The sequence below is a fragment of the Mesoplodon mirus genome (genome assembly GCF_964341445.2).
Source record: "Mesoplodon mirus genome assembly, chromosome: 4".
NCBI classification, from domain to species: domain Eukaryota; kingdom Metazoa; phylum Chordata; class Mammalia; order Artiodactyla; family Ziphiidae; genus Mesoplodon; species Mesoplodon mirus.
This window is the reverse complement of record NC_138979.1, coordinates 37291792-37435970: the sequence shown is the minus strand read 5'-3', so window position 1 is coordinate 37435970 and position 144179 is coordinate 37291792. Positions and strand designations below refer to the sequence as shown.

General features: G+C 44.3%; 1 protein-coding gene across 2 annotated transcripts; it reads right to left on the bottom strand.

Moving 5' to 3' along the window:
- Nucleotides 1-33559: 33559 nt before the first annotated feature.
- CRTC3 (CREB regulated transcription coactivator 3) lies at nucleotides 33560-143329 on the bottom strand. Of its 2 annotated transcripts, none has more exons than XM_082616842.1 (15): nucleotides 143049-143329; nucleotides 135454-135552; nucleotides 75374-75493; nucleotides 67827-67888; nucleotides 66423-66485; nucleotides 64220-64320; nucleotides 56780-56815; nucleotides 53782-53867; nucleotides 52047-52096; nucleotides 46151-46368; nucleotides 43277-43575; nucleotides 39191-39391; nucleotides 39023-39103; nucleotides 37477-37579; nucleotides 33560-37020 (listed from the first exon to the last, which is right to left on the bottom strand). In XM_082616842.1, the coding sequence occupies exons 1-15, from the start codon at nucleotides 143178-143180 to the stop codon at nucleotides 36815-36817; spliced, it is 1857 nt and encodes a 618-aa protein (XP_082472968.1). In that variant the 5' UTR covers nucleotides 143181-143329; the 3' UTR covers nucleotides 33560-36814. The 2 variants fall into 2 exon arrangements, with proteins under 2 accessions (XP_082472968.1, XP_082472967.1); XM_082616841.1 differs by having other exon boundaries at nucleotides 33560-37023; nucleotides 143049-143328.
- Nucleotides 143330-144179: the final 850 nt, after the last annotated feature.

The following is a 144179-nucleotide window of genomic DNA, read 5'->3' as shown; positions in this document are numbered from 1 at the left end:
CACAAGTGTCCACCTCCGGGCCTGGCTCAAGTTGTACTCAATCAAGACTGAATGAATGAATGAGGGCAAGGAGGTGGGGGCACATTCCCAGGACTCAAGGCCAGATGTTCTTTCTGATACAGCTCAGAAGTTCCATTCTACCATCTGCGGTTCCCACTCACAACTCCGGGTAACGCCAGCTGACACCATCCCCTGCCGCTGCTCCCGTGGCCAGTGTCCTGAGTGGGGTCAGGCTAGCCTCCTGCCCTCCAGCCTCAGCTCAGCTCTGCAGAGATCGCTGACCATGTCAGTGAGAGCTGTTTCGGGGGACTGATAAGGGTGGAAGCCAGACTGGAAAGAGTGGGAGGTGAGGAAAGGGAGACGGTGGGTGTAGAGAGCTTTCTCACTAGTTTGGCTTTGAAGGGGAGGAGAGAATTAGAGTGGTAGCTGCGAGGAGCTCTGTGGTCAAAGCAGTTTTATTTTATTTATTTATTTATTTAAATGGGAGCAATTTAAACATGTTTAAATGTCAGTGGGAAAGCTTCAGTCAGGAAGGAGAGGTTGAATAAATCGAAGTGAGAAAGGATCCTGAGAGGAAGAGAGAAGGCAGTTCTAAGGGGCACACGGATGTGAATACAAGCTCTTTCTGCCTCACAGTTGGCTGAGGCCCCCGCCAAGAGAGGCAGCCGTTCCCCGATTCCAACGTGGGATGCTAGACCACCTAAGCAGGACTGGGAAGGGAAATGTCTGAGAACTAGTTCTGAGTCATTGTATTGACCGCCCACCTCCAGCTTATAAAGAGGATGGATGGAAAGCCCAAGAGAGGACCAGAAACTATAAAGGAGATTTCTGGAGGAGAGGCTTGTACCATGGAAAGAAGGGGCGTGGGGTGTGCTTCCTATTTTCTCAAATCAACTAGGGGGGCCAAATAGGGAACTCAAAGGGTGGTCCCTAGAGCCAGGGGAGGAAATCTACAGGGGAGGCGTGGCTGTCTGTCAGTGGCTGGGCTTTTACAAAGTGCTCTGTTTGAGAGGTAGGTGAAGGTTGGTCCCATGTGTGCACTTCCCATGGATCAGATGTGGGCTACAAGTTTGAGACAGAGCGGCCAGAGGTTGGTCTGGGTCAAGAGTTCTCACCGGTAGGGACTTCCCTCATGGTCCAGTGGTTAAGACTCTGTGCTCCCAATGCAGGGGGCCTGGGTTCGATCCCTGGTCAGGGAACTAGATTCCACATGCTGCAACTAAAGATCCCGCGTGCCACAACTACGACCTGCACAGCCAAATAAATAAATTAATTAAATTAAATTAAATTAAAAGGAGTTCTCACCGGTGACTTTATACCCCGAGGGACATTTGGCAATGTCTGGAGACATGTTTGATTATCACGTCTAGGGGGCATTACTAGTGGGGTTCGTCTAGTGGACAGAGGCCAGGAATGCTGCTACACATCCTACAGTGCATAGGTTGGGGCAGGTTAGAGGGCAGGATGGTATAGGTTTGGTGTTGGGAAGTTGAAGGGGTCCCCATATGATGGTCTGAACTTTTTCTGTGGCATATGAAATTCACCTTCTGGGACTTCCCTGGTGGCACAGTGGTTAAGACTCCATGCTCCCAATGCAAGGGGCCTGGGTTCGATCCCTGGTCAGGGAACTAGATCCCACATGCATGACGCAACTAAGGAGCCAGGCAAGCCGCAACTAAGACCCGGCGCAACCAAATAAATTAAATAAATAAATATTTTAAAAAAAGAAATTCACCTTCTGCTGGAAGTGAGGGGGATGGGGGGCCACGGAGATTTGAAAGAATGAAGAATTGAAATAGTCATTGTAGGAGTCGGGGAGATAGGCCACACAGAGTAGGGTTGCCAAATAACATGTAAGAGTATGGAGGGGTCCAGAGGCACAGCCCAGACAGATTCCTGGGGCCACCCAGGGGTCCCGCAGCAGAGCCTGCATGCCCAGGCCCCTCCACAGAGCACTGCTGAAACCTGGAGTAGCACCGAGGGGCTCTCTGTTAACAGCTCCATCTTCTTTTGGTGACGTAGGGCTTAGCTGTCCATTAGTCCAACTTCAGCATCCCTCACTGGATCCACACTGATGATTCAGTTCCTTTTATTTTTTTTTAAGATGTTGTTGGTAGGAGTTTATTAATTAATTTAATTATTTTTGCTGTGTTGGGTCTTCGTTTCTGTGCGAGGGCTTTCTCTAGTTGTGGCAAGTGGGGGCCACTCTTCATCGCGGTGCGCGGCCCTATCACTATCACGGCCTCTCTTGTTACAGAGCACAGGCTCCAGACGTGCAGTCTTAGTAATTGTGGCTCACGGGCCTAGTTGCTCCGCGGCATGTGGGATCCTCCCAGACCAGGGCTCGAACCCGTGTCCCCTGTATTAGTAGGCAGATTCTCAACCTCTGTGCCACCAGGGAAGCCCCCCCCCCTTCTTAAGGTAGAAAAATCTTGACATTTTTTAAAATTAATTAATTTATTTATTTTATTGAAGTAAGTTGATTTACAATGTTGTACCATTCTCTGCTGTACAGCAGAGTGACTCGGTTATACACATACAGACATTCTTTTTAAATATTCTTTTCCATTACGGTTTATCACAGGATATTGAATATAGTTCCCTGTGTGATACATTAGGACCCTGCTGTTTATCCATTCTAAATGTAATAGTTTGCATCTACCAACTCCAAACTCCCAGTTCATCCCTCTAACTCCCCTCCCCACCTTGGCAACCACAAGTCTTTTCTCTATGTCTATGAGTCTGTTTCTGTTTTGTAGATAGGTTCATTTGTGCCATATTTTATCTTTATTTTTTAAAGCATTTTAAAATTAATTAATTTATTTATTTATTTATCTTTGGCTGCGTTGGGTCTTTGTTGCTGTGCGCGGGATTTCTCTAGTTGCCGCGAGTGGGGGCTACTCTTCGTTGCGGTGCGTGGGCTTCTCATTGCGGTGGCTTCTCTTGGTGCAGAGCACAGCTTCTAGGCACGTGGGCTTCAGCAGTTGTGGCACATGGGCTTAGTTGCTCCGCGGCATGTGGGATCTTCCCGGACAAGGGCTTGAACCCCTGTCCCCTGCATTGGCAGGCGGATTCTTAACCACTGCACCACCACGGAAGTCCCTGTGCCATATTTTAGATTCCACATATAAGTGATATCATAGGATGATTCAGTTCCTTGATCAGTGTTGACACAGTAACTGCGGGGAGCTCTCGGCCTCCATTGCTCCCACTTTACCTTTACTGAGGGGAGACCTTCTGACTCGTACCTTGTGAATATCATCGAGCAGGGCTCTGCAGCCCGTGTTCCCGGGCTCCTGCAGTAGTCTGTGAGGTATGGAATGGGACACGCAGTTCTCAGTGCCTCTGACAGCAATGACTTGGTGCTGCTGTGGGAAAACAGACACTGACCTTGTCGCAAAGGAAATCCATTGGAAGGACAGGGAGTCCCTCACACAATAAAGGGGAAACTGGAAGAACCTTGTCTGCAAAGGACAGGAACCTGGGAGGCCTTGGGGACCCAGAAGCAGGAACCAACTGAGAGACTCATCCAGCCACTACAGGCATGTGTCAGCCGCCATCTCTTCTCTGCTTTTGCTTCCCTCCATTCAAGGGTCAGAGGCCAGGAGAGAGTGCCTAGGTGGGTCCACCCCCTCCCACCCCAGGGAGGACATACACCATTTCTCACTTCCATAGGTAATCGGAGTGCTGTTCCCAGCAGCCGGGGAGCAGAGGCAGGACTGAGAAACAAGTCTTGGGGATCTCCCCGGCTCTATCGGGAGAAGATTCTGGATGCTCATTTCCTGGAAGAGCCTCCACAGTTCCCAAGAGCCCCTCCTCCACTGTAGAGATTCCTAAACTCTGAGTCTCAGATACCCTTGCCACTCGCATGGAGGAGGATTGCATAACAGTTTCAGGTCATCGCTGGACTCCCAGTCTAGGGCCCCTAATGTCCAAGTCTCACCTCCTCTCGCCAGCCGCCGTCTGGCTCAGCTGTAGGCCTCATACACTGTCTTGCTGAGGACACGCAGTTTAACCACTTCACAACCACAGACACGTGTGTTACACAAGCAGGGCCTGAAGCCTCGTCTTAACCTTGTAACTTTTTTTTTCTAAAAGGGCAAAACACTATTTTAGTCACTGTTTTGCTGGGAGAAAAAGTCCTGTTTGTCCTTATGATTCATTTTGGTGGTTTTTGGATGATGTTGTATTGATTCATGATGACTCAGCATCTGGTATGAATTGAGTGGGACTTTCTCTTGGTGACAGTAAAATGAAAGCTCTTAAACAAGGCTGACACTAAAAAGAGGCCTGGTGGGAACACAAGAGTTTGAGTAATCTACAGGGCTTGAGTCAGTTCAATCAGAAGCTGCACCATCTCAGCAGAGTTAGCAAAAACCGACATGTGGCTTCGGTGTGGTGCTGTCTATGATGTAATGTCTGCTCCTCACTTTCACGCCGATGAGTCTTTGCAGGTCAAACTGCTTCCCACAATGTGTTGTTTTATCCTGTAGCCATTGTCCCAATAGACACACAGGGAAATAGAGGCAGGAAGCTGTCAAGGATGTTGCATCAGGGCCAGAGTCTCTCTGGTTTGTTCCAGGATGTTTTCCACAGAAGCCACAGGCCATCCAGTGGTTCTTAATGGGGGATGATTTTGCCACCCCAAGGGGCATTTGGCAATGTCTGGAGACATTTTTGGTTGTCACAGCTGGGAGGGTACTACTGGCATCTAGTGTGTAGAGGCCAGGGATGCTGCTAAACACCCTACAAGGTGCAGGGCAGTCTCCACAACAAAGCATTTCCCAGCCCCAAATGTCAATAGTGCTGAGGTTGAGAAACTGCTTTAATCCAAAACCACCCTAAATCCCAAGTGACCTGATGATTTCAGGTCATTAACTGACTTAATGAAAAGGCCACTAGTTATGGTAAAAACAGATCTTTTGAAAACTCATGTAATTTCTGTGTTTAAAAAGTGTATCTATCTTGCCTAGATCTTACTCTCTAAATATCATTCTCTGCTGAAAGGAACCAGGGCTCCTGAGAAACGGCCGTTCCAGGGCTGGGACAGATGAACAAGGAAGGTATCAAAGTCCATGGGGTCAGATTAAAAGGACACAGGAGCAGACCTGAAGAGGCTCCCTGTGGTCAAATATGGGATGATTCGAATATCAAAAAGAACAATGCAAATATGCAAAAATTCATATCGGCAGTTGTGTAGCTTTTAGAGGTTTTCTTTATTTAAAAAATAGTATTTCCATTGCTTATTAAACCTAGGTGTCCTCATTTTTCTTGAGCGTTATCAACAATGGAGGAAAGGAAGTTTGTATCATCTTGGTTAAGGTCCTGTAGTAAAGGGAGCCACAGTGAGAGTACAGAGTGATCACACAGTCACCATCAAACAAACCATGGCCCTTGTCTGGGATGGTTGTAGCTTTTGTGTGGGAAAGAGAGTGAGAAAGAGAGGAAAATGTGTCAACAAGTGATTGCAGAATGGATGGATACATCTATGGTAGGGTACTTCAGTTGGAATCATCCTCTTATAACTGGAAACCCAACTCAAGTAGGTTTAAACAATAAAAAGAAGTTATTGACGCATACGCAAGAGGTCTAGACAGTGCAACATCACTAAAATACAACATCATCCAAAAACTTGAATGGTCCACAGTGAGACAGAACTACACTGCTGAAGCAACTACATGCATGATCATCTGTTTGGCTGCATCCCACAGGCCTGAAAGTCTTGTAATTGGCCAGCTGCAAGACTGAAGAAAGACCCCAGAGACAGTGACAGAGACATCGGTGATAGGTTGGACAGGGGATCTTACATGTCCGAAGCAACGTCCTGGAGTGACACTCCACCGTGTACAGCAGACGGCAAGCAGGACACAGCAGCAGTCTTCGCAACTCTATGGGGAGAAGGACGTTACCAGTTATAGGGGGAATTGACATCAGGTTGGCTCATCAGTTACCAGGGAAACCAGCGGCTGGGGCAGGTGGGGGCGAGCACGTAGGCAGTTACTATTAAAGCCCTATGATTAAGAGGATTGGACAGTCATGTGAGTAGGGTGTAGGTGAAGCAGGGACTGGTCAAGCAGGGGATGTACAGAGAGCAAGAGAACAGCCATCTTGAAAGGCCTGACCCTACATCATCTTTCTACAAACTTCCTTTACTCCATAGTTGATAATGATAAAGAATAATGAGAACACCTGAGTTTATGAGGCAATGGAAACACCACTTTTTATAAGGGAAACTTCTAGAAACCATATGGTTCATTTTCACTGTATTTTACAAAATGTTACGGTCAATGGGATAATAGAACTATAAAACTGGAAATGAAAACCAAAACTGTCTTTATCAGTTTGAGAAACACTGCCCTAGTGTGGTGATTGAAAATCCTGGCTACTCCTTAGACTCACCTGGTGAGTTTTGACAACTAGTCATACTGGAGCTCATTCCCAGAGATTTTGATTTAATTGGCCTAGGGTGGGGTCCAGGCACAGGTATTTTTAGAAGCCCTCCAGGTGGTTCTAATGTTGAGAGAGTTGAGAACCAGTGGTCTGCATTTAGGCTGGCCTCAAATGAGACTTGAACAGGAATGTCATCAAGGACCTGTGTTCTCATAGCACTAAATGCTTATATTAGAAAAGAAGGAAGATCTCACATCACTGATCTCAAGCTTCTACTCTAACAAACTAGAAAAAGATGAATAAATTAAGTCCAAAGTAAGGAAATAAAAGGAAATAACAAAGATCAAAGAGGAAATCAATGAATAGAAAACAGCAGAACAACAGAGGAAATCAATGCAACCAAAAGCTGGTTCTTTGAGAAAATGAATAAAACTGATAAACCTCTAGCCAGAGTGACTCGGAAAAAAATAGAGAAAACACAAATTACCAATGTCAAGAATAAGAGAGTGGGGGCTTCCCTGGTGGTGCAGTGGTTGAGAGTCCACCTGCCGATGCAGGGGACGCGGGTTCGTGCCCCAGTCTGGGAAGATCCCACATGCCGCGGAGCAGCTGGGCCCGTGAGCCATGGCCACTGAGCCTGCACGTCCGGAGCCTGTGCTCCGCAACGGGAGAGGCCACAGCAGTGAGAGGCCCGCGTACCGCAAAAAAAAAAAAAAAAAAAGAATAAGAGAGTGGACAACACTACAGATTGTATAGCTATTAAAAGGATAATAAGGGAATATTATGAACAACTTTATATCAAGAAATTCTATAACTTAGATGATATGGATAATTTCCTTGAAAGACTCAAACTATTAAAGCTCACTCAATAAGAAATAGATAACTTGAATAGCCCTGTATTTATCAAAGAAATTGAATTTGCAGCTAAAAAAACCTTCTCACAAAGAATACTCCAGGCCCAGATGGCTTTACTGGTGAACTCTACCAAACACTTAAGGAAGAATCAATGCCACTTCTATACAAACTCTTCCAGAAAATTGAAGAGGAGGGAATACTTCCCAGCTCATTGTTTGAGACCAGCATTACCACAATACCAAAACCAAAGACACTACAAGAAAACATATAAAAATCCTGAAAATCCCAACATCTACTAAATAGACACCCATTCCTGAGATATTCATCACTTGTTGCCTGCCCCTCCACAGCTCTTTTGAAAAGAAGTTATCCTAACTCAGGACTTAGCTCTTAAATGACCTTGAACTGTACTATGGCCTCCTTCTTCCTGGTTCCAGATGTTTGGACCCAACGTTAGCCATTTAACTTGCACCTGAAGACTGGCTTAAAGAGGTGTGCTGGAACCCAACCAAATGCCCTTCTCAGGAGGCTGACCTAAGAGACACAAAGGGAAGGAATAGTTCATGGTGGAAGCTGAGGATGGAGACTCATATTGACTAAGCAGCTGTGGCAGCCATATTAGAACCATGAGGAAAAAGGAGAGGAAATGGATCCAAAGAGTGGAATGGGGCAGATGCATAGGCACAGGCAGAAACTGCAAGAGAGAGAGAGAGAGAGAGTGAGTAAGAGAGAGAGAGAGAGAGAGAGAGAGAGAGCTAGTAATGAGGGAATACCCCAAGTTTCTGTCCCTTGTGAGGCCTAGCTCTTCAGATTCTTTGGGATTCATATAAGACACTTTATACTTGACATATGAGTGAACTTCTGTTTCTTATATCCAGAACCACCCTGACTAACCAAAATGCTCAATAAAAGTTAAGTTTCTTCCCTTCCTACAGGTTAAGTCCTCGGTGTCACTTAGCCTAAAGACATCAGAGGCTACCTTCTTCATTCCCAAAGGCCTCAGAGCCTTAATTGGATTCTCTTTTTTGTGTGTGTGCTCATTAAACAAAAAATGTTTTTATTGAGGCATAACACAGTAAAGCACACAAATCTTACGTATATACATCAAAGAATTTTTACACACACACACACACACACACACACACACACACACCCCTTTATATAACTACCACCGAAACACAGAACATTTCCAATGCTTATAGAAGGTTTACTTTTTCTACTCTCTGTGGAGTCGCAGATCAGATTATGAGTAGTTGGTTGGGTGTCCATGTGCTACGAACTGAATCGGGCTCTCCCATAATTCATACGTTGAAGTCCTAACCTCCAATGTATATATTTGGAGATGGGGTCTTTAAAATGTAATTAAGGTTAAATGAAGTCATAGGGTGGGGCCCTAATCTGATAGAATTGGTGTCTTTATAAGAAGAAGAGACAGCAGAGCTCTCTCTTCCCCCTCCCCCTCCCCTGCACACATAAAGAAGAGATCATGTGAGTACCCAGGGACATGGTGGCCATCTATAAGCCAAGAAAAGAGGCCTTAGAATGAAACCTACCTTGTTGGAATCTGGATCTTGGACTTCTAGCCTCCAGAACTGTGAGAAAGAAGTTTCTGTTGTTTAAGGCACCCAGTCTATAGCATTTTGTTATGGCAGCTCAAGCTGTCATACCATGTGACCTATACCAAGAATGAAGAGAGGAGAAAGAAGTTTTGAAAAGAAAACTACCCTTGGTAGGAGCTTGGGCAGTTGAACCTAAAATGCAAGCAGGCGGCCTGTGCCCAGCATGGGACAGGGTTGAGGGGGAGAGTGATGGCAGCACAGCCTGGAAAACAGGCAGCCCCTCGGGCCTCCAAGTCCAGTCTAGTTCCAGGCTGATGTGGACATATTGCAAGGAGACGTTGACAAATTTGGAACTACAGTTAAATGTCAACCAACAGCCTCTCGTTCATCTGTCCCTTAGGAAGTGCTCCAAGACAGCCCAACAATCCATTTTATTTTCCTGATCCAAATGTGAGCCTGGTGGGTAGAACCATCTGAGCACTGACTTAACAGGAAAAACTAACCCCTCAGCGCAGAATAGACTTAGCGCAATTTAGCAGCCAGATCATCCTGGACCACCTCTGAAAAGCCAAGCTGTGCTGCCACTTCCTTCTGCTATTAAACGGTCACTACTCCTCACCTGGATATTGGGGAACCCTTGGCCAGGAGTAGCTGGGAGGGGTCAGTCCTGGTCCAAGCTCCCTAACTTTGTCATTGCCCTGTGGGTTGTCCCCTCATAGGCTTCTGTGTCCTAAGATGGCCACTCACTAAACTTGTCACTCCTTGTGTCAGAGCTTTTGTATCAGTGACTGAGAGCTTTTGGTCTCTGCCTCTGAAACTGCTCTATTTCTATCTCTAAAGGAGAGTTTTCTTGCTTCCATAATTTCTCTTCCTATTTGTTATGGCAACGCCACAATGCAGCCCCTTCACCCACCCGCAACGTGACCCACCACAGACGGCTGTCCTCTCTGGGCTCCCATGGTGGGGAGCAAGGGAAGGATACACCCCAAACTCGAGGTAGCGGGTGCCTCGAGGCAGGGGGAGGGGATGCAGTCAGAGAGGGACACTGGGGGATTCACCTCTATTAGTACTTGTTTTTTTTATGAAATTATCTCATTTATTTGATTTGTTTATTTATTTCTGTCTTCCCTGCTCTATGAGAACAGTGACCCCAGTGAAGAGTGTTTACTGGTGTATCCTTGCCATCTAAAACCGTGTCTGGTAAGTGGTAGTAGGTATGTGATATTTGTTGAATGATCTTGTTAATCCAGGAGCAAGGCTGGTTCTCAGCTCTGAAGGGGAACACGATCTTTGATAATAATCATGAAAACAAATTCAAACGCAAGGAAAGACATGGATTCCAATGGAGATATCTCTGAAATCAAACCTGACACGCAATCTCCTTTTCCCATGATTATCTTTATAGCTCAAATACCATAAAGTCTCTGCAGCAACTGCCACCCCGTGAAGTGCATTTAAAGAGGGATAACACAGAGGGATACATCTATTTCTGCAGACGACGGAAAGTCTGTTTAGTCTCTGCCAGACTGAAAGGTGGAAAAGGCACCAAGGATATACCTCCACTTTCTCACCTCTTCTCTGTCTAGCTCCGACTTGGCTTTCAGGAGTCAAGGGAGCCTCCCCCAACCTCACATTCAGCTGCATCTCCCCTGAGCTCTCACATCTCCCGGGCTTGGCTACCCCAGGGTAAATCCAGCTTATATTTGTGGGGTTACCTGGCTGTCTCCCTTGACACGCTCCGGGCTCTAGGAAGGCAAGGGCCTGGTGTTGGTCACGGCCATGTCCTTGGCCCAATTCATGGCACAAAAGAAGCTGCCGGAGTGTTTGCTGACTGCATGAGGGCGGCAGCCGCACACCGCCTGCCCCGGAGCGCCTAGAAGCCCACCGCCTGTGACCCTGACGCGCAACACGGCACAGAGGCCAGAGAGCCAGTTGGAACCCACAGGCCCAGGTTTCCCAGAACAGTTTCTCTCCGGAACGTGGGTCTTCCACCTCGCTCAGAGTAACGGGGCAGGGCCTAAGCTTCTGAGATAGACGCCGGCCTTAAGAGAGAGGCAGCGTGAATCCTCTCTTGGCCTCTTTTCGGGAGGCCTGAGTCTGTGAAGGCGCCAGTGGAGCCGCCGCGCAGCCTCGAGGGAGACTCCCCGGGTGGGAGCTCTCTCCAACTGGTGCGAAGGGGCGGGCGAGGGCCCGTCCTCCTCTCGGAGGGCATTCCCTTTCTCTGGATCATGGGTACGGGGATACTCCCCTCTAAATTCTGGGGGTCAATAATGTTTAGGGGTGTTCCTCAGTGGGGGACGCTCCGGGGGTTCCCCCCACCCGGGGCCCCGAGACCCCGGGGCCAGCCGTTCCCCTCGGACGCTCCCCGCGGCCGCCCTTACATGCAGCCCGAGGAGGAGGGGCCGCTGCCCACGCCCCGGCCCGGCCCGGCCCGGCCCGCCAGCTCAGCGCGCCCGCCGCCCGGCCGCCCGCGTCCCCCGCACTCCGGACCCAGCCCGCCCACTCGCTCCGCGGCCGCCGCGCGCGTTCCCGCAGCCCCCCGCCCGTCCTGTTAGTATGTTTGTGTTGTTCTCCTTACGCCGGGTGATAGGGCCGTGGGTGTTTTGTATTTTTATGCCTTGTTGTATGTCCTGTTTCAGAAAAGCTGTGTAAAAAAGATTAACACAAAGAAAAGTCGACATACATGAATATTACGAACAGAGTGTAGAGCAAAACTCGCCCAACAGAGCTGAGCGGCCTCCTTCCCTCCCAGCCGAGCCCCGAGTGGCGCCTCGCAGGCTGGGCTGTTGATGGTGCTGGAACCCCTGTGCAAGTGGGTGCAGGGTCCCCGGAAAGCCTGGATCGGTATTTGATGCGCACTGCTCGGGCTGCAGACACCAGTCTCTCTCGGAATGTGTTTTGGGGCTACTCCAGGCTCTGGAAAGGAGGTGCGTGGTGGACATGGTCGGGCTAGGGAAAAAACAAACAAGCAAACACACAGAAACAAAATCCCAACCCTTGTTTCTGGCCCTTGGGTGACCATTAAATCTTCTACCACCGTGAAAGAAGGGGGAACGGTTGCTGGGGGGCCTCCAACTTCCTATCCCGACACCCCAACCTATCTCCCTGGTCAGCACTTTTCTCCCTTTGCCCACATCGGCTTTTCCAAACTCCACCTCCACCCCCATCTCCCCGCGGTGGCTCTGAACACACACCCTCCCTGCCTGCTGCACAGAGCAGAGAGCACTCCTGCCTCCGACCGGACTTCTTTCAACCTCCTGCCCTCCTTCCCCCCGCCCTCACCAAACTTCGCTACGCCCCCGCCCACCTTTTTCTCTCTGTCTAAGGCCAGACCTCCCGAGCTCTCAAGCCATCCCCTCCCATTGGTTCTGCAACCTCAAAACCTTTCATTGCCTTCAGCCTCTTTCCTCTCAACCGTGTGCTTCTCATCAGCCTTTAAACAAGCTCAAGTCCTTCCCATCGCAGTCTCCCCCTTGCCTCCCCTTCCCCCTCCGGCTACTTCCAATCGCTCTGCTCCGCTTCCACATAAGCAGGAAGGACCCCCCTTGTCTATGCTCAGCCTAATTTTTAGTTCTGTTAAAATGAGAAATGAGGTGAAAATATCTAGACACCAAGAAACCTAGAGACCCGTCCAGAAGGTTTATTCTACATTCCCTTTTCTCTCTAAACAACATCATGCAGGTTTGGTTGTGACCACACTGGTTTCCGTCTTCTCCTTGGTGTATTTAAAAAATAATCCGGGGAGAAGTGGATCCCCTAACTTTTAGGGGAGCTGCCCCAGAGTGTCCACAACCAATCAACATGTTTCAAAGGGAAGGGGGAGGTCACCTTCAGATCAAAGCTCCATTTTCTCCTCGAGGCAGGCCCCTCTGTTCAGTCATTGGCACAATTTTGGGACAAGAATTTCCCTCGGAACTTTTGAAAACGCTGCATATTCATTTTGTACCAATGATGTAAAATACGTCTTCGTGCGAAAGGGGAACACAGATTCTGGTGAGACTTTGAATCATAAACCGTCACAATTTGCTTTGTTTATCTTTTTTTTCCAGAAAGAGAAGAAAGCAATATAGCTCAATGGTGGTATTACAGGGTTTTCAGGGTTTTGGAAGAGAATTTAACCACGGGGCTCCTGGAGCCTCTTTGAAGCCAAGATTCTGGAAAGCATCGTCTACCTATGTGCTTTACTTTCTCGTCTCCTGGTCGGTCCGCCTCTGTTCTGCGGGGCCTCGGCCCCCACTGAGGCAGTGCTCCCTGGGGCCTCCCCACCTCCCTTGTCACTCCATCGCTGGAACCCCTTCAGTCCTCAGCATTCTGGCAGCTTATTTGGTTCCGTGACATTTAATTACACCACACTGTGGGGTCCTTGGGCTTTGCCAAAGGGTTCGATGGGGGTGTTGTACTAAGTCAGGATCACGTTAGCCTTGCCTGGCCTCCCGCCATCTTGCTTTCTTGCCATCAGCTCCTTATCCCCTTTACCTTTCATTTTGCCATGGCACCTGCGAAACCTACCTCCCCGTCATCTGAAGCATCTCCCCCTCCTTTGAATCTTGAGATCTACTGACACCCAGGCCCTCCCGGGAGGGAGTGGCTGTTTCACCTTCTGAAACAAGCCCTCAGGGCTTCCCTGGTGGTGCAGTGGTTGAGAGGCCGCCTGCCGATGCAGGGGACACGGGTTCGTGCCCCGGTCCGGGAAGATCCCACATGCCGTGGAGCGGCTGGGCCCGTGAGCCATGGCCGCTGAGCCTGCGCGTCCGGAGCCTGCGCGTCCGGAGCCTGCGCGTCCGGAGCCTGTGCTCCGCAATGGGAGAGGCCACAACAGTGAGAGGCCCGCATACCACAAAAAAACAAACAAACAAAAGAAGCCCTCAGCACGACTTGTAACAGAAATGCTGGAGCCAGCTGTTAATTAAAAAGTATTTATCCACCTGTTCCAGCGCTGCTTTTTTCTCCTAGCTCCAGACTCACGCAGCCTGTAGGCACCTTGAACTCAGAATGCCCAAACGAGAGAGAACGCATCACCCTCCCTTCTAAGCAAGCTTCTCCTTTTCTCTGCTCTCATGATCGGCGTCCACATCCAAACAGGTGTCTGTGTTTTTCCAGACTGCTTCCTCCAGGCCAGTGCCAGCTCTTGCCCAGATAAACTGCTTCTGGGCACACCCCTTCCATCTGTCCTCACAGGGCAGCCACAGGCATCTTCCTAAAACGCAAATCTGATCCCGACACTACTCTGCATCAAATTCCCCAGTGGCTCCCACTGTCTGCTGACATCGCAGCTCATCTTCCACTGCTCCCTACCCCTCACCCCACGCTGCAGTCCACTGAGCTCTGTCGGCTTCCCCAGTGGACTACACTCTCCCTCCGTCTCTGGGCCTGTGCATTTCCTATCCAGGCTCCCCTGTCCCCTCGCCATCTTAGGCTTCATCTTCAAGTCTCGCTTTTATCTGTTACTTCTCCCAGAAATCTTTCCCTGATCCCTAACTTGGAGTTAGGTGCCCTTCCTATGGTGGGCAGGGCATTAATAGCCTCTTCTATACAGCCACTATGGAGAACAGTATGGAGGTTCCTTAAAAAACTAAAAATAGAACCACCATATGACCCAGCAATCCCACTACTGGGCATATACCCTGAGAAAACCATAATTCAAAAAGACTCATGTACCAAAATGTTCATTGCAGCTCTATTTACAATAGCCAGGACATGGAAGCAAGTTAAGTGTCCATCAACAGATGAATGGATAAAGAAGATGTGGCACATATATACAATGGAATATTACTCAGGCATAAAAAGGAACAAAACTGAGTTATTTGTAGTGAGGTGGATGGACCTAGAGACTGTCATACAGAGTGAAGTAAGTCAGAAAGAGAAAAACAAATACCATATGCTAACACATATATATGGAATCTTTAAAAAAAAAAAAAAGGTCAGAAGAACCTAGGGGCAAGACGTAATAAAGATGCAGACCTACTAGAGAATGGACTTGAGGATACGGGGAGGGGGAAGGGTAAGCTGAGACAAAGTGAGAGAGTGGCACGGACATATATACACTACCAAATGTAAATTGGATAGCTAGTGGGAAGCAGCCTCATAGCACAGAGAGATCAGCTTGGTGCTTTGTGACCACCTAGAGGGGTGGGATAGGGAGTGTGGGAGGGAGGGAGATGCAAGAGGGAAGAGATATGGGGACATATGTATATGTATAACTGATTCACTTTGTTATGAAGCAGAAACTAACACACCATTGTAAAGCAATTATACTCTAATAAAGATGTAAAAAAATAGCCTCTTCTGCAGTCATAATAATATAAACACTATTGGATTAGTTAAAATTGTGATGAACTGTCTTGGGAAGATAAGGAAGGAAAAGGAAAGTGTAGGATGTGTGGGTGCAGGAGCGTGCAGGCGGAGAGGTGTGTAATAGGACAGCTTCATCTTCTAGAATAGGAGGTTGGAAATCAGCAGATGATAGTGCAAAGTGAAAAAAAATCAGTCACTTATCATATAAGCATATGATTGAGAATTAGGGAGGTAAATACCAAAAGAACTGGCTTAAGAGTTTGAACGTTGCAGGGCTGGATTACGAGACTATTGCTATTTAACCAATATTTATTGTACAACTGACCAAATAAAAATTAAATTAGGAAGATAAGTAAAACAGGTCAAACCAGAGCCTCTCTGCTTGGGCTAGGACAGCAGAACTCGGCTCCAGCCCATCCCTGGCACTCTCACAGCATAATTCGACACTAGACAAACCATGGTTTCAAAAAATTCCCAGGAAACAAGAGAGAATCGCCAAATGACTTGGATGAGAAACAGCCACTTAAACAACAATTAATCTCTCTGTGATTCAGGATGAGAGAATTTTGCTGTATTTAGTTTCTACAGAGAAGCTAATGCAGGCATCTCCTTTCTGTAGTTTATTCAGCACCCAGAATCTAGAAGAAGCTAGAGTTACTCCCGCCCCAAAGCTAGAGCACCCCCCCCACCCCGCTTCTCCTGGCTGAAGATGTGCCTTTCTTGTCCTTCACAGACATGTGAGGAGGTCTTGATAAAGCAGGTAGGGAAAAGCCCTGTTCCCCAAGCTGTCTCTGACAATGTGTAGAATTTTTCAGACACAATCTCGGCCAGTTTAAATCAAGGAAACTATATATTTTGGTTAAGTCCTTCCTGGGCCAAGTTTTTAGATAGATTTCCAGCAATGTCAATGCATGGTATATAATTATAGTATCTTCAAATTAGGAAGAGGCTGCATGAAGATGCTAATGCAACCTACTGCATTTAGAAAACCTTTCAGCCTGAATCACGTAGAACAGGGATGTATTTTTCACTATCTTATTTCACAGTCACATGTGAAACATGTCCTTTTTAAGCATTAGGAATTTATATATTTATAACATCTGCAAAAGAGAACATTACACGTGGGGTCTGCCCCGAGGATTTCCAGGAACACCTCTTTCTGTGTGGTTTGTAACACAGAATTTTTTGAGGTGTGTCCCCAGGGTTTGCCTCTTTATCTGAGAACTTTCACACCCGTGGCTATTCCCAAGAATGGGCCCTCCCTACACACACACACACACACACACACACACACACACTCACAGAGCCACAGAACAGAGAGGTGGCCAACCCAGAGGAAGCACTCCAGAGGCAGCTGAGCCAATTGCCCTCCCTGGCCTGGGGATTAGGAATTGGGTCACCTAGAGAGGGGTCAGTTAGTACATTCACCAAAGTTTAGGTTCATGAAAAGACCAGCTGTGTTTCAGCAGAGATGAGAAAGCCAGTCTGCAGGGAGAGAGAGAGAGAGAGAGAGTGAGAGAGAAAGAGAGAAGGGAAAAAGCAGATGTACTGGGAAGCAGAGATGAGAGATCTCGTGTTCTGAGAGAGACAGGTCATTGGGCAGAGACCAACAGAGGCCAGGAGACAGTGACCAAGCAGCAGAGTGAAGGACAAAGACACAGAACACAGTAGGAAATAAAGAGAGACAGGGTCATAGACTGAAAGACAAAGGGACAGGGCGATGGCACCGTGGCTCCCCACATGTCCCTCCACCCCTAGCCTGGCTGCTCCTCGGCCCAGGAGGTAAAGCACCACTTTCCTGTCCTTTTCAGAATAATCCGAAATCTGGGTGATTCAGACAGTGCTTGGGACTGAAGGGAGCTCGGCTTCAGTTTTGTGTCTGTTCTGATAATTTATTTTTACCCTTTTCGGGGAGGGGGCATTCAGTGTTTTTTTTTTTTTTTTCTCCAAAGGGAAGGGAATTAAGCATGACAGTCAGTATAACAAAACTTGCTATATATGCCTCTGTTCAGACAACGGTATTTTTTCTCTAACTGCAGTCATTAAGTCAATGCTGCTGTAGGTGTGACACTTAAGTGACTGGGTTTTTATTTTCGTCCCCAAGGTAGAAAACTCTTGCCTACTTTCTTACTGTGCACTGGTTGGGTGAGGTGTCCAAGATTGTTCTGCAGCTTCAGAGAGCCAGGAACGGTTGATCCATGTAGGGCTCTCTCTGCCTTTGTCATCCCTATGGAGTAAAAACCCCACAACAGCGGGTTTTGAGACTGTTCTGTCCACCAGCTTGTAGTGTGTAGTAGGTACTCAATAAATCCTAGAATGGACAATAAATCCTGGAATGGACAAGGGACACACAAACAAGTGCCCGTGGGTATAACCAGGGCCCAGGCATGGGAGGAGGAGAGCACAGGGGGCCGAGGTCCTGGGCTTCAGGGGTCTCCCCCACTTCCAGTTGGGCCCCAGTGGCCCCTTTCCTGCCGTGGGGCTGGCTGTGACGCTGCCTGGATGGAGTCAGGGCGGGTCCTGGGTTATGCCTGCCCTGGGACAGTGGAGGCTCAGGAGGAAGTGGGAGCGAGCAGGCTCACTTCCGGTCTGGCTCACGGCAGAGGAATAAAGCCGGCTCCAGGGTGGAGCTCACGAGGGTGGGAGCCACAGGGATCTGAGAGAGGGACCTGGGCTGCCCTTTTCTCATCACAGCGAACATGCTAGGCTGGGCTCCGATGGGGCCGCTGCCATCTCCCCCGCTCCATTTCTTCCTGTGTCCCCGCCTCAATTCTGCAGGGGCAGGGGGAAGGGAGGGTGCCCAGCCCAAGCCCATCCCAGCTGTGCAGAGGGGTCGCAGGGTCTGGGAAGACTGCCCCTCTGGTCACCACCCAGGTGACCTGAAGTGTCACAGAGCTGCAGTTGCCAGTGGTGGGCTGGGCTGCAACCTCCCCAGCTGTCCCAGGGGGAGGGTTGAGGCCGCCCCCTCCTGCCCCGCCAGCCCCACCAGCCCTGACAAGTTAAGGCAGCAAGGCCAGCGCTGCTCTCCCAGTTTTGATTCAGTCGTTCCTTCACTTGTTCATTGACTGACTGCCTCCTCCCAAGAGAACCCAAGGCCCAGTGGCCCACAGAAGGTGCTCCATAAGCATCAGAAGCAGGACGAAGGGCTCTCCCTTTTCAGGTGTACTTTAGTCTCTGCATTTCACCAAAGGCTGGTGAGTCCATTTTCCTGAGTTTCTGGGTCCGAGATTTCCTTTAATTTTCTTCCTGGCTTCGGGAGTCCTGGGGGGCCCTCGTCCCCTAAGGATCCTGTAGTTTTCACTCTATTGTCTCAGGCAATGACTGTTGCCACATGAAGTTCAAAGCTGTACTGGTTATCAACATTTTTGAAAGTCATCTGACTTTGTTTCCTCTGCTTGAAAGTTGGGAGAAGCCTTTATTTTTCCATCAAGTTTAGGAATTTCACCAGAATATATCTTAGAGTCGGGTTGGCTTCTCACTTGAATTGGTACAAGATGACCCATCTCACTTCATTGTAACAATTTAGCAAATATTAAGGGCTTCTATGTGCTAGGCACTGTTTTAAGTTCTGGGAAGATAGCAGTGAAGAAAACAGAAAAAACTCTCTGCCCTTGTGTGCAAGGGAGGGTGGAAGGGAGGGAGAGGGAAATAGGAAGAGAGAAGACAAACAAGTTTTGATTACTGATTCCGTTCCATTGATTTATTTAGACACTTCAGGAACTTTTCCCCCCATATTAAATCTTCACACTTTATCCTAAATGTCCGGCATTTTCCCCGAGCTTTGCTTCCATCTCTCCATTAATTTCCCCCATTTGCCACAGAGGTTTCTCTTGCCTATCTCGTTTAATAATCCAATCTCCTCTAATCCTATTAGTCACAGCTTCCAGTGACAAGCTAATGTGACGGGCACCCACTTGCCCTGCACTGTCCTTGTCTGATCACCCTGAGAATTGGTAATAGTTGTTTTCTAAAATCTTCTTTCATTTCATGTGAGACATCCTTTTCAGAGAATAGGATTATCAATACAATTTCACTGCTTTCTTCTTTTACTTCTGTGCTTGGGGCTTTCTCACTGAGATCAGATTAGTTTTCTTCCTCTTATATTCAGACTTCCTTGCAGTTCATGTGTAGATCCAATGAGAGCAAGTGGTTTTTTTTTTTAAATCATTAAACCTTGTAATATATATTCGTTCAAAAGGGAGGAGAGAGAGGAAATCGGGAAGGAGAGGAGGGGAGGGGAGAAGACAGGACGATTTAAATAGGCCCCCCCTTCTACTCAGAGAGCGCGTGCCCCGCAATGAGCAGAGATCGGAGATGTGATGGGAACCTGTCGTTCTCTCCGTGGTCTAGCGTCCCACGTGCCCCTTATATGTGAGCATCTCATTATGACTCTAATATCTAAAGATGTGTTTTTCAAACAACAAGACCCATAAGATAAACCAACTACTTCATCTGCCCAACCAAAGAAACAGCTATCTCTTTCCAACTGAAGGGGAAACTGGTTGAAGTGGATTTTCAATAGATGGTACTATACAGTAGAGAAATTTATGGGTAATTTAAAGGGTTTTCATGAGTGACTCTGACTATATGGGATAAAGTCTTACATGGAGATTTTCGAATCCAATCCTCAGGTAAGATGTGACCCCCTTGTACTAGACGTCTCAACCGCAGTGTCTGGGATGCCATAGCCCCTTCTGATGGCCAAAGTGGGCAGACCCCTCTCCTCAGAGACCCCAATTTATAGGCTCCCCCTGATAATCTATGGCTTGGTACAAATAGGCCACATGAGCCAATCAGATTCTCCCTCTCTGAAACCTGAAACTGGAACCACCAAAGAAGGAGGCTGCTAGCCATGGCAGCTGAGGCTTGAAAGTCACACACTGCCACTTCTGCAGTTCCCTACTGGTCACACAGGTCAGCCCTCTTCACTGGGAGGGAACTTCATGGACACAATTCACTAACTTAACATTTATGGGTACCTGTGATGTGCCAGGCACTCTTCTAGGTTGTGAGGATATAGAGATGAACAAGGTCCCGGTTCTTATAACACTTATCCAGAGGGCCGCTCTAGGCAAGCAAGAAATAGGTACATGAGCAAGGTGGTCAGAGAACAGCAGAAAGCCCTGAGTTTTGGAGTGAAGCCATGAATTTTCTCTGCAAGTAACTATTTTCTTTTTGAGAAACAGCTCTCAGCTTTCTATTGGGTTCTGTTGTTGTTTGTAAGATTAAGTATGGAAGAAGGGTCGATGATGAGGTTAAGTAGCTAAGGGGGTAGATTGTGGAGGATAAACGTCATCAACTCACTTTGGCTTCAAAACCAAGGAACACGCTTCCTATATTTTGAGAATTCCCCACCCAATGAACTCACACCTCCCCATGGCGGAAGCCAGATCGTTTCCCAGCCTCACTTGCAGACGGGGCAGAGCATGTGACTTAAGACACCACCAATGTGATGCATTTGCATGAGGCTAAGTGTCACTGAGAAGCAGGTGCCAAGGCATCTTCTCTAGAGAGGATGACAGCAGATCCACCCGGCTCTCAGAGGCAGCAGGAGCAGGCACCCCAATGGTGGTGTCCATCATCAAGTGCACTCCCAGGGCAAACGACGGTGTGAGTGCAATGGGGGTTATCCACACAGATGGCCTCCTTGCCTGGTTCTCTGTTTTCCTGGAGATTTTATGAGGTACCTAATATCCTTTAACAAATTCCTTTCCAGCTTAGACCAGCTAGAGAGGAGTCTGTTGCTTGTAAACAAGAACTCTTGCTGGTACATGAAGGGAGAACAGCAATAAACAAGATAATTTCAGATAGAGGTCAGTGCTAGGAAGAAGTTAACACACAGTGATATGGATGGGCATCTCCTAAGGAAACCTAGCATGACATTGGAACTGACTGCGTGGCAAACCATAAAATGCAAATTATGTATCATCACTCACGTAGTATCTACAAACATGTAACAGTGAACAACAACCAAAAACACAAGATGTGAAATGATATGAAATGAGAGTGACAGGCTAGGGCAGGGGCTATTTTTGATAAGGTGGCCAGGGAAGCCTGTCTGAGGAGGTGACATTTGAGCTGAGACCTGAAAGATGAGAAGGAACCAGCCACGCAAAGATCTGGGTAAGGAGAATTCTAGGCAGAGGGAGCAGAAAATATAAAGGATGAACTGGGGAAGTTGAGGGATAGATGGAAGGTTGGTGTGTTTAGTGGGTAAAGAACCTGATGAGGGACTTCCCTGACGGTCCAGTCATTAAGACTCCGAGCTTCCACTGCAGGGGGCACAGGTTCGATCCCTGGTTGGGGAACTAAGATGCACAGGCCGAGTGGCACAGCCAAAAGAAAAGAAGGACATGATGAGATTGGACAGTAGGTAGGGGCCAGTTCATGCCAGGCTTTGCAGGCCATGGCCAGGCATTTGTGTTTGATTCTAAGGGTGGTGGGAAGCCATCAGAGGCTTTAAACAGGGGGTGATATGGTACTGTGGTAGCCAGTCTCTAAAATGCTCCCATTGATCCTCACCTCCTGGTATTTACACGCTCGTGTGGTCCCTCCCACACAGAATATAGCTGATGAGTGTAACCCTAGAATACTGCAGAAATGAGCATGTGACTTTCAAGCCTAGGTCATAAAAGACATTGTGACTTTGGGACTTCCCTGGTGGTCCAGAGGTTAAGACTCTGCACTCCCAATGCAGAGGGCCTGGGTTTGATCCCTGGTCAGGGAACTAGATCCTGCATGCCGCAACTAAGAGCCTGCATGCCGCAACTAAATATCCCACAGGCTGCAACTAAAGGAGCCTGCACGCTGCAGTGAAGATCCCTCCTGCCGCAACTAAGACTGGTGCAGCCAAATAAATAAATAAATACTAAAAAAAAAAAAAAAAAAAAAAGACATTGTGACTTTGTCTTGCTCCCCGAGTCATTCCCTCTGGGGAAGCCAGCTGCCATGTTGTGAGGATGCTCAAGCAGCCCAATGGAGAGGCCCACTGGTGATGCACTGAGACCTCCTGCCTACAGCCTTGTGAGTGAGACACCTAGGAAGCAGATCCTCCAGGCCCGGTCAAGCCTTCAAAAGACTACAACTCCAACCAACATCTTGACCACAACTTCACGAGAGACCCTGAGCCAGAACCACCCAGGTAAGCAGCTTCAAATTCTTGACCCATACGTGTGTGTGATCATAAATATTTGTTGTTCTAGGCCACTGAGTTTTGGGATAATTTGCTACCTGTACCCATTGTTACGGCTGGTGTCTGTTCTGCTTGGCAGATGCCCATGCTTTAGTAGTTGTTAGGTATCTTGGCTATTAGCCCTGAGTAGGAGTAATGACACAGAGAAGAGGTAGAGTCATGAGTGAGGGGAGACCAAACGGTGGAGGCAGAGAGAAGGGCAGCACCCTGGGGAGGGCTGGGCCACTCGTGCTACTTGGGGGAGGACAGAGCAAAGATCTGCATCCAGGTTGTTCTCCTGGGTTCCCAAGTCTGTGTCCTCACTGTAAATGCCCCACGACTTCAGGTGAGATGGGTGAGCTCTCTTCCTTATTCCACTCCGAGCGCTTTCAGACCTGAGGCTGGAGGATGGGGCTGTTGTCCTGGTTCCCTCTCTTGGGCCGAGTAGAGCGCTCCGTCCAGATATGTGCACCGGCCACCAGCCAGCTTCCTCCACGCAGTTACGACCGCATACTCACTGCACGTCAGCCTCCCCAGCCAGGTGGGAGAGGGGCTGTGTGAAGGGAATCCATTTCTTCATCTCCTTCCATTAGGAGGGGCTGGATTATATGGACTCAGATTCTGAGCTATGCTCCTCTTTAAAAAAAAATTTTTTTTTGTTTATTTGGTTGCGCGGGGTCTTAGTTGCAGCAGGCGGGCTTCTTGGCTGTGGCTTACCGGCTCCTTAGTTGAGGCACTCGGGCTACTGTTGGGGTTGATTTCAAGGACATTTTAATGGGATTTAGGGATGGGAGGTGCTGGAATTTCAGCTCACTCTAAATAATTTCTTGAAAATCAGACACATGGCATTAATTTAAAAAACACTAAATAGAAAAAGTTCAAACAATACAAAAATATAAAAAGTGAACTCCCCTTACTCTTCCCACTCTCTGATTATTTAGATTATCTTTGGTTTTTCTCTAATACAAATAGTTCTGTGATGCACATACTTGTTCACATTTCCACGAACCCTTGAGCAAATATTTCTAAGGAATAGATTCCTAGAAGTCTATCTGCACATTTTACATATGCTGATGGGTTCTCCCCATTGTCCTTCAAAAGACTGCACCAGCACAAAAGCCCACGCTATACAGGAGCACGCCTTTCTTCTTTCCAACGTTAGATATTATCACTTTAAAAATTTGCATTTCTCTGATCCCTAGTGAGCATAAATGTCATTTCTCAACTAGTGGTCATTTGAATTTCTTCTCTTACGAATTGCCTGTTCTTGTTATTTGACCATTTATATCTTGGAAAATAAAGCTTCATCCTTTGATATGAAGGGACTCTGCATATTTCAAGTTATTATGCATGTTGTACCTAATGTCTATCATTTGCCTTTTGTCTTTGATATGGTCTCTAGCCCTACAGAAGTTTTCCATTTCTATGAGGTCAAATCTATCCACTTTTCCCTTTAGGGCTTCTAGATTTTGTCTTGCTTAGGAAAGTTTTCCCCACTCCAAGAATATAAAAAATATCATATTTTCTTCCAGTGCCTTAATAATTCTGTTTGATGGCTGATGTCAAATTGTCCTCCAGAAAGGTTTACCAGTTTACATCCCATCAGCCGTGTGTATGAGCCCTTCCCCACACCCTCACCAGCCCTGAGCATCCGCAATCTTTTCAAATCCTTGCCAGGAGTGAACAATTTGTATCTTGTTGTTTTAATTAGCATTTCTTTAATTATCAGTGAGATCCAGAATCTTTTCATATGGGTATTAGTTATTTGTATTTCTTTTCCTGTGAACTGCCTGATGGTATCTTCACCTTGGTTTTTCTGTTGGCTGTCAGTCTTTATCTTTTGATAAAGCGCTCACTGTTTCTTAAGGAAACAGTCTGGCCCCGTGTGGTAAATTAGTGCCCCCGGTTTGTCCTTATATCTCTGCTGTCTGCTAGCAGCATCCGTTGCCAGCTGCTTGGTGCAGTGGGGTGGGTGAGGAGCCACACGCCCCCGGTCACCTTGTCAGCCTCCTGGGCCTCTCCTGCTTCCTGTGCCTGCCTGCCCTGCCCTTGGTGCACCCCAAAGGCCAGCCCCTCCCTTTACAGAATCCTCTTCTGAACATTTATGGGTAGATTTTCACCTTCAACTCAATTCCAGCTGTTTGCCTTTCACTCTTCAGCATCCTTTACTCCTCATAATTTCTGATAATGAGGATATACCTTTGTAGTTTCTAGCCCATGATAGATTTTTAAAATATATATATATTTAAAATTAGTTAATTAATTAATTTTTGGCTGCGTTGGGTCTTTGTTGCTGTGCGCGGGCTTTCTCTAGTTGCGGTGAGTGCGGGCTACTCTTCGTTGCAGTGCTTAGCCTTCTCATTGCGTTGGCTTCTCTTGTTGTGGAGCATGGGCTCTAGGAGCGTGGGCTTCAGTAGTTGTGGCTTGCGGGCTCTAGGCCGCAGGCTCAGTACTTGTGGTGTATGGGCTTAGTTGCTCCATGGCATGTGGGATCTTCCTGGACCAGGGATCAAACCTGTGTCCCCTGCATTGGCAGGCGGATTCTTAACCACTGCACCACCAGGGAAGTCTGTTTCTTCTGGTTTTAAACTGTATTTTCTCCAAGATTTCAGGTCTAAAATCATTTGGTAAAATGTTTATTTTACCCAAGACATTTTAACAAGCTTGCATTGTCAAGCCACACTCTCATTCACGCAAACCAGATGACCACGGAGACGTTTTTGTATTGGTAAATAAATAAATAAATAAATAAATAAATAAATAAATAAATAAATAAAATCAGCTTCTAGACCAGAGGCTGCCAATCAACCCATCCTGGGCTGGGTGCCTGGTAACCCTGACCACAAGGAGGTGGAAGAATGCCAGGGGGCGCTCTTTACAGGCCACAGCCCCTTCTCCAGTTAATACTAAAGTCTCAGGTGTGGCTTCTTGGGCGGTCATTTATTTGTATTAATATTGGCCATCAATAGATGTAATAATAATATCCCTGAATTGGTCAGAGGCATCTCTCAGGCTTCCCGGAGCCTGGGCCCCCTGGATCTTCCATGTTGGAAACTCTGGGTGCCCTCTCATCCTTTTCTTGTGCTCTTTTCTGTGCTCCATCCTCTCCCTTCTCCTTCTTTGGTCCTCTCAAAGTCTGATTCTCCTGCTCTCATCCATCTCTACCTGTCTCCATGCCTTTCCCAGTGTGTTCCACAGAACATCAGACTCACCAGATGGTCCTGACAAAAAGGACTCAGGGGTCGAACACATTTTTTTTTTTTTTTTTTTTTTTTTCTTTTTTGCGGTATGCGGGCCTCTCACTGTTGTGGCCTCCCCCGTCGCGGAGCACAGGCTCCGGATGCGCAGGCCCACCGGCCATGGCTCACGGGCCCAGCCACTCCGCGGCACATGGGATCCTCCCAGACCGGGGCACGAACCCGCATCCCCTGCATCGGCAGGCGGACTCTCAACCACTTGCGCCACCAGGGAGGCCCATGGGGTCGAACACATTTGAGCAATGCTGACTTAGTCAACCTCTTGGAGGTGGGTTGGCACGTGAGGGCCCCTTGCGAAGTCCTTCAGTGAAGACAGCTTTTCACTGTGCTTAAGCAGCCAGTACCCCAGGCCTGCAGGAGCACTGCTCTGTGCACCCCTTATCAGCATTCTGCAGAACTAGCATTTGCCAGGCCTTGCCATGGGGAGCGCTGGTTCTCAGGCCCCCGGGTGGGAAGTGATTAAACAGCGCTGTTTGCAGTGGCTAGAGGTGTGTGCTGGTGTAACCGTGGATGCCCAGGGAGTTCTTTCTTCCGAAAGAACCTGGAGCCAGAAGTGACACGTTTCACCAACTCCCACTGCTACCGGCTGATCTGAAAGAGAAGGCAGAGTCAGAAGCAGGAGCCAGATGGCAGACCAGCCTCCTGGGCCGGGGAAGACACAGAGCTGCAGGGATTCCCAGGCTGCTTCTTGGGAAGTTCAGCCTCACAAGCTGGTGAACTGAAGCAACTCTTCGCTCCAGGGAACTTATGAGAAGGTTAGTGGGGCAGCACACAGCCTGGGAGAACTGCTGAACAACCAGGCCTCCCGATGGTAGAATAATGGCCGCGCAGGGGCCTAGGGAACCTTCTCTCCAAGGCACTGCCATTAATGTGGCTCAATTTCACTGACACCCCACCCCCACCCGGCTCTCCCATTCAAGCTTCAAAGTCCTGGGAGGGAACATCTGATTGGCCAAGTGGATCAAGCAAACATGCCAGGGGACCCTGTGTGCGCTGGTCTGGCTTCTGGGAGGGGAGGGCCCAGCAGCCTCCAGTTTGCCTGGCTCCTCCTGCAAGCAGTAAATGGGCCCCTGGCAGTGTGCCAGGCTTGTTGGGGGGAAACCAAGGCCCTGCAGAAAGCAGTTAAGGAAGATTCAGTACTTACAAGGCCAGGTTTTGAGCAGGTGAAGAATAAGCATCATCTGAGGTTAGTCCTGAGGCTCCTGAATCAGGAAAGCTGGTGCGTCCAGAAGATCCAAGTTTGGCTGCAGGTGCCCTGGCCAGACTGGTCAGTGTCAGTCACACCAGCTCCTTAGAGAGGAGGGTGGAGGCTCCACAGGAGCCCTCTGTGCGTGGCAAAAACTATTCAGGGCTCCTTTCAGAATGTGGGCTTGTTCTTCTCAAGAAATCCTTTTGTTGTGTTTCTGAGATCTAGCAATAAAGGTCCCATTTAGTGAAAAGAGTAACAGTGGAAACGACAGCTAACATTTAGGAAGTGGTTACCAGGAGCAGGCACAACCCCATCATCTCTATTTTATAAATCGGGAAACTGAATCACACAGAGGCCACTTGCTTGCCCTGGCTTAAGACTCACAAAGAGGCAGATTTGAACCCAGGTCTCTTAACTCTGGAGCCTACACCCTTGGCCCCTGAGCAGTACTGCGTCTAGGTCTTGGTCTGATACACAGGCTGACCATATGTCCCTGTTTATGCTGGTTGTCCTGGCACAATTATTAACAGCATCTCCTTTCACTCACCAAAGTGTTCTGGTTTGGATGACAAATTTTAAGGAAAGTAGGGTAGGTGGAACCAGGATTAGCATCGCAAGATGCTGATGGGCAGAGTTTGGAAAACCCAGTCCACAGCTGCTCTCATTGTGCCAGAACTCTGGCTCTCAGTACTTTCTCCCAGGGTGGGTCTGTATTATATTAGTGACATGGCCTTCACTGCCCCTGGATACTCGGGCACTTTGTAAGGAAGGCTTCCAGGATTTCCATACCCCAAGGCTCTTTGTTTCTATTTGGACAAAGAGCTTAGTTTTCTCCCACCCCCCTACATCTACTTACCAGGGTCTTCTCCCTGTTTTCATACACTACCGGGCTAGGAAAGCAGCCACTGTGGTCCCTGGTGCTCCCAGGTAAGGGCAGCTATGCCCTGAGTGTTTTCTCCAGCGCTGGGTACCGAAGATTAGGGCTTTGGAACCTTCTTGTCCATACTTGCAGGTGAGTCCTGGAAGCAGAGGCCTGGGCTCTCCACTTGGACTTGGCTATCCTGGACAGAGTGCTGATGGAAAGAATGATATTGAGTGCCATCTAGCTGGGCACTGAGGAGTCAGAATTGAATGAGATGCAGTCCTTTCTTCAAACTGTTCACAGGCTGGAGGGAGGGCAGACTCTGCTACAAAATCTGCCCTACAGTTAATAAGTAAAGCTGTGGGCACAAAGTGCATCTCAAGCACAAAAGAGGAAATGAACAGAGAATGTGTATCGGTCAACTACTGTCACAACAATGCTGCATAACAAATGACCCCATAATTCAATAACTTACTGTTACAAGCATTTATTTCTGGCTCATGTGTCTGCACACTGACTGGAGCAGCCCTGACAATTTCAGCTGGGCCTGGTTAGACTGGCTCCTGGGCATGGATTACATGGAGGTCTACCCTGCCTCTCATTCTCCTGGAACCACTGGGCCATGCAGGGAAAGGTGTGCTTGTGGCAATGGCAGAAACATGAGTGGGCGGGCTCTGCCACCAGCTCATGCCAAGGCTGTACTCCAGGTTTTGTCTCCAAATATCTCATTGGCCGACGCAAGTCACATAGCAGAGCCCAAGAGCAAAGGGGCCTGGAGGTATACCACTGCCAAAGTGGGAAGGCAGAGAAGTAAATATTTGCCAAGCAATAATCCAGAACATACAAAAGGCTTCACAGAGGAGGTGTCATTTGACCTTGCTCTTGAAGGAGAAGTTGGGTTTTTCCAGGTGAATATGGGATAAGGCACTGCTGTCAAAGGGATGAAGTGTGTGTGTGTGTGTGTGTGTGTGTGTGTGTGTGTGTTGGAGGCAGGTGCTGTTAGGGTAGTGGTGGTGGCCTGGTCATAGAGGCCCCCTGAGCCAGAAATCTGGCATGTCCTTTCTTTGAAAACAAGGGACTTCCCCGGTGGTCCAGTGGTTAAGACTCTGTGCTCCTAATGCAGGGGGCATGGGTTGGATCCCTGGTTGGGGAACTAAGATCCCACATGCTGCGTGGTGCGGCCAAAAAAAAGAAAAAAAAACCCAATGCCCTCTGGGTTCCCCACCCTAGTCATTTTCTTTATTTCCAAATTCTAAGACTTCAACTATGTGCCACCAAATACAAGTTGAAGACTCTTTTCAGCAAGGAGTCATACTGGAAAGTATTAGTGCTTGTCCCTACATTGGGGATTTATGCCAGTTTCACTGGGCATAAATCAGCCAATTTTATAGCCCGCCCACCCCCTTTTCAGAATTGAGGTCTCCAACCTTGCTCCTAGCAGCCACCCTTCTTGGCTGTGACCACCAAAGTCCTCCCTGAACAGACTTTGTGGGGACAAGTCAAGTCAAAGATGAGGTGAATCAAAGTAAAGAACTCAAGAATGGAGGGCTGGGAAACCCATTCTAAAAGGACTGGCAGTGAGCAGGGGACCCACGCACGCACAGAACAGGGGCCAAACAATGGTGGGAAGGATGGTTACAGGACAGGATGCAGGTAGTTACAAACCTTGACAATGTAAAAATAAGAACTCACAACATTTGGGAGGGGGGAAGAGATAGGAAGTGGGTGAGCTCATTTCCTCATTCTAAATCCACAGGCTGTCAAGAGATGCCATCTACAGTTGAAGCATATTTAAAGAACGAATTCAGTCTCTGGATATTTTTCTTTCCTTTTAATTATTTGCAGCTTGGCAATTTCTTTAGTTACATTTATGCTTCTTATTTATTTTTTTTCCTTTCTGTTAAACACTTTTTCCAAAAAGAGCATGTACTGTGTGAACACTTTTTGGTAAAAATTTCCATCAATCTACCTGTCCTTTTCTCTGAATAGGTGCATAGACAGATGTCTCCATCGATGCTTCTGGGGGTGCTGGCTTTCCAGAGCACTTGAAAATTTTCTTTTTTGTGCTCTTCAATGTTACTGGAAGTTCTTTCTTTTTATTTATTTATTTATTTGGCTGCTGCTGGGTCTTAGTTGCAGCACGTGGGATCTTTTAATTGCTGCGTGTGGTCTCTTTTAGTTGCAGGGCTCTTTTAGTTGCAGCATGTGGGATCTAGTTCCCCCACCAGGGATCGAACCCGGGACCCCTGCATTGGGAGTCTTAACCACTGGACCACCAGGGAAGTCCCTTGAATTTCTTATAATGTGCGTGCACTATTATTGTAGAAGCAAAGCCTTTTATTTAAAAACTGAAAATATATTTCTGGAAAAGAGAAAATCGGGCGCTCCCTTCTGGCTCGTTCTTTCTGCGTGCGTTGCCGGACTGTCTGGTTCCCGGGTGGGTGAGGGGGGCGGCCCAGCCCCTAGGAGGCGTGGGTGCGTGGCCCGGGCACCAGAGGCCCGGCGGCGCCGCTTCCCCAGCTCCACCAGCACGTTTGAACCTTGGGGACCCGGCCGCGTGCAGGGTCTGTGCTCCATATGTCGCCAGGTGACTCAGTGCTGCTCTGGGCCTACTTCCTCATCCGGAAACCCGAGAAGCCATCCTTGGCCTACCTCATGTCCAGGTTGCTGTGAGGGATGTGTGATGTGCAGGGTGTGAGTGTCCACAGTGGAGTGGTCACTAGAGAGACATTAATACACTCTGCCATCATAGGATTCGATTCTAAGCCACGGTGCCGCCACCCCAGGCTAAAGGTTAAATTGGAGAGGAGAGGGTCAGGTGGCACTGCCGGCTGTTTCCAGGTCCCAACAGCCACTCTATGCTGCAGCTCCATCTAGTGTCCACATGGGGACACAGGCCCATATAACTGGCTTAGGGTAAAATTTCCATACTTGCAAATGGTAAAAGGCTCATTAGGCAAACAGGACCTAAATACGACCAGTTTAAAACATTCCTCCCATACAAAGGTTTGGTATTTCAAAGCAAGCATTATACAAATTCAGCACTTATAAAGATGTGTGCATCCTTTGTTTGATAGGACAGCAAATTCGTGCAACAAATGATATTTATAATAATTGACATTTATTGAGAGTTTACGATGTGCTTGGCACAATTCTAAGTGCTTTCATTATGAGTTCATTGCTCTACAAAGCTATGAAACCAGGGTGGGGTTGGAGGTACTTACTGTTTCGCTTTAAGATAAGAAGCCTGGGGCACACAAAGGTAAAAGTAAAACCTGTCACTCTGCTAATTTCTGAGGGGAGGCAGAGGCTGCCTAGTGGGCCAGAGAGGAGGAGGGAGCCAGATGGGAAGCTACTGCCAAGCTCAGGAGAGGGAGAATGGGGGCTGAGACAGCCCTCAGGGACTCAGGCTGGATCTGAGGGGAGAAGGAGAGCTATGCGGAAGGGCTCACTCTCCAGTTTGAGCATCAGGGTAGTTAGAGGCTGTGATCCGAGAAAGCGGACAGTAGTTAGCAGTTTGAACATATTTACAGTAATTCCCCTACATACAAACCTGCAAGTTGTGAACTTTCAAAGATGCGAACGTGCATCTGGTTGCAGCAAGGAACCTGTGCCATCAGCGTCAGGTGTGAGTGAAATTGCAGCTTGCCCTCCGTCTCCTATTGCTGACGATCCTTCAGCTCTACCATCTCCCACCTCCTTTCCCTCCTCCAGTCAGTAACTCTTCTTGCCTGTTCACTCGATGCTGGCCCCTGGATGCCAGCTGTTGTACTGTACTACTGTACTTCTCAAGGTTCTGTACTATAAGATTAAAAATGTTTTCTTTGGGCTTCCCTCGTGGCGCGTGGTTAAGAATCCGCCTGCCAAGGGGGCACAGGTTCGAGTCCTGGTCTGGGAAGACCCCACAGGCCGCGGAGCAACTAAGCCCATGCGCCACAACTACTGAGCCTGCGCGCTAAAACTATTGAGCCCGTGCACCTAGAGCCCGTGCTCCACAAGAGAAGCTACCGTAGTGTGAAGCCCGCGCACCCTGTGCACCGCAATGAAGAGTAGCCCCCGCTCGCCGCAACTAGAGAAAGCCCGCACGCAGCAACAAAGACCCAAGGCAGCCAAAAATAAAAAATTTTAAAAATGTTCTTTTTTTGTTTTTTATGTATTATTTGTGTGAAAAGTATGATAAACTTATTACAGTACAGTACGATATAGTTGATTGTGTTAGTTGTGTACCTAGGCTAACTTTGTTGGACTTGCGAACGAGCTCTCAGAACGGAACTCGTTCGTATGTAGGGGACTTACTGTATTGAGCACCTACTACATGCCAGGCACCATGGCTGTAGATTTCAGGTAGAAGACACGGCCCCTGTCCTCATAGAGTTGAGAGCCCCGTGGGGAAGGCCGGTGTCCCAGGTGATGATGAACGCTTGCCGGTGTCCACAGATCTGTGAAGGACGGTGCAGCGGGCCGCACAGGGTGGAGTGCGGGTGCGCCTGCGCTGACAGGCAGGTGGGGTAGGAGGCTGGATGTGGGAGGTCATCAGCTTGGAGGTGACGGCCTGGGGACAGTGGGTCTGAGAGAAGAGATGGCAGGGGAGGAGGGTACACATCGGAGATGGATATGCCCTGAGAGAACAAGAGGAAAAGGATTTACTGGAGCCGGAGAGAGGATCTGGGGGGAGAGGGAGCGGCCACAGGGCTCAAATGTCAGGGGAGGGCCAAGGAGGAGAGGGACTGGACAGGCCAGAGGAGTTGAGAAGGGAGCTGAGCATGAGCAACTCTTCCAGGAAGGGAGGGAGGGAGGGAGTCAGGGCCATGGTTGGAGGAAAGTGTTGTTTCACTGTTTGTTTTTAGCGAGGAGGAGACCATCTACAGGCTGAGGGGAAAGAGCCACTGGAGAGGATGAGAAGGAGGCCTGGCGGAGGGCAGGGAATCCTTGGAGGGAGCACAGATCAATCACACATGAAAAATGAGAACCAGGTAAGGCAGAGGGGAAGGTGGGAAGGATGGGTATAGATTTGAGCAAGTTTACCAGGAAAAAGGATGGAGTGGGGTGCAGGTGGAAGCAGCTGGGACGCGGAGGGAGCTGCCCCCTGAAGGCTTGGAGTTCCTGGTCGTGAGGAGAGCAGGGCCCTGATGAGGGCCTTGAGGAGAGGAGAGGTCTGGAGTGCCCCTGGATGGCAGGAGAGGGATGGGGTTAAGGACAGTGTGTGGTGGTTGGTTCTGGCGGGACTCCTGGCAGAGAAACTTTAAGGATCAGAGCAGAGGAGGGCTGATGAGAGTGTCATGAAGGCCTCTGACCCAGTGGGCCAGGCCGGGGAAGGGACAGGAGAGGACAGGCAGACTGAGAGGAGGGACAAGGAACAGTATATCCTCGGTGGGGTCAAATAACAGGGTGTGTGTGGACCAGAGTAGAGATGGTGGCTCAGGAAGTTGGGGTCAGAGAAGGGATTTCTAGGATTTTAGAAGAGTCACCTTTATGACAAGCCCTGCGTGTGGCTGGGGAAGTGGGTCTCTGAAGGCAGGTGAGGCTGTTTGCTGTTGGATAGGCCGGGGCTGTGGGCCCTGCTGGGACATGGGGAAGGGGTCTGGGGGTAGAAAACAGAGTCCAAGTCTTTGGTGAAACGGGAGAAAGGGCTAAAGACCCGGTACATGAGGCAGAGTAGCGTCAGTGGCCTGAACCTCAGAAGGGGAGGGGTTTTAGGGGAGGGCAGACGGGGGGTCTGGAAGGGGCGCCAGCAGGGGGAGCAGAATCCTGAGCCCCTACAATGATGTCTCTGTCCTGGGTCCACGCGGCTTCAAAGGAACAGCGTGCCTCCACTTCCTTCTGAACTTCTCTCAGGACTGGGCGCAACAGCAAGTATTAAGAACACGTGAGAAGCAGGCCACGGACCAGAAATCTCTAACTGCAGGCTGAGCTGAGCGAGAAGGGCTCTCCGCCAGTTCACCTCACCCGAGGCTGAAGAAAAACACCAAATGCACATACAACCTTATTGTGCTGCTTTTAATTACGAAAGATGTAAAATGATGCATTATAAAACTTGGAAGCTACTTTATACAAATTCCAATCTTTAAATATTGTTTAACAAGGGACCTGGGAACTAGGATACTGGCGGGAAGTCTGATTAGTTGCTGTGATGGTTCCATCACGAAGCAGTGGAAGACACACGCTTGGAACCGTCTGTGCATGAATCAGAAGAGCCGATGAGAGGCGGAGTTGGAAATGTCTTCAAATACGCAAATGGACTGGAATATAGATTTCAGCTCGGGTAATATACAGTAGACTTAGGAGAAATGAAACAGGACAATGGAGAATTCATGTTGACCTTGACATCATCAAAGTTTCTCCTGACACTGTATGTCCTGAAAAACCACAAACGTACAGAAGGGAAAAATAGAAAATACAGATAGGTTTTTAGTGCTATGCTGTTTAACTGCTAGTAAATGAGAGTAGTACAACCATCGATTTCTTGTGAAAAACTAAATACTGAAAAATAGTTTACTCTGAAGTCTGCAGCCACTTCAGATGCCAAGGACCACGCCTGGTTTGTTGCAAAGGCAGCAGTGAGAAGGTCAGGGCGACCCCTGTCCATGGGTGTCCTTGACACCATGTAAGCAACGTGGGTTATATAATGCCCAAAACCTTTTCACAGGAAAAGATGGGATGGATGGACCTCAGGACAAATTGAATTCAGTGCTAAACCTCACTGTCATTATACCAACCCAAACAAGTCACTTTTCCCAAGAGCCTCCATTTCCACGAGTCCCTGGTGAATGCCCAGGGGGAGCACACTTCGTCCTGTAGGTCTCGGGGTCTCTAGCTGTAAGACTGGGCTGCTGTGCAAAGAGTTGGGACCCTGACACTAGTGATCCCTGTGGGTAAGGCACTGTGTAAAGAGCAGACTATCCTGGAACCTCCATTTTTCAAAAAAACCTCTTACAACATCAGCACTCCTCCCTGTCTGAAAGGCCAGATCAGATTTGGGGGTCTCTGACACAGGAAAGGCAGCCAGGATCTGGCTTTTTTTGGCACACTGGGGTGCTGTGTATGATGAAAGGCCCTTTTACTTTAACAAAAAGTCACTGCCCTCTGAGATCGGGAAGTTTAACTGGGAATATGGCTTCGAAGGGGAGGCCAACTGCCTCTCCCTGAGCCAGAGCTCAGGCAGGGAGGACTCTGGTTTGACTTCCTAATTCAGTAGCGGGGGTTCAGGGTGAACGTGAGGCGGGAAGACTTGGGCTCCACAGTGAAGATGGAGCAGTGCACGATCGAGGTTACTGGAAAGACTGGAGGGAAGGGATCCCCCTGAAGACAGAAGGAAATGGGACAAGGTCTGGAGAGGTTAACAGCCCAGGACGCTGTGAGAGACCCCTCCAGCCACCAGGCACACGTGTCAGATTCAGACCCACAAGGTGCAGCCTTGCTTCTTTGGGTGGGAGCAGTCTGGACCCTTCAGCAACACCCCTGGTGTCTCCTGGAAGGACACCGGCTGTCTGGGCAAAGGCTCCGACATCTTCACCCCTCCTTCAGTGTGTCTGTCCTCTCTGTGCTGTCCACCCATGCCCGCATTCGGCCCCGTTGCCCACCCTCCTCCCCAGACGGCTTCCAAACCCACCCATCAGGTTTCTGGTCAAGGGCTGGCCTGGACTAAGTCAGAGGGGGCAGGTGGTGGTGGAAATATAGTAATACTGTTTTGTGCTAAGAAACTGATGACTAATGATGGTTTCATAAATTAGGCCTTCATTTTACTATAGACTATTTCTTCAACCTCAGAGAATGAATCTCTTCCTAACACAATCGAGAGCAAAACCTGGGTCTGAGAGGGAAGATCTTTTGAGGTGGCCAGGACCCCTGAGGTCCCGGCAGGTGGGAGGCCTCAGTTTGCTGAGCCATTCTGGATGCACTCAGAAGACAGTTTCCACCTGCCTGCATACTCTGGAGGAGAACAGGGCGTGCAGTCTAACCGTGGATTTGGTCACCTAGTGTTAAAAGCATATTAAAGTGCGTGCTTAACTTAACCACAGGCACAAGTGTTAGAAAAGCTGAAGCTCTGAGAAGATTTGGTAAGGGATAGGAACAGTGAAAGATTAGACTGCTTCACAGCAAAGCAGATTCATTCATTTGTGCATTCATTCACTCATTCACGTGTGCATTTGATGCACGGTTCTGCAGCACCTGCCCAGCGCCAGGCACTTGTTAGGTGCTAGGGGTTCGATGATGACTAAGGCACAGTCCCTGCCCTCAAGGAGCTTAACAGTCTAGTGGGGTTACATGAACCACCCCCATTCCACAGAGGAACAGCTTCCCTTTGCTGCTGTGCAGCTGCTGGGTGGGCCCGATCCAGACCTCCAGCCACTCCCTCCAGCTGGTCTGTAGAGAGGGAGGACTGTATGGTCCGGAACTTGTCTGGAGGACTTCGTGTGTCTCTGAGATACTGCAGCCCCCTTTCTCTCTTCCCCAGCCTCCAAGAAGAAGCACCGTTCTCTTCAGGCTCATCTATTACCAGGGGATTTTTTTTTTTTTTCAGTGACTGAATAAAATAGTCTTCCTTTTCCTCTTGTCCATAGGAAAAGGGGTTCTGAAGCAGCAGAAAAGAGATTACAAACTGGGTGGGGGGGGAAACAAATTAGAATTCAGTTTGCTTAACTCAAGTCTGTTCTTGGACTTGTGGTAAAAAGCCTTCTTCACGTTAGAATTGAGGCCTCTGAGAGCCCTGGCCCTCCGCTCTGCCCTGGAACATCCTGCCGCCGCTGAGCCACGATGGCTGGATCAGAGAAAGCATCGTGGGGCTGTGGTACCGTTGCTGGAAGCTGAGCCAACTTCCGAAGGCCTGTGGCCCCTAACCGCCCCCCACTCCGGGTCCTTTCTTCAGTGTTGATTGAGATCAGTGGTTCTGAGCACTACACAAGGCTACTGAGGCCTCTTGCTATATTTTTACACACTGACCGATTAGATGGCCAGTAAAAGATGTAACGGTTGTGGTGACGACCAATTCATCGGAAGCCCCAGAGCAGCCTGCCTGCAGCAACAGGACCTGTGCCGCAGGCCTGAGGGGCGGCGCCCAGCTCTGTGGTCTAGAATGAGCCACGGCATCTGAGATGGGACCTCGTCTGAGAGCTGGGAACCAAGGAATTGGTTCCTTCGGTGTCAGAGCCCGCGATAACTAATGCCCAGGGCTGCAGCTGGCTCCGTCCTATTCCGTTCTGTCTCAGAAACAAGCCCTCCCGCCCCGTTCCCTTATGTTCACAGTCGGTCAGCTCGAAGCGCCTCTTCAATAGAGGGGTCGAGCAGGCCCAGGCTGGAATCACTTAGCATGCTGAGTCCGTCCAAGCTCAGGGGTTCGATCTGGAGCTCTTCTTCCAATGGAAACGGAGTGTCCACGTTTAGGCTGACCTCGGGCATGCCTGCCAGAGCACTGCCGAGGTCTTTGAACAGGCTGGTGCTCGAGTCTTCTGGAAAGGGCAGCGGGAGGGGAAAACAATGCGGATTAGGAGGCGTGAGGGCCCAGGTCACTAAAAGGACACAACTGATGACAACCCCCAAAATGCCGTTCCTGTCATCTTCCCGACCAGGACAGTCATAACCTGTGTCCCAACCACTCCTGGGCCTATGGTTTTGCTCTGGAATCTATGCTCTTTTCAGTCAGCCCCACAACTCCCAGTTTTGCAGGTTTTCTCCCTTGGAACAGTTGTCAATCACGGGAAGTTAAGTAGTTCGGAAAAGGCTTGGGTCACAAGGCCCCTTCCCCACCGCCTCACAGGCTCTGGGGCTGGACACCTGCATCTCAGAAAGGTCAAGTTGAGCTGCAGGACTTTCATTTTCTGCTTCATATAATGTTATGTTGTCTAAACTATCTTACAGTGGTATCTGTAGAAACACAGTGAAATAAAAGAAGCAGCACTCACCTGTCAGGATGGTGTTTGGGAAATTCCCGCAGTTGGAATACAGGTTTGGTCTCAAATGAAAGGAGTCCTGTGGTTCTCGGGGACCTTGTTGCACCAGGGGCACCTGGAAGCAACAAAGGTCACCTTGTAAGGGACCATCTCTGTTTCCAAGGACAGAACAGTGCATGCTCCCGAAGCAAAACCAGACATGAACGCTCTCTTACAGTCCCTTCTCTCTAGGATCCCAGAGTACCCGGCCGCTGCGACAGCCTACACAGAACATTCTGCTCAGGCAGGGGGATGCTGCGGTAGAGGAGGGGTCCCTGAGGGCCACACTTGTCCCTGTTTGCACACTGCCTGGACCTCTATGCCATCCCAGGAGACACCACTGGCCATGGTTTCTGTGGGCCCTCTGGTCTCAGCTACCTCCCCTCCTCAGCACACAAAGGCCTCTGGAAACTACCACCTGTGGAGCCCTTCAAAAGCCCTGTCTGTAACCAAGGAAGTGATGGGCTCTTTTCCTCTTTGGTTTCTAGAAAAACGAGAAAGCAGAACCTTCTCCTTCGCTCACTCAGAGGGAGGAACCACAGGCAAGCCCCTCTCTGCGAGAAAGCCTCTATGAGGATGGGTTAGAACTGGGGCCTACTTTACTTATTTATTTTTTTTATTTTTATTTTTTTGTTAATGAAAATTTATTAACTATATAACCTTTGAGTACCAGAGAAACTTCAATATGTACAGATCACCATGAAGTTCCCAGTTTCTGGGGCCTATTTTAGGTGCCGTTCCTGAAATTAATTTTTAAACTATTTAAAAAAATCTTTCAAAAGTAGGAGTTTCCATCATTTTTTCAGAAACCACTGACTCACCTAGACTCAAATGGCTTCTTTAGAAATTGGGGAGGCAAGGACTATTGGTTCTTACCACGAGGCTTCCCCATGGCCTATTCAGGAAACATCTGTCTTTATTTATTTTACTGTTATTATTATTAAGTTCTGGAAAGTGCTCTTCCTTCTCTCCATAATATATCCTGGAGCCCAAACCATAATTATTGAATATTATAAAATCTAGGGATATTAAAAAATGGTCTGTGTTAGGAAGAAACTAAAAAGCAAAAGCAAAAGCCTGAATGAAAGTACCTTTGGGATTGACCCCTGCCCCAGCCAGGACGAGCTCCCAGGAGGCCACACACTGTGCGGGGCACAGCAACTCAGGCCGAGGCAAAGCCCCTCCCTGGGTCTGAGTCTCCTCAACATGACAGACAGATCTGTGAGTTGCTACGGTTCCTTCCAGCATCAATGACTCTACAATTCTATGGCTAGAGTGTCATCACAAGTCTTCTACCACTTGTTCAAACAGGTTCTCTGCTGAGGCCTGACAATTAAATAAGGCAGCCAGCACCAGCCTCTAGGGCTTGGGGCGGTGCCAGGCTCTCCCAGCCGCTGAGCACACCTGAGGTCAGAGGAGTGCAGTACTGAGTCTGTTTGGTGTGGGTTCCACGCACGGAAAAGGCCTGACTGTAGCAGTTCCTGCTCCGAGGAAGAGGCAGGCCCTGGCGACCACTCACCTGCTGAGTAAAGGCTGGGCCTGGCCTCATGGACTGCTGGTCAAAGCTCACATCTGGGAAGAAGCTGGTCAAAGATGAGCCCTTCAGGAAAGAAGGAGGGGACCATTTAGCTTGGAACTTGGGGAGACCTAAGCGTTCCCTCCTCCTGGTGTTCCCCGTGGGACTCACCTGGGACGTGAGGAGCTGGAAGTCTGACTGGGGCAGCGATGGGGCTGCCTGGGGCTGCTGAGCAGCGGGCTCCTGGGCGTGGGGCTGCTGCAGCAGAGGCTGGGGGAGGTCCTGGGGCGTGGGGTAAGGAGGCGGGGGTGACACTTGGGCTTGAGCTTCTGTGGGCAGGAAGGAGAGCGGGCTTCGATCTGAGGATACCATCTGAAAAACAAAGCCACCAACTACTTAGCTTCTGAGTTTCTAGTAGTAAGTCCTTTATGATTAGGAAATGTCAAAGTGAGGAAAAACCCTGAGATTTTCCTCACCCTGATAGTCTATACTATGCTCTGAGAAGCCCAGTTCTGTATGCTTCAAAGTATATCTCAAATCTCACTTCCCCAAAAAACATTTTCCATTCAATGACAACTTCTATTGTCTTAAAAAACAAACAAAACAAAACCCAGCCAATTTAACCAGTTTCATCTCAGTTTTCTCAGTGAAAATCATGTTTGTGTTTTCACAGCCAAAACTTCTGGTTAAAAATGGAAGACTGAAAAAAGTATTTAGCTCTGCTGTCTCCCAAAACTCTCCTAAAACAACATTAAACAACCATAAACATTAATAAACAACACTAAAACGTAAACAACATGAAAGGATAAGTAACAACACGAGGACAAAGATAATGAGAAAGAAGAAAATGGCAACAAAATTTGGAAAATGAAAAGCAGATGGACAAGTAGTAGCTGGTTGAGCAGAGCTGAGAAAGCCAAATGCTAAGCTGGCAGCGGGGAAAATCAAGAGACACTCTGGTTTACATCACAGAATCCCTAAAGGGGTCTGGAACTGGGGCAGCAGGCAGCAACGGGTGAAGATGGAGCTAAACCTGGAGGAGCTCATGGGCAGCAGTTAGGTTCCAGAGCCCTTGCACGGCGGGAGACTGAGGGCTGTGCTCTGGAGAGAGTACAGCTCAGGGTCTCTGGATGGGGTGCAACACACCCTAGAAGGCGAGGCACTCCTGAAAACACAGGGCTTCTGAGAAAGCCCACTATCGCATCTTGAGTCCTCCACCTCTCTTTCCCAACTCAGCTCTCAGAGTGCTGGGATCCAGGCACATGCCAGGAGCAAGATCGGGATAGCATCCTTTGGGGATCTGACCAGGCTGGGAGAAAATCCAACTTATGACACCAGAGGTTCCCCAAGGAAATGGCTGAGCTAGATCACTCTACCATGAAGATCATATTCAACAAGCCCACCCACCTACAGAGAGCTTCCAGTCAGTTTTTGTGTGTGTGTGTCCTGTTCATAAACATGAGCACGGTGCCAAGGATCACCAGACCATGAGGAAAACATGTGAATGAAAGTCAGAGACCCAAGCAGTCAAGCTGAGAAAAGAAACTTGGAGAAGTCTATGTAGGAAGAAGTAGTCATGAAAAACAACATTATCATTATAATATTTAGAGCTATTAAAAAATCCTTATCTGTTAGAAATACATATTAAACTATTTGTAGTATGTACCTCTATATACATTTTTTTAAAGTAGGGATATGGAGGACTTCCCTGGTGGTCCAGTGGTTAAGACTCTGCACTTACAATGCAAGGGGCGTGGGTTCGATCCCTGGTCGGGGTACTTAGACTCCACGTGCCGTACGGCACAGCCAAAAAATATATACATATAAAAAAAAAGTAGGGATATGAATAAAACAAGATTATAAAAATGCTGATGATTGTTGAGGCTAGATGATGGGTATAGAGGATTCATTATATTATGTTCTCTACTTCTATGCAATTTGGAAAATTCGTATTACAAAAAATAAAAATAAAAGAAACCGGAATAAAAATGACCACTAAAAACCTCAAAGAGATCAAAGATGATATGGCGTCCATGGAATAAGTATGATGCTATAAAAAAGGAACATTCAGAGAAGAACAAAAAAATTCTTGGCAATTTAAAAGTATGAGAGCAGACATGAAAACCTCAACATAAGGGTGGAAAATAATGGTGAGAAACTCTTCCAGAAAGAAGAGAAAAAAGACAGAGAGAGAAAAGAGGAGAGAAAAAATAAGATGTTAGAGGAAAAGTACAGGACATCCAACATTCATACATTCAAGAGAAAACAGAGAAAACTGAAGAGAAGAAATCGTTGAAGAAATAATTAAGGAAAATTTCCCAGAAATGAAGGCAATGAGTTTCCAGATTGAAGAAACTCACCAAAGAGCCAGACTCACATAAAGCCACATTATCTTCAAGTTTCAGAACACTAGGGACAAAAAGAAGATTCCACAAGCCTCCCGAGGGGAAAAAAAAGGAAATTTAATTCAAAGTATTAAGAATCAGAATGGCATTGGAATTCTCAATAGCAACTCTAGAAACTAAAAGGCAATGGATTAATACCTTCAAAATTTCAAGAGAAAATTATTTAAAATTTGAATCGTATGCTTAGCCAATTATTAGTTAAATGGTGGGCAGAATGAAGACACGGTGAAGTCACACCAGGTCATATGTACTCTTTCTTATAAAGCTACTAGAGGATTCATTTTTAACTGTATTGAGAGATCTACCCAACCCTGAGAGCTTGGGATTGAATAAGTAATACATACAGAGGAAAAAGTAAGACATTTATTAACTCCCAGGAGAAAAAGATGTTCATTTTGTTATTTCATAGTAAACTATGGTTCAACTCTGATTGCATTATTATAACCATGAAAACACTAAACACTGAGTATTGCTCTAATCAAAACTATAATAAACCACATTGTGAAGATGAGGAGGGTGAGTAGGAAATATGTGGGGGAGTGGGGAGTGAGGGGATTGGGGGAGTTGAAAGAGAACTAACCCCTAATCTTCCATGGTAGGATGTCATTAGATAGTACCTAACACTAAAAATCTAGAACAAAATAAGCATGAAATAATGCTGATATACCAAAAAGAGTAGCTAGTCAAAAGTAGCCATCTCCACGCAGTGAGAAATATGGCTAGTCGGGGAGGGAGGGGAAGACAACTGTAATTTCACAACAAGCCCTTTAGAAGTATTTGACTTTTTAAATTATGTGCACGAATAACATTGATTTAAAAAAATATTTTAAAATATTAAGCAAACAAAAAATGAAAATATCTTTAAAAGGATGCTTTTTATCTCTCCTTAAAATGTAACTAGAAAGCAGGAGTAATATATAAAATCCTATAAAATAATCGTGCAAAATAGAATAAAAGGCAATCCAATAACATGAAAATAACCATTAAAAAAACCGTGAAATACCCTCTTACCCTCTCCCGAAAGGGATTACTCATATAATAAAGATCCCGTAGCTACTAATTGGTAAAGAGTGACTAATAACTGGACCTGCTAACTCCTTCTGCTGTGCTCTGTCAACTCTTTCTTGCTAAATCATTACTCATTTATAGTGAAGTGGTGAGTAAGTGATGTTATAATGTATCTAGGGAGTGACCAACAGGTTAAAAACATATTCATGATGGTAGTAAGAGCCACCCTAAGAACTTAGAATAGAAACAAAGTCAACAAGTCAAAATATGACCTTCCCACCCTAAATTTCTGTAACAGGCTTGTGACTTCAAAATGTGCCTCTTTCTAAACAGATTTATTTGGGTCCTTTTACAGAGATATGATCCTATTGTACTTAGTATTTCATCAACAATAGAAGTATTGTTGATGAAATCTGTTGTTGTAATTAGGGAAGAGGTCTAATCCAATATCAAAGCTTCAGGAAGGTATTTAAATGTCTTCCTTGGCTTTCCTCTGTGGCTCAAAGTGCTCATAGAGTCAATTATTGATTTTCCATACCAAATTTAAAATCCCAACCTGGCTTCCCTCAGCTATTTCACACATGCCTGGATTGAGCCCTCTATACCCAACCCTTTCCTCCAGCTCCAACTTCACCAGAGTGCTGCAAACTGTTCAGCGTTTGCTTAAAGAGCAATCAACACAACAAATCTGCTGTTGGAAAATCATTAGTGCATTCTGAATCATTTGATTTCGCACAGAAGTGAGAACTGACTGCATTTCAGACCTCACCAGACAGTGCTCGGTGTGAGGACCTAATCCAATTCCTAACTGCTTCAGTCTGTTTCGCTGTTCATTTGCTTTTACCTGCGAGGCAGGATACGGCTTCAGTGGGCTGGTTGAAGAGAGCTGTCTGCTGAAACTTTGATGTGCTTCGGGGCCAGGAGAAAGCGTGAGAGGGCTGATGGGAGGCTGCCTACGCCGAGAGGGGCCGCTCAGGTTTGTGGTGGAAAGAGACGGGTTGCTAAGGGAGAAGAGACGGAGCGAAGAGTGAAGCGCAGAGGCCTTGGGAGTAGATGCCTGTGGGTGGCTGTTGAGGGAAGAGGAAAGCGCTGTCTTATTGAGCGTGGCCTGGATGGAGGGGTTGCTTCGAGAACTCTGCAGACCTAGAAGACAACACATTCACAAGTTACTTGTCATAATTTCAGACCAGATCTTCTGTTTTCCAAAGATTAAAGAAAACTCAACTTCCTACTACTTGTATTTGATGATGATTCTGTATGAGAAGGAGCTCTGGGCAACTCTCCTACTGAAAATGGTACCAACAGCAAAGAAAAGGTACACTCAGACTGAGAGGGACGATGCCATCAAGATGAGAATGGCTTTTTTTCAAGAAGGAGACTGTGTAAACCACACTGGGAGAGCAGGACTAGGTAAGCGGGGTGGGGGCAGCAGAGGCGAATATTCAGTGTACTCTGTTCCCACCCAAGGAACAGACCCCAGGGCTGGACAACCAATTCCGCGCAGGGCCCCTGGAAGCCTCTGTCCCAGGCGCACAGCCAGGAAGGACCCTCAGCTGCCTTCACTGAGACTCGTGGCTCTCGGGGAGCTGCCTCACTGGGCCCGGCCCTTTAAACACCCTGAGCACAGCAGCTAAGGGACACTCTCCCATGTCTCCTGCCCCAGGGCTCCTTTCTCTTTGTTTTTCTGGCTCCTGAGAAGTTGTTATCACGGTCTACTCCAATTCAGGGAAAAGGAAGCTTTTGTTGGTGCTTTGTTTTATCTGAAGGAGAGGGGTGTGAATTTTAGCAAGAGAAAGAGAGTTTGGGAAAGGCATTTCCATGACGCATGCTGCAAGGGCACAAGCTCCACGAGGCCAGGGACCCTGTCCTATGCCCTGCTGACTCTTTGGCACCTGGCCTGGAGCCTGACAGAGTGGCTTCACTCCATAAATGAATGCTGCTGCTGCTGCTGTGGTGCATCTCAGCGGGCGACCCCCATTTTTCAGAGCTCGGCCCACTATTCCTGTACCAGCAGCTGGGGTGAGCAGAACTGTGTGTTGTTTCATGTCGATAAAAAGTTAAGTATTAGATTAAAATTATGGAAATGAAGAAATGACAAAATAAAGCATTTTCAGCTGGCAAGTGATTTTTAAAAGGTAGGAACAATGTCTCTTCGACCGCTCAACTCCCCATGGAAAGGTCAGAGATGGAGCTGGCTCAGATAAGAATTAAAATTAGAGCTAAAGATATGAATTTAGACTTTTTAAAAACCCACCCATTCAGAAAGAAAGCACACACATCTTAAAAAATGTATGTGCAACCTTGCGTACCATGAATCTTTAAGGAGTGCATAGAAACTATAAAAACTTAAGCGCAAAGGCTGTACTGGAGAATGCCAGCTTCCCCAAAACCCAAGGGAGCTAAGTGCCAATGCTGCTTTACTCATGTGACCTTGGATGTCCTTGTTCAGAGCCTTCACCAAGGTCACATAAGTAAAGCAGCAATATAATAAAATGACCCCAAAGACCCCAAAATAAAGATGGTCTCTGGGGCTTCCCTGGTGGCGCAGTGGTTAAGAATACACCTGTCATTGCAGGGGACACGGGTTCGAGCCCTGGGCCTGGAAGATCCCACATGTGATGGAGCAGCTAAGCCCGTGCGCCACAACTACTGAGCCTGCGCTCTAGAGCCCGTGAGCCACAACTACTGAAGCCTGTGCACCTACAGCCCGTGCTCCACAAGAGAAGCCACCGCAATGAGAAGCCCACACACCGCAGAGAAGAGTAGCCCCCGCTCGCCACAACTAGAGGAAAACCCACGTGCGGCAATGAAGACCCAAATGCAGCCAAAAAAACAACAAAAAAAGATGGTCTCTGAAATCAATTCTTCAAACCTAAAATTATGTAGCACAATGGCAGCATTGCTGTAATCATCAGAGAATCTTCCAGGTAACCACACTGACAGACCATAACTGAGGATCCTTTCTAAAGGACATGGTCTACACCATCATTCCCAGACCCCTTACGGCCAGGGCTGTAATACCTGTCCTAGACATTGACAAGAGTGTCCGTCAGGGTTCAAACAAAAGTAGTCATGTTTCAACGTGTGGTCTGAGCTGCAGGCACTCAAACTCATACAGTAACAGCCAAGTCACATTATGGGTAGCTTTTTAGTACAGCTAGATGCTACATCTTTAAGCACTTCTGAAAATCTGAACCAAGAGTTTTGAACTGTGGTAGATTTCTATTTAATATACATATCTATTAAGTATAAACATTTTCCTTGTATCCACTGTAAATTTTCTAAAATTCAAGATATTCTCTTTTGAAATCCAATGGGAAGTTGGAGGGATCTAGAGAGATATTTGTAATGATTAAAGATCATCATATGTTGATAAGAGCTACAAACATTGTTCAGCTAACACAGAATAGAATGGACACTTATTCCTTGACTCTCAAATCTTATTCTCCAAGTCCCTGGGACACACGGGCTGGTGAAGACAATAAAGAATGAGGTTTCACAGAGCTCTCCAGAGCTCATCAAATCCAGCAGAAATAGAACCACCAAAGTGAAATGTCAGCAGGGTTGAGAGCTACAAGAGCTAGTGAGTTATTATCTCTAACTCAGATGCAGTCATTCTCATTCTATGATTTACTAACATGCCACCTGGCCAGGTACCACCTACGGTTAAGCCACCAGGGGACACAGACAAGGTCCTTATGGAGTGGGGAATACTTACCAGAAGAGTTTCTTATGCCCAGGTGAGTCATGGCAGCGGGAAGGTTGCCCACACTGTTCCCCACACTCATACTACCAAAGAGGTGGTCACTGGTGTCCAGGGAGGCGGGCAGGGGTGCTGAGTAGTGGAGGTTGGTTAGATCTGGCAGTGACCCCCCAGTGTTCAGGGTTCCCAGAAAGGGTGAGAGGCCCATGTTTTGACCACTGTGTGGAAAAGCGCTGAGAAAAGAAAGATAAGTATTACTTTCTGAAATGCATTCCGCTGCTCGGGGGAATAGGACATGTATGATACTTTTCCTTGTTCAATAAAAGCAGTTGGTACCAAAGATCTAAGTCCTCGTGTAGACTCTGCCTCTTCCTTGTTCTGAAAACGTGCATCCTTGGCTTAACCTCTCTGAAGTGCAATTTGCTTACCTGGCATGTTGGACTAAGGATGCCCACCTTACAGGAATATTTTCCGAGATAAGAGCAGATTATTGATGCAAAAGTACTTTGAAAATTATAAAGCACTATATACAATGTGAGGCACTGCTTTGTATTAATTCAGTTCCTTTTGCTACAATGCTAAATTATCTTTCCTACCAAAAAAGTATCTCTGTATCAACCAGGTGCCTTCCAAGATATATTTTTTCAATTACAGTTTTCATAAACTTTAAAGTGAGAAAGAGATGTGACCATTCCTTTGTCAGAATCTGTTGGGTGGTCACTCTGTGCCCAGGCACTGGGCTAAGTGCTGGAGGTGGGATGATGAATGAGCAGGGTGTGTGCAGGCCTGGAGCAAGAGTACAAACGGAGGCCTAGTACACCGTCTAGTTTAAATTTTTTAAAGTTATAAATCCAATCAATAAATCTTTAAATGAGTTATGTTCTATGTTTCTGTCTTGACAAATTGTACCTTTGTAATAGCCTGGAAGGCCAGATTCGAGTTTAGATTTCTCCGACTCCTTGGAGCTCCACACTAGAACGTGCAGAGAGGCAGCCCCGACCCTCAGTCCACGCCACCGTCTCTCCCCCAGCCCTGTTCTGCACCACAGGGCACGCTTATGGATATCCCAGCCTAGGGGCCAGCTCTGGCCAAGCTCCGCATCCCCTGTGGCTCCTTGGACTCCTTACTCCACGGGAGCAGAGACCTCTGAAATGTGGGCCCAGGGAGGGGCTGTGTGGCCCCGGGCTGAGGGGGCACTGCTCTTAGAGCTCACGGGCAGGCCGGAGACAGACCGGTAAGGCAAGCGATTGCAGTACGGCAGGAAGCTCGCTGGGCCAGGTCTGATACAAATGACGCTGGGAACGCAGAAGCGAGAGTTGGGGCTGTGAGGATGGGCGGGGAAGGGAAGCCCTGACCAAGCACATGACGTTGCGCACATGAAACTGCAAGCAGTGCGGCGTGGCCAAGGCGTCGGGGCAGAGTGGGGAACAGGGGACAGGAGATGAGGTGGGGGAGGCAGGTAAGGGAGAAAACAAGGGCACGGTGACATGATGCTCTGAAGAGTCTGGGTCAGGGATGGCAGGAGACAGGGAGCCCAGGATTAAGCTGGAGCATCAGAATCACAGTTTAGAAATGTCACTGTGGTTGCAGCGTGGAGGATGGCTTAAGGGGGCAGAAAGAGAGGCGCGGGGAGCCAGTCAGAAGCGCCTGTGTGGTTCAGGTCTGATCTAGGAAGAGAACAGAGAGGCTGAAGAGGAGGAGAATGGTTGGAGGAAGTGCCGTTAGCCAGGAATGGGGCACGGGGAGAGATTATGAATTCGATTGAGGACACCAGACTCAATACAGCGCACACCAGCAGAGCGCCTCCCGGGGCCAGCCACTGGCATCAGTGCCTCAAGAGACTCGGACAGAGCAGAGAGAAAGAGCCATAAAGAAAACAACCTGCAACAGAATACCATTTCGTAGTGCAGTAAGTCCCCTATATACGAACGAGTTCCATCCTGAGAGCACGTTCATAAGTCCAATTTGTTTTTAAGTCCAACAAAGTTAGCCTAGGTACCCAACTACCACAACTGGCTATATACCACTGCTTTTACGCTTGCTTCCGGACATGCTGGGCTTGAAATAAAGACACTGTAGTACTGTACTCTATCCAGTGCTGTAAAGAACACAAAAGCACAACCACTTGTAGAGGACGCACGCACGTGACCATGTACACCAGACACGTGAACTAACTTACGTGATTGGACACGTGAACGCACGTTCACATCTTTGAGAGTCTGCAACTTGAAGGTTCATGTGCAGGGGACTTACTGTACAGTGACAGAACCTGATGGTATAAGGTATGGAGGGAATGACCAGCAGGCTGGAGGGGGCCTCCTGGAGGACATCTGAACTGAGTTGGAAGGCTCGAGAATTCAGATGCTCAAAACAGGGAAATCATTTCAGGTAGAGTTCCCAGCACAGGCAAAGCAGAGAGGCACGTGATTATATTGTGTGCCCTAGGAACTTAGCTGCCACAGGAAGGTCAAGTTTAGGAGGGGTGGATATGATGGGAGATGGGCCTGGAGGAGGAGGGAGAAAGCACATGAGGCTTAAACTGACGCGTTGATGACAAGAAGCCAGTGGAAGGTTGAGAGCAGGGAAAAGACATCATCATTCTTAGGACAGACTTGGGGGAGGAGGACAGGGTGTGAGGAGCAGAGCCTGGAGGCAGAGAGGTGAGTTATGCTGCTGCTGAAAAGTCAGACAAGACACAATGAGAGCATGGAGGTGGAGAGACAGGGAGGGGTTCTGGAGATATTTAAGGAAGTACTCAAGGATGACTCCCGATTTTCTGCCATGGGGACCAGTGGAACCACCCCTACCAGGACAGGGAACACGGAGGCACACCAGTAGACTGGGGATAAGGGTAGGTGGTGGGGTCAGACAACGAATTCTGTTTTAGACACTGAGTTTCTGTAATACGGGAGGACCTGTCATGGGATGTCTCCTGAGGACAGCTCCATCGGAACAGTGTGGTCCGTGGAAGCCCGGCCACAGTGGGTTGAGGAATAGACAAGCAGTGAGGGGGGCCTCGAGAGTAAATACTCTTTCAGAAAGTGTGGCTGAGAATTCTGGAAATGAGAAGGAAGTAACTAAAAGGGAATGCAGGGTCACGGAGGGACTTTTTAGTGCAGAATCCTTAAGTATATTTAAACACAGAGAGAAAACCTTGTAGAGAGGGAAAGGCTGAAAACATAGAAGAGGGAAGGATAAGCAGGAGAGAGAGGCCTCAGGAAGGGTCAAGGACATGGGTGAGGCTATCAGTCTTGAACAGAGGGACACCTGTATCCCTAAGACTAGAAACAAAAATGGATGGCGAGGGGGGAAGTAGGGGCAGGAGGGAAGCTGAGCATTCATTCCTGATGGTCTCTCTTTTCTTAGTAAAAGTAGGACTGGGATAACTATGGAGGCTTGAAAAGAAATGGGGAAGCAGGAAAGGTGTCCGATTTGATGGATGAGGAAGAAGGATGATTTTGGTTGTAGAAAAACTGAATGTGATACTTTGTCTCTCGGATGGCTGGTTGCAGTGTTAAGGCCAAGGACTAGGAAATAAACTTGAGAACCCAGAGCTGCTTGCTTATGAGGGCAGATGGGCTCTCTGACTGAGAGAAGAAAGCTCCATGGGTGCTTAGGTCGGAATGAAGGCAGAAGGAGGCGGGGGGAAGGCTGAACAGCGTCTGGCGGCACAGAGCAAGGATGGAGAAGGTAACTGTGACAAACATGACCCAGGTCGTCAGTGACATTCAAAGCAATTTCTCTCCAATTGAGAGGAATACAAGTTGTAACTTCCCAAATATAGTTGTGACCTGCTGGAGTCATCTCTTGGATCTGATATAAGGCAGATTATGTTCTCCCTCATTCAAACCCCTCTGATGATCCTGACCTTACTCTGAGTCAGGTTACACCAGCCTCCATACTCTGCAGGCACGCTCCCGCCTCACTCAGGGTCTTGCTGCTCCCTCTGCCCTCCCCTCCCCTTCATCCAGGTTCTGGTGACATATCATTTGATCCCAGACACCCATCATTGCCTCTCTCCTTACTGTGCTTTTTCTTCACTGCATTTACCAACACAGGGCATATATTTATTTGCTTAATTGTTTTTGCCTATTTCGCTCCACTAGAGCATTAGCTCCTTGAAAGCAGAGACGTGATCTGTTTTGTTCACTGCTCTACCCCAGTGCCTAGAATTAGGGGGTCAATCAATACCTGAATGAATAGGAGTCACTGAATAGAACTCTATCTCTAACGTAAGAACAAGAAAGCAACTTTCCTTATCTAAGAAACAGCTCCTTCAAGATTCTCGGGGGTGGGGGACAAGGGCTTTAAAGTACCGTAGCCCCCTTCTGAAATGTAGGCCTTAGGGGCCTCCATCACTCACTTGTCTGAGGATTGAGCCAAAATGAGCTCTTGAGAAGAATCTCAGCCCTATCTGTGGGGACATCCTACACCTCTAGGGGTGCTGGTCTTCTCTCCAGGCATGTGTCCTGGCTGGCTTTTTGAATTTCCGATCATCTCGGCTCAGCGGGCTGTTAATTACATGCGTTTGTATTTAACTAGCCAAAAAGAATGCCTGCACTCCAGCTACTGAGTATGGAGTGCCCTGAACTCACTGCAGTTAGATACCCAGAGAAGGCTTTACTGGGGGGAATGATAAATAGGACGGCCTGATGTAGATTTAGTTTCTCTGCAGACCCTCTGAAATGCGTGCTTGCACTCAGCTAGATCAGGCAAGGGTCCTGATTTCAAACCACATGATCTTGGCCCCGGAAAGAGCTGCTGCTTCTGAGCGGGTTTTGGTTCCAAGCCCGTGGGGCAGCCCTGAGGGATGCTGTGGTCAACAGCCCCAGGTGGCCCCCCCCGGTGCTCTCGGGACACCGCTGTGCGTCCCAAGGGCTCAGTCCTCTCTGCGAAGACCTGAGCGAGAGTCGCCCAGCGTCTGTGTCACTCAAGTGATGGCACTGATGGGCTCTGTCTTCGCGTCTTCACGGTGTCTGTCAACGTGTGGGCTTCCTTAACTGTCGTCTCCATGTTCTTCCTTGGTCCCAATTTCCTCAAGAACGTCTTAATCTTTTAGTACTACATATATATATATATATATATATATATATATATATATTTTTTTTTTTTTTTTGCGGTACACGGGCCTCTCACTGTTGTGGACTCTCCCGTTGTGGAGCACAGGCTCCGGACGCGCAAGCTCAGCGGCCATGGCTCACGGGCCCAGCCGCTCCGCGGCATGTGGGATCTTCCCGGACCGGGGCACGAACCCGCGTCCCCTGCATCGGCAGGCGGACTCTCAACCACTGCGCCACCAGGGAAGCCCAAGTACTACATATATTTTTGAAAGCTGTCTCAAATCTTTCAGGGAGTAAAGTTGTATACTCCTAAATACGTTAATTAATTGTTCCATAGAAATTCTTTTTATATTGCAAATTTTCCTATTTATGCATCTTGCATTAATTAAAAAAAATTGTGGTAAAACATATATAACATAAAATTTATCCCTTTTAAGTGTACGGTTCTGTGGCATTCAGTATATTCGTACAAACTCTCCAAGTTAACTTCTGTGTCAGCAAGTTGCCAGGGGCCCACAGCTGCCAAAGGTGCGAGGCTGGTGGGCCCCTCTCAATGCGGACACGCTTCTGCTTCTACCCATGGAGTTGTGTGTTTACTGAGAGTCAGCTGTGTTATTCTCTAATATATTTATGGTGGTTTTATTTGTTATTGCAATTATGTAATATAATTACTTTAAATGAAATATGAGTACCAAAAGGGAGCTGTTGTTTTTGTGAAAATTCAGTTGACTTTCAACTTATGTATAACAAGTGAAATTTCTCAAGAGTTCTCTGATGAAACAGTAAGACTATCCTTTTGGGAAAACCTTCAGGATGCCCTCTGAGCCAAGAACTGAAAGAACATTGCTTACCTGCCACCTCTGACATCACAGGATCGAGGGCGCCCTGACAGGGACTGGATCTGGGGAGAGACACAGAAAGCTGGGCTTACTCACTGTCAAGCCAAATTCAAGTTTTTAAAAAGTGTCTTTGCAGGTATCTTGGGACTCTAGTCAGTGCAAATGAGAGTCAGCACATATAAACAGCATCCCCACAAAGCAGCCATTTAAGCTTTGACTAGACTTTTCCAGGCATAACGGAGGCATAATATTAACAAATTTTCTTAATTTGATGCTTTATTAATTTATCTTCTAGATGAATATTATTTTCTTATAAAAGGCCAATATTTTTCATACAGAGCTCTTAAATAAACATTCATTTTCCAGTTGGCCTGAGAGGAAAAGAAAAGAGAAAAATAAAACAGGGTGAAGAAAGAGGAAATTAATGTCAGTAGAAAAAAAATATTTCAACTAGAATCTAAATTCCAGGATGGGGGGGATTTTCATTTTGTTTATTACTGTATCCCTGCACCCAGGATGCCTGGCAACAGGTGCCATATATATATATATAAAATGAATGAACCTATTAACTCAACTCTTCGCCCAGAAATGATTTATGGAGAACTGCAAATCCATAAGAACTAAGAGAGATGAGGGGAATTCCCTGGCGGTCCAGTGGACAGGACTCGGCGCTTTCACTACCATGGTCCTGGGTTCAACCCCTGGTCAGGGAACTAAGATCCTGCAAGCCGTGTGGTATGGCAAAAAAAGAACTAAAAGAGGAGACGAACACCTCTTCCCAGAGAGAGCACGTCTTCCCTGGTACTTGGGGAAGAGTGGATGCCACTGCCCCCTTCGTGGGGAAGATACAGTTGTCCTCTGATAAAAGCGTCCAAAACCACCTGGGCCTCCATAGCCAAAGACAGTGGGCTGCTTCTCCTATGTTTAAGTATGTGAATTTTAAATCTCTTTTTTTCCCCAAAAGACTAAACATCAAAACATCTTGCTTTTACAAAAGACCATTCAAGCCCACCCTAATGCTCATGATGACTTTGGTAGACTTGGCAGAAGAAACTGGAACTGACTAAAGGAAGCCTGAACAGGTGGTGATGGTCAAGCACGAGACAATACAAGCAACTGCAACAGCACATCTCAGGGCCAGGGCAGACACACTGTTTTCTTTCAAAGGCAACAGCTTCTCTATGGGAAGAAAGGCCAACTCAGGTACTGCTGGGACCTCCCTCTCTTTCACAGCAGGTGAGTTTACAGAGGGAGCCATAGTGGAGACAGGGACAAGTACTCGAAGGCTCTTAGGAACCATTTAACAGAGGACTTCCCTTCTGACTTCTGGAGGATTTGGGTCAAATCGCCTTGATTAAAGAAAGTAGTATCTGGTAAACCAGCAATTCTGGACAGAAACTGGTGACTGGCAGGCGGTGTTGGCTACAAAACAGAAAATTCTGCCTGTGACTTGTAACCAGGTTTCAGTGCTTCTTGTAATACAAATGAGATGTGAGGGACCGACAGGTTTTTCTGAATGAGTAAGTTCAGAAAATTAGGAAGGCAAGAGATCGCTGTACTAATTCATCAACACAACGATGATAATTTTTATTTGAACCATCATTCCCTAGTACATTCTTCCTATCTCTGTCCCCAGACATCCGCTCTGCCTTTTTTCCCAATTCCTCTTGTTTTCTCCTCAGCAGAATTTGACGATGACCTCTGAAGTACAAATATTCAGTGACAACAAACATAGCTGTCCACCCACCTCCTTGGTCTCCCACAGCTGTTTTGGCAGTGGCTTGGGAACGTTTAGCAGATTCTCTTCCTTCAGTGGGCTGGGGAAAGACACAACTAAAGGGGAGAAGAAACACATTCACTATGTTAGAAGGAAGCCATCCCACCTTTGGCCAAACCAATTATCTTTGTAAAAATGATGGATTTAACACATATTTATTGACTGTCTACTAGGGAAGGTGTTTTGAGCGTTACTATGGGTGTGGCATAGGTGAGTAAGACATGGATTCAGCCCTTGAGGACTTTATATTCTAGTCAGGGGAAAGGACAAAATGTGAATACCCATGTCTGGAAGGAGAAGCTGGGGGGAGGCCCACAAGAGCGAAGGCTCAGTGTTGCTCAAGGGTAGACCAGGAAGAGCCCACGCCGGCCTCTGGGGCTTGGCACCGAGGCGAGTCCTTTAGGGACACAGGAAATGAACATCCCCAGAGAGGGAGAAATAAGGACAAAGGCCTAGAGAGAGAGGAAGTGGTGGATGACTACTGAGCAGAGCTGCTCTTTTCAACTGGAGTGTAGGGAAAGTAAAGGAGAAGGGTAGGAAGGTCGAGGCGAGATCAGGAAGGGCCCTGCAAACTTGGCGAGGAGAGGATGGAAGGAAAGGGATGAGGAGAGACCCACAAAAGTCCAGGAGAGAGGAAATGAGGAAGATAACAAAGAGAGAAGAATATTACATGGAAGACATGGTGGCAGTAAAGCTACCTGGTCATAGGCTGGGACTGGGGGATAAAGAGGAATTGAGAACCCAGAGGACTGAGGCTGGGCAGCTGAAGGGCCCTCTCCTGGCTCTTAAAGGCTGTAGAACAGCCTGGCTTTGTATCAAGGGACCAATCCAGGGCTTTCTGCTTCAACATTCTGCCAGGTAAAAGAGGAGTGCTGAGCCATTAAAAAGGGAAAACTTGTTCTCAGAGAGAGACAAGAAGACAAAGGGCCAACGCTCAGGAATTAAGGGATCTGATGTTAGGAAGGGGATTCATTAGAGAGACGGGGGACGCTCAGAACTAAGAATGCTGTTAGGTTCTGGCGACCATGTAAGCTCCAGGGTGACTGTCATGACTGTCCTGTCTTAGCCTCACACAGGATGACAGACCCCAGAGAGAAGCCACTTCAAACAGACTGAAGTTTCAGAGTAAATTCTGAGAATGAGGCAATGCTCTTTACAGGTGACCTACTCAGCACCATCACAACAGCAGTCATTTCTGCTCAAATATTCCAGGCTTTATCAATGATCCCAGGTGTGTCTTAATCCTGATAGTCAAACCACTCTCTTTAGAAAAGCTTATTTTGTCAACCTTCTTGTTTTCTTCCTTTTCTTGGCTTCCTTGTTAACTTGTCTAACTGTCAATGTAAACTGCTTCAGAAATGTAAGTTCCATGATGGCAGGGCCTTTATTTTATGCACTGGTGGGCAGTGCTTAAAATAGTACCTGGTAAACACTGGCCCTACAGCCCTCTCTCAACAAACTGGAGGACAGGAATAATAGGTTTGAGAGCCTTTATAAAGCCATACAATGACTCAAGAATTAAAATTTTTTTCTGTAATGTACCGCTAGATGATAGGAAAAGTTTCAAGGGCTGAGTGAGGTAGCTTCATGACTCAAGGCTACTTCTGGTAAGAGTTTGGTCACAGGAGTATGGCTGGAGTGTATTCCAGCACCGTAAAGGGGATTGTTTCCTTAGAGTAGTTCATTGTTTTTAGTCTCTTCATATCCAAGATTGGTTGGGAATTCTTCAGAGAAGTTATTGGGGGAATGCAAACAACCTTGAAGCCATTTCTTTATCTCTGTCCTAGTGGATTAGATATTTATTGCTGTTTCAACTTTTCATGGTTTTACTCATGGCCTAAAATGGCTTGCCCAGAAACGAGTATATAAGATGATGAAAGAGAACTGTGCCTCTGGCGCAAGATGCTCCTCATTTATCATATTCCCCACGAGTCCTGACCGCTGCGATACATAAACCTAATTTAGTTGTTCACTTCTAGTTTATGAAAATTAAATTCCAGATTATAAAATTTTAGGGAAAAGAAAACAGTGCCTGGTACTGAATGAATAAATGAACTGTGTCAGACCTTCATTTGTCAATGGCTTCGAGAGTCATTTAGTAGATCTCCAACATTACTTTTTTTTTAAAATTTATTTAATTTATTTATTTTTGGCTGCATTGGGTCTTCGTTGCTGCACGTGGGCTTTCTCTAGCTGCGGCGAGCAGGGGCTACTCTTTGTTGCGGTGCATGGGCTTCTCGTTGCAGTGGCCTCTCTCATTGCGCAGCACGGGCTCTAGGCACGCGGGCTTCAGTAGTTGTGGCACGTGGGCTCAGTAGTTGTGGCTCATGGGCTCTAGAGCGCAGGGTCAGTAGTTGTGGCGCACAGGCTTAGTTGCTCCGCGGCATGTGGGATCTTCCCGGACCAGGGCTTGAACCCGTGTCCCCTGCATTGGCAGGCGGATTCCCAACTACTGCGCCACCAGGGAAGCCCTCCAACATTACTTTAATCAGCTTTATGAAACTCATTATCTTCTGCAAGATTTGCAATTTCATTCTGCAATCAGTTTGCATTTTCCTCACATTATTTATATCTGTCAATTACTGACTCACAAAACTTTCTAAACAGGCAGAGAAAGACAGCTGAGGAAGGAAGGATATTGGAACAACTAATGGCTTAAGTGACCAATTTATTAATATTTTCATGTGATTACAACTTCTGCTTCCCTGCACAACCTTGTGACTGTGGGACTGTGGGACTGAGATGATGAGGAGCCTTGTAATCTAACCACATATTTCCTTTCTCGTGGCCTTGATCATGGCTAGCCTTAATTTTATAGAGCATCTCAGAAAAGTAAACCAATCAGCAGTTGTCAGCATTTTGGGAAGTCCTAAAAACACGAGTATTAACTAGTTCAGATGTTGAATGAAGGTTATGAATACTAAAGTCAGTATCCCACTCAGCACAGGTAGGTGAAATCAATTCATACCTTCCCCATGTACGTCGTTCTCACCATCACAGAAACCTAGTGGGAAAGAAAAAAAAACACTTTTATGTGGTGCTTTCACCTTTATTTATTCATGAATAAGTAAGTCTTTCTGATTCAAAATAGAATTTCGAAAATTCCAAGGCAATTTCAGTACACTGATGGTCAAATCAGTGTACATTAACATTTATAATAAAATTAAAATAGATATGGCTAATTTAAGTCTAAAGTTGGTGCCTCTCTACTTTTCTTTAAAATTATCTCCATCTTAAAATTTTTTACTGCCTCTGTCCTGAAAGAAGAACAATTTACAAAGTCTGAGAACCTCTAACCAAATCACAAAGAAAAGAAGTATATAGATCGAAACTCTCTTCCAAATGCTTTATTGTGCGGGGAAGGGGAGGTAACTAAAAAAGTCTACATCACTGTTTCACACTCACCATGCGTGTCTAGAGAAACAAACTGGAAGTTCCATGCTGTGTACTGTTATTTATATTTCTTGCAAACAGTCATTTTAAAAAGAAACTTGGGACTTCCCTGGTGGTCCAGTGGTTAAGAATCCACCTTCCAATGCAGGGGATGCGGGTTTGATCCCTGGTCGGGGAACTAAGATCCCACATGCTGTGGGGCAGCTAAGCCCGAGCGCCGCAGCTACCGTGCACGGGAGCCAGAACTAGAGACTGCGTGCTGCAAACTACAGGGCCCATGTGTTCTGAAGCCCGTGCGTCACAACGAAGACCCCGCATGCCGCAACTAAGACACCCCAACGCAGCCAAAAAATAAATAAATAAATAAATAAATAAATAAATAAATTAAAATTTTTAAAAAAGAAACTTATCTGGAGTCTCAGTCAATTTAAATAGTATATATGATAGCTATTCACAAAGTTTTAAAAATTTGACTTGTAAGGAATTCTGATCCATAAAATATATTGCAGATGACAAGTAGAGTATATCCTATTGCTCTAAGCTAAAACCAAAGAATTGTGCCAAGAATGTAATACATTAGCATTCTCTGTGGAGCAATCAAATATACCATATGAGTTTTCAGTTAAGATCAGGACAAATTTTTAAGTTTTAAGCCTTTAAATATAACTTACTTAAGGTTTAAATATGTTTCTGAATAAGCTTAACCTATAAGTTAACCTGATTAGTCTATAAAACTTAAGCCAAATGTCTAATAACCATACACTGAACATAATTAAGTTCCTGCACTGACTGCTAGGTGTGGCCAGATGATACAGTGTAGGTGAGAAGATAGAACACGGAAGCAAATTCTGTAACACAGGCAGAAGATATAAAATTTTAGTGGCGCCCTGGGGCTGGGCAATACTGAGAATCCCCAGAAGCACTAAAATTAAAAATTAAGAACACTCATAAAGACAGCATTTCTCTCAGGCCCACAGAACAGAATCCAAGTTAGTGATTTAAAACTCTGTTTAGTGCACATAAAGACTATTTGGGTAAGCTTGCTAAAATGCAAGTTCATGGGACCAAACTGCAGAGATTTTGGTTCAGAAGCTGTGAGAATGGGCCAGGGAATCTACATTTTTAACAACCAGCTCAGAGGACTTTACTGCAGATGGTCTCTCAGAGAGACCTGGACTAGGCTGTAGCTTAGTCATGATCTAACACGCCTACTGAAGACAGGCAGTGTGAACAGAACACTAGGAGACAGGTGCGGATAGACGAAAGGTGTGGCTCTACAATCAGCACATCAGAAGGAGGGGGAGAAGCTTCTGATTCCTAGTTTGGCTTCCCTGGGACCCTCATATTGGTAACTTGACCATTCAGATCACTTAAAAAGTGACAATTCTATTACAGATAAAAAATGAAGTTTGACACGGCAATCTGGTATAGTATGTTGAAGCATCTCTTTATCATTAAGGCACCAATCACTCTGGGTTTAATAAATAAGGCCAGTTTTCCATTTAAGTAGTAAGTCTGATCTGTCCCTGGAACAGACTCAACTGATGGCTACCTTGTGGAACTGCCTGAGTGGGGAGCAGACACCCCACATAATATCCTCTCAGACTGGGACAGAAAGAAAGCCTCGTGGAGGAGGTGGCACCTGAGTTAGTCAGGGAAGGACAATGACGGGGATGATAGTAACAAGAGCCACTGTGACTGTTCTCTTATTACATGCCAGGCGCTTACATGGATGATCTCAGGTCATCCCCACAGCAACCCCATGAGGCAGGGGCTATTATCACCCCCAAGATCATATGCTAGGAAGTTTGAAGCACAACTCCGGCCTGTGTGCCTTCAGAATATCCAACTTGCTTCACCTGGAGGAATTTAGACACTCAGGAATGAGGATGAAGGGGATGCCCCAGTGTAAAGATAGGAGGACAAGGAAGAGGGGGAGGGTACAGCAGGGGTGGAGAATGGTGTAGTCTGGCTGGAGCTCAGGATGGGAGGAAGGGGAGATGAGGCTGGATTGAAGGTGTCTGTGAGTAATCTGGCTTGATGCAGGGAATAGAAGGTTTTGGTTAGAGAAGTGACATGATTAGAGCTAAGCTTTAGAGAGACTGTTCTTGCAGCAGTGTGAGATGGATTGAAAGGAGAAAGCCTAAAGGCAGGGAGACCAAGTGGAAAAACCACTGTAATAGTCCAGGCAAGAAGGAAAGAAGTAGGGTATTTATTGCCAGTGAGGACAGAAGAGAGGCGGCAGATCTGAGATACCCTGCAGGGAGAACGAACATGACCCGGCTACTGAATGGGTGTGAGGGGTATAGGAATGAGAGTAATTCAAGACAACTAACTCCTGGTTTAGAGTTTAGGTAACTAGAAGGATGGTGGTGGCAATAACTGATATGTTAGCATCAAGCTAATGTATAACCAAAATATCCACGGTTGGATTTTTACTACTGGGTAAAAAATACCATATGATACAACTATAAGTAAAGGGATAAAAATAAAAAGGAACGAGTTGTGACTGGATATCTAGAAACAGAGGAAACTCATATCAGTTCCACAGGGGATGGAACAGCCATGACCAAGGCTGCATCTGTGTTCCAAGAAACCTCGAAGTCTCAGAGTCACTGAGGGCTGACCTAGTGTAACGGAGACCATGTTCCCTCTCCCTACTCCCATGCCTGACGAATCTAAAATAACTCCTAGCACAGCCTTGATTTGCTGAATAGAGGCAGAGGCAGGGGGTAGATCCCTTAACCAGAGTGTGTCCTTTAAGAAGTCTCTGGCTTCAGCCTCCCCATTCTGGGCCCTCCTGTCATCTGGGTGACACTCTTGCCCCACTTTAGATCTGGGATGCTTTTGCCATCCTCCTCTTCCACCTATCCGTGCAGTCAAGCTTCTTTCAGGGTTACTTGCATTTTAAACGTTAAACGAAATTGAGTTATCTGTAGTGAGGTGGATGGACCTAGAGTCTCTCATACGGAGTGAAGTAAGTCAGAAAGAGAAAAACAAATACCATATGCTAACACATACACATGGAATCTAAGAAAAAAAAAAAAAGGTCATGAAGAACCTAGGGGCAAGACAGGAATAAAGACACAGACTTACTAGAGAATGGACTTGAGGATACAGGGAGGGGGAAGGGTAAGCTGGGACAAAGTGAGAGAGTGGCATGGACATAAATACACTACCAAACGTAAGGTAGATAGCTAGTGGGAAGCAGCCGCATAGCACAGGGAAATCAGCTCTGTGTTTTGTGACCACCTAGAGGAGTGGGATAGGGAGGGTGGGAGGGAGGGAGACGCAAGAGGGAAGAGATATGGGAACATATGTATATGTATAACTCACTCACTTTGTTATAAAGCAGAAACTAACACACCATTGTAAAGCAATTATACTCCAATAAAGATGTTAAAAAAAAAATAGTTAACTGCGCTGGTCAAAGGTGTTGCCTCTGGCAAGGTCACTGAGGTGGGAGGCGGGCCTCTTTCCCTGGGGAGGAGCTCAGGGCTATAGTTCTAAAAGCTGGTGACACTCAGCATCTACCGCTCTGGGTGCAAAGACGACAACCCTCATGCCCTCTTCTGCCCGTAGCTCTAGATTGCCCCCTGAAAGGACAGGGACCACTGCACTCGCTGGTGAGGAGTGGAGGGGAGATAGGGACAGTCCCTAGGCTATGGGACAGGGCAACGGGGCAAGTGTCACAGAGTACCCTCATGCTTACCCATTGGGGGGTGTGTGTGTGGGTGTGGGTGTGTGTCTGTGAAATGACAATTAAACTGCACATGCTGCCAGGGAAATTATCAATATTTCTCTTTATAGATTCTGAATAATTAAGAAGAGAGAAATTATAAAAACCTTGTTTGGATGTATAAAAGTTTATTTCTAGCATTTACATCAACTGCTTACCATGGATGCCTAATTGCCGTGCAACTCAATAACCATTATGAAAATTACTAACTACGTATCAGTCTAATGGCTTTATTTTCTTGGGACACAAACCTCTGCTCATGAATGTATCATAGTTTATTGTTTATGTAGTTAAGCTGTGAGCAGATGCTCCCTTATCATCTGCTCATAAAAATAAATAAGTAAGTAAGTAAGTAAATAAATAAATAAATAATGGGAACATTAACTGAGGTTACATCATTATGCTCAGGAAAGATTCCCAGGGAAAGAGCAGTTATTGCTTCTGCTCTGGAGCTTAATTCTGGGCTTCAATTATATTTTCCCATCACTTTTTAAATCTTTACTTTATTTGGTTGGTCCTATAATAAGAAATACCTTTTGGAAAGCTAGTCGATATTTTTAAAGTCCAAAAGGAAAGAAAATGAAAAACTTTAATGAATGACAGGGGGAAAAGTACATGAAACTATTTAAAATAGCTCCCACCAACAAATATAATTCTCCAGAAATAATTCCTATCCTTGGAGACTTGAATAATATTTTAAACACATTGGCTCTCCCATGTAAACACATCCATATTTGGATGTGTTTCTGAGTTCTGCTATACTTGCAAGGCAACTTTGCAGAAGCAGGCACACAGTTCAGACATTCAAGCTGGAGGTCGGCCCACCTTCCACGGTTGAGAGATATTGGGGCCCAACGGTTTCTAACTGCTGATGTGAAAAGGAGTGACCCAGGAATTCTGCTCCAGGATTTCTTTCTTTCTGCTTTTTGTTTTGCTCTGTCTACTAGGATCAACATTGACATTCTTTTGCTTTTCTTATTCATCCTCACTCACACCTTCTGACATTTCTCACCTCTTCCCTCAGAGGCTACATAACTCTTGGCATAAATACTTTACTCAATTAATCACTTTCTTTAGGTTTTTTTTTTTTCTCTCTCTCTGCATGCAGGCCTCAAGATCTTGTTACCTATGACTTCCCTGTTCTCTCTAGGCCTTTGGCCCTTTCTAGAGAACTGTAAACTTTAAACAGAGGGTGACACGAATGAAGGAATGGCAGAGGCAGAAATGCAGCTCTTTTTGGGGGGTTCCAGGTTAAAGCCTATCAGTCTGGCTCCCTCCCAATCTGGGGAGACTAAGCTCTTGCTGCACCTTGTTTAGGCTTATACATGCCTATAGTCTACCTATAACCCTACCTATATGGAAGCTAAACTACTCTATCTTCCCGTATATCCTACTTCTCTAAGTGGTGAGCAGTGGACCCATATCCAATTCCAACATAACTGCCAGCTTTACTCTCATATCCCCATGTGTGGAAACATAGCTAGGCGGTCCTAACCAATTCTATAAGAGCTCATACTTGACAAACTGTTCGGGTAAATGTAGCATCTCTGAATTTCACCAAGGGAACAAATGCAGTATTATTACAATGATACAGGGATTATTAAATCCCATCCCTACTATATGCAAGGAAATAAGACCTGGAATATTCTCCTCATAAGGAAAAGAGACTATTTAGGGTTTAAACTACCTAAAAAGTAAAGAAAACTAGAAAAGCTAGCATTATCTTGGCCAAAGATTTATTTATTCCCATTTCAAGACCAAACACACAGCCCTATTTATGGACAAGAGTCAATGTGCATAAGGAATGGATAGTTCAGGGCCATTGTTCCTACTAGATTGTAAGCCCCAGAAAGGCAGGCTTGGTCTGTGTCTTAGAGAACCAGACTTGGTTCACGTGCAGGTTAGATTCAGCAACCAGAGTGTGCTCTGTATGCATAAGCCACTGAGTAAGTTCTCCACACTCTCCGTCACTGAGGACTCCTCTGTGCCAGGCACTGTGCGGAAGGTAAGACCATAAGACGTTGACTGTAAGAAACCTCCTGGGAGCAGAAGGAGAGAAGCACATCCATGAGAAAGGCAGTCAAGTGACACAGGTGCCGAGATGGCCATCTATAGGTAGGAGCTTTGGGATGTTAGAAGGACATGGGGAGTTCTGGGCTGGCAAAGGGAAGAAGGTCAAGGATGGCTCCACAGACGTGGGGACAAAGCTGAGGGCCCTGGTCAGGTAAGCCCGGAGTAAGTTAAGAGAGGAGGAGATGGGAAGAGGATGGAACATTAATAGAAACCGAAGTAGTTCACCCACTTGGGGGGAGGGGCTGGTGAGTGAGGAGAGAAGGGAGAGAGGTGGGCAAGGGCCAGATCCTGGAGCTTGCGTCATTCCAAACTGAGAGATTTGGACTCTCTCTGGGAGGTGAGGGGGTGGCACTGAGATTTTAAGCAGGAGAGGAATATGATCAGATGTGGGTTCACTCTGGAAGCAGACAGCATGAATCTTTTCCCCACTCCTGGTCCCCCCTGGCCTCTCTCCACTCCTTTACTCACTCTGGTCCCAGGGAGGTGGAACGATGACCTGCAGCAAAGAGGGGAACAAGTGAGCGGGGGTGCCGGCTCCACTCTGGCACGCGCTCCTCCTGGCCAGGGGCGTGCCTTCCCTCGGAGAGCAGCCTCCCTGCCGGCCCTGCCCTGCAGTCTGACCTCGGCGCTCCTGCAGGAGGCGGGGGCAGAGGGCGCCCTGGGCCAGTGCTGCCGGCCACTGAGGGAGCCAGTCTCCCTCTGGGGTTCTGTCTTAACAGCCACAGACCCACAGAGAGAAGTCACTTCCTCTTGTCAGGAAGAAAGGTGGTATTTACCTCCACCCGTCACTTCTACTTTTATTTCTCAGTTTGTCCAGACTCCGGATGGGAAAAAAGGACTTTCAGAGAACCCAACATAAAACTGGATTGGGAGGACATAAGACTGGAAATAAGGAGACCAGTTAGCAAGTTGTTATGAGTCCCTATAAAAATGATGAGGGCCTGAAAATGGAAGAGTGTGGAGTAGAGGAAGCTGGAGGGTCAAGAGATGCCAAGAAGAGAGAATTTGCAGAGGAAGAGGCAGGAGAGAAGTTCCATTCTTATTTCATCATGAGCACACACGCATCTCCCCTGCCAGGAGTTTTTCCCTGAGGACCACGAATCGGGGAAATGTACTCGCGGTTTAAGCTTTTCTCTCTCCCGGTTCCCATAGGACAGAATGAGAAGGCACAGATGCTGTTAGCATCGGGCCTGCATGTCTTACCCATGTATGAGGCAGGCCAGGCCGACTGGCCCCCTCCTCCATAGGGGTCCTGGGGCTTGGTGCTCAGAGCACTCGTGTGAAGAGCAGAGTCAGAATTGGTCCTAATGGGGGGAGGAGAGAGTCTGGCTGAAAATCCATTTTTCCTTAGTGAAAATGCAATGTTCTTTGCTGAAAATTACCAACAGGAAAGAAGGCAAGAATAACAGATTTGCAATCATCCATAAAATGAGGGGTCTGGACCTACCTGAAGTCCCTTAGATCAGTAACAGCCTCTGAGGATGGCCCACACCCAAAAGATTGTAATTTGTACTTGTATGATCTTTTCCTTTGAAGCTAATGGCATAATGATCTGGTTCAACAAGGCAGACCCTGGATTCATGGCTTCCTCTAAGAAACTTCCCAGTTTTCCTCGCAACTCAGAAGATCACTGTGATCAGTATATTCTCTGTGGCTGCACTAGCTTTTCCCCATCTGAGAATAACTCCTCCTATACGAAGGATCACCGATAGCAGTGACTCTCAAACCCTTCCAGGGAGAATGCAAGGTCGAGACAACTTTCAAAATAACCCTAATGTGTCCTTTGCCCTTTCACTCTCGCTCTCTCATGAGCACAGTAGTTTTCCAGCAGCCTTGTGACCTGTGATGTCACCGCAGGCTGAATGCACAAGCAGAGAATCGAGCTATCTTCAAGAGATTTGTAAAAGGTACAACAATGCCACTCTTCTCAGTAAATTTTTTTTGTTTCAGAAAATATAACTGTGCTTCTTAAAAAAAGATATTTATTGACATGTAATGAGTTTATTATTATTTTATTTCTAAATGCATTGATAAGTGTCTTCTATAAATCTCTCAATTTAATTTCCAATATCAATAGCGAAATACAAACAAATATACTCACACAAACAAACACTGTTTGAGGGCCTCAATGGCTTTTAAGATTGCAAAGGAGTCTTAAGACAAACATTTTGGGAACCGTTGAACTATAGCAAATTTCTGGAATTCTCCCAGACAGCTCCAATTTATATTTAGCTTCAATTCTAAGAGATATTATTTACTTATCTCATCCAAGGGTCAAACTGTCTGCCATTAAAAGAACTTGTGAGAGACTTGAAATTAATCTAAAATGCTTCTTTGTGGGCTGTTCCAGGTGATGGCCTCCTGTGGCCACCAAGCCATGTGGCTTGATTGTGCACCATGGCTGTGTTGTGTTCAGACAAAGGGAGAGGCGGTTCAGAACCTGCATGAAAAACAGGAAGAGTGTGGACTCTGGGATCAGAGAGCCCTGGGTTCAGATTCTAGCTCCTTTACAGATTCAAAAAGACTCAGGAGAATATCAATCAAATGCAGAGAGACAACTGGGAAAATCTGAATACAGACTGGGTATTAAATAACGTTAGAAATTACTGTTAATTTTGTTAAGTGTAATAATGGCATTGTGGTTATATTTTTTAAAAAAAGGTTCCTATCAGACTTATACTGTTAGATATATTTACAGGTGAAATACTTTATCTGGCCAGTGGTGGGATGGGGGTGTGGGGGACGGCGGGGTAGAAATAGAAGCTGAAGGATGGGCACACGGAATTCTTACAATTATTTTCTTTCCAACTCTTTTTTGTATATGTTAAAATTTTGCACTAATTTTTTTTTTTTAATCCCAGTTCCATCACATATTAGCTAAGTGGCTTGGACAAGTCATTTATAACCTCTTAGAACAGAAACTACTACTCATTCTTGTAGAATGTTATCAGGATCGAAAAAAATGACCTATGTAGAACACTTACCACTGGGGTCCAGCTCAAAGTGATCATTTAATAGCTAATGTATACTGAATACTTACGATTCCCAAGTTCCTTATGTATCTTATTTAATCCTCACAACTACCCCTTGATATTGGTACTGTTATCTCCCTTTTCCAGATGAGTAAACTGAGGCATAGGGAAGCTACATAACTTGCTCAAGGTCACAGAGTAAGAGAGGCAGACCCTGTTATCCACTCAGACCTCGTGTTCTCACACTGCTGTAGTGTCCCGAGCAGACGTTCACTACCTGGTGGGAGATTTGGGTTCCTTTTTTTTTTTAAACACTTCATATGAACACAACTGATATAAACATACTCTGGCAAATGGATGATATATTAGAAAACATCAGGACAATCAAGGTGACTGGCTTAAAGTTTATTTCTACTAGAAAACAAGCCATGTACCTGTTAAGTGCAGATGTTAGCCTGAACCCAGGGTGCTTCTCTTCCTTCCAAGGAGGCTGCTGCCTTTAAAAACCAGAATAACATAAAAAGAAAAAGAAGTTCAATCCATGGGGAGCAAAGGAGAACCTCCAGCCTGGGTTTGAGAACTGGCTCCTCTATTAACCCAGCTGCACGGCTGACCTCTCCAGCTCCTGTGATTTCTGATTTCCATGATAAAAACTATCACAAATCCATGGGAACAGCAGGAGCAAATGAGATAGCTGGGCACATAACAAGGTTTTTTTTGGGGTTTTTTTTTTTTTTTTTTAAAAGGTTAAACAAGCACCTTTGAATGCCTTTTGAAATGTTTCAAATCTATGACCAGTTCCTCTCTGGGGATGTGAGGTCTTACTCCAGATGTGTGAAAAACTACCCCTTGTCACATACCCCGAGTGCGTGGAGTGTGTGCTTGCGGGTGCCTGGCCAGACTGGAAGCAGAAATGCTGCAACCCCACACAGATGCCCATGAAGAGGAATAAAACTGTTACAGTAGCCCAGTTTATGAAACTATGAATCTGACTAATCCTCATGCTCTGGAAAGCCTAAGACAATTTTTCTTGAATACAAATTTTTAGAATCTCAATTTGGAGGTATCCTTTTATGATTTAGAATAAAATATTGTGCTTGCCCTACAACCATGGATCCCAAGATTCTTAAGCGCTACTGAAAACCTACTTGAGGTAGGGGCCAGCTGTCACCCATCTTCATATCGACCTTTTCCAGGTCCTGACTACATTATCCACAGTAAGTGTTGCCAGGGTTTGTCCCGAGAATGGATGGAGAATAGATCTCAACCCAGAGAGCTAAATTTTCTCAATACGTACATTTCAAATGCCTCTTAAATCTGACTAGGTGATCTGAAAATGATACCATGTATCCACCGGATGTAACAATCTTTTCAGTTAATTTTATATTCTGTCACCCTCAGTATTCAAAAACACTCAACTTTTTGGTATATATTCTCTATATACAAAAATACTCAGAGAAGCCCTAGGTCAAATCCACTATGCAAATTAGCTTTAGGAGCTTACTAAAGCCTTATGTTTCTTTCAGTAGCTTATCAAGACACGTTATATATTCAAATATAAGAATAAAAAATCAGAGTATTATGTTGGTAATTGTATTCGAAATGTGTTTCTATTTGGTCTTTAAAATGAAGATCTAGATTGATTTAAATAACTTAATTTTAGACTTTCATATAAGTCTATGATTATACATGGAAAGACTTAAGTTTTATAAGAGAAGACAAGAGTCTGTGCTTTAGATTAGAAATTTCTAAAACAACATTCAAGGCGGATACAATAAAGTGAAACCATCCAAAAATAGCACATGCTCCTCCTATCTTTGAAAATAAGGCTTGCTTACCTTGGCCAACTCTCATCCAGGGGCTGCGAGGCGTAATTAGCTCCAAATGAACTACCATCAAAGTAGAATTTTCAATAAAGGAAAAATATAATGAATGGAAAGTTGAAGCATAACTAAGAGGCTGGAATCGTGGGGGAGTTCAACAACTTTTTTGGTTCTTATCTTTATCTCTACACCCGACATTTCTTCCTCCATGCTTTGTCTTATCAACTTCCTCTGGAAAAATCTATTCTATCTTCTAACCAGTGCCATCTTTGCATGATTCACATGGGGTGTTTTTTTTTTTTCTGCCTGCCCAACATCTTTTACTTTCAAGAACTGCTTCCACCCCGACCCGAAACCTGGTAAAGCTGTCATTCTGTGTGGGCCTGCCTGCCCCACAAAATGTACACAGACCCAGTATTTCCAGTCAAGGTAACTTATCCCCCTGTGACTGGTTCAGGGGTGGGCTCATGATACAAACAAGGGGGAAAAGGAGTGCCCCCAGCTGAGGTGGTGAGCCCAAGGACCACGTGGACCTGGGTTTCTCTCCCTGGAAGTCAACTCAGAGGTAGCACCTCACAGATACTGAATCTCGATGCTATTGTACAAACTCCTGGATCTAGCCCCTTGGGCTTCTAGTGACATAAGCCAATAAATTTCCTTTTTTCCAAGTTGAGGGTTTCTGTTTCTTATAACTAAAAGAGAGCAGCATTAGGTTTGTGGAGAAATGTGAACTTCCTTGGGTTGTCAGGAGCCCTGTTTTATAATTTCTGTATTCTTCACTGGGTCTAGCCTGCCTTGGAACATATTCCAGGTGAAATGGAAATATGGAAAAACAAATGTGATGCTACACTATACATGCTGAGCACAGTAGAGCCGTTTTGGTTAATTTAGTTAATTATACATATAGAATAGACTTCTTAAAACATTTTAAATCATATTATTCTCCTGCTAAAAAATCTTCAATGATTCTGTATAAAAGAAGCCATCATCAGCTAGGGCTCAGAAGGAAATGGGAACCAACGGATAAGGACCCTATCCTACAGACAGAATCTGGCATTAGTAAAACATGGGCACTAATGAACTCTTCATGAAATATTTCCTTTGCCAGAAGCATTAAGATCACAAGGTTCACTTCCTGTGTATTAGTTTTATCATGTCTAGTTACCTTCTTTCTTAATCTGAATCTTAGTCAAGGCAATAAAACAGAGATATTTTCAAACGAGAGACCAGATGTTTCTCCAACACCAAATATTAGGCTGAATGTATGCAAAGTACAGATGAGAACAGACTGCAGAAGGAGACAGAAGAGGAAAAGGTGATAAAGAAATAAGAAGGCCCTCTGAGAGGAAGCACATCAGTATCTCAGTTGGCAGAGCCATTAGGGAGAAGGCATTGAGCCTTTCTCTTTCCTGCAGAGTTTGATGAATCTCTGTCCAGAAAAGACAAATTTCAGAAGCAGAAGTTTACCACTTCCCTCAGGACACTGCCACCCTTAAAGTCCTTAATCCACTTATCTGGCACCTGTAATACAAATTAGAACGCAGTGGTGTAATAATAGTGCAATGATCAAACGTCGATTATTTCAATGTTGAGGTCTAAGCCAGCATTTTAGCCTTTCTGATGTATATTAACAACATGGAAATATAGTAAATTCCTGAAATTTTAATATGAGTAGGCTGAGGCATCAAAAGTTAAAAGATGTGACCTCTGAGCTCTCCCAATTCTCACCATTCACATCTCACTTAATGGATATTCGGAAACCCAACAACTGTTGGCACCAAGAGAACCACTAACGTTAGTGACCACTAATGTCAATAGCTTACAGCTAAACTCAACAGAAGAAAACCTAGAAAAGGTTTATTTGTTCTTCTGAAGATTTCAGAAAACTTTGTTCAGGTGGCTTTAATTACTCTACAACGCTAATATGTCCTAAAGAACATCCTAAAGACAGAAAAAATACCCTTATCTGTAAACTTGAATTTACCATTTAATTCAACAAACATTTCTAGAGTGCTTGCTAGCTGCCAGCAAACAAACAGAACAGTAGCAGAGGTGACAGGGTTTTTAACAAGCCAGATCAGCTCCTCACCCAGTACTACATTAGTTAAACCTAGGTCAAAAAACAGTCCCACAGGGACTTCCCTGGCGGTCCAGTGGTTGAGACTTTGCCTTCCGGAGCAGGGGGTGCAGGTTTGATCCCTGGTTGGGGAGCCAGGATCCCACATGCCTCGCTGCCAAGGAGCCAAGGCATGGAATGGAGGCAGTATTGTAGCAAATTCAATGAAGACTTTAAAAGTGGTCCACATTAAAAAAAAAATACAAAAACAAACAATCCCACATTATAATGGGCCTTTTTATTTATCCCCCTGTGCACTCCTTTTCTGGCTCCTCCTCTTCTGCCTTCAACCCTGGTGGTCCAGAATTTCTGTGGCCTCACAGCCTCTCAGCCCACATCTGCTTACACTGCTCTCAAAAGGACAGGATGGGGAGAAGGGTCTCAGTATCATGGGTGCCATGTAGAGTGGGAGCAGGGCGAGAGGCTGGGGACTCCGGGCACAGCCACTTTGGGAAGAGTGTCCTGCCTTCCATGCTCACCTTGGTCGGTCCCACCCATGCCTCTGGCTCCATCCATCATCCATAGTCCAGTAACTCATAAATCCATACCTCCAGCTCCCAACAGTTCTCATGAACTTCAGTCTCAAATTTCCAACTGCCTACTCAGCTTCTCCACCAAAAGTACCTAAAACCCACTCATCATCTTGCCTCTCGCCTGCTTGTCTTATTAGGAGTCCATCGTATGTAATGGAGGGTGCCGTCCACCCAGGTGCTCCAGGTGGAAATGCCAGTCATCCCGGGCATCTCTCTCCCCAAGTCCCTGCAGTTCTGTAGTGGAAAATCCTTCCCCTCGTGTTCCTGCCTCAGTCCATTGACAAGGGGACTCCTGCTCCTTCTCAGCTCGGGGAGTGTCAGAGGGAAAGTTCTCACGCACTCTTTCCCAAAGGAAGGGGAGTAGCCCTTCTGTTGATATGACGGGACACCTGCTGGCCCATTTCCCCGTGGGTGGGGTCACTGAGCCTCAGAAGCTCCAAACAAGTCCGACCCTGTCTCTTTCTTGTGCTGCCTGCTCGTGGCTGGTGAGCACAGCCAGGTTCTTCTTTTGGCTTCCTGTTCCCATGAGGTAAGGGCACCTGGGGAAGGGCTCAGGAACTGCCTTCTTGAGCAGCCTGGGGGAGACCATGTTATCTCCTGCCCTCTGCAGCTCCATGTTCTTCCAGGCACAGAGTTTGTGGGGCAGGTTCATTATGGTCCACGCAGCTGGCGGGGTAAGTGAACTCCAGGTCTGGTGGGTTAATAGAACCCACCCACCAAGACAAGTGCCAGGGTCAGATTTAACATATAAAACTGACCACAATTTGGTTCCTTCCTAATTTCTCAACCATGTCTTCACCATCACTCAACTTCCTCTTGTCCTTTTATCTCCAACTATGTCCTACCAGAATACATCTAAAAGTCAAACATGAAGGGAGGGAGGTACATGAGTGAGATCTTTTTTGAGTCCCTATGTGTATGAAAATGTCTTCCTGTTTACCTCAGCACGTGAGTGACAAATAGGCGGCATGTGGGATTTTGAAGTCTAACTATTTTCCCCTTAAAACTCTAAAAACTAGCATTTCCTTATCCTCTGAGATGGAAATCCTTAATGGGCGTTACGTAAAAACTGGGTTTTGTGATCAAGTAAGTTTTGGAAACCCTGGATTAAAGACAAGAAGTTTCTTAACTGCCAGGCTTCTCAGAGCCCTAATATAAACTGTGAAGCTTCAAGAAGATACAGAGAACCCAACATTTCTCAAATATAATAGGCAGTGCATTTCAAAGAAACAGTGTTCTATAAACTGACATCCTAAAATTTTCATCTCATTGTATGAAAAGAATCAAAGCAAGGCCTGTTCCAAAGAGGAAACCCATTCCTAACTTTGGCGGGTCTTAAGGCATCTCTTCATGACTGTTCACCCTAGTTTTCTGGACACAATATACTCTCAAACCTTGTTGGGAATGTAAATCAGAAAATTTCTAAACATTTGTTTTTCTTTCTTCCTAAAAACACATCTCTTTTAGAGGAAGGTGCTTCTTATGATTCTTCAGTGTGTCCCCCTTTTCTTCAATGTATTACCCACAGGTCTGAGATAATATTATATTTGCTGTAAATTTATGTTAATAGTTCAGAAATTCAACAGGATGGTGTTGGGGATACATGTTTGCTGCCTTTGAGGAGTGAGAAGGGCTGCTGAAGACACGAGCAGCTGCAGGAAGGTAGGAGAGCCTCTCCTCTGAGTTCTCAGGCCCAGGTCCCCAGCTGGGGACCAGGCAGCACCTCTCCGCTGCCCTGAGTGCAGCCCCAGGCCAGATCTCAGGTGGGCAGTGCCCTGGTCTCTGCTTGTGGCGGCCCCCATGCCAACAGCAGAGCCCAGAGCCCACTGTGCCAGCCTTCCCTGCTATGATGGCCGCCCACTGCCTACCGTGGGAGGAATGCCCTTGTGCCAGGTCTCCGCTGCTTGTGGCTGCCCACACTGTTAACAATGTTCATTTGAGATCATAGGACTGAACCCTTCTCTAAGCCAGTGTGCGCGTTCTAAAATAACACCCAAGCCAAGAAACAGCTGGAAGAAGAAAATTCTGAATACATTTCTTCTCTTTGTTCTAGCGAAGATTCAAACCGGTGTTAATACTTCCGAATAATAAAACTTCATTAAGGAGGTAATAGACTGGTGAGAAAGGCAACCATTTTAAGCAGATTATTGCAAAATCAAATGAATGCAGGCCAGGAAAGGAAAGATGGAATTGCAGCCCTCTTCCCCATCTTTTCCTGAATATATTCATATCTTCGACATAAAATCATCCCACTTTTATATTTTACTAGGAGCTCAAGGTCCCTTGATTCTTCAAGAGACGCGCTGTTTATTCATGGGCAGGCCTACGCTAAAGAACTCTTTTGAGTCAGCAGATGTCAGTCTCAGGACCCCCATTAGGTGCTTCAGAGAGACATCTCATGGTCTGTGAATCAGACTTGTACTGTCTGATGAACAACTTTAATTCATCTGTATATTTATTTGGTTCTTGCTTCTCCTGCCCTTAGGAATTGATCTGCTTTGCTGCTGCTCTCATGAGTTGACCCGTATACACAGTCAAGTTCTAACCTATGACTTATTACCTGAAAAGAGATAGAGTCACCTGAACACACAGTGAAGTCTTCCCTCCGGCACTTTGCACAAGCTGTTCCCTCCGCCTGAAACATCTCCTCCCGGCTGTCTTCCTCCCTGCATATCACAACCACCTGAAGTTATTTTCCTTTAATAATTTTTTCTTTTCTTTTTTTTTTTTGACCTGTTTGTTGTCTGTCATCTCCCACAGGACTGTAACTCAAGAAGGCAGGGACACGTCTGTCTCATTCAGCTCTGAGTCCCCAGTGCTTAGAACAGTACCTTGTACAGAGAAGGGGCTCTGTGAATACCTGTTAAATAAATAAACATGCTATCCCCTCACTTGTTACCTATCCTTCAAGCCTCAGATTTTCCTCTGGGATGCCTTCTCCGTCTCCCCAAGACTGGTGCAGGCTGTGCTCCTCTGAGCTTGCACAGCCCCTACGCTGCATCACCTGCAGCTTGCCACACTGTGCTGACACCGTTCGCTTGCCCAGCTGCCTCTCCCACTGAGCAACAAGCAACTTGAGGGCAGGGACTACGTTACATTTCCCATGATATCTAGAGTGTCTAAATGGTGCCTAACACTAACTGTTGTTAAGTGAATGAACATTTTCCTCTGTTGCTTTTGTTCAATCTCCTCCTCTTCTAGACAGTCCTCTAGTTTAAAAAGCTGTGAGTACATGCATATATTTAGACTATACTTGCTGCAAAAAGGATTTGAGATAGCTATAAATATATCTATATGTATTATAATATTTAGAGAGAACACCTACAAGGGAAAGAGGGAATTGAGAATTAGAAAAAGATATAATGTTAGTTACATCAAGAAACACTCTTTTACTTGAAAATTCCAAGCAATTTAGACAATGGTTCCAGGTACTACTCCACCCGCACACGTGTGAATTAGCTGAAGTACTGCCTGAATTCTCCTTTCCTTTTGCATTCTATGTAAAAGTTATTACACATTCCAGAAAGGAATTTGAGGGGTATTGGTGGTTAAATGGTAGAATTCTCGCCTCCCAGAAAGAAATTGGAAAAATCAGTTATCAACTTCATTTTCCCTGATAATGGTCACATAATATACAAAATTAGAAGTCAAGGTATCTCAATGGACCAAATGTGGTGTGTCCCTGGGGGTGGAAGAGAGGAGAAGTAAACATTCATTGCCTCACATTGACAGAAAACTGCAAGAAGCCCAAGGGCAAGAGAAGCAGTGGTTTCCTCTGTGTGACCCCCACCCCCACCCCGCAACTCCTCCCAGGGGGTCTCTCTTGAGTGTGGTCCTGGGGACCACTGAGTGCTGTAGCGAGGGAGGGGCTCAGGCTGGGGGGTCAGCTTGACCTGGGCTGAATCTGGGCCCCTCCAACCTCAGCAGTGGAATTTTGGGCAAGTTACTCTGACGCTCAGTTTCCTCATTGGAAAATGGGGGTTAAAAAAAGTAAACTGCTCAGTAAGTATTGAGGACTAAATGACATATGAATTGCCCAGCACAGTGTCTGGCATGGTTAGGTGCTCAGCAAACATATGCGTCCTCCCCCCACTTCCTGGTTTCTAGGCTGGTGAAGCGAACTCTACCATCACTGCCAGGAATCCAGCTCTGCAGTAAGACTTACCCCGCCTTTCTCATCTTCCTCCACCCCTGCGGGTGAGAAGAGTGAAGTGAGAATGCAGGCCCTCCTCCCACAAAATCCAGCTCAGGTCTGTTTCCAAAAGCCCTGAGCACAATGCTGGACCCCCAGCAGCACACCCCACTCTGGCCTCATAAATAAAATTGTCAGATGAATTCACAATCTCCTTTTCTTTCTTCCTACTTAATAGCATAGAATTTGGTGTGAGTGAATATCACTACGTAAGATTTTCCTAAATACCAGCTTTATATTTCAGTTGTCATCTATTGAGTTTGAAACTCCATAAATAGAAAATCATATAAAATTTCTTCTGTAAGTTCTAGCAGCAGGTCAGTGGGTCAACAGAAATAAAAACAAATCACCTATCTGACTGTTTGTTTTAGCTAGACAGATTAAATCTATCTAACCTGATTCAAAGTCATGTTTAATTCTGACTTTGCTGATTTCTGAAGAAAATGCTGAGAAGGCCTTGCAATGGGGCTGAATTACATGTTGTTTATGTTCAGTTACTTCATTAAACTGAACTTTATTGACACTTTCATAAAGTAAACATCTACAATGATCCTTCCAATTTTTACCTGTGGAGATGTTTCTGGTTTCCAACTCACTTATTTTTATTGCCTCCGTTCATCAGATAAAATGAAGATTTTGAGGCCAAAGGGGAATGACAGGGAAGATACATCCTGAAAACCTTTCAAAACTTATCCTCTCCTCAGACAATGAAAAAGGATATTTGTCGTCCTGGCTTGTCCCCAGACCGTCGGTGGAGGGGGTGGAAGCGGGTCCGGGACGGCCTCTCCACCAGCCCGTGGTGGCGGGTTCCACGCACGCTGTCAGCTGGGTGGAACGCCGGCTGCGGAGAGAAGGAAGAGAGTTGGCCTGTGACCGTGACATTGCCACTCACCCTCAAGAACACCAACTGATCACAACAACAGATGACAAGGCTGACTTTATAATTTTACTGGTGTCTATGACTGTGCCTTGAGTCAAGGTAAATAAAATGCAGCACATGGAGCTATTTCTACATCATTACAGAATAATTTAAAATAGTGTTTAGGGTGTGAAGATGAAAGCTGAAAGAATGATATATTAAAAGTTGTCACAATTTAGAGACTATGGATTCATATATCAATCCCAGGAACTGGGAGATAAGCATGAAATGTAAAAGAGGTATACTTAAGACAGAAACGAACTGAGTACCTACAACGTGCAGTGTGCAGAAACATAGATGTGGCATCCAGAAATAAAATGGAATACCTACTGGGGACTGGGGACTACTTGCACTATACGGTGTCTTTTTATATTTTTGATTGACTCGACAATGTTTAAAAATTCAGGTTTGGGGCTTCTAGTGAAAAATCTGAACATCTTGGCCACACTGGTCCCAAATTCCCACTTGGCAATGGGGACTGAAATTGAGAGTAGCTGCTCTCTGCAGGTGGGACACCGGACCACTCACTTCTTACGTTAGACATCTGAGTTTGTGACCCGAGTCAAGGTGAGAAAAAAGAATACTACCTGAATACAAGTGGGAAACAACTCATTATCAACTCATTACACCCCAAATGGCACAAATGAAAATACAAACAGATTAAAGATAAATCCATGGTCAATAAATACAAAGTCTTTTATTAATGGAGGCTTGGGTGACATTCTTGACATTTTTGAGCTTGGCATCATAAAAGGCAACCTTTTTTTTGTTTTTAACATCTTTGTTGGAGTATAATTGCTTTAAAGTGCTGTGTTAGTTTCTGCTGTATTACAAAGTGAATCAGCTATATGCATACGTATATCCCCATATCCCCTTCCTCTTGCGTCTCCCTCCCATCCTCTTTATCCCACCCTTCTAGGTGGTCGCAAGCAAAAAACCAAATCCTAGGCTGGACCATTCTACCTCACATAATGGGGCAATGTGTATACAATATTATGCCAGAGATGTTTGTGAAATACATGAAAACAGATTTTCTTTTATGTAAATTGAATCATATGTCAAATACCTAGCTTACTATGAAAGGAATCCTTTGACGGAGTATGTCTTTCTGGGGGAGCTTCTTTTAGTTAAGAATTGGTCGCTAATTTTTCTTTGTTAAACACACAGATTTTCTCATATTGGACTTGGGAATGACTCCTATTTCTCCCGAGTGGACTGATAAAATGTCTGGACTAGTTTAGTTGAACAGTTCTGTCAACAAAGGGTCCCAGGTCCCAGCCTGTCTCAGTTCTTCTGCATTTTTACAATCCAAATCTATTAACTCCTAAAATAAAGAGATCTTACTGAGGAACAACCCCTGGTACTGGAAGAAAAATATCCATTGTGATAGGTAAGGTGGATGTTGATCTCAGACAAGAGAGCACACTAGTCTAGGGAGTGACAAATTGAAACATCTTTGTTAATCAAGAGGATGAATACCCAAGGCACACTTTATCAGGACCTGCTTACACAGTAGACATAATTTTAAGAGACAGATTACTTTGTTCCAGGATAAAAGAAAAGGGAGGACTCTCTGGTAATAAAATCACACGAATGTTAACTGTACTTGAAAACAACGTTTTCCTCTAGGAGTCATAGAGCACAACTACTGCCAGACTGAGCTCCCAGAGGCCAGCCTACAGAAGGGGCACTGAGGGTCTTTAGAAGGGGATCCAAGGGGACTTCCCTGGCGGTGCAGTGGTTAAGACTCTGTGCTTCCACTGCAGGGGAACTGAGATCCTGCATGCCGCACGGCGTGGCCAAAATAATAAAATTAAAAATTAAAAATAAAGGGGGGGGGATCCAAAAAGCAGAAAGCTCTTGGAATGTCTTCTGGACTTCCTATTACACATATATTTTCTATTTACACTTGCCTGTTTTGCCTTAACCCCTGCTGGCCCAGATCCTCTATTATTACTTGGACTCAGTGTGTGTGTATGTGGAGGGGGGAAATCTCTGGCCACATTTGAAATGTTCTTCTCTTCCTCACCGTGGAACAAGTTCAACTCTCTGCCCCTGTAGTAGCTGATCTTCTTCCAAACTACATTTGACTTTAGCCCTCTCAACTCACAAGGCCTTGCCCATCAAATGAATTAGAGCAGTTCAGCCCAGGAAGCTGGAACTGGAGGAGGTTTCACAGTGAAGGAGTCTGTTAAACACTATGGTGTTTGGTAGTTGGCCTAAGTCTCTGGATCCCAAAAAGCTAGGGACAAACAGACACACAGTTCTCCTGTTCCTACCAACTTCCAATCTCATCCTTGATAAGAGCTAAAATTCTGTTATTTAAAAATGTATTTCTTAAGCTAACTTTAATACAAAAAAGAAATAAAACCCTACCATCCTGAAGGTCAAGTACTTCATTTTTTCTGTTCCTTTTCAAGTTTTATCCATAGTTTTTACATGGTGGTACCCATAGCACATTTATTTTTGTGATCTATTTTCCGTACTTAACATTTTATAAACAATCTTCCATATATTATGTAATCCTTACAGTTATTAATTCAATAAGCATACAGTATTTCATTTCCAACGTTCATAAGGCCAAAACTCCATTATACAGTTCAAAGAACTTGTGGTTTGGAATCAAAGAAAACAGTCTCAGTCCAGAATCTTTCACTTACTAACAAGTTACTTCGTCTTCCTTATCTGTAAAGTGGAAACGATCATCTGATAACTTCCTCACAGGCTTGTTGAGAAAACGAAATTAGATTATGTGTGTGAAAGCTGCCTTATCCCAAGGATACTGGGTGTTACAGACTGAATTGTGTCCCCCAGAATTTGTGCATTAAAGCCCTAATCCCCAATGTGACTGTATTTGGAGATGGGGCCTTTAAGGAAGTAATTAAGGTTAATTGAAGTCATAAGGTAGGATCTAATCCATAGGGCTGGTGTCCTTTTGAGAAGAGGAAGAGACACCAGGAGGACACGCACACAGATGAAAGGCCATGTGAGGACAAAGCAAGAAGGCAGCCATCTGCAAGCCAGGAAGAGAGTCCTCAATAGAAACCAACACTACCAACACCTTGATTTTGAACTTTGCAGCCTCCAGAACTATGAAAAAATAAATTTCTGTTGTTTAAGCCACCCAGTCTGTGGTATTCTATTAGGGAAGGTCAAGCAGGCCAATACACTGGGCATCAGAAGGAGGATGGATATCCAGGTGGTGGGACACTGGAGAGCATCTTGTTAAAGGTGAGGCCACCCTGCAGAGCCCTTCTGTGGACAGCAGGAATGACATCATCGTTAGGGGCATCCTCCAGCATTCTGAGCCTCCCACACCCATCTGCTGCCCATGCCATGTCACCTCTGAAAGCTGCAACCTGGGATGAATGCCTGAAAAGAATGTTGGCAGGGCCTTGTGACTTGCTTTAATCAATGGATCATGAGCACACGTGATATACATCTTGTCCAAACAGAAACTCTCACACCCTTCCTTCTGCCATGAGAATGCCATGTCCCAAAGAGCAGATGCTGCTTCAACCTCAGTTGCAGAAGGGGAAGATACAGGGAGGAGGGCACAGCAGGGAATATGAGTGAAAAACAAAGGTTTGCTGAAAGTCCCAGAGTTTTTGAATTGGTTGGTACTGTAGCAAAGCTGACTGATATGGCAGTGATGGCAGAGAGACTACAGTGAGATGGAGAGTCCTGCTTTCCATGAAGAGCAACAAGCCAAGTGTAAAGTCAAAAGATCCTGCAAATTGGTGCCTACATGTTTTAAGGAGGGCCTCAGGCTCAGGTTCTGACAAGCACCACCCTATCTGAAAACGTGGGACCCAGACACTAAGCAGAGAAGAGAGGACTCCTGCGCACCCGTATACAAAAGCTCCTCCACACTGATATCTGGGATCTGGTGCTGGACTACGCATAGGTAGACCGAGCACATTCTTAGGATACAAGCAAGAAAAGGGCAACACAGAAGAGGAAGACTCTATTTGAGAGACTGTCCAATAACATTCAAAGTATTCATTGTGGGAAAAATCAGAATTTAGCTGGATTTCCTTATCCTTTTGTTTGTTTGTTTGTTCTGGATGGCTTAATAGTTTTTATTCTGAAATACATAGGGATGGGAGATCCAATAACCTCTTCAAGGCCCGGGCCAGCACTGGTCTTACTGCAGGGCCCCAGGCACTAGAAAGTGGATGGGAACGGCACATGGGGAGCGGCAGTGTCCTTGCTGTCTGTCTGAGATAATGCAGGGGTGAGGTTGCACCAGGAGGCTCAGTAGGAACCTGAGCAGTGAAGGGGTGGCCAGTTCACATTGTGACTGAACTGCCAGGGCCTGAGCATGGTGAGGAATGACCGAGTGGTAACCCAAGGCAGGGGAAAGGTGGATTCTGGGCTTAGGTCCCCAAATCTGAGAGAGGGTAGACTAGGTGGAGCACAGACCAAACACCAAGGTTCCATGAACCTCAACAGTGAAGGACAGTGAGGCCGGGGCGGGAGGGTACAGGTGCTTCCTGAGTTGGCAAGTAGCTAGCCATAGGCAATTCTTTTTTTTGTTTTTTTTTTTTGTTTGTTTTTTGTTTTTTTTGCGGTACGCAGGCCTCTCACTGCTGTGGCCTCTCCCGTTGCGGAGCACAGGCTCCGGACGCGCAGGCCCAGCGGCCATGGCCCACGGGCCCAGCCGCTCCGCGGCATGTGGGATCTTCCTGGACCGGGGCACGAACCCATGTCCCCTGCATCGGCAGGCGGACTCTCAACCACTGCGCCACCAGGGAAGCCCCACAGGCAATTCTTAGTTTCTGTGACTGGGCTTTGTGGGGAGGAGGCGAATTCAAAGCGGTTCAAGGTACTTCTGGGAATTGAATGTCCACTTGCAGACAGCCCCCGTCTCAGGCTCTCCCCGCTTTGCAGGATTGCATGCTCCTGATTGTTTCTGAAAATACCTCTACGTGGATGGCAAATTGGTTCAGGTTTCCAGGTATTACGGTGGCTGACAGAGCAGGGGTGACATGGCTAATGCTGATAGCAGAACTCTTTCCGACATGAAACAGGACACGTGAATCCTCCAAAAGAAGCAGCGTTGTGGATTTGCAGGGCAACAGCAGACAGGACCACACTCTCAGAGCACTCCCCGCAAGGACCGAGACCTCACGCAGGTGTCTTGACATGCAGCACCATCTGCAGTCACCTCACATCACCTGTGAAAGCTGCAGCCTGGGGTGAATGGCTGAACGTGGCAGCTGGATTTCCCTACCTTTCCTGGGAGGAAGATTACTTCCTCTAATTAGACACTATTGATCTATCAATGTGACCTACATTTGCATTGATTCTTTTAGCAGACGTACCGCATCACTGGCAGATCATTAAGTTTGTGGCTAATTAGAAACCCCAGATCTTTCTTACATGGCTAACAAACCACAAGCAGATTCCTACTACTAAGCCCATGTTTAGTCATGAAATGAGCTAAGTTTGAGAATTGGAGAGTTGTTTATTGCCAACTCAAGGAGACTGTCATTATTGAAGGTATATATGCTATAGCATATTCTTTATACGTGAATGACCAAGCCACACTTCTTTCTTGCAGCAAAATCAATTCTCGCTTACAGCTGTATTTCTATACGATGTTATTAAAAGCAGGAAAAATGTAATTTGCAACTTCTCTCAAGTGAAATATAGACTTGTAAATGCTAGTAGGATGACCAAGTACATTCCTGAATTGTAAGAAGTTCTACTGAGTTTTTAAAAATATATTTAAAACATTTGAGAAGACAGAGATTAAGCATATTAATGGTTCCTTTGCAAAGTCTTGATCCAGAATACCATAACCTCAGTATCTTTACAAGGGGATGCCCAATCACTATTCTCAAACAGAAACAATTCTACATAAGACAACTCTCAGCAGCTTCATTTGTAGACATTATGATAACTAAAGCGCAAGAAAAAAAAAAATTCCTGTCAGAGCAACAGATATTTTTCTGGAATACCACTGTCAATACTAGAAATACATATTGACAGGAGTTGCACTGGATGTGATGATACCATTATTTTACGGTATGAGGACAATGTGCTAGCCTGAACCAGGGGTCATTTATGTGACAACTTCACCCATCTCAGCAGAAAACCAGGAAGCAAAGAGAGTCTCCAAGCAACAAAAACAGAACCCTCCAGGAGAGCACTTGGAAGGGAGCCCCTCAGGGTCTCCACTACACCTTACCTGAGCCTAATAAACTGGACCACCTGGCTTTTCAGCCCAGAGCAGGTGAAAATAAGGTGGGGATGAGCAACACAAGGGAACAGGGGCTGCTGGCTTATCAGAGTGATAAGCAAAAGGACTGCTGACCATGATGGAATCCAGCTCCGTGCTTTCCTTCTACAGATGAGAAACCAGGACGCAGAGAGATGAAGTGATTTTTCTCACGGTCACACAGCCTGGCAACTTGAACTCAGGATTCTGAGCCTCCTTCAGGGTTCTCTTCACCTCACCATTTTGCCTCCTTTGCTCAGTCGCCCACATAAAATTTTTGAGATTGTAAGTGGATTTTTGCTGACATATACAGAAAAAATAAAAAATATTTTTCCAGAAATGTTCCAGACAAAATTCTATTATGTTCTCATAAATCTACTGATGACCCAAGATTCAATTAAAGGGTAAGAGCCCTGCTAGGGTATCTGGCTATCTTGCAGTATAAACAGCATACTTACCTTTTATATTGGATCCAACAGTCTCATTTGGGGTAAGTGTCCGACAATATTTTATAAAGGTTAGCTACAAGTCCCAAGGCTATTTATTGACCTTCCCATGCTTCCTCCTATAGAATTAAAATGCTATCTCAATCCTTCTAAATCCCTCTATATATTTGAGCCCCCATCTGTTTCCCTCCTCCCCAGTAGAGCTAGAGGTGGAACAGGAGACTGGGTAGAAGTTTAACGGATCATAAAGGCACTACTAGACATGGTGTGTTAATGCTTGGCTCTGAGGTCACCCTCGCACTCACTAATTTGCTCTACAGGACCTCCAGCCCGCCCACAATGCTGTTTAGCTCTTCTTTCGTTCATGAAAGACTAACCCCTGGTTCTGAATACATTTCTCTGGGGGAAGAGTGGAGACTTTAAAAGGGCAGGAAGGCAGATTTCCTGAGTTTGTAGCGCTTCTTATTTATATGCAGGCTATAGTTAATGGACGATGTTATAGGTCCCCTCTTTTAAAAAGAGCCGAACAAAGGGACAACTGTGCCTCTCTTGGGAACCCAGCTGGAGATCATTCCAGCCACAGCCAGGGCTTCCTCTGGTTCTCATGATGAAGGGAGGGAGGGAGTCAGGAAGACCTGCCCACTGCAAAGAAGAGGCTATTAATTCACTCCCTGGGGGCTAAATGGAGCATTTTAATTCTACCTTACAAAATGAGCGGAATAAAAAGGATTTCATAGCTTGGTTAGAGACTCTATTATATCACCATCAAAACAAAACGAAACAGAACAACCTTAAAATGTAATTCAAAATACTTTACAAATCTCCAGGATTAGACGTGCCAGCGCTCTGCCAGCCCTCCCTGACCTCAGCTCCCCAGCCTCTTCCTTTGCCTTCTGCAGTGTCAGAATTGGGCAGCAGCTGGTGCTCAGCCACGCCAGAGGGCTAGATCTTGAGTTCACAAAACTGTAAGGCTCCTAACTTCTGGGAATAAGGTCAGGCTTTTCTCCCAGCAGTCGGCAAGTGCTACACTATCTTCAGGCTGGTCTTAGTCCAGTCTCACAGGGTACTTTGACTCTCAGAGCCCCTGAATCACCTGAGTGGGTAGTTTTAATTTTATTTTTAACATTGAGACTATACCTTTTTTTGCCAACTGAATTTGGGATCCAATCTTCTCCCAAGGACCAAATGGGTCCTGCTGTAAGGATGAAAAGAAGCTACAAAGAGCAAAGCAGAGCAGAGAAGGTGCTGGCACCCAAACCTTCTAACCTGTGACCTGGCCTGTCACCATATCTGTATCCCATGTGTTGCCCCTTCCTAGTCCTTATTTTTAAATGATAGGTAAAAGGGAAAAAAAGCTAAGATAAACTAAGGATAAAGATTACTCTAAAAAATGACAGTGATAAAACAGCTTGTTTTTTAAGGCAGCAAAAGTCCAAACAGAAAAAAGAAATCAAAGCAGTCAAAATTATCTCAGAGGACCAGGAGGAATAATCTGTAAAAATAAGAAATAACAACAAAGCATAAAACATGCCCAGAGTGCAGGGTTTAGGGTTCATGGTGGGGCTCTTGTTCCCGGAAGAGGCAGTTGAGAAGGTCAATATCCCAGCTGGGGCTCGCACAGGCATCTCACCTGGAGAGGCTGGTGGGTGACATTCCGCTGACCTAGCGGACTGCAAGCGGTGAGACCTGTTATTCTGCCCCAGCACCTTCCCTCTCGGCCCCCACATGGTGTCTGTGACAGTGGGTTCCAACACACATTTGATGAATTATTATTATGTTTCTAAATAATTAGGATCCAAAGCAGAGTGTGTGATGTATATAGGGTGTAGAGAAGATATTAGAAGCCCTGTTTCCACCACTCAGTTTTCTATTTTTTTGTGTAATAATATAACAGTACAGGAGTATGTATATATAACTAACAAACAAAAACGTAACCAGATTGGGGATACAAAACTCTTTTTTACTACTAGGATGCATGATCAAAAAGTTTAAATGACAAAATGTTGAGAATTATTGAAACTGGTGATGGCTATATGGGAGCTTAGTATTATATTCTTTCTACTTTGGGGGATAGCTAAAATTTTCCATAATAAAAAGAATTTCCACTTCAAATCCTCAGGGATGGGGATGGGCATGGGCACGGCAGAGGTTAATGCAGACCCCAAGCCCCTGCAGGCATATTACTGTCTTTCCTGGAAATACCACACAAGCACCCACAGAGGTAGAAGTTTTAAACTGTCCATTCCCATCCCCACCTTCCTGCCTGGTGCAATGTCTTCAGTGGAAAGAGAGGCCTTCTGTTGAGTGCAGTTCCCCTTTGGCTCCTAGTATGATCATGACTAGAGAAATTAGTTTTGGGTCAATTGGGTCTGCCCATTTATTTCCTCCAGAAGAAGCTGATTTGCTTCTTATGTGATGATGGAATGATGGAAAGGAACTGTGGAAGGGAGGAACTGGTTTTTGTGAGCTAAGACTTGAGCAGTGACAGGACAGGGCAGCAGGTGCCTGGCCTAGAGGCAGGTTAAACAGGAAAGCAACTGGCCAGTAGAGTAAGGCCAATTGTGTCCTCAGAGGCCAGAGGGGTCAGATAGGTATTTTAGGTCAGGTAGGAAAGGAGTCGAAGCATCTGAACGTGGCTTCACCCTATCACCTGCCTCTTCCTGCCGTATGAGACGGAGGTGAGGAAGAGTCATGTGTGGGCGGGGACTGCCCTTCTTCCCTCTCCTTTCAGTCTCGCTGCATCCTGAATCACGCCAGATACACCACTGTGATTAAACTTGGTAAGATACTTCACTGAGTTTAAAAGTGATCTGTAATTTGGAATTAAAAAAAAAAAAGTAAGGGGGATAAATGCAACAGAATTGACAAAGTGTTGAAAATTATTGAGGTAGTCAAAAGGCACAAACTTCCAGTTTTAAGATAAACAAGTTCTGAGGATGTAATGTATGACATGGTGACTAGAGCTAATAATGCCATAATATCTGAAAGTTGCTAAGATAGTAGATCTTAAAAGTTCCCATCAATGAAAAAGAAATATGTAACTGTGTGTGGTGATGGATGTTAACTAGACTTATTGTGGTAATCTTTTTTTTTTTTTTTTGTGGTATGTGGGCCTCTCACTGTTGTGGCCTCTCCCGTTGTGGAGCACAGGCTCTGGACACGCAGGCTCAATGGCCATGGCTCACAGACCCAGCCACTCTGCAGCATGTGGGATCTTCCCGGACCGGGGCACGAACCCGTGTCCCCTGCATCAGCAGACAGACTCTCAACCACTGCACCACCAGGGAAGCCCTGTGGTAATCATTTTTTTTTTAATCACATACATATTTAATTAAGAAACTAATAATGCAATATTACCCAAATAAAAGTAAGCATATGCTTATTTATCATGTTCCATATTTCAGAGAAGAGACATTAAGGATTTATGCCATAAGTTTATTTACAAACATATCTAGGATGCTGAGTTCAAGAGTTTGATCCTTTTTTCAAAGAGACTGCACATCTTAAAATGCTCCTCTTCATATCTGTCTCATGGATTATTTTTTAAGCAGTTGGTGTCTTACTATAAAGAAAGGTGCAGTAAATCCAGACCCAAAGTACAAAGTCATCATAGCTAGTAACCACCACTTGTTTTCCACTGAAAATGGTAGATTCTTCCCTGGACCCTCCTCATAGTGGCTGCTACGGACCACTGAGGCTGTGAACCTCCGAATGCTCTGTCCCAACACAGTGCTGTTGGAAGCTCGGCGAAAGGCTCAGAGACTGAAGGTGGAAGAAATGGCAGCGGCACACCAAGCCCTCCTTTCCTGATGACCTTGTTCCCCTGTGTATTGTGGTAATCATTTTTTGCAATATATACACAAAGCAAATCATTATGTTGTATACCTTAAACTAATACAATGTTATATGTCAATTATACCTCAATAAAACTGGAAAATATTAAGACTGGTGATGAGTATAAGGGGGTTCATTATTCTATTCTCTACTTTAGGGTATATTTTACATTTTCAAATAAAAAGTTTAATTTTTTAAAATTAAAATTGTGACACTATAGTAAATTAAGGGTGTCTTTTTCAGCTTTAACCCAATAACTTACAGACATGCAAAAAAAGAGATGAAAGCTAAGTGTTTAACCATATGGCCTGCAAAAATTATTACTAAAATACTTTTCTTCACATGACTTTAAAGGACAAAATAAGTGTATAATTTCACAAAGGAACTAGGAAGGTATATCATAAAAGAAAATGTTTCTAGAGGGAATAAAATAATCTGGAATATTTAGTTAGATATAACAGCACATGGCAATTCTAAACAAATCATATTGAGTTTAAAAAAAAACAGCAAAATGTACATCCTGTTTTTGATTTAAAAGAGCCTTGGGGGGCTTCCCTGGTGGTGCAGTGGTTGAGAGCCCGCCTGCTGATGCAGGGGACACGGGTTCGTGCCCCAGTCCGGGAAGATCCCACATGCCACGGAGCGGCTGGGCCCGTGAGCCATGGCCGCTGAGCCTGCGCGTCCGGAGCCTGTGCTCCGCAACGGGAGAGGCCACAGCAGTGAGAGGCCCGCGTACCGCAAAAAAAAAAAAAGCCTTGGGTACTTTTCCTCACCGGACCCACTTGCTCATGAAGAGGCACACATAGTGTCCTGTTCATCCTGGATTCATACAGTCAGTCACAAGAGTTAGGAACGCCCTTCCAGGCCTGTCAATCCCACTACGCAGCACCCTCGCCGCGGCCATCCAGCCTCTACTAGACCCCACAGGGGATGGGACCTGATGATTTTCCCAGGCAGGCCACTCCTTTTTCATACAGCCCTGCTTCTGGTATATCTTCCCTTAGGCTGAGCTGTAAAGTATCCTTGGGGGAATCTCTTGGGGAATCTGCCCAGATGAGAGGTTTCTAAAAATTCATCATTATAAGGTCGTTCTTCTCCATGAGGAACCAAGTTACCAAAAGTAGGAGGATTGGTCTGTGGGACCAGGTTCTCCATTTAATTTGAGTTCAAACTGCAAATGAGTCTGGGTGCTTGTTTGGAGACTCCAAGTTAAGTGGGTTTGGCATTCCTTTTGTCACCTAATACAAAAACTGGCAGGGCTCATAAGGAGGAAGTCTTTTCTTCTCACCTGCAAGTGCCCCCCTCTGCCTACAGACAGGGGAGAGAAATCCAACCACTCAGACGTGAGCTGGTGAGAGCTGGTGAGAGCTGCCATCCTGAACCGGGCCCCTCCTTTGGATGGGTGAATGTGCTACTGACAGCTTCTTGGTTCACAACAGTAGGGCAGGGTCTCTCCCTTACAAGGAAGGTGGGCCTTTCTCCAGCTCTGGCCTGTGACTGGTGAGGTAAGCCTGGTCAGCCCTGCCTGCGCAGGTGGCCTCACTTCCAGGAAGAGGGAGGCGTGAGGAGGGATGTCCCATTTTGATCCCAGAGCCCCGCCCAAAAGGGGCTCTAGGAGCTACCCAGCAGCTAGTAATAAAGCGAATAAAGCTAATGATCTGGTCCTCCATCGGCTCCCTGAGTCAGCTCCCCACCAGTGAGAACCCAGAAAAGGGAACGGTGATCAATCAGCTTCCTCAACTGCCAGAATGTTATGGTTCAGCTTCTCAGATTAGGCACCATTAACACAGCCCTAACTAACTACTTTACCTGGCACCCTAAAAAATGGATAAGGAAAATTATCATCAGTGAATTTGGTTATTTTTGTGGGATTTCAAAGTTTTGAGGTGACTGTATTTCATCTGATGCTCCAACGGTGGAGGTGTGCAATCCACATGGAGTATAAAACCAGAGATTAAAAGTAAAATGTTTCATCAATGCAATAATTCAGGTGTTTCCTCTAAAGCCACCAAGAAACTTATTGAGAAATGCTAAAAAAAAAAATTTTTTTTTCATTTTCTGTGTATTTTTACTTGTTTGTGCTTAGGGAATTTTTGACATGTTTTGAAAATTTTTGGAGTTTCTGGAAATAATTTATGGTAATGGAGAGACTGACAAGTCATAGGATTAACTGTCAGTGAGATGTGCCACAGCTGGGAAGGGGACAACCAGTGGGAGACTTCTGCCTGTGTCAGGATAATGACTGCCCCCTTTCTCCTTTCTCTTCCCTATAAACCAGCTTTACAGCTGTGGGATTGTGACTTTTAATAAGGAAAATATATTTGGTCTTCCTCCTCATTTCTGGCACAGAGCTCCTTCGGAATTTCCTAAGTGATGAGAGCAGCAAAGGTGTTTTTCGTTATGTTAATCAGGCGACTTTTGGAACACATCAAATGGTAGGGGCTGGTTGTCAGAGAATCAACCCTGTGATTAGAGGGTTGAAACTTTTAGTGTCCCCTCAGCACCACTAGAGAGGGAAGAGGGACTGGAGGTTGAAGCAATCGCCAATGGCCAATGATGTAATCAATCATGCTTCTGTAATGAAGCCTCCATAAAAACCCAAGAGGAGAGTGTTTGCAGAACTTCTGGGTTGGTGAACACATGGAGATTTGAAGACAATGGTGTGTCCTGGAGAGGGCACAGAAGCTCTGTGCCCCTTTTCCAAATACCTTGCCCTACACATCTCTTACATCTGGATGTTCCTCTGCATCCTTTATCACATTCTTTTATAATAAACTGGTAAGTGTAAGTAAATGTTTCCCTGAATTCTATGAGCTGCTCTATTAAATTAATTGAATCCAAAGGAGGAGGAGGTCATGGGAACCTCCGATTTACAGCCAAGTTGAACAGAAGTTGTAGGTAACTCGGGGGCCTAGACTTGTAACTGGTGTCTGAAGTGTAGAGGCGGGGCAGTCTTATATAGGACTGAGCCCTTAACCTGCATCACTGGATGCTGTCTCTGGGAAGATGGTGTCAGAATTGAGTTGAATGGTAGGAGAATTGCTTGTTGGTGTCGGGAACCCCCTTCTGCCCATGGTGGAATTGGGTGCAGAACCCTTAATAGCCCACTCAGTCAAACTATGGATAGTAGGGCCAGGACATGCCAGGCCAGGGCACAGTCCTTTTCCCTAAACCAAAATCTAGGACTGCCCACTTCCCCAGGGCTGCTGTTCTCCAGTGGGGAAGAGCAGAGAAAAGGCAAAGATCCACACCTTACAGGCATAAAGCAAGAACTTGCTTCTTGGTGGTTCTTAGATATGGAAGAACACATGGATCCCACTTAGAGCCATCAGTAACTAAGAAAATTCAGGCTCTGCTGGAACCATTACTTTTAAAGACAACCAACCTGCTTAGATCAAATTATTTAAATAAGAAATATATTTACATTCTTAAATAAAAGATGGACAGTGAAGAGACAACCTCCACCCCTTGTTCCCCTCTCTCCAGTTCCCACCTCTCAATGGGTAATTACATTATTAGTTTCTTGTGACTCCTTCCAAATACTGATTATGCATGTACAGCAAATACGTTATTATTTGTACCCCCTCCTTTTTTACACAAATGGTAGCATACTAATACACTGTTCTGTACCTTTTTAACTTAATTGCCAATTAAATTTCTAAACCTGATTCCAATTTCTTAGAAGTTCTTTCTCTAAATTCTCAAGATATAAAAATAGCCAAACAAGGACTTCCCTGGTGGTGCAGTGGTTAAGAATCCACCTGCCAATGCAGGGGATACGGGCTCGAGCCCTGGTCTGGGAAGATCCCACATGCCGCGGAGCAACTAATCCTGTGCACCACAACTACTGGACCTGCGCTCTAGAGCCCGCGAGCCACAACTACTGGGCCTGCGTGTCACAACTACTGCAGCCCGTGCACCTAGAGCCTGCGCTCTGCAACATGAGAAGCCACCGCAATGAGAAGCCTGTGCACCGCAACAAAGAGTAGCCCCGGCTCGCCGCAACTAGAGAAAGTCCGTGCGCAGCAACAAAGACCCAATGCAGCCAAAAATAAATAAAGTAATTAATTAATTAATTTTAAAAATAGCCAAACAAAAACATTAGAAAACTCAACAAAATTAAAAGTAAAAACCATCAGAGAACATATACCAAGGCTATAACTGGATCACTCCCTTCTAGACAGTTCATCTTGGCCAATTTCTCTAAGCCCTTATATCTATCTCAGGATTACCTAGTCCTCAAAGCCTACGATCACTACCCTCTTCCCTTTCACTGCCTCCCTCTCATCTCCATTTAACCACAGCCAAGCCTCTCCCCTGGGGGATGGGGGTGATGTTTGAAATAAAACTTCATGCTCTGTTCTTCTCCTCTCACCCCTGTGTCTCTTCCCTTCTCCACAGCTAAGTTTCCTGATGAAGGAGTTGCCTCAACTACCTCCTCAACTCCCACTCACCCCTCAGCCCCTGACCCTTCTACTCCACTGAAACTTCTCTCCCCAAGATAACCATTGACTTTCCTTGTTACTAAATCCAACTGGACGTTTTTCAGCTCTTAAGTTACCTGACCTCTTAGAACCATCTGAAATTACTGACAATTCACTCTCTTTTGAAAATGTTCTTCTTCTGGCTTCTGCGACTCCATGCTCTCCAGTTTCCTTCCTACCACTGTGGTGTTTCTTTCCAGTCTTCTGTGCTGACTCCTGAACTTCCCGACCATCCTTTAAGTGCTGGCCTTCTTCAGGACTCTGTCGTGTAACTCTTTATCTTCAGCACGGACCTCTCACCAAAGCTTCAGACTTGTAGTTCAACAGCCCACTGGACAACTCTTCTAGGACTGCCTGGCAGGCATTTCAAACCCAGCATGTTTAGAAACGAATCTGTCATCTTCCTCCCATACCAGCTCTTATCTCGTGTATTTCAGATGTCTGGGAAAGGCACCACCCCACAGCCGAGCCCTGGAAGTTTGGGGTTCTCCTTGAGCACTTCCTCCCAGCCCCTCCCCATCCCAGGCATCTCCATGTCTGGTTACTCTGACCTTCCAAACACTTCTCAAACCTACTACTATCCTCAATTTCCCATCTACCCATTCCCCGGAATTACTGCAACAGCCTTATAATTGGTCTTTTTGTCTCTAATCTTGTTTCCTCCAATCTAGCTTTCACAATGCAGTCAGAGTAATCTTCCTAAAACACAAATCTGATCACATCATTCAGCTACATAAAACCCATTAATGACAGGATTTTAAAAAATAGATCCTAACAAGCCAATTAAAGTTCACCTGGAAAAATAACTATGCAAGAATAGCCTGAAAAAATCACTGAAAAGAAGCATGAGAGTGAATTAATCCTACTAGAATTTTAAAGTGTAATATAAAGCTACAGTAATCAGTTAAAACATTGTGATTCTGATGTTTGAATAGACACATAAATCAATAAAAGAGAACGGGAAGTCTCGAAATATAAGCAAACACATGTGGCAATTTAGTATATGATAAAAGTGGCATTTCAAATTAGTGGAGAAAAGATGATTATTCAATAAACAGTGTTGGGACAACTGGCTAGCAAACTGAAAAAAAATTAAGTCAGATTCACATTGCATACCCTACATTAGCATAAGCTCCTGATGGATCAAAGATTTTAAATCTAAAGATGAAAGTACAAAGTATTAAAAGAAACAAAGAGAAGAAGACTTTTTACAAAGCCCTAGAAGCCATTGAAAAACATTAAAGTTTGATACATAAAAAAATGTAAATGCCTGCATGGAAAAAAGAAATCCCATCACAAAAAAAGATAAACGGCAAACTGGGAAAATATTTACAACTTATAACACAGATAAACGTCTACTTTTTTTTAATATATAAAGAGCTCCTAAAAAGTCAATAAGAAAAAGATCAACCACCCTAAAGAATTAAGGGCAAAAGAGATGAACAGTTTGTTCACAGTAAAGGTAATACATAAACATAAGAAAAAAAGGTACCTCACTCACAGTAAGAGAAATGTAACTTAAAAGAACACAGAGACATGATTTTTCATCTATAAGATTGACAAAGATCAGTTGATAAAACACTGAGCTGGGGAGGATGTGGACAAACAGGCACTTTCATACATGGCAGGTAGGGATGTAAACTGGTGCAACTTCTATGGAGTGTGAACTGACACACCTATCAAAGCTATAAATGCATATACTCATTGCCCCAGCAATTCCACTCCTAGAAATTTTTCTTGCAGTTATATTTGCATGTGTATAAAATTATATGTGTATAAGGTTGTTCATTGAAACTTAGTTTGTATTTTTTTTAAAGTCTGTAAATAACTTAAATGTTCATCATTGGAGAACTAATTGAACAAATTATGGTAAATCCATACAATAGAATACTGTGCACTCAGAAACAAACAAAACAAAACAAAATAAGAATAAGGATGCACTTGGGGAGCTGATATAGAAAGATCTTTAAGATAAATTAGTGAAAAATGCAATGTACAGGACTGTGTATGGTTAGCTACCTTCTGGGTAAAAGGGTGGGGTGAACTGAATTATATATTCACATTTCCTAATACTGCATAAAATATCCCTGAAAGAATAAACAAACTTGATAACGGGGGTTGCCTGTAGGGAGTGAACTGGGTGACTAGGACAGAGATGGAAGGGGTATTTTCACTGCACACTCTTGATTATCTTTAATTCTGAACCACATGAATATAAATACATATATGTTCAAAAACAACTAAAATTAAAATTGAAGAGCATATTACAAAGCTACAGTAACTACACTGATATGGAAATGGACAGAGGAAATGGGCAGCCATATCAATGTAACCAAACAAACAGAAAGGGACTTCCCTGGTGGCGCAGTGGTTAAGAATCCACCTGCCAACACAGGGGACACAGGTTCAATCCCTGGTCTGGGAAGATCCCACACGTCTCAGAGGAACTAAGTCCGTGCACCACAACTACTGAAGCCTGCACACCTAGAGCCCATGCTTTGCAACAAGAAAAGCCACCGCAATGAGAAGCCCGTGCACCGCAATGAAGGGTAGCCCCCGCTCACCGCAACTAGAGAAAGCCCATGCGCAGCAATGAAGACCCAGTGCAGCCAAAAATAAATAAAATAAATAAATTTTAAAAAACAGAAAGAATCATATAAAAAATAAATTATTCAAGAACTGAGACAACAGGTGGGACACAGAAGAAAAAGGGTGGGATCTCTGTCTCAAGGCTCAAGACAAAATAAATCCCAAAGTAATAACAGTATTAGAATACTAGTATTAGTATTAATATGGGTTAAAAAAATTGGGTGAGTGTTTGAGAAATCTTGACACAATAAAGGCCATTTTAAAAATACAGATTATAACACGGAAGTCACAAAAAGATCAACACATTTGCCTCATAAAAATCAAACAGAAAACTCCCAAACAAAAAAAAAATTACTAAATGGAGAAAATATTTGGAATATATATGGCAGATTGTGGTGGACAGACTCTAAGGTGTCTCCTGATGATCGCCACCTCCTGGTTCATGCCTTTGTGTAATTCCCTGCCCTTAAGTGTGGGCAGGACCTGTGACTTTTTTCTCACCAATAGGATATGGCAATGGAGTGATTCCATTTTGATATTTGAAAGTCTCTGTCTTGCTAGCAGAGGCGTTGGAGAGACTCCTCTTCACTGACCTGGAAAAAGTAAGCTGCCCTGACATTAATGGCCATGCTGGAGAAGCCCACGTGCCGAGCAAGTGTGGGTGGCCTGTAGGAGCTGAGGGGAGTCGCAGGCAAGAAACTGGTGCCTCAGTCCTGCCACCACAAGGAAATAAACTCTGCCCAAGGGAGCTGGGAAGCGCATTCTTGGTTCAGCCTCTGATGAGCCCAAAGACTCAGCCAGTATCTGCACTGCAGACTGGTGAGACACTGAAGCAGAGAAACGAGATAAGCCGTACCAGACTTCCCACCCACAGAAACTGTCAGATAATAAAATGTGTGTGGTTTTGAGCTAGAAGCTCATGGTAATTTGTTACACAGTAACAGAAACCCAATACACAAAAAGCCAATTTCCTTAATACATAATAAAGAAGTCTTAAAAACCAATGAAAGCATAGAGTACTCAACAGAAAAACAGACAAAAGACTTAAAAACATAGTCTACAGGACAGGATATAGACAAACCGTCAAAGAAACATAGAGATGCTCAACTTGTCTTTTGTGTTATTGTCCTTAGCACCTTAGAACAGTGCCAGACAAGTAGGGGCTGCTCAATATTTATTTGTTGAATGAATGAATAAACTTCACTCATAATTAAAGGAATGTCAATTGAAACAATGAGATGCCATTTCTTACCCAATAGATTAGCCAAGATTAGAAAGATGGATATAATTTGAATAGATGTTTCTCCAAAGATGATATACAAGTGGCCAGTAAGTACATGAAAAGATGCTTAACATCACTTTTCATTAGAGAAATGCAAATCAACTACAATGAGATATCATCTCACACACATTAGGATGGCTACTATGAAATCCACAGAAAGTAACAAGTGTTGGAGAGGATATGGAGAAATTAGAACTCTGTACACTGTTGGTGGGAATATAAAATGGTACAGACAGTATGGAAAACCATATGGCTGTTCCCCAAAATATAAAACAGAATTGCCATAAGATCCAGCAATTCCACTTCTAAGAGTATACTGGAAAGAACTGAAAGTAGGATTTCAAAGAGATATTTGCACACCCACGTTTACAGCAGCATTATTCACAATAGCCAAGATGTGGAAGCAACCCAAGTGTCCTTCCCTGCATGAATGGGTAAACAAAATGTGGTATATACATACAATGGAATACTATTCAGCCTGTAGAAAGGAGGTGATCTTGTCACATGATACAACATGGATGAACCTGGAGGACATTATGCTAAATAAAATAAGCCAGTCACAAAAAGACAAATACTGTAAGATTTCACTAATTTGACCTCGAGTGGTCAAATTCACACAGAGAGAAAGTAGAATGGTGGTTACCAGGGGCTGGGAGGAGAGGAAAATGGGGAGTTGTTATTTAATGAGAATAGAGTTTCTATTTTGCAGGATGAAACAGTTCTGGCTACTGATTGCACAACAGTGCAAATATACTTGACATTACTGAACTTATGGTTAAAAATGGTAAAGATGGTAAATTTTATGTTATGTTTTTTTTTAATTTTTACCACAATTTTTTAAAGTAGGTATATTCTGTGGTGCAGACAATATGAAAAAACAGACACTCTCATAATGTTGGTGGGGGCAGAAAGTGTAACTACCTCTATAGGGACTATTTTGGTAATATCTACCTTAATTGTAAATGTACACATCCTCTTACCCAGCTATTTTACTTCTAGGAACATATCCTACAGGTATTACCCTTACATAAATACCCAAAGATACATATAACAAGAACGTTCACTGCAGTTTGCTTTGTAATAGTGAAAAACTAGAAAGTCTAGGTGTCTAGACCTCAGTAAGAGACTGGTTAAGTAAATGATGGGATAGCTATGTGGAAGTATACCATGCAGCCATTGAAAAGAATACGTATCTTTATGTATGGATATGATGTCCAAGACATTCAAGTTTTACCTTCAAGGTGGAAGTTATTTATTATGGCATGGTTCCATTTGTGTAAAGAGAAAGTATATATATATATATATACACACACAATACATGCTTGCATATACACAGAAAACTCCTGGAAGGGTGCAAAAGGAACCCTTGGCAATAAGTACCTCTGGGGATTAGACTGGGGGAGAGTGTCAAGGAGAGAAAGGGAGACTTTTACTTTTCATTTTATATACTTCTATTTTATTTGAGTTTTTGTAACAAACATGTATTACTTTTACATAAAAATTAATTTGGAAGAATAAATAAGTGAGCAAGCAGACAAGCAAATAAAGAAATATTTCCCCAGTATCTTTACATTGCCCTTAGGACAAAATCTAAATCCCTTAAAAAGAAAATAAAATCCTTCGTAATCTGGTCCCTGTTTTACCCTCCAGTCTCACCTCTCACCACCCCCACCTCACATGCAATCTATGCTCCAGTCTCACCAACCTCCAGTTCCTCAAACACGACACGATTTCTCTCGCCTCCAAGCTTTGCCAGATGCTGTTTCTTTTGCTTGGAACGCTCCCCACTCCAACCTTCAGTCACATGGCCCTCAAGTCCCAGCTCAGACATCTCTTCCTCCAGGAAATCTTCCCTGGAGCTCCCCCTACCCCCAGTCTGGGGTAGGCACCCCTCAGATGTGTTCCAGCCGCTCTCTAAACCCCTCCGCCCTGGGTTTATCACATGGTCTCACAATGACTTGTAAAATCATTTGCAATTTCCCACCGGACTGAAGTTCCTCCAAGCAGTGACCATGCCTGTCTGGGTCACCGCCCTATCTCTGGCATCAAGCACAATGTCTGGCACATAGATGGTGTTTGATACATTATCTGTCAAGTTGGACTTTCATTACAAAAGAACTATAACCACATTATAGACAAATTAGGAACACAGAAGAGGGGAGGTGGAATTATAATCCTACCACCCAAACAAAAGCACTGTTTCCACTCAGTGTTTTTGTTCCCTGTGCATATTTTTTCATAGCTGTATTCCCAAGCTGGACATTTTGACAAGACCCTCCTGACACAGACATTTTGGTCGGGGAACGTTTTGCTACACCCTGTGAAAACATGAGACTTTTATCAGCCAAAGTAAAGATTGCTGTTTTTATAATCAAGTAATTTGCACAAGAGACCACAGACATCCCAGACTCTTTCTCATCACTAACCTACCTCTCATTCGCCAGGACTTTTACTTTGTACCCCATTAATTACTGGATTGTTTGAACTCGTATGAGGATGGATTACTATTATAATTTTTTAAAAAGCAGTGATTTGGGATTTCTCTGGCAGTCCAGTGGTTGAGACTCTGCCCTTCCAGTGCAGGGGGCGTGGGTTCGATCCCTGGTCGGGGAACTGGGATCCCACATGCTGATGCTGCTGCGGAGCAGCCAAAAATATAATAAATAAATAAATTAAATTAAATTAAAAATAAAAGTAAAAAAAAAAAAAAAGCAGGGCTTCCCTGGTGGCACAGTGGTTGAGAGTCCGCCTGCTGATGCAGGGGACACGGGTTCGTGTCCCGGTCCGGGAAGATCCCACATGCCGCAGAGAGGCTGGGACCGTGAGCCATGGCCGCTGAGCCTGCGCGTCTGAAGCCTGTGCTCCGCAACGGGAGAGGCCACAGCAGTGAGAGGCCCGCGTACAGCAAAAAAAATAAATAAATAAACAAATAAACAAAAAGCAATGATTTACTTACAGCTTACTTGGTTAACTTCTAAAATTTAGTACTCCTTCTCCCAAATAATCACTATAAAGAAGTGTTAAAACATCAATATAATGTATGCGTGGCTGAAGAAACTGTTAAGAACTTCACTGATGATGTCCCTGACAGTGGTGAGGTCAAGAATAAGAAATCACACTAATGCCCACACACCCCTCTCCCCACCTCCCTCCCCAGGTCTATAAAGAGAAGTTTGAGAATCTGAGAAGAAGCCCACGTAAGGCACAAGTGACTCCTCAGAGCACCTCTGAGCCCTGCCTCAACCCTCACTATCCTCCATCATTTACCCTCAGCCTGAGATTAAAGGTTGGCAACAGGGGAGAAGACTCAGACATGAGATTTGGTTCTATGTTTTGGTCATTACCTGACTTTTCTTTTTTTTTTTTGCCACATTAAAAAAACAAAAACAAGAAAAACTAATGTCTCAGTGGGAGTGTCAAAAGGTCCCTAGGGACAAACCAGTTATGTCCTAGCAGCTGTGTAGAAACTTCATATACTCCTCCAACCATCAGTGCATACAATTTTGTACCTCCTTTTAAATTGTTCCTTTAATATAGTAATACAAGTATTTTTCCATGTAGCTGCAGAGTCTTCACACTCATAATTTTAATACTGAGCAGATGTATCATATTTTATTCAAGTCAGTTATTCACTATGACAAATAATACTGCAGCATTATCATACCTAAAGTTTTCTTTTCACACTTTGGATTACTTTCTTAGGCTAGAGTCCCAAAAGTAGAATTCATCAAAGAATATGAATATCTTAACACTTCATGCATATTCTTAAACTGCTTTCAAAAAGATATATACTGGGACTTCCCTGGTGGTGCAGTGGTTAAGAATCTGCCTGCCAATGCAGGGGACACGGGTTCGATCCCTGGTCTGGGAAGATCCCACATGCCACGGAGCAACTATGCCCGTGCGCCACAACTACCGAAGCCCACGTGCCTAGACCCTGTGCTCTGCAACAAGAGAAGCCACTGCAATAAGAAGCCCGCACACCACAACGAAGAGTATCCCCTGCTCACCGCAAGTAGAGAAAGCCCACGCGCAGCAACGAAGACCCAACACAGCCAAAAATAAATAAAATTTTTTAAAAAATGATGTATACCGATTTACAATGTCTGTAATAACATATACAAGAACAAATTTCATTATCTCCTTACCAACATTGAGTATTAACTCAAATTTTTTCCTAATTTAATGAGCAAAAAGGCTAAATTACTACTTTGATAATAATTAACCTTTATTGGCATTTACAACGTTCCAGGCACAGTGCTATATGCTTCATATACATCATCTCATTTAATTTTACAAGAACCTTTTGAGATGGTATTAATGTTATCCCCATCTTATGGATGAGGAAACTGAGGCTTAGAAAGCTCTTGACTGCAAAGCTCAGCAAGGGTGGAAGCAGGCTTTGAACCGAAGCTGTCTAAAGCCTGAGTCCATATGCCAACCACCCCTGCCCATGGTATCTCATTATTGTTTTAATCTACGTATCATTGCTTATAGTGACAAACACACTCCCAAAGATCTCTTTGCTGGGTGAATTTCCTATTTCCTGATTTTTCTATCCATGGCAAATACAAAGAAGTCCAAAGGGTCAAAGGTAGCTTAAAAGTCAGGGTTTCAGAGCCAAAGTTTTGACAATGGGCAGGACAGAGTCTGTAGTAAAGCAGATCGGAATCAAGAGAAGACTGTCTACAGTTACTACAGGGACTAGACATGGGGCCTTTGCCATCTGCCTTTCCTCAGTGGCTGGATGGTAAGGCTTCAAGGGCCGGATGTAGGGCAGAGAGAATCAAAGAGGCGGGTCGAGCTTCTGGCCCTCCAAACAGCCTCAGAAGTTCCTAAAGAACTATCTCACTCTATTCTGGGGTGTGAAGGCAAGAGGGCGGCTAGTACCAGCCCTAATGATGTCACAGGGTTAACAAATGAAGAAATCAGGAAATGGTTTCTTTTTTTCTTCAAAAAATACTCTGGTTGAATTTCCTCAACAGGTTTCAACTTCTGCATTTAGAGAAAACAGTTCTGTTTTAGTCATTCAGCAAAAGAATAAAAAAACTGCCGGAAGTATTGCTAGTAGCTACAAGCACAAACTCCACAATCAAACAGCCAGGACTTGAAATCCGGTGCTACCATTTATGGCTGTGAGATCTAGGGAAGCTTCATAATCCTTCTTAGCCTCCTCTGTCCCCCCCTTAAATAGAGACAGTAACAGAACCTACCTCCGGGTTATCGGGAAGAGTAAACAATGTATGCAAAGTACTTAGCAATAGTGCCTGATCCCTGGTACAAATTCGGTACATTTTCACCAGGAGAGGCAGTGGTAGAAGTGATAGCACTAAAATACTAACAGGAGTAATCTTGTTTGGAAGGAAGGAAGGAAGGAAGGCAGGGAGGGAAGGAGGGAAGGAGGGAGGAAGTAAGGGAGAGAGGGAAAGAGGAAGGAGCAAATTTCCTTTTCCACTGCACTCAGAAATGAAGGGTAAATATGCTGGTCAAATGGTATGGAGTGGCTAAAAAACTCTAGACGAAGTAAGAAGAATTTGATTCTGGTATCAGCTACTTACTAGATGAGAAACATTAAGCTAATCATCTACTTTTTCTTGCTTTCAAGTTTCTGACCTATAACATAAGAGTGTGGCATCAAAAGAGCTACAGGGTCTGTTCTGGTTCTAAAAATTCTGCTTCATCTGCCAGGGCAAGCAGTCAATATGGAAAGATCTCTGTTCCAAATTAGAGCCGTCCTTTATTGGCAGAAGCCCAGTCAAGGCTATGCTTTGCTTCCCATAAATGTTTCCCTTTTAATGTCCTTCTCTCTGCTTCATTTTGAGTTACATTTTAATTTATAAGCTGCTTCAAACCTTTCAAATGATAGTTCTAAATTAATTAATTCTAAATTAACCCTGAAAACTACTTAGAGACCAACAGGCACAGACTGGTAGAAAGCATGTCTTGAGCAATTTCATGAACGACAAGACGGTGGGTGAGAGATACTGAGAAGAGATAAGCACAGCCTCTAATGCAACAGCAAGTCCCTGAGCTCTTTAGGTCATAGGCATCCTGGCAGATGCGGCAGCCATGGCAGCTGGGGAAGAGTCACGACCTGTGTGGCCATATCTGCTTTTGTTGACCACCCCTGCCCCCTTCCTCACTAGCTCCCTGATCTTTCGGACCCTGCTTGCCTTTGGTCTTGTGCTTTTTTTTTGTTATCTGAGCCCCCTTTTTCTTTGTGGCTCTAGTCTCCCAGTTCTAGCTTTTCCTGACCAAGTTCCAGTATGAAAATCTCAGTTCAGGGGAGACTTAAGACTAACTCAGCGAGAGATTTCCTAGATAGTCAAGGGAAGGGCGGAAAGTAGGATTCAATTAGCCAAAAGACTTCTCAGGTGGCTGACAAGTGAACAAACAGATATAACCTAAGAGAAGGAACCAAGCAAAAGTCACATTGAAATGGGCACCTGTTGGCCCCCAGGGACTAGAAAAAGGCATCTACCCAGATGAGAAAAAGAAAGAATAAAACACTTTCCTGGGCTTCCCTGGTGGCGCAGTGGTTGAGAGTCCGCCTGCCGATGCAGGGGATACGGGTTCATGCCCTGGTCCGGGAAGATCCCACATGTTGCGGAGCGGCTGGGCCCGTGAGCCATGGCCGCTGAGCCTACGCGTCCGGAGCCTGTGCTCCGCAACGGGAGAGGCCACAACAGTGAGAGGCCCGCGTACCGCAAAAAAAAAAAACAAAACACTTTCCTAACTGAAAATGAATTTGATTTAGTGTGTCCATACTTGTTTAATTTGCAAAATAAAAGCAAAAGCCTGGGACAGATAAACCTGGGTTTGAGTCCAGACTCCAACACTTAACACTTTGGTGACCTTGAGTATGGTTACTGTTTAAATGTCAGTAAAATGGGGATAATAATGCTTATCTCAGAGGGCTAATGAGAGGATTAAGTGATACGGGGTTCACAAAGCATAGTCAAGTACTCAGTAACTGTACTCTTCTCCTCACCACCGCTAAACTTCTATCTAATTAACGCCTGTGGGGAAGTGTTTTCCCTTGTACTCAAGCAAACTAGCATAAAAGAAGGTAGTTACCACAGTGACTGTCTCTGCCAAGGTTACAGGAGAACATGGATAGGGGAGACCTTTCTGAGGTCACGTCCCCAAGAGGCTGGGGGTGAAGACGGAAGAGGGCTAAGATGTTAGTTAGCTAGCTGTTGCTGAGGCAGCCAATTTCTATACCCAGGGAGTTCCCTGAAGCACAGACTATTGCCTTTGAACGGGAAAACCACCTTGGTACCTGACATCAAGGCCTGTGTAGAATCTTCTACAGATGTTATCCCGACTCCTGGAAAACATCCAAAGTAATTATAAACAACTAAAGCTTCATTTTTAAAGTCTAAAGTATAAAAACTGGCTGTTTCATAACATAGGGACCAATTCTGACTCCTGACTATTGTGAAACTTTGCAGGGAATCAGAACAAAACTTTGGCTGTTTCCACTGCCAAAAAGTGTGAGAATTTAAGTTTAGTTAGAGACAATCACTGCTTTAAATGTAGTGCCTCTTCTCACTCTCTTTTATGATTCAGCAGTCAGAGGCTGGAACAAGGAGAAAGGTAAGAGGATTATTTCATATTAATACGATATGAACTTAACATGAAATCAAAATGCAAGGAAATCCAGAGACCTGGGCTCTGTCCTGGTGCTGGCTCTGACACCACCCAGGTCTGTCTTCTTTATGTGGATATTCCCTCTACCTTTCCTGGAAGCTGCACTGGGTCAGGGGATCAACACATAGCCTAGCTGACCCCACGAGAGGCCAATGAAGACTTTCCACAAAAGTGTTTTCATCTAGTCAGTGAAGAACGAGTAAGACGTAACTAGCCTGTCCAGAATTTAAGCAGCTTTATATAAACAGCAAAAATTCTTAGTTCTCTAGCCCTAGAAAGGGTACTTGCAATGAAAGAGGGAAAAATGATACCAACAATTTATTGAAGTTAAATTAGAAGGCTGGTATGCCTAGCTTCCAGTATTTCATTCAACAGGAGAGTTTGTACCAGGAACTTTGCAACATGTCTTGAGCAATAATTATGTGTTGGGCACTGTTCTAAAGACACACGTGTACTAACTAATTTAATCCTCACAACGACATTATAGTAGGTACTATTTTTTTATTTTATTGTTATTTTAAAATATTTATTTTATTTATTTGGTTGTGCCAGGTCTTGGTTGCGGCAGGCTGGCTCCTTAGTTGCGGCAGCCGTGCTCCTTAGTTGTGGCTCGCCAGCTCCTTAGTTGCAGCATGCACGTGGGATCTAGTTCCCTGACCAGGGATCGAACCCGGGCCCCTGCATTGGGAGCATGGAGTCTGAACCACTGAGCTACCAGGGAAGTCCCTTAGGTATTACTTAGTAGCCACGTCTCAGACTAGTGAACTGAGGCACAGTGAGGTTAGGGATCTTGTCTAAAGTCACAGTGACAGTTAGTGGGGAAACTGGTAATCAGATTCCCAGACTGACTCCAAGGACTGCACTGTTGACCACACACTGAGATACCAAGACAGAGTGTGAAAATTGTGTTTATTTTGATGCACTGGATGGCAGGTTGTAGAGATTTATGGAAGACACTGGATTGTTTGAACTCGTATGAGGATGGATTACTATTATAATTTTTTAAAAAGTAGTGATTTGGGATTTCTCTGGCAGTCCAGTGGTTGAGACTCTGCCCTTCCAGTGCAGGGGGCGTGGGTTCGATCCCTGGTCGGGGAACTGGGATCCCACATGCTGATGCTGCTGCGGAGCAGCCAAAAATATAATAAATAAATAAATTAAATTAAATTAAAAATAAAAGTAAAAAAAAAAAAAAAAGCAGGGCTTCCCTGGTGGCACAGTGGTTGAGAGTCCGCCTGCTGATGCAGGGGACACGGGTTCGTGTCCCGGTCCGGGAAGATCCCACATGCCGCAGAGAGGCTGGGACCGTGAGCCATGGCCGCTGAGCCTGCGCGTCTGAAGCCTGTGCTCCGCAACGGGAGAGGCCACAGCAGTGAGAGGCCCGCGTACAGCAAAAAAAAAAAATAAATAAACAAATAAACAAAAAGCAATGATTTACTTACAGCTTACTTGGTTAACTTCTAAAATTTAGTACTCCTTCTCCCAAATAATCACTATAAAGAAGTGTTAAAACATCAATATAATGTATGCGTGGCTGAAGAAACTGTTAAGAACTTCACTGATGATGTCCCTGACAGTGGTGAGGTCAAGAATAAGAAATCACACTAATGCCCACACACCCCTCTCCCCACCTCCCTCCCCAGGTCTATAAAGAGAAGTTTGAGAATCTGAGAAGAAGCCCACGTAAGGCACAAGTGACTCCTCAGAGCACCTCTGAGCCCTGCCTCAACCCTCACTATCCTCCATCATTTACCCTCAGCCTGAGATTAAAGGTTGGCAACAGGGGAGAAGACTCAGACATGAGATTTGGTTCTATGTTTTGGTCATTACCTGACTTTTCTTTTTTTTTTTTGCCACATTAAAAAAACAAAAGCAAGAAAAACTAATGTCTCAGTGGGAGTGTCAAAAGGTCCCTAGGGACAAACCAGTTATGTCCTAGCAGCTGTGTAGAAACTTCATATACTCCTCCAACCATCAGTGCATACAATTTTGTACCTCCTTTTAAATTGTTCCTTTAATATAGTAATACAAGTATTTTTCCATGTAGCTGCAGAGTCTTCACACTCATAATTTTAATACTGAGCAGATGTATCATATTTTATTCAAGTCAGTTATTCACTATGACAAATAATACTGCAGCATTATCATACCTAAAGTTTTCTTTTCACACTTTGGATTACTTTCTTAGGCTAGAGTCCCAAAAGTAGAATTCATCAAAGAATACGAATATCTTAACACTTCATGCATATTCTTAAACTGCTTTCAAAAAGATATATACTGGGACTTCCCTGGTGGTGCAGTGGTTAAGAATCTGCCTGCCAATGCAGGGGACACGGGTTCGATCCCTGGCCCAGGAAGATCCCACATGCTGCAGAGCAACTAAGCCCGTGAGCCACAACTACGGAGCCCACGTGCCACAACTCCTGAGCCCACACGCCTAGAGCCTGTGTTCTGCAACAAGGGAAGCCACCGCAATGAGGAACGCGCTCACAGCAACAAAGAGTAGCTTTTTTTCAAGACAAGGACTTTTGTATTATTAAAGGTTTCTGAGAGACCCATTTGTTTAACCCTCAAGAGGCTCACAAGACAGTTCTTGTGTGAGACGTCTCCACAAACTAAACCTGGACTGGAGGGTGAAACCAGGAGCATTGGTAACTCATTCACGGGACATTTACTATTCAGACGCACCTAGACCTGCAGTTGGGGTGGGTGGTATGTGGCTGCTGCCCTCAGTCCCCACTGCTGCACCACCCTGACCTTCGAGGACCTGCAGAGCTGGTGGCCTGATACTATGTCACACGATTTCAGAAGAGCCTCCCAGGTTTTGACCATATGAACTATGCATCTAGTTTCTGACGCTGCCCTGAGCTCATCCCACAGGGCAAGTCTGAAGTCCTCGTTATCTGCTCTATTCATGCCACGGAGTTGCAGGGGGAAAGAAGACTCTGACCACGGAGAAGACAGTGTAGACCTGATCATTTGGAGCCACACCCACAAATTCCAAGACTCTTGAAATTTCTGATTATGTGGCCAAAGTCTGGGAAATGTTTGGGTCTACTAGATTCTGAGAAAACACATTCTCTTTCAAGAATCTGCTAAAACCAAAGCTGAGAGCCACCACCAGTGACACAAATTGAAAGGCAGGATTTAGAGCTGTCCTAACTGAATCCCACAAAGTCCTAGCACTCAGCCAGTACTTGTTGAGTGAATAAATCTATATTCTCATTAGCTTGATCAATCACTAACACTTGACTGCTAACTACAGGTACACCTTGCTTTTATTGTGCTTCGCGGATATTGCATTTTTTACAAATTGAAGGTTTGTGGCAACCCTGCACTGAGCAAGTCTACTGGTGCCATTTTTCCAACAGCATTTGCTCACTTCGTGTCTTTGTGTCACATTTTGGTAATTCTCGCAATTTCAAACTTTTTCATTATGATTATATTGGTTGCAGTGATCTGTGATCAGTGATCCTTGACATCACTATTGTAATTGTTTTGGGGTACCATGGACCGTGCACATATAAGACAGTAAGCTTAAGCAGTAAATGTTGTGCATGTTCTGACTGCTCCACTGACCAGCCGTTCCCCCATCTCGCTCCCTCTCCTCAGCCTCCCCATTCCCTGATACACAACAATATTGAAATTAGGCCAATTAATAACCCTACAATGGCTTCTAAGTGTTCAAGTGAAAGGAAGAGTCTCATGTCTCTCACTTTAAATCAAGAGCTAGAAATGCTTAAGCTTAGTGAGGAAGGCATGTTGAAAGCCGGAAAAGGCAAAAAGCTTGGTTTCTTACACCAGTTAGCCAAGTTGTGACTGCAAAAGAAAAGTTCTTGAAGGAAATTAAAGGTGCTACTCCTGTGAACACATGGTTGATAAAAAACGAAATAGCCTTATGTGATATGGAGAAAGTTTCAGTGGTCTAGACAGAATATCAAACCATTCCCAACATTCCCTTAGGCCGAAGCCTAAACCAGAGCAAGGCCCTAACTCTCTTCAATTCTATGAAGGTTGAGAGAGGTAAGGAAGCTGCAGAAGAAACTTTTGAAGCCAGCCGAGGTTAGTTCATGAGGTTTAAGGAAAGAAGCCACCTCCATAACATAAAAGTGCAAGGTGAAGCAGCCAGCAAGTGTTGATATAGAAGCTGCAGCAAGTTATCCAGAAGATCAAGCTGAGATAATTAATGAAGGTGGCTACACCAAACAACAGATCTTCAGTGTAGATGGAACAGCCTTCTATTGGAAGACGATGCCATCTAGGACTTTCATAGCTAGAGAGAAATCAATGCCTGGCTTCAAAGCTTCAAAGGACAAGCTGACTTTCTTGTTAGGGACTAATGCTGCTGGTGACTTGAAGTTGAAGCCAATGTTCATTTACCATTCTCGAAATCCTAGGGCCCTTAAGAATTATGCTAAATTTACTCTGCCTGTGGTCTATAAATGGAGCAACAAAGCCTGGATGACATCACATCTGTTGGCAACATGTTTGCTGAATATTTTAAGCCCACTGTTGAGACTTACTACTCAGAAAAAAAAAAAAAAGATTCCATTCAAAATATTACTGCTCATTGACAAGGTAAATGGTCACCCAAGAGCTCTGACGGAGATGTACAATGAGATTAATGTTGTGTTTGCAGGTATGAACCTGCTAACACAACATCCATTCTGCAGCCCATAGATTAAGGAAGAATTTCAACTTTCAAGTCTTATTATTTAAGAAATACACTTCAGGGACTTCCCTGGTGGTCCAGTGGTTAAGACTCCATGCTTCCACTGCAGGGGGCACAAGTTCAATCCCTGGTTGGGGAACTAAGATTTCGCATGGTGCACATGGTGTGGCCAAAAGAAAGAAAAAAAAAAGAAAGAAATACACTTCATAAGGCTATAGCTGCCATAGTGATTCCTCTAATGGATCTGGACAAAAGTGAATTGAAAACCTTTTGGAAAGGATTCACTATTCTAGATGCCATTAAGAATATTAACGATTCATGGGAAGAGGTCAAAATATCAATGTTAAAAGAAGTTGATTCCGGGCTTCCCTGGTGGCGCAGTGGTTGAGAGTCTGCCTGCCGATGCAGGGCACACGGGTTCGTGCCCCGGTCCGGGAAGATCCCACATGCCGTGGAGCGGCTGGGCCCGTGAGCCATGGCCGCTGAGCCTGCAAATCCGGAGCCTGTGCTCCGCAACGGGAGAGGCCACAACAGTGAGAGGCCCGCGTACCGCAAAAAAAAAAAAAAAAGAGAAGTTGATTCCAACCCTCATGGATGCCTTTGAGAGATTCAAGACTTCAGTGGAGGAAGTAACTGCAGATATTGGTGGAAACAGCAAGAGAACCAGAATTAGAAGTGGAGCCTGAAGATGTGACGGAATTGCTGCAACCTCATGATAAAACTTGAACATAAGTTGCTTCTTATGGATGAGCAAAGAAAGGGGTTTCTTGAGGTGGAATCTACTCCTGGTGAAGATGCTATGAAGATTATTGAAATGACAATGAAGGATCTGGAATATTACATAAACTTAGTTAATAAAACAGCAGCAGAGTCTGAGAGGATGAACTCCAATTCTGAAAGTTCTACTGTGGGTAAAATGCTATCAAACAGCATTGCCTGCTACAGAGAAATTATTCGGGAAAGGAATAGTCAACTGATGCAGCAAACTTCACTGTTGTCTTCTCTTAGAAGTTGTCACAGCCTCCCAGCCTTCAGCAGCCACCACCCTGATCAGTCAGCAGCCATCAACACAGAGACCCTCCACCATCAAAAAGATCACCACTTGCTGAAGGCTCAGATGATGGTCAGCATTTTTTAGCAATAAAGTATTTTTAATGAAGGTATGTACCTTGTTTTTAGACATAATGGTATTATACTTAATAGGCTACAATATAGTGTAAACATAACTTGTATACACACTGGGAAACCAAAAAATTTGTGTGACAAGCTTTATTGCAATATTTGCTTTTTTGCAGTGGTCTGGAACTGAACCTGCAATATTTCTGACGTATTCCTATATATGAATAAAAGAGTATTCCAAAAACATTATCAAAAGACAAATGACAGTGTGAGCAAAATTATTTGTAACATTAGATATACATTGTAACATTAGATATACATAATATTAGATATACATAGGACAATGTGTATATCTAATATTCAAAGAACTCCTGCAACTTGATAAGGGGAAAAGAAGGAAAACTGGGCAAAGGTTATAAACAGGAAATTCCCAGAAGACATCTGAATGGCCAATAAATATATGAAAAAAGTGTCAACCTTACCAGCAATCAAGAAAATGTTTGAAAATAACATACCCATGATCTCATGCAGTCCTTCTACCTGAGAAGTAGAATCATTGTCCATTTTTTATAACTGAGAAAATTGAAGCTTGAAGAGGTTTTAACTCAACCAATAATTGGCAGAGCTGGGACTTGAATGCAGATTTGTCTAGTAAAAAAAGTCTATGTTTGTTCTAACATGCTGCCCTATCCAATTATTCGTGTGTGCTCACATCCTCTTGGTCAAGTCACTTAACCTCTCTAATTAGACTCAATTCTCTCATCAGCAAAATGGGATTCACAAAAGTACCATCACATAAGGTTATTGTGAGAATTAAATGAGATACTGCTTATAAAATGCTTGGAACACTGCTTACACATGGCAAATATTCAACTACCTGATTCATTCATTCAATAAATATTTAATGAACTCATATCATGGCCAGGCACTGTTCCAGACTTTAGAAATACAGCAGTGAATCAAAGTGCCCTTGACCTCATGGAGCTTACATTCCAATGGAGGAAACAGAATACAAATAAGATAAATAAATAGAAATATACAGTATGTTGGATAATGAGAAGGAGAAAAAAATAAAACAGGAAAGAGGGTGAGGGGTTATGATTTTAAAGAGGGAAAGCCTCACTGAAGAGAGATATTTGAATAAAGAGCTAAGAGAAGTGAGGAAGTAAGCCATTCATATTTCTGGGGGGAGAGCATTCCTGGCAGCGAGATCCTAGGGAGGGTCCAAGGAGCAGAGAAAAAGGCCAGAGCAGAGTGAGCGAGAAAGGGTGCTGGACAGATGTGCAGCAGGTAAGAGCAGAGAGGTAATGGGCCTTATGGGGCAGTGACTGCACTTTGCACTTTGGTTTTACACTGTGAGATGGGAAGCCACGGGAGGAATCTGAAAAGAGAAGTGATACAATCTGGCTCATCTTTTAAAAGGATCACTCAGATGCAGTGCTGAGAATAACTGAAAGGGGATCAGGCAGAAGCCAGCACACCAGTCGGGAGGCTCTTTGTAAGAATGCAGGGCAGAGAAGACACTGGTTCAGACCCGGGCAGTCAGAGTCTGGCTATATTTTTAATGTAGAACCAAGAATTTGCTGACGGTTCAGATGTGGGATGTGAGAGAACGGGAGGAGTTAAGGATGAGTCCAAGGTTTTGGCCTGAGTGACTGGAAGAACACAATTGCCATTTGCTGAGATAAGTGTCCAGAACAGAGGCTTCCTGACTGTAGGCACTGTAGAACAATGAGAAATCTAGGGCGCTCTGGAATCCAACCAGAAAGGCAGAATGGGTGGCTGACATCAGGAAAGTGCATCGGTCACTGTTTCAGGGCAGGACTTCAGTCCCTGGGAGAGAGGCTGATAAAAACAAGGCACAGGGATACAAGGCAAGTTACCATGGGATTCTGGCACTCAGGAACCAGACAAGAGTCCAGTTATCAGAACCGAGGCACAAGGCCAACAATGGTGCCTTGAAGCCAAATTACAGAGTGTGAGGCAGCCTCAGTCCCTCTGCTCAGCTCTGGCTGGATCTTAGAGACGGCAAGAGGCTGGCTAGCCAGAGGTCACGTGGCCCTCAGAGCCTGGGGAAGAAGGCTACACCAGAAGCCAGAAACCAGACAGACGTGACTCCATCTCTGTCCACAGCTGTATCATCAGGGAGATGTCGGCATGTTACAGACTGATTCCAGTCCTTTAACATACTGTGCAGGGCCACAAGGCCAGATCACTATATGAAAGGTGCAGAAACACGAGTCCCTCCAAGAGGGGGTCCCATTTCGCATATGTCTGATACCCTATGGGGGAGGGAGGAAAAGGCAGGTCCTAGGATCCGAAGAGTTGGGGGTGACAGTTTGCCAAGGAACTGTGAAATAAAAGCAAGAAACATTTGGGGGGCCAGATAGGAAGCAACTGTAGCTACCACCACCTTCCTGTCACCGAAAGGAGAAAAAGCAACCTCAAGGGGAATAGTTCAAACAAAGTGGGTAGGCGGGGAGGCTGCTCTAGACTGTGATGCTGGGGGCTGGCAGGGTGGGTGGTTCCATTTAGAAGTACAAGATGAAGCAGAGACTAACTTCTGAGTGGTCTAAGCAATGTCTCGTGTGTTCTCTGACTCCTTCCTAGACACTGATTAAATTGTTTTCCACACACTTTCTTTCCTAGCTAGAGTATAAGACATTCCCACCAAAATACAAAGAACTTCTTTTAAAGTTAATGCAAGTGGGGAAATATCTGTTGCAGCTCATTGTCTGATGACTTCATTAACGTACTTATTTTCCTATTTTATTATAAAGATATATATAACCATCCCATGACTTGTTATAAATACAATAATTTCTTCAGTTGGCACTAAAAATGAAATTGTATTTATTTTCTAGAAGTGACAGGTTAATACACGCTATCAAACAATTAAATAGTAAATCTTCAATTTTCTAATATGAAAATATCTGTACAAACTTGTTTTTTCTTGAGTCACATTTCTCTGACAGTCATAGATTTTCTATGCATGTTTGTATACTATAAATTAATGGCTTTTTCAGTGTTCACAAAAGTTCTCTATGTTTAAAAAAATTAATTTTTAAAGCAATATATGAGAGGTATTGCAGAAAGAACCATGAAGCCCCAGTGAAATGTGCTAGGCAGCCTTGGTCACTCACTAGTCAAGGGACTTAACTGTGTACACCAGCCTCAAGGCCCCCGTGATTAAATTTTGTGCTTCAGTAAATATGCAAACTACTTATGTCATGAACTTTGGAGTCATTCTTTTTTCTTTTAGTTTTTTTTTAACCAAAGTATAGCTGATTTACAATGTTGTGCTAGTTTCTGGTGTACAGCAAAGTGATTCAGATACACACACACACACACACACACACACACACACACACACATATATGTAGATTTCCCCCCTCTCCTTTGGAGTCATTCTTGAATAGTCAATACTTGGGATCTTAGATCTGCAAAGGCTAAGGGCCTAAGGTAATAAACATTCAGGCTAAGGCAATAAATATTCAAATCAGAGTCAACATTTTTGTTAGGTTAAATATCTTTGCCAAAAAGCAACAAAGCCACATGTATTAATAACATTACAAATATTTCGACTCTTTGAATAATTCTACCTATGGGAATCTATGTTTCAGAAATACAGATGACTCACACACCAAGATGTTTATTACTATATTATGTATAATAAAGAAAAATCAGAATCAACAAAAATATCCAACATATAGTGAGAGTAGTTATGAATTATAAGTCATATGTGAAGAAATATTATTAAACTATTAAAATTATAAAGTATCTTAACTTAGGGAAATAATGATTAATAATGGCTAAAAATTTTTTAAAGGATATAAATACAAATAATGATCTCACCCATATAAAAGATGAAAAATAACTAAAATAAAACATTCAAATGGTTATTTCTAGTTTATGAAATATAGATAATGTTTTCTGTTCCTTTTTCATTTTTATATATTTTCTAAACTATATACAATGAGTATGTATTACTTTTACACTGAACAACAAAGAATTAAGAACCAAGCTATAAACAATGTATTACTTTTCCTGAATGTAAAAGTTTAAAAATGGAAGCTAAAAAAGAAAAAGAACACTAGAGCCAATGTTTTTCTGCTACAGTTCTGTGTACACAACCTGTCTCTCAAACTTGATTATAAGCTTCTTAAACGGACATTCTCTGAGTTATCTTCATAAGCCCAATAATAGCTTTCTCTTAACAGGCACTTAGTAGATACTTATTAATGGGTAAAGTCAGGGCAAGTCACAGTAGCTGTTTAATGTATAAGGAAAGTGATTTTAAGAGTCAAAACAAGTATTTCTTTGGTACCTACATATGCTTGGACAGGATAAAAATGGTTGGGTTTGGGGAGGGTGGTGCTTTGGTCTGACAAGCACAGAAACAGAGGTTTGCCATGAACATGGAAGACTGTGAACAGTACCCTCTATGGCAGAAAGGCCAGCACCCTGGGGCCAGCGGTTCTCGCGCTTGCTTTCTGCCTCACACAAAGCACTCAACTTTCAAATGCAGGACCCATGTTCCAGCAGGCATACCCGGGGTGTCCCCACCCTCCAAGCGCTCACCCACTTCTCAATACAGAAGCCAAAAGCAATGCTATGTGGGGATAACCTTGACTTAGTTCCAGTTACCTTTTAAAAATAATACTCAAGCACTGACAGCTTATTAATAAGAACAAATTGCTTTTGACACAACTCACCACGGAGCCCAGTGCTCTGTGGGTGACACCTTGGCTGCGAGACACCACAGTAACGATAAGACAGCAACAAGCACCGATGGCTCCAGGCACGGGCACAGTGCCCCACACGCACTATCCTGGTGTCACCTTCACCAGGACCCTGGGAAGCACACTATTAACACTGCTATTTTACAAATGCAGACACGGAGACTTTTAGACTTAAATAGTCAGAGCTAGAACTCAACCCAAGCCGATGCCAAAGCCCGAGAGGTAGTATGGCCGTAGAGGTAGCCATAGACGAGTTGGTAGAAGTAATTAGAGTGGTGGTCGCGGCGGGATGGGGGTGGGGGTAGGAGCAAAACCAATAACACGAGGAAAGACGTGCAATGTGCTCACCTTGTGCCAGGCGCTGCTCTAAGCGTGTTATATATATTAACTCACTTATTCCTCACAACAAAACTCTGGTATCAGCATTACTGCCATCCTCACTTTACAGGTAAGGAAACTAAGGCTGAGATGTTAGGTGACTTGTCCCAGGTCACCAGGCTGGAAAGTGGCAGAGACTGGATTTGAAATCAGTCCTACCTTTTGGCCATCATACTATGCAGCCTCTGTGTTGCGCTAAAGCTTTTACTCTAAAGCAAAATGTCCATTGGCACTTCAGTCCTCGTGGTATTTCTTTTCCAACAGACCCCTGATTTTATCCAATAGATGGACTTCTCAGGAGAAATTCCCATCTTTTCCTACTTTTCTGGCATAAAAAATTTAAATTGATGTAATACAGTTCAGTCTTTAAAGCACTATTTGGAGTATCCACGCTATTTCTGACCCTCCATTACATGAACACTTAGGAGCACGTGAAAGGCAGAATGAAAGTGGCAATATTCCAGGTCTTTTGTTCAAGTTCTCATGGATGCAGATGTTCCTAATTCAGTGTGTGGAGTCAATGTTCCCTTGTCCCTTATATAATATCAAAGGCCTTTATTCTGGATGACTAGAGATTCATGAGTTGTCTACTTTACTCTTTCACTCTTAAGTTTTCTATTCAACACGTATGGTTAGATAAAAAGGGAAAAAAAGTACTACTCAAATCTGTATTAAAAATACGACAACCATATTCTTGGTCACAGTTCCTATTTTGGGACAGATGCACATTCCAAAACTATTAAGTAAGCCCCTAACTTTCTGTGCTTCTCACTGTTTCCTTAGGCAGAAGAGAAGAACATCTCATTGGAAGTCAAAATCAAAGGTAAACCAGGGAGCAAATCAAGCACAGAGATAGACAGTAAAAAAAAAAAAAAAAAAAAAAAAATCACAGTTGTAAAGTGCACATAGTTTGGGAGGTACAGACTCCTAAATAGAGTTTAGGGAGAAATTCAGAAAAATAACATTCGCTGAAAAAGAAACTAAGACATAACATAAAATAGATATTAGTAATCAGTGAAAATCTTTCCTGGAAATAACGCACGCTAAAATAATTAGTAAATGTGGGCTTCTACATCTCACGCATAAGCCCAAGGTCACTGCCCTATCTCATTATACCTAATAGTATTTGGATAAAAGGGTATTGTTTCGGGACTGACAGAGACCATGCTGTACCAAAGAGCAGGGCTGGCTAAGATTTATGACCTTGGGAACAAAATTCCCTCTCACTTTTAAGTTTTGAGCAGATGACTATGCCACAAAAGCCACAAACTCTGCTGAAGGAGCATACATAAACAGAATTTAGTTAGTGGCTTGGGAAGGAGTCAGTTATCTTTACACCCTAGTTCCCTTAACTCACTCCAGCTCCCAAATCCCTTGGTCAGTGCTTCCATGCCTCCTATTATCTCAGTTTATCTTATGGATAATTATTATTATCCCTATTTTATATACCAAAAAAAACAAACAAAAAAATGCTTAGAGAGGTTGAGGGAAAGCCCAGGATCACAGATCAAAAGAGTGATAGAGGGCTTCCCTGGTGGCGCAGTGGTTGAGAGTCCGCCTGCCGATGCAGGGGATGCGGGTTCGCGCCCCGGTCCGGGAAGATCCCACGTGCCGCGGAGCGGCTGGGCCCATGAGCCATGGCCGTTGAGCCTGCGCGTCCGGAGCCTGTGCTCTGCAATGGGAGAGGCCACAACAGTGAGAGGCCCGCGTAACGCAAAAAAAAAAAAAAAAAAAAAAAAAAAAGAGTGATAGAGCCAGGACTCAAGCCCAGGTCAGCCGGACACCCAAGCCATACTCCTCATCACACCACAGACCCCTCCTGTGTGGTACCCAGAGGAAGCAGAGGTTTAGGATAAGTTCACCTTGCAGGTCACTGCCAAAATTCCAGGAGAGGGAACTAGAGGAGAGACGGTCAGGAAATATGAGGAGCTGGGAGGGAGCTGAAGGTAGAGATAGACGGAATTTCTGAAGACCAATAGATGGCACAAGAGGCTGTTCTGACGTCTCTGCGGAGACTCTTTCATCTGTGACCCAAGCCATAACCATTTTGGGATGGTCTCTGAGATTCCAGGATCACTCTATTTTTTTTTTTTGGAATTTTTCAATTTTATTTATTTTTTATACAGCAGGTTCTTATTAGTTATCTATTTTATACATATTAGTGTATATAGGTCAATTCCAATCTCCCAATTCACCCCATCACCATCACCACCCCACCTTCCCCCCTTGGTGTCCATATGTCTGTTCTCTACATCCGTGTCTCCATTTCTGCCCTGCAAACTGGTTCATCTGTACCATTTTCCTAGGTTCCACATATATGCGTTAATATATGATATTTGTTTTTCTCTTTCTGACTTACTTCACTCTGTATGAGTCTCTAGATCCATCCACATCTCTACAAATGACCCAATTTCATTCTTTTTTATGGCTGAGTAATATTCCATTGTATATATATACCACATATTCTTTATCCGTTCATCTGTCGATGGACATTTAGGTTGCTTCCATGACCTGGCTATTGTAAATAGTGCTGCAATGAACATTGGGGTGCATGTGTCTTTCTGAATTATGGTTTTCTCTGGGTATATGCCCAGTAGTGGGATTGCTGGATCATATGGTAATTCTATTTTTAGTTTTTTAAGGAACCTCCACACTGTTCTCCATAGTAGCTGTATCAATTTACATTCCCACCAACAGTGCAAGAGGGTTCCCTTCCCTCCACACCCTCTCCAGGATTCGCTGTTTGTAGATTTTCTGATGATATCCATTCTAATTGGTGTGAGGTGATACCTCATTGTAGTTTTGATTTGCATTTCTCCAATAATTAGTGATGTTGAGCAGCTTTTCATGTGCTTCTTGGCCATCGGTATGTCTTCTTTGGAGAAATGTCTGTTTAGGTCTTCTGCCCATTTTTGGATTGGGTTGCTTGTTTTTTTTAATATTGAGCTGTATGAGCTGTTTATATATTTTGGAGATTAATCCTTTGTCCGTTGATTCATTTGCAAATATTTTCTCCCATTCTGAGGGTTGTCTTTTCATCTTGATTGTAGTTTCCTTTGCTTTGCAAAAGCTTTTAAGTTTCATTAGGTCCCATTTGTTTATTTTTGTTTTTATCTCCATTACTCTAGGAGGTGAGTCAAAAAAGATCTTGCTGTGATTTATGTCAGAGTGTTCTGCCTATGTTTTCCTCTAAGAGTTTTCTAGTGTCTGGTCTTACATTTAGGTCTCTAATCCATTTTGAGTTTATTTTTGTGTATGGTGTTAGGGAGTGTTCTAATTTCATTCTTTTACATGTAGCTGTCCAGTTTTCCCAGCAGCACTTATTGAAGAGACTGTCTTTTCTCCATTGTATGTCCTTGCCTCCTCTGTCATAGATTAGTTGACCACAGGTGTGTGGGTTTATCTCTGGGCTTTCTATACGGTTCCATTGATCTATATCTGTGTTTTCATGCCAGTATCATATTGTCTTGATTACTGTAGCTTTGTAGTATAGTCTGAAGCCAGGAGTCTGATTCCTCCAGCTCTGTTTTTTTCCCTCAATACTGCTTTGGCTATTTGGGGTCTTTTGTGTCTCCATACAAACTTTAAGATTTTTTGTTCTAGTTCTGTAAAAAATGCCACTGGTAATTTGATAGTGATTGCACTGAATCTGTAGATTGCTTTGGGTAGTATAGTCATTTTCGCAATATTGATTCTTCCAATCCAAGAACATGGTATATCGCTCCAACTGTTTGTGTCATCTTTAATTTCTTTCATCAGTGTCTCATAGTTTTCTGAGTACAGGTCTTTTACCTCTTTAGGTAGGTTTATTCCTAGGTATTTTATTCTTTTTGTTGCAATGATGAATGGGATTGTTTCCTTAATTTCTCTTTCTGATCTTTCATTGTTAGTGTATAGGAATGCAAGAGATTTCTGTGCATTAATTTTGTATCCTGCAACTTTACCAAATTCATTGATTAGCTCTAGTAGTTTTCTGGTGGCATCTTTAGGATTCTCTATGTATAGTGTCATGTCATCTGCAAACAGTGACAGTTTGACTTCTTTTCCAATTTGTATTCCTTTTATTTCTTTTTCTTCACCATGATCACTCTTGGCTTAAGGCAGAGCAGCCCTACTTCCATGGGGGCAGTGGCCAAATGCAGGCTGCCCAGACTTCAGGACCACAGCTGAGGGGTGTTCAACAAGGACTAACCGGGCCACAATCTTCTTCTGTGGAGGGGCCGACTTACTCATTTCCATCTTTCCTCTGCTTCATACAGAAATATGTTTCTGCCACCACAGTACGTGCTCAAGAAATTTTTGAATTTATTTATTGATTATCTATCTATCAATTAATGAGAAGTGAAAAAGAAGAGTAGTTAATCCTCTCTTAGAGGAAGTAAGGAACAGGAGAACACAAAGCCCTCCCAGCGTCAGTATGCTGATTCAGATGTCTACCTGCTTTCACACACACGTTTGTGTGTGTGGTGTGTATGCATCCAATAATTTAAGGATAAGCCCTTCTTCACAGCCTTTCAGATTAACTTCCCTCATTTATTGTGTGGAATTCTGCCAAATGGAGACATGTGATTTTGCAGGCATCTTCTTTTGAAATATTGATAAATGTGCTTCAGAGTAGTGATGTGGAAGCTAAAATTTTTTATTTTTTTAATTGAAATATAGTGATTTACAATGTTGTGTTAGTTTCTGGTATACAGCAAAGTGATTCAGTTATACATATGTGCACATGTATATTTTTTTCATATTATTTTCCATTATGGTTATTACAGGATACTAAATATAGTTCCCTGTGCTATACAGTAGGACCTTGTTGTTTATCTATTTTATTTTATTTATTATTTAAAAAATAAATTTATTTATTTATTTATCTTTTTATTCTTGGCTGCATTGGGTCTTTGTTGCTGCGCATGGGCTTTCTCTAGTTGCAGCAGCTTCTCTTGTTGCGGAGCATGGGTTCTAGGCACGCGGGCTTCCTTAGTTCTGGCATGTGGGCTCAGTAGTCGTGGCTCACAGGCTCTAGGGCACAGGCTCAGTAGTTGTGGTGCACGGGCTTAGTTGCTCCGAGGCATGTGGGATCTTCCCAGACCAGGGCTCGAACCCGTGTCCCTTGCACTGGCAGGCGGATTCTTAACCACTGCACCACCAGGGAAGTCCCTATCTATTTTATATATAGTAGTTTGTATCTGCTAATCCCAAACTCCTAATTTATCCCTCCCCACCCCCTCTCCCCTTTGGTAACCATAAATTTGTTTTCTAAGTCTGTGAGTCTGTTTCTGTTTTGTAAATAAGTTCATTTGTATCATAGTTTCGATTCTACATGTAAGTGATATCATACGGTATTTTCCTTTCTCCGTCTGACGTACTTCACTTAGTATGATAATCTCTAGGTCCATCCTAAAATTTTTTATATGAAATTTAATCAGAATACTTTTTCTTTCTTTCTTCCTTTCTTTCCTTTCTCCCTCCCTCCCTCACTCCCTCCCTCTCTCTCTCCTTCCCTCTCTCTCTCTCTCTTTCTTTCTTTTTTGGCTGCACTGCGTGGCTCGTAGGATCTTAGTTCCCGGACCAGGGATTGAACCCGGGCCCTCGGCAGTGAAAGCATGGAGTCCTAACCACTGGACTGCCAGGGAATTCCCCCAGAAAACTGTTCTTGTAATCCAAACAAGCACTTTAGCCAAGACACAAAAATCTCACTGACTGATGAAGGAAAGGAAGGAGGGGAAGATCATCTGAAAGCACTGGGTTTTTAGAGGCAGGTGAAGCCTTAACCCAGTGCTTAAATGGGGACTTGGGCACAGCATAAAGAGGGCCAATCGCAGGAGCAGCCACCTGCCACGTGGCGCCTACTGAGACCTGAAGTGTGGCTAGTGTGAGCGAGAAACTGAATCTCTAATTTTATTTCATCTTAATTAAAGATGTAAATCTGGCTCGTGACTACCATACTGGACAGCACAGGTCTCGGTGGGGTGGGGAGAACGGGAAGAGCAGAGGAAAAATAGAGGTAGAAAGTGATAAATACAAAATTCCTACTTCAAAATTGTTCCTGAGCGCTATTTGTGTTAATAACTGATGGTTGTTTCACACTTGACAGTTTCCAAAGCTCTTCTGCATTTTATTCTGCATTCACTAGATGCTCATAACAACCCCATCAAGTGACTGTCATTATCATGATTCACAGATGAGGTTTAGAGAATTCCGTGGTTTGCCTGAGGAGGCTCAATAGGAGGATGGGCTGCAGACCTGCCAGTCATTTAACTCCAAGCTGACAAGGTAGCATCCAGGAACCTCAGCTCTTCCTTCAGGAAGAAAGAAGTACAAGATGGACAGATCCCTATCATCTCATCTTTCTGCCCTGCACAATCTGCGAGGATATTCAGTGAGAATCAGGCTCTCTTGTTTCACTACATAAGCTTCTCACCTTCTTGGAATTCAGCTCCTCGAAGCTCAGAGTGTTCCCTGTGCTGTGTGGTGGGTGCACAGATCTCCACCCTTCATCCAAACCTGCTTCTGCTGCCTCTTCCCCCTTGTCAGGTCCCATAGCCCACAATGAGGAGGACAAGGGCCTGGAGGAGCTCTGAGAGATGCACTTCGACTACAGAAATTGGAGGTGTTTGGGATTATCACGGTGGAACATTTTTTAACTTACTGAGGAATTCTTTGGCCTAGTATATGATCGACTTATACATACAACACATACACACACACACACATATATCCTATGAATAGTGAAAACAACCCAAATGTCCAACAATAAGGGAGCAGTTCAATAAATTGTGGTGCATCCATGTGATAGAATATCATAAATCACTAGAAATAATGTTTTTGAAGACCATTTAAACATAAGAAACTGTTCATGACGTCAAAAAGATACAAAACTATACATGCAGTATGATGTTGATTTTGTTAAAAATATTTACAGTCACAACAAAACTACTGAAAGAAAACAGCCAAAATGTGAACAGGAATGTTACCTGTTTTCTATAATAAGCATCACTTTTACAATCAGGAAAAAAAATGTTGTTTTTAAAATTTGTCTATGAATATGTAAAAAAGGTTATCTTACCTTTTTAGAGAAAAAAATTATAGAGAATAAATTTTTGAGCACAGGGAACTATACTCAATATCTTGTAATAACCTATAAGGGAAGAGAATGTAAAAAAAGAATATATATATATTTATATATGGGTAAATGAATCACTTTGCTGTATACCTGAAAGTAACATAACATTGTAAATCAACTATATTTCAACAAAAATTATAAAAAAGTATTTCAAGGACCAGGGCTTCACTGGCAGAAGGCTGAAGAAATGATATAATATCTGATTTTACATATTTTATATTGAGTAGAAAATAAAAGGGACTTTTATCAAAAAAGCACTTTGTATATAGTAATCCTCATTTGCTAATGATATCACTCTATATTTTGAGTACTGACTCAACTGTTATAGTGAATTAAAAATCTACAATTGTGCTGTCACATTCTCCTCATTTTACTAGTTTTTGCTTTTTGCAATTTGTTGCTATGTTATTTTATCATGTACAACTCAAATAATGCTATGACAATTACCAAATACATATACCCAATGGGTTTTTGTGAAAATTAAATAATCTATGTAGTGAGCTTAATGCAGTGTGTGGCACATAGCTCATACTCAACAAATGTTGGCTATTATTAACAGTAGTATTTTGAGGTTAATATTGCTACTTCTGTTTTCCATTTGTTTGAATTTAACCAATGTACCTTGCCACACGTTTTTTTTTTTTTTTTTTGGCTGCGCTGTGCAGCTTGCAGGATCTTAGTTCCCTGACCAGAGATTGAACCCGCACCCTCGGCAGTGAAAGCGTGGAGTCCTAACCACTGGACCGTCAGGGAATTCCCTGCCAGTCATTTTTTAAAGAATCTGATAAAACTTTTAAAGGAAATTCAGCAAAGGAAAGCCATTAAAATTGAACTAGGAGTCAAAGACTCGATTTTTAAGTTCTGCTTCTCCAACAATACTTGCTATGCAAACTCTGGGCCTCACTATACCCACTTGTATTGGTGGTGGGTCTCAGAAAAATCACCATTTTGCATCTGGCCAAGTCCTTCTGCTTGCAATAGGGCTTTCTCCCTTTGGCCACCAGATTGTTCCCTAAATTATAAACTCTCAGTTATAAACAAGATGACCCAATTTTTTTAAAATGTAGTAGTCAGAAATGTAAAAAAGTGTGATTAGTTTTTAGTGATATAATTTGAAAGAACTAGGGGGGTTACGTGAAGGATGTGAAAGGCTACAACTGTACCCAGACAGCACTATAAAAAGAGATGCCCTCTGTCCCTCTCTCTGTAGCTGCCTGACAATCAGGTGGCACAGCCAACAGGCACCCTTGCTGTTACGCAGGCTGCAATGCACTGGAGAACGGCAAGCCCTCCCCTAACCAGAAGAGACAGCCTTAGCCCTCAGAGAAGAAGATAATGCCCACTTCCTCTCTCTGCCTTCAGTGTACACACGCCAGGCCCTGCCTAGAAATAGGAGGGCTGTAACCCTAGCCACCCCTGACCAATGACCTGTCCCTTGCTAAGGATTATCAGAAATTAGCCTGAAAAGCTTACTTTGGTTTACTCATCTGGTAAGTTTGTGTTCTCTGAGTAAGGGCCCAATGGTTAGATGAAAAGAATGTACTTTTAGATCCTCCATTAGGATAGAAATTTGGTCTTTAGCCAATATTAATACAGTGCTATACTTACCAACTAATGTATTAAGGATCAAGTAGAATAAGAGTTGTGAAAACATTCTGTAAACTCCAAAATTATCTATAAACATGAAAGGAAGTGGACTGTGTTTAAATAAATAATTATAAGCAACTTAACTAGAATCAAAAATATCTGCTTCTGTTCCATGTTCATGGATTAGAAAACTCAGTATTAAAACATCAGCTCTCCCCAACCTGATTACAGATTCAGTGAAATCCCACTTAAAATCCCAACACGACTTTTTGTAGAAGTCAAAAAGCTGAGTCTAGAAATCTATGGAGGGCACTTCCCTGGTGGTCCAGTGGTAAAGAATCTGCCTTCCGGGCTTCCCTGGTGGCGCAGTGGTTGAGAGTCCGCCTGCCGATGCAGGGGACACAGGTTCGTGCCCCGGTCCGGGAAGATCCCACATGCCGTGGAGTGGCTGGGCCCGTGAGCCATGGCCGCTGAGCCTGCATGTCCAGAGCCTGTTCTCCACAGCGGGAGAGGCCACAACAGTGAGAGGCCGGCGTACCCCCCACCAAAAAAAAAAAAGAATCTGCCTTCCAATGCAGGGGACGCAGGTTCGATCCCTGGTTGGGGAACTAAGATCCCACATGCCGCAGAGCAACTAAGCCTGTGCGCCACAACTACTGAGCTCATGCACCTCAACGAGACAGCCCATGTGCCACAAACTACAGAGCCCACGCACCACAACTAGAAAGAGAAGACCCACTCACCACGAGAGAGAAGCCCATGCACTGCAACAAAGAAACCGTGTGCTGCAACAACAAAAAAAGATTCTGCATGCCTCAATGAAGATCCCGCATGCAACAACTAAGACCCAAGGCAGCCAAAACAAATAAAGCACTGTGATTTAAAAAAAATAAAAAATAAAAATGGTTAAAATGGTAAATTAGATAAAAACTATGGATAAGCAAAGGAACTAAAATAAGCAAAACAACTTCGAAAAAGAAAGTTGAGGGATTCCTGCTACCTGATTCCAAGCCTTCCTATAAAGGTATAGCAATGAAAACAGTGTGATATTAGCAAAATGACAGGCATAGAGACCAATGGAACAGAAGACAGAGTCCAGAAATAGACTCACACATATATGGTCAATTGATTTTCAACAAAGGTGCCATGGCAGTTCAATAGGGAAAGGAAAGTCTTCTCAACAAATGATGCTGGAACAATTCAACACCCATATGCAAAAAGAGTGGTCCTCCAAACCATACTTTGCAACACATAAAAAAAAATTTAACTTGACATTACCTAAGCATAAAACCTAAAACTATAAAACTTCTAGAAGAAAACAAAGGAAAAAAAATCTTTGTGACCTTGAGTTAAGCAAAGAATTCTTAGATAAAACATAAAAGACACAAATCATAAAAGAACAAATTTGATAAATTGGACCTCATCAAAATTTAAAACTTCTGCTCTTCAAAACTTTAAGAAAATTAAAAGATAAGCCACAGACTAGGATAAAATATTTGCAAAATACATATCTGATGAAGAAATGGTATCCAAAATATATAAAGAACTCTCACAACTCAATAATAAAAAAATGAACAACTCCATTTAAAAACTGGGCAAAAGATTTAAACAGACATTTCTCCAAAGAAGAGATAAGAATGGCAAATAAGCATACACAAAGATGCTCAACATCATAAGTCATTAGGAAAATGCAAATTAAAACCACGAGATACCACTACACATGCACTAGGATGACCAACTTTTTAAAACGGATACACCGGGGCTTCCCTGGTGGTGCAGTGGTTAAGAATCTGCCTGCCAATGCAGGGGACACGGGTTCGAGCCCTGATCCAGGAAGATGCCACATGCCGCAGAGCAACTAAGCCCGTGTGCCACAACTACTAAGCCTGCGCTCTAGAGCCTGTGAGCCACAACTACTGCAGTCCACATGCCACAACTACTGCAGCCATGCACCTAGAGCCCGTGCTCCACAACAAGAGAAGCCACTGCAATGAGAAGCCCGCTCACTGCAATGAAGAGCAGCCCCCGCTCGCCACAACTAGAGAAAGCCCATGCACAGCAATGAAGACCCAGTGCAGCCAAAAATAAATAAAAATAAAATAAATTAAAAAATAATAATAATTTAAAAATAAATAAAATGGATACACCACCACCTCACACCCATTAGGATGACTACTATCAAAAACAACAACAACGAATAACAAACAAAAACAGACAATAATAACAACGTGGAGAAATGGGAACCTCTGTACACTGTTGGTAGGAATACAAAATGGTACAGCCACTGTGGAAACAGTATGGGGGTTCCTCAAGCCATAAAAAATGGAATTACCATATGATCCAGCAATCCCACTTCTGGGTATGTATCAACAAGAATTGAAAGCAGGGCTTCCCTGGTGGCGCAGTGGTTGAGAATCTGCCTGCTAGTGCAGGGGACACGGGTTCGAGCCCTGGTCTGGGAAGATCCCACATGCCGCGGAGCAACTAAGCCCGTGAGCCACAACTACTGAGCCTGCGCGTCTGGAGCCTGTGCTCCGCAACAAGAGAGGCCGCGATAGTGAGAGGCCCGCGCACCGCGATGAGGAGTGGCCCCCACTCGCCGCAACTAGAGAAAGCCCTCGCACAGAAACGAAGACCCAACACAGCCAAAACATAAATAAATTAATTTTTAAAAAAAGAATTGAAAGCAGGATCTCAAAGAGATATTTGCACACCTGTGTTCATAGCAGCATCATTCACAATAGCCAAGATGTGGAAGCAACCCAAGTGTCCATCAATGGATGAATGGATAAACAAAATGTGGCATATATATATACAATGAAGTATTATTCAGCCTTAAACAGGAAGGAAATCCTGTCACATACTACAATATGGATGAGCCTTGAGGGCATTATGCTAAATGAAATAAGCCAGTCACAAAAAGACAGGTATTGTGTGACTCCACTTATACAATGTACCTAGAGTAGTCAAATTTATAGAGACAGAAATTGGAATAGTGGTTGCCAGGGGCTGGGGAATGACGCAGTAGGGAGTTGTTGTTTAATGGGTATGGAGTTTTAGTTTTATAAGACGAAAAAGTTCAGGAGACTGGTTGCACAACAACGTGAATATACTTAACACTACTGAACTATACACTTAAAAATGGTTAAGATGGAAGGGAGGGACCAAGATGGCGGAGTAGAAGGATGTGCTCTCACTCCCTCTTGCGAGAACACCAGAATCACAACTAGCTGCTGGACAATCATCAACAGGAAGACACTGGAACTCACCAAAAAAGATACCCCACATCCAAAGACAAAGGAGAAGCCACAGTGAGATGGTAGGAGGGGCGCAATCACATTAAAATCAAATCCCATAACTGCTGGGTGGGTGACTCACAGACTGGAGAACACTTAGACCACAGAAGTCCACCCACTGAAGTGAAGGTTCTGAGCCCCACGTCAGGCTTCCCAACCTGGGGGTCCAGCAACGGGAGGAGGAATTCCTAGAGAATCAGACTTTGAAGCCTAGTGGGAATTGATTGCAGGACTTCGACAGGACTGGGGAAGACAGAGACTTCACTCTTGGAGGGCACACACAAAGCAGTGTGCGCATCGGGACCCAGGGGAAGGAGCAGTGACCCCAGGGGAGACTGAACCAGACCTACCTGCTAGTGTTGGAGGGTCTCCTGCAGAGGTGGGGGGCGGGCTGTGGCTAACTGTGGGGACAAGGTCACTGACAGCAGAAGCTCTGGGAAGTACTCCTTGGCATGAGCCCTCCCAGAGTCTGTCATTAGCTCCACCAAAGAGTCCAGGTAGGCTCCAGTGTTGGGTTGCCTCAGGCCAAACAACCAAAAGGGAGGGAACCCAGCCCCACCCTTCAACAGTCAAGTGGATTAAAGTTTTACTGAGCTCTGCCCACCAGAGCAACAGTCAGCTCTACCCACCACCAGTCCCTCCCATCAAGCCTCTTAGATAGCCTCATCTACCAGAGAGCAGAGAGCAGAAGCAAGAAAAACTACAATCCTGCAGCCTGTGGAACAAAAACCACATTCACAGAAAGACAGACAAGACGAAAAGGCAGAGGGCTATGTGCCAGATGAAGGAACAAGATAAAACCCCAGAAAAACAACTAAATGAAGTGGAGATAGGCAACCTTCTAGAAAAAGAATTCAGAATAATGATAGTGAAGATGATCCAGGACCTCAGAAAAACAATGGAGGCAAAGATCGAGAAGATGCAATAAATGTTTAACAAGGACCTAGAAGAATTAAAGAACAAACAAACAGAGATGAACAATACAATAACTGAAATGAAAACTACACTAGAAGGAATCAATAGCAGAATAACTGAGGCAGAAGAACGGAAAAGTGACCTGGAAGACAGAATGGTGGAATTCACTGCTGTGGAACAGGATAAAGAAAAAAAAAAATGAAAAGAAATAAAGACAGCCTAAGAGACCTCTGGAACAACATTAAACGCAACAACATTCGCATTATAGAGGTCCCAGAAGGAGAAGAGACAGAGAAAGGACCAGAGAAAATATTTGAAGAGATTATAGTCGAAAACTTCCCTAACATGGGAAAGGAAATAGCCACCCAAGTCCAGGAAGCACAGAGAGTCCCATACAGGATAAACCCAAGGAGAAACACACTGAGACACATAGTAATCAAATTGGCAAAAATTAAAGACAAAGAAAAATTATTGAAAGCAGCAAGGGAAAAATGACAAATAACATACAAGGGAACTCCCATAAGGTTAACAGCTGATTTCTCAGCAGAAACTCTACAAGCCAGAAGGGAGTGGCATGATATATTAAAATGATGAAAGGGAAGAACCTACAGCCAAGATTACTCTACCTGGAAAGGATCTCATTCAGATTCGATGGAGAAATCAAAAGCTTTACAGACAAGCAAAAGCTAAGAGAATTCAGCACCACCAAACCAGCTCTACAACAAATGCTAAAGGAACTTCTCTAAGTGGGAAACACAAGAGAAGAAAAGGATCTACAAAAACAAACCCAAAACAATTAAGAAAATGGTCATAGGAACATACATATCGTTAATTACCTTAAACGTGAATGGATTAAATGCTCCAACCAAAAGACACAGGCTTGCTGAATGGATACAAAAACAAGACCCATATATATGCTGTCTACAAGAGACCCACTTCAGACCTAGGGACACATGCAGACTGAAAGTGAGGGGATGGAAAAAGATATTCCATGCAAATGGAAATCAAAAGAAAGCTGGAGTAGCTATACTCATATTAGATAAGATAGACTTTAAAATAAAGAATGCTATAAGAGACAAGGAAGGACACTACGTAATGATCAAGGGATCAATCCAAGAAGAAGATATAACAATTATAAATATATATGCACCCAACATAGGAGCACCTTAATACATAAGGCAACTGCTAACAGCTATAAAAGAGGAAATCGACAGTGACACAATAATAGTGGGGGACTTTAACACCTCACTTACACCAATGGACAGATCATCCAAAATGAAAATAAATAAGGAAACAGAAGCTTTAAATGACACAATAGACCAGATAGATTTAATTGATATTTATAGGACATTCCATCCAAAAACAGCAGATTACACTTTCTTCTCAAGTGCACATGGAACATTCTCCAGGATAGATCACATCTTGGGTCACAAATCAAGCCTCAGTAAATTTAAGAAAAGTGAAATCATATCAAGCATCTTTTCTGACCACAATGCTATGAGATTAGAAATGAATTACAGGGGAAAAAACGTAAAAAACACAAACACATGGAGGCTAAACAATACGTTACTAAATAACCAAGAGATCACTGAAGAAATCAAAGAGGAAATCAAAAAATACCTAGAGACAAATGACAATGAAAACACGACGATCCAAAACCTATGGGATGCAGCAAAAGCAGTTCTAAGAGGGAATTTTATAGCTATACAAGCCTACCTCGAGAAACAAGAAAAATCTCAAGTAAACAATCTAAACTTACACCTAAAGGAACTAGAGAAAGAAGAACAAACAAAACCCAAAGTTAGCAGAAGGAAAGAAATCATAAAGATCAGAGCAGAAATAAATGAAATAGAAACAAAGAAAACAATAGCAAAGATCAATAAAACTAAAAGCTGGTTCTTTGAGAAGATAAACAAAACTGATAAACCATTAGCCAGACTCATCAAGAAAGAGAGGGAGAGGACTCAAATCAATAAAATTAGAAATGAAAAAGGAGAAGTTACAACAGATACCACAGAAATACACAGCATCCTAAGAGAGACTACTACAAGCAACTCTATGCCAATATAATGGACAACCTGGAAGAAATGGACAAATTCTTAGAAAAGTATAATCTTCCAAGACTGAACCAGGAAGAAACAGAAAATATGAACAGACCAATCACAAGTAATGAAATTGAAATGTGATTAAAAATCTTCCAACAAACAAAAGCACAGGACCAGATGGCTTCACAGGTGAATTCTATCAAACATTTAGAGAAGAGCTAACACCCATCCTTCTCAAACTCTTCCCAAAAATTGCAGAGGAAGGAACACTCCCAAACTCATTCTATGAGGCCACCATCACACTGATACCAAAGCCACACAAAGATACTACAAAAAAAGAAAATTACAGACCAATATCACTGATGAATATAGATGCAAAAATCCTCAACAAAATACTAGCAAACAGAATCCAGCAAAACATTAAAAGGATCATATACCATGACCAAGTGGGATTTATCCCAGGGATGCAAGGATTCTTCAATATATGCAAATCAATCAATGTGATACACCATATTAACAAATTGAAGAATAAAAACCATGATCATCTCAATAGATGCAGAAAAAGCTTTTGACAAAATTCAACACCCATTTATGACAAAAACTCTCCAGAAAGTGGGCATAGAGGGAAACTACCTCAACCTAATAAAGGCCATGTACGACAAACCCACAGCAAACATCATTCTCAATGGTGAAAAATTGAAAGCATTTCCTCTAAGGTCAGGAATGAGACAAGGATGTCCACTCTCACCACTATTATTCAACATAGTTTTGGAAGTCCTAGCCACAGCAATCAGAGAAGAAAAAGAAATAAAAGGAATACAAATTGGAAAAGAAGAAGTAAAACTGTCACTGTTTGCAGATGACATGATACTATACATACAGAATCCTAAAAATGCCACCAGAAAACTACTAGAGCTAATCAATGAATTTGATAAAGTTGCAGGATACAAAATTAATGCACAGAAATCTCTTGCATTCCTATACACTAATGATGAAAAATCTGAGGAGAAATTATGGAAACACTCCCATTAACCACTGCAACAAAAACAATAAAATACCTAGGAATAAACCTACCTAGGGAAACAAAAGACCTGTATGCAGAAAACTATAAGACAGTGATGAAAGAAATTAAAGATGATACCAACAGATGGAGAGATATACCATGTTCTTGGATTGGAAGACTCAATATTGTGAAATAGACTATACTACCCAAAGCAATCTACAGATTCAATGCAATCCCTATCAAATTACCAATGGCATTTTTTACGGAACTAGAACAAATCATCTTAAAATTTGTATGGAGATACAAAAGACCCTGAATAGCCAAAGCAGTCTTGAGGGAAAAAAACGGAGCTGGAGGAATCAGACTCCCTGACTTCAGACTATACTACAAAGCTACAGTAATCAAGACAATATGATACTGGCATGAAAACAGAAATATAGATCAATGGAACAAGATAGAAAGCCCAGAGAAAACCCACACAGCTATGGTCAACTAATCTATGACAAAGGAGGCAAAGATATACAATGGAGAAAAGACAGTCTCTTCAATAAGTGGTGCTGCGAAAACTGGACAGCTACATGTAAAAGAATGAAATTAGAACACTCCCTAACACCATGCACAAAAATAAACTCAAAATGGATTAGAGACCTAAATGTAAGACCAGACACTAGAAAACTCTTAGAGGAAAACATAGGCAGAACACTCTTTGACATAAATCACAGCAAAATCTTTTTTGATCCACCTCCTAGAGTAATGGAAATAAAAACAAAAATAAACAAATGGGACCTAATGAAACTTAAAAGCTTTTGCAAAGCAAAGGAAACCATAAACAAGACAAAAAGACAACCCTCAGAATGGGAGAAAATATTCACAAACTGATCAATGGACAATGGATTAATCTCCAAAATATATAAACAGCTCATGTAGCTCAATATTAGAGAAACAAACAACCCAATCTAAAAATGGGCAGAAGACCTAAACAGACATTTCTCCAAAGAAGATATACAGATTGCCAACAAACACATGAAAAGATGCTCAACATCACTAATTATTAGAGAAATGCAAATCAAAACTACAATGAGGTATCACCACACACCAGTTAGAATGGGCATCATCAGAAAATCTACAAACAACAAATGCTGGAGAGGGTGTGGAGAAAAGGGAACCCTCTTGCACTGTTGGTGGGAATGTAAATTGATACAGCCACTATGGAGAACAGTATGGAGGTTCCTTAAAAAACTAAAAATAGAATTACCATATGATCCAGCAATCCCACTACTGGGCATATACCCAGAGAAAACCATAATTCAAAAAGACACATGCACCCCAATGTTCATTGCAGCACTATTTACAATAGCCAGGTCATGGAAGCAACCTAAATGCCTGTCGACAGACGAATGAATAAAGAATATGTGGTACATATATACAATGTAATATTACTCAGCCATAAAAAGGAACGAAATTGAGTCATTTGTTGAGATGTGGATGGATCTAGAGACTGTCATATGGAGTAAGTCAGAAAGAGAAAAACAAATATCGTATTTTAACGCACGTATGTGGAACCTAGAAAAATGGTACAGATGAACTGGTTTGCAGGGCAGAAGTTGAGACACAGATGTAGAGAACAAACGTATGGACACCAAGGGGGGAAAACCGGAGTGGGGTGGGGATGGTGGTGTGCTGAATTGGGCGATTGGGATTGACATGTATACACTGATGTGTATAAAATTGATGACTAAGAAGAACCTGCAGTATAAAAAAACAAACACACAAAAAAAACAACTAATGCTAAACTTTCTTTGGGTTATTTGTATGGAAATATGTTAATATAAATGTTTCAGACATTACATGAAATTTCTAAAAATCTTATATATGTTCTGGTATAATGTTATAAGTCATAATTCTAGTTATTACTTTAAAACGTATATCTCAGAAGTAACTAAATTTCCTCATCAATTGCATTATTATGAACTTTCATCCAATCTTTAACCGTGGTCATTTTTAAGTCTTTGTCTTTTACAGACAGTTCTGGGTGTACTCTGAAGCTTTTGCAAAATTGTTCCTATAAGAGGGTTTCATCTTCAAGGAATTCATGGAAAAGACTCTGACAAGTACAGCTTTCTGGAAACTGACTATACTGCTGAACTGAATGAATAAGCATTTTCAGAACTCTAATGGAAAACTGATGAATTCATAAAAGTGCTAACAAAAGACCACAATGAAAAAGAAAATTAATTACATGGGACTGAGTGAACCGATGAGGATGATTAAAATATTTGTGACTTTCTGTTTGAATAAAAAATAATAATAATAATCCCACAAGGACTCAGAGGCAAAAAATATACAAATCAATTTTCATTGCAAAGTAAAGGCGCTGTTACAGTGGAGGATTCCTGGACTGAATGTCAATATTATGACATAGTACAAGTGTGTTTCGTGTTTGGTAATTGCAATCATTGTTGCTTTTGTTGTGGTCATCCATTTACAATGTTTGGTGTCAGTTTATTTATCTCTTGTAAAAATAAAATACAGTGTGTGTGTGTGAAAAAAATAAAATAAAAAGTCAAAAAAAATGGTTAAGATGATAAATTTTATGTTGTGTTTTTTTAACCACAATTTTAAAAAAAGAAATGAAATACCAAGGGCTGGAGAGAATGCAGAGTCACTGGAACATTGCTGGAATGTGAAATGGTATAGCCACTTTGTAAAACAGTTTGGCAGTCTCTTACAAAGTTAATCATACACTTACATTTGATCCAGCAGTTCCACTACTAGGTGTTTACACAAAAACTGAATGTGAATATCTTTACTCCCAATTGTCAAAAGGTGGAAACAATCCAAATGCTCATCAAGTGATGAATGGATAAACCAATTATAGTACCTCCATACAGTGGAATACTACTCAGCAATAAAAAGAGTCAACTACTGATAACTGCAATGTAGTGGGTTGAATCACATTCCCCCAAAAAGATTTATTCAAGTCCTAACCCCAAGTACCCATGAATGTGACTTTATTTGGGAAGAGAATCTTTGCAGATGTAAACAAGTTAAGATGAGGTCATACTGGATTAGGGTGGGCCCTAAATCCAATGACTGGTGTCTTTATAAGAGAAGGAAGGGGGAGATTTGGACACAGACAAACAGGGAAGAAGGTCATATGGAAAGGAGGCAGAGAGTAGAATGATGGAGCTACAAGCCAAGGGACACCAAGGACTGGAGGCAACCAAGAGAAGCTAGGAAGAGACAAGGAAGGATTCTTCCCTAGAGTCCCCAGAGAGCATGGCCCTACAGACACCTTGATTTCACAGTTCCAGCCTCAGAACTGTGAGAGGATAAATTTCTACTGTTCAAAATGTAAGCCACCTAGTTTGTGGTACTTTGTTATGGCAGCTCTAGGAAACTCACACATGCCACAACATGGATGAGTCTCAAATGCAATTGCTAAGTGAAAGAAGAACTATCCTTCTGATTCTGTTTATAGGACACATTGGAAAAGGCAAAACTACATATCAGTGGTTCCAGAGGCTGGAAGTAGGGGATGGGGATAGATTACAAAGGGATATTAAGGGAACTTCTGGGGGATGATGAAACTGTTCTGTATCTTGATTGTGGTGGTAATTATACAACATAACCTGTAAATCTACAAAAGGTCAATTGTATTGCATATAAATTACACTTCAAAAATGTTTGCTTAAAAAAAAATTTATGCTTCTGGGATTCCCTTTTTTTCTCAGTTTGACAAGAATCCTGGGAAGGAGCTCCTATTGGCCTAATCAGGGATAATGTGAGGATCAAAATAACAATAATAGTTAATAGATTATAAACCATGGAAAAAAATAAGAAATCACAAAACCACAAATATAGAAATAAATAAATAAATGTATAAATTGAAAGTTTGATGAGAATCAGGATAAAGTATCTCCTCACAAAATACCTATTAATTACAAAGGAGAAGAGTAACTTCAGAGTGGAGAAGACTGACAGACACCACCTTAACTACGTGATAAAAGTGAACATCATGAAAATGAAAAATCACCCGCTTAATGGGATACAATAACAGAACCACTTTTGGCTATTCCTGCCAAAGATGCATAATCTGAATCCAATCATGAAGAAACATCAGACAAACCCCAACAGAGGGATATTCTAAAAAAGAACTGGCCTGTGATCTTCAGAAGTGGCAAGGTCACAAAAGTCAAAAATAATTTCTTTAATGTCAAAAATAAAAGATTGAAAAATTGTTCTAGACTGAAGGAGACTAAAGACAATGTATGTGCTCTGAACTGGATCCTTTTGCTGTAGAGTAATGGGACATCTGGTGAAACCTGAATGGGGTCTCAGGATCAAATGGTAATAATGCATCACTGTTAATTTCCTGATTTTGATGGCTCTATTCAGGTTATGTAGAACAACAGCCTTGCTTGTAGGAAATACACAGTGAAGTATTTTGGGTTGACAGGCATTAGGTCAGCAACTTATTCTCAAGGGTAAAAATACAGTTATTTTTACTGTACATCCAACTTTTCTGTAAGTTTGTGATTGTTTCAAAGTTTAAAAATTACTCAGAGAAAGAATCCTGGGAAGCCCTGGGGCTGTCACTTCATCCCATCCCCCAATACACAAGGAAAAGGACACTATAGTACATTCTATATTCCTCTAAAGTTGACAGGAAAGTACCACAAAATCGGGATTTCAAACACAGCATATCTTGACAAAGTTCTATTTTCTGAAGCATGAAATCCAGCATAAAGCAGAGATCTACTTTATTTGCATACTGAATGACCCAATGGCCAACATGTAAGATAGTATGATCTATAGAGGTAGATTTCTAATATAGGCAGTATTATAGTGAGATTCCAAAGTCATTAAAGACAAGATTCCAGTGTACTAAGGTACAAATATGTTCATATAGTACTTTTTCTAATCACATTACATTTAAGAGTTCCTATTAGCACTCCCAAATGGAAGTATCCATTTAAATAATATTTCTGCTTTACAGGACATCATCAAACAAGTGAACCAGATTTCACAACAAAGAAATTTAACATCGAATCTTAAATTGTATAATTAGAATGTCAGCCTCCTAATTATTCAAAGACTAGGATATCTAAATCTAATTCAGATCTTAAAAACAGTATAATATACCACTGTCTAAATCACCAATTCCACATTGTTTTGAACAAGGCTCTTCACTAATATGAATGATTAAAGCACCCTATGACACTGCACTAATCTAAATGCAATATAGGGACTTCCCTGGTGGCGCAATGGTTAAGAATCCACCTGCCAATGTAGGGGACAGGGGTTCAATCCCTGGTCTGGGAAGATCCCACATGCCACGGAGCAACTAAGCCTGTGAGCCACAACTACTGAGCCTGCGCTCTAGAGCCTGCAAGCCACAACTACTGAGCCCATGCACCACAGCTACTGAGCCCACATACTGCAACCACTGAAGCCCATGCATCTAGAGCCTGTGCTCCACAACAAGAGAAGCTGCTGCAATGAGAAGACCACGCACCTCGACGAAGAGTAGCCCCTGCTCACCGCAACTAGAGAAAGCCCACGCGCAGCAATGAAGACCCAACACAGCCAAAAAAAAAGTTAAAAAAATTAAAAAATAAGTGCAGTATAGACCACTTATCTATGCTGTAGATTTGTCCTGTCCAGCATGGCAGAAACTAGCCACATGAAGGTAGTGAAACATGGCTGGTACAAATTAAGATGTGCTTTAAGTGCAAAATACACACCAGGTTTTAAAGACTTAATTTAAAAAAAAGAAAAAAAAGAATGTGAAATATCTCATTAATGTTTTTTAATATTGATTCTATGTTTAAACAATAATATTTTGGATAGATTGGGTCAAATAATTATTTAAATCATTTAAATAATATTAAAATTAATTATACTGGTTTCTTTTTCTTTAATGTGGCTACTAGAAATGTTTAAATGACATATGTGGCTCACATTATATTTCCAATGGACAGTGCTGCCTTAGACCATTTGTGAAATAACACTATCTTATGCTGCAGTAACTAGGAAAAAAATAACAATGGACTTCCCAGAAGAACACTGAACTGTATCTAAGCCCAGTTTATCTTCAAGATCTAATCTTTTTTTTTTTTAATTTATTTTTGGCTGCGTTGGGTCTTCATTGCTACACGCAGGCTTTTCTCTAGTTGTGGCGAGTGGGGGCTCCTCTTCGCTGCAGGGCGTGGGCCCCTCATGGCGCTGGCCTCTCTTGCCGCGGAGCACGGGCTCTAAGCGCGCGGGCTTCAGTAGTTGTGGCTCGCAGGCTCCACAGCACAGGCTCAGCTTCTCCGTGGCATGCGGGATCCTCCCAGACCAGGGCTTGAACCTGTGTCCCCTGCACTGGCAGGCGGACTCCCGACCACTGCGCCACCAGCGAAGCCAAGATCTAATCTTTTCAAGGAAAATTTTTGCTTCTCTTTTTACACTCCACTCAGCTCAAAGAAAGTAAGTATCTCAGGTACCTGAAACTCGGAGGCACTGCTCCGCAGCTGGCTCACATTGGGTAAGGATCCTCCATGGTACTGTGTCAGGCGCAGTTGCTGAAGCTTCTGAAATTGAACCTGGGAACACAGACATTTCAAAGCTGTTGAGAGATGACGGCAAAGATCTGAAAGAAGCATCAAAGTATGGTGTTGTGTAGCAAAATGGTTCAAGAGTGAAAGTCTTGGCTTCAATTTCTTCTCTACTTAAAACCTTCAGGTTTCCAGTGCTTTCTGGGTTTTGATTAGTCTGTTTTTGGAAAGAATGTACCCCTGTGCTAAATGTCCCAGCCATGACAGTGAGGTACTCTTGCACGGTCTTTGAGTGTATGTGTGTGGAGGCACAGCAACAAAAGAATTTCTTAAAAAAAACTAAGCCACTGTCTATGACTCTAACACATTGACTATCTTCCCTTCTCCATGCTCTTTTCCAGTCTCCTTTTACATTTATGTGTAATAACTGCACAGGGGTGATCACAACATAGGTACAATCTTGCATGCTTACATCATAACTCTTTTCTATGATATTACATAAGCATTTTTAATGGCTATGTAACATTTCTTCTTCTGAATTATTTCCTTAGAACGCATCGCAAAGAGTGATTACTAAGTCTCTGGGTTTGGGCCTTTTGATGGCTCTCCATACACACTGCCAAAATGTTTTCCCATAGGGTATACCAATGTATACATGAGAAAACGGTTTGACCAAACACTCACTAACACTGGATATTATCATTAATTGGGGGAAAGACGGAGGTCAACTGAACAGGTATAAAATGGTATCCCACTGTTTTAATATGCTTTTCCTCTGTAAGTTCTTCCTTGCTTCATTTTTCAAAAGGCAGTAAACTGGTTACAGTTCTTGTAAACCCCAGAGTGGTCCAATTTGGTCTTTAAGAATTCTGCTTCTAAAATAATAAATTACCTCTGTGGTTATGTAACCCTTGGCACTTGTAATTCATGTAGGGAAGAAAGGGTAGATAGGAACTCCGAGGCAGACTTTTACCCTTTCATTACTCTCTGTCTTTGTCTAATAATAATAAAAACTACCAGACATGAGCCTCTAAGATGAGCCAGATGCTGTCCTCAGACACTCTGCCCACTTTATCCCTAACCCTCTCAGCAATCACCAAGGGAGACCACATGATCCTGCTTTTACGAACGTGGAGACCCAGACTCAGGGAAGTTCAGACACCTGCCCAAGGTCACACAGCTAGAGGAGGCTGAGCTATGGCTAACTCAAAACTCACATTCTTATTTCTGCCATGTACCTTTCCTTTGTTCCATTTCTCCCTCAATGATCATACTATTCACAAGCTCAGAGAAAAGTGAAGTTTGGTTGACCAAAAGCATCTCTGCACCTATGAAGCACTCTGATTTTTTGTTTTTACATTTATTATGAAATTTTTCAAATACGTACAAAATAGAGACGAGTACAATGAAACCCCATCTCTTCATCTTCCAGCTCCAACAATGATCAACTTACATCCAATCTTGATTCACCTTTACCTCCTCCATCACCCACTGCACTCCACTGAAAGAAATCCAGGCATCCTAGCATTCCATATTTCAATATGCATCTCCAAAGATAAGGACTTGTATCTGTTTGGAAGTTTTAAAGGCATATAAAACCCTCTGGCAGCCTTAATTTCCTTATACCCACTGTACTTGATTTCTCAAACATACTGCACAGTAAAACTCTATTAATCAAAACCCAGATCTGAGAGCCAAATATGAGAAGGAAGCCATGATGAGCTTTTCCCATCTATCAGCTAAGTTATAAAGTCTCAGCTTTTGATCTTGACATTCTCAACCAGAAGCATCTGACTCTATCCTTGAAAGTCTCTAGACAAAATTCTCAGCCCCCTTGATCTAAAGCCTTTGATTCCTTCTTGCATCAATCCATCCACTTAGTCACTTACATAAAAACGTTTAACTGTGTGCCAGGTACTGTGCCAGGCGCTAGCTTACTAAGATGAATACGTGCCAAAGTTCCTACCTGCAGGGAGTTCTCACAAAGGCTTCAACTCTTACCCAAAAGCCTTGACACTTCAACCAAGCTAAGTTCTAAATCTAGCTAAAGATTTGCCTTCAACTGAGCTTGAGGCCCTCTCATGGTCGTCCATATCTGCTGTCCCTACCAAACTGCCCATTTCTAGAGTCTTCAGAGACAGTTGTGCTACAGTAAAAAGAGCACTGGATTTGGAACGGGAAGACCTGACTTTGTAAACCGGAGCTCCCACGTGGTTGCACAGATTATTCTGCTGCCTACTTCACAAAGACGATGGAAGGATTAAAACAGAGAACAGACATGACAGTGGTGTGTAAAGTGTACAGGTCAGGACAACTGCTCAAAATATTATCATTATTGTTGATATCCTCAACTACCTCCTAAACCTTTGAGTAATTCTGACATTTTCCTCTTTTGAAATTTAGAGCCATTGAGCTAGAAAGAAACTTAGAGACTGTCTTCAATACTGTCATGCTTACTGATAAGGAAAATGAGGACCAAAGGATGATTAGCCTGAGGCAGAGGTCATGGACTGGCAGGCAACAGGACATGGTTAGCCTAGAGAGTTCTGTTTGACCCACACATGCTACTGACCCACTCAATGTTTTAAATTTTTAAATTGCAAGAAGCCACAAAAATCTGGATTTCCATCTTGTCTTGATTGAAAGATCTAATGACACTGAACCCATATTCTTCATGGCAACAGTGCATGGAGCTAAGAAATGCCTGCCCCCTTAGACAGGGCTTGGGTTCTCCAGTTTGCCCGTGTCCTCACTGTACCCTGTTACTCCTCCACTATGGCCCAAGATCAGCTACCATTTACCATCTCATTCCTCGCCCCTCCACTCATTTTCCTGACCTGCCTCACCCAGTACCTTGAGTTAGCAACTTTTAGCCTATAGTCACACACTTTTAGTGGAATTTCCTCCGATGTCTATATGAAATGAGATCTAAGTCTCACTAATTCCTTTTGAAAAAGTCTTGTAGTAGTCAACACAATCCCAGCAGGCCTTTTCACAGAAATTGATAATTCTAAAATCTGTAGATGTGCGAATGACCTAGAGTAGCCAAAGCAATTTTTAAGAACAGTAAAGGTGGAAGACTTAAGTTACCTCGTTTCAAGACTGACTATAAAGCTATCATAATCCAGGCAATGTGCTGTTGTTCAAAAGAGAGATGAACAGATCAATAGAACAGGAGACAGTCCAAAAATAGACCAACATATACATGGCCAGTTGATTTTTGACAAAAGTGTCAGAGCAATTCAATGGAGAAAGAAAACTTTTCAACAAATGCTGCTGTACAATTAGATATCCTAATGGGGGAGGAAAAGCAGTTGAGCATATAGACATTCAGTGTGACAACGATAATTAACCCCCAGCTCTGCCTCTTACCAGCCATGCAACCTTACGTCTCAAGTCTGTTTGCTCTCGCGCAAAATGAGGATCGCTCCAGATACACAGTCCACAGGGTTACTGTGAGAACTACATGAGATAATGAATGTAAAGTGATCAGCACAGTGGCTGGCAAAGAGATAACGCTCCATATTCAGCCCAAATCTAATCTTTCTAGTCTCCTCTATTCTTCTCTGAGGCCTCACTATGCCATAACATATCTACTGTTTGTTTTAATATAAAAGTAATCGTTTTTCCCAAATATTCCAGCAAAATTAACACTCCAGGTTGATGTGCTATTGGTCGTGTGGTTTCTCAACACTACCAGTTGTCCTTCAAAGCCAAACTTCTTGAACAAGTTCCCAACCCTGTCCCACTTCCTCCATTCAAGGCCTCAGTGCCTCACAACCTCCCTTCCACCCAGCACACCGTGGACGCGGTGGCTCTCACCAAGGTTACCAACGACCTCCACATGACTGGACCAAAGAACGAGTCCTTATCACATCAGACCAAGTCAGCAGCACGGGGCTTGGCTGGTCCACATCCCCTCCTCTTAACCATAATCCTCCTGGCTCTCCTCGTACCTCTCTGGTTGCTCTTCAGTCTTCTTTGCTGGCTCCTCCTACTCTACCTCCCCTTTAAATGGTGCAGCTCCTTGGGCTTCTCCTAGGCCCTTTCCATGTTTCACTCTATGTGTAGCAGGGGTTACAAACTCAAAAGCCTATGGGTGCCAAGTATGGAAGATAAGTAAGCGAAGCAGCCTAGAATCACTGTGAGGAAACCATAGGGAGTGACGGGGACTGTGGCAAACTGAAGGACACACCGTGCCCTGTCTAAGGGGGGCAGCGGCTATTCAACTCCAGGCAATCGCTGCCGTGTGGAAATGTAGGGTAAGTGTTGTTAGATGACCTCTTTTTTCAAAAGAAGCCAGAGTCCAGATTTTAATGTAAAATCACAATATTCACTGTTGGCCCTAACTGAAAAAAAAAAAAAATAAGAGGGCCAAATTAGAATTTAGGCCACCAATTTTTAAGATCTTTTCTAGAATTTCTTCCTAGGCAGCAGAATCTACTCCTGCTGCTACACACCAAAGATTCCCACTAGCCTAGACTTCTCTCCTGAGCTCCAGGACCATATATACAACTATCTGCTGGCTCATCTCTACTTAAATGCCTCACAGGCACCTCAAACTCAGCACCTCCTGACACTGAGTCAGCTCCCGCCTTGCTCCTGCCAGCACTCCCTCTCTTAGCAGAGGATACCCTGAAATGGCTCAAGTCCGAAAGCTGGGGATCATCCTTGAGTACTCCCTCTCCCTCAACTCCCTCATCCATTCACCAAGTCTGGTCCTGTCTACTTCCTATCAATCTGTTCACCTCTCTGCCTCCCTGTTGCTACCACCCTTGCCAATGCCACCATCGTATCTCCTAGACTCCAAAGGATGTCCCCCGCTACCTCCTCCTCCTATCTATCCTACATTCTGGAGCTAGAGGCATTCTTTCAAAATGCAAATCTCCCCTGGTTCAACCCCTTCAATGACTTTCCATTGTCCTTAGGATCAAGTCCCAAATCACCATGAATGCCTCATCTCAAATTACTCTCCTCATCCCCTTGCTGAACCTCTGTCCCCTGTGCCTAAAACACTCTCCCCTCCCTCAACACATGAGCATATACCCTCACATGCCTTCCCCACTCCTACTAACCCTTTACGCCACTAGAAGAGGTGAGGACTCCCTACCATACACTCCCAACTGTTCCCCTTTCGTACTATTCATCAAAATGTGTCCTGACTTGTCAAATGAATGTCCTCCCCATTAAACCCTAAAATCTATGACGAGACACTACTATATCCCCAGTGTCCATCCTAACCCCCAGCACACACTAGAGACTCAAAAAGTATTTGCTAGACAAATTAATAAGATCTTTGAAGCAAGGTACCACGTCTTCACCTCCCCCCACCCCTACACCCCCCAACTGGGGACTCAAGTACCAACAAATTAATGAATGAACAAAGGAACAGCCTCTTTCCAGGCATATCTGCCTCCACTTTTTTCCCTCTCCTTATCATCCCAGGTACCACCATTGAACTGATCTTCCTAGCATTCTCTTAAAAATTTTCCATTGCTTCCAGGTAAGACTGAACCCCTAAAGCTAGAATGAAAATTTCTCCATAATCTAATCTACCCCACCAACTAAACAAACAGGATTTAACTCCAACTCTGAAGGACTGACTCTGATTATATGGAGAAAAAGTCAAAGCCCAACAGACTCAGAAAGGAAAGAGTACCTAGATTGATTAGCGATGTCTGTTCCATTTATAAGCATGCCCACCATGGGCTAGTAATGGAAAATCAGTATGTCTGCCATCTGGTTATCAATAATGAACTGGATAGATTCTTCTCCATCTGAGATCTTTGGACCCTTGGAAGTTCAGACATATGCTTGGGGATCCACGAGTTCTCTACAAGAAGTGTTTCAGTTTTATAATTTCATTATGAAAGTTACCCTTAAAATTTTAAATGAGCAAACATTACTAGGCAAATTCAGTGTTATCGTTTGCCTTTGTGTGTATAAACACAGTGGAGCCAAACAGTATTTATTATTTTACTTGCAATTGGTAGAGAGTAGAAAAGAACACAGGCAGAATTAACATGTAAATAATGCCCTGTACAAGGTGAAGGACAAAATGACATCATAATTTTATAGCAATTAGAATAGAGAAAAGTGGTGGCTGAATTGAGTTATCATATGGGGCAGAGTTGATCAGGCTTGCTAAACTCAAGAGAATCTGAGCTACAGGGTTTAGCACTATCTACATATATTTCTTCTCATCATGATAGAAATGCAAGTACAAGAGATATTTCACTTTCTCCTTAACCTCGCTAAAAGAAAACACCATCAAAAGTATGATAAATGGCAAGTGACACCTAGCCTCAGGAGTGGGGGATCATGACAGTTTGTGGGGTGAACTGTGGCCAACCAGAGAATACATGCTCCATTTGAGGGGGCAGCCATCACCCAGCTCCAGCCAGCTGGCTGTCACATGGGAAATCAGGATGAGTGTTATCGGGTCTCCCAATTATAAATGTATATAAATATATATATTTAAAATAGAGAGAAAGAATGAAATTTTGATTGTACATTAAAATCTCCAACTTTGATTTCTATGAAAAATCTCCCAATTCTGGCGACAGATTCCAGAAGTTTTCCCAAGCACCAATGGCCAAAAAATATCGCGTCTGCAGCTCAGCGAGCCAGGGACCACCAGTTTGCGACTCGGCTCTCAATTCTCCTTCAGGCTGCCCCCAACCCCGCCCCCGCTTCTGTACATCCTCCCCCATCCTCCTGATGGTCCTTCAAGGTCAGCATTCAGGATCCTCAAGGCCTGCCTGCCCCGCTCACGCTGACCCTCCTTCTCTGCAGTTCTGCGCGGACACTCCTGTTGGCTCTCCATCCTCCACTGCCTCCCTCGACAGTTACCTAACCTCGCCGGGTGTTTGTCCAGGCTGGCGCCTTATTCCTCCTGGACCCTCCTCCGTCACCAGCAACGCTGTACACCTTCCCAGTTCTCATGAACCATCGGGGCTGAAGTCAGTAAACCGGACCGATACAGCACCTCAATGGAGGAACAGTAGCGAAGTCCCACACTCGACATGGAATCACATCTCGATACCCAGACAGACCCCAAACCAGCCCGGGGCCAGCCCTGGATCCACTGGTGCGCGGAGCTCTCCCGAAGGAGCGGGTGGGTGCCTCGGGCCCTCCACGCCGAGCAGTCCGGGAGGACTCGCGGGCGGTGGATGTTCGGAGCAGTGAGAAGCCGCACCGCCCGCCTCCAAGCTGTTTGTGATTTCCTCCCCGGGCTCCCGGTCACCCTCCCGCTTAGGCCGCCCTCACTCGGCGGCCCGCCTTCCCGGGCTCGGCCCCTTCCCATCTCCCCGTACACACTGCCCCGCGACCCTCCCACCTCCGCGGCGACAGCAAACCACCAGCGGGTGTCGGAAGGCGGGCAAGCGCCGAGGCCGCGGCCGCGCCGGCCCCGCTCCCGGGTTCCACTCCGCGGGCGCGACCCCGCCCGGCCCCGCCATCGCCTCGGCCCCGCGACCTCTCACCCGCCGCGCGGGGCCCGCCCGCGGCCGTGGCCGCCCGCCCGCGCCGGCCCGGGCCCTCACCCGCGACAGGGTGAGGTCGGTCATGAGCTGCTCGAAGGCCCGCGTCTCCTCGGCCTGCCGCTGCGTGTGCAGCGCGATCTTCTCACTGAACTTCCGCGGGTTGGCGCTGCCCGAGCCCGGCGAGGCGGCCATGGCGCGGGCCCGGCGCCGGCAGGAGGAGGAGACGGCGGGCGCGGGCCCTGCGCCTCGGCCCACCCGTCCGTCCGCAGGCCGCCCCGGCCGCCGCCCGAAGCCCGTCCTCCGGCGCGACCCGGCAGAGGAGCCGCCGCGGCCCCACCGCCAGCGAGCGGCCGGGAGCGCGCCGAGGTCCGCCCCCGCGCGCCCGGCCCCGCCCTCGGCGCGGCCCGCCCGCCTCCCGGCCCCGACCCGGCTCCGCGCCAGCCACCGGAGGGCTTTCCCCGGCGTCCTGAGTCGGGCTCGCGACCCGCCACGCAGACACCGAGGAAACCCCGTCAGCAGAGCAAAACGCATCCGACGTGAGGGAGCAGCTAGGGTACCATTTTTCCAAAACGCTCCCTCGTAGGGACGTCCTGGCCTTTGGATTTACGTTACAATTTTAGAACAGTTTTAACATCCTTCTCGCCCGGCTTCCCTCCAGTTATGCTGATTTCCTTCAGGGGGTGAAAACGGGGCGACCTACGCTTGAGCAATCCTCTCCCTCAGTTCCCACACTCTGGGGCCTAACGTCTGCCCTCCGTCCTCCGCCTCCCAGCCCGCTTCCTCCCTCGATTTGTGTCGCTGACAGTCCGCTCAGGCCCACCCAAGAAAAAAGTTACTAAATCTGGATCTCAGTTTCTAAAACCATCTCCCGAGTTGCCCGGAGTTGAGCCGGAGGCACCCTCCTCGCTCGGCCCCGGCCCTTTTTCCAGGCTCTTTCTGAGCATCCGTGGCCTCTGCAGACTCCAGCTCCAGTCAGACGTCAACTACCCGTTTATAACTAGCTTCTCAGCCTCACCGGTTTTCTCCCTCTCCTGCAGCCCAGGAGCTCCTCTCCGTATGGATGTGGCTGTGTGTAAAGATGTCCTGGACGGCTCTGAGAGTGTGTCTGCGTTTTGTAAATTAGGAACTATTAGGGACACGCAGAAGAGTGCAGAAAATGATGTTAGCGACACCTACGCCCTCCACTATCAA

What these genes read in the sequence shown, in the direction of transcription:
- CRTC3 (XM_082616841.1), bottom strand. Translation starts at nt 143,180, where the DNA reads ATGGCCGCCTCGCCGGGCTCGGGCAGCGCCAACCCGCGGAAGTTCAGT. An exon ending in GCAGTGCCTCCGAGTTTCAG is followed by an intron (nt 75,494 to 135,453) that starts GTACCTGAGATA and finishes TTCTCTCCGCAG; the next exon opens with CCGGCGTTCCACCCAGCTGA. An exon ending in CTGGATGAGAGTTGGCCAAG is followed by an intron (nt 66,486 to 67,826) that starts GTAAGCAAGCCT and finishes TGGTTTTTAAAG; the next exon opens with GCAGCAGCCTCCTTGGAAGG.